Here is a 144,179-nt window from a genome sequence, read left to right on the forward strand (position 1 = left end):
TTGCGCGCTGAGTGGGTATCAGTTCGTTTAACTACGGTACCGACACTTGTTATATAAACCAATAGAGAAAAAAACTTAAAAAATCATGATATGACCAAAAATATACCAACATGGCGGAAATTTGGTCGGTATTGGGTTGTTTCGTTACGCCACCGGCACACGTTGTGGAGAGGGATGTAGATCAAGCTTGATCGAACCACTATAAATCTCATGTTCTTGTTCTTGTGATTTAGAGTGTGTGTGTATTAGACAGAATTAAAGGCAGAGATTTACATGATCATATATTATTTACCATTGATTTATTTCATTGATTGTACATGATTTACTTTCCTTGTAATAGCTAGGCAATGCTCCTATTTATAGGTCTTCTTTGTATCACAAATAATATCAATAACAATACACGGTTTATCTTGGTATCAGAGCCAAGTAAACCCTAATCTAAACAGCCGACCAACATTCGGCAGCCGACCAACCTTCGGCCTTCTCTTCAGCCCTTACTCCACCCATGGCAGCCATCACCGCCCTAACTGCAACAGAGAAAACAACCTTGAACTCCCATAAATTCGCATTCAGCCTAACACCCACAAACTATGGTCATTGGAAAGCCATGATCGAACCCTTCTTCATCTGCAACAACCTATACGGTTACATAGATGGAACCATACCCTGCCCAGCCAAAACTGTTACATCAGGCTCCACCACATCTGACAACCCTAGTTATCCCCACTGGATAACGAATGATGCCCACATCCGCATGATCCTCACCTCCACCATTTCTGAAGCCGCCTTCCAGCATGTTCAAGGTCAAACCTCCAGAGAAGTCTGGCTCTCTCTGGAACGTGCTTATGCTCCAAACACCTCTTCACGTGAGTACACTTTAAAAACCCAACTTCTTAGAATAATGATGAAGGGAGATGAAAAACCAACCGAATACCTCACTCGAGCACAGGAATACGCCTCTGCTCTTGCAAACATTGGTGAACCTATGAAGGACAAAGACCTTGTTATGCTCGTTATATCGGGCCTCAGGGAGGAATACCACGGCCTCAAATCTAATCTTTTGCCTCGGCAACCACCTGTAGCTTTTAACGAACTTCATGGTCTTCTTCACGATCACGACTACATGCTTAGTGTTCATCGCAGCCCATCAAACACTGCTGCCCCACCACAGGCTTTTGCAGCCTCAACCGAAATCAATCAACCCAACCTCAATGTTGTCCAATCTCAACTTTCTAACCTTCAACTTCTAGCCAATCAACTGGGGTATCAACTCAACCCTCTTTCATCCTCTACCCCGCAACCACAAGCCAATTATACTACTCGCTCCTTTTCTGGCTCCAACAGCAACCGGGGCCAACGTCGTGGTAATTTTCGAGGTAACTCACGTGGTGCTTCCAACAGGAACCGTGACAGCCGTGATACTGGCCCTTCTAACAAGTTTTCATGGGCATCCACACAACAAATGGTGTACGGTCACTGCAACAGGTGTGGGATAGGTCATATTCCATCCCAATGTCCTAATCAGCCAGCTTCTTCCTCATCTAGGCAGCCTACTCAGGCGAACTTTGCTAATTTTTCAGATGTTGGATCACAATATGATATGTGGAAACCTGACACCGGCTGCAACCAGACCGCAACTCCTGACTTGTCAAGCCTTGACCACCCCGAATGTTATCACGGTAATGACTCACTCCATGTTGGCGACGGTAATCCTCTTCCTATTTTCCATATTGGCTCATCAAAATTCTACTCACCCAACAAAACCTTTAATCTATCTAATATTCTACATGTACCAAACCTAAAACAAAACCTTTTATCTGTCCAACAATTTTGTCTTGAAAATAACGTCTTCTTTGAATTTCACTCTTCCTTTTTTGTTGTGAAGGACGAGTCTACACACACTACCCTCCTAACGGGTCCAAGTGAGAACGGTCTTTATACTCTTCGCCTCCCCAGGTTCAAGTCCATTCCAAAGCTTGCATTCACATCCATCAAAGCTCCCTCTACTGTTTGGCATCAACGCCTCGGTCATCCTCATCAACGTGTTTTTGATACTGTTATTTCCAGTTTTTCTTTGCCTGTTACTACCAAACGTTGTTCTTCTTTATGTACTGCATGCCAATTAGGAAAATCTTCTAAACTTTGTTTACCTCTTTCTAATTTTCGCAGCCATAATGTTTTGGATTTGGTATATTGTGATGTTTGGGGGCCCTCGCCCACATTGTCCAATGATGGTTATCAATTTTTTCTATTATGCGTTGATCATCATTCACGTTTTATGTGGTACTTTCCCTTGACAAAAAAATCTGATGTCTATACCACTTTTAAAAACTTCTTAACCATGGTCGAAAGACAATTTAATACCAAACTTAAAAGTGTTCAAACTGATTGGGGAGGAGAATTCCGAAACTTATCACCCTTTTTTACCTCCCTTGGCATCATTCATCGACGCTCTTGTCCATATACCAGTGCCCAAAACGGAACCGTTGAGCGTCGAAATCGCCACGTTGTTGAAACAGGTCTCACCCTCCTAGCCCAAGCCAATCTCCCACAAAGATTCATCTTTCTACGATCCAAGTTGCAGGTCGCTCCCCGCCCTTAACTTGCGGGGGAATATTAGACAGAATTAAAGGCAGAGATTTACATGATCATATATTATTTACCATTGATTTATTTCATTGATTGTACATGATTTACTTTCCTTGTAATAGCTAGGCAATGCTCCTATTTATAGGTCTTCTTTGTATCACAAATAATATCAATAACAATACACGGTTTATCTGTGTGTGTGAGCTTGCTGCGTTTGTTCTAGTGTTCGTGTGACTCGTGTTCTGACCTAACATTCCAACACAATGACTCGCCTCTTTTAATGCTTTAAACAACTCAACTACGTTCATTTTGATCATAAATCGGGTTTCTTTGCAACAATCATATCCAAAAATAGTCCAATCTATGGACTCCTTTTGTGCAAGTGTTGACCAAGGTCAAACACTTTCCTCTTCTATGAATCTATGTCCACATTTTTTACTTCTTAATTCCAAACTGTTGTTCAATTTAAAATTCGCTAATGTAACATAGCTGTAGTTTGACGCTTCAAATAGGTAATCTATCGACAGCTGCCCTCCAAGCGAAAAAAATAATTTTCAAAGATATCCAGATTACCTAGTTATGAACATACCTCTCCTTTTAGAAACTGTTGCTTTCGATTTCCAGGCGCATCGTCTTCACCTTGAACTCGCCCAAAGTATCCCCCATCCACAACCATGAATCCTTTGTTTCTGAATCCAAGTTAAGTTTCAATTTGATGTATTATGATAATAAAACAATACAATTTGGTTGTGGAAAGCCTTTTGTTCTAATAAATGCAACGAAAGATAGCAAAATCTTGATGAAATTTAAGAAATAAACAGTTCATAGCATTAGAACCTTAGAACACTGTCTTGAAAGACAAAAATAGTTGTAGCATAAAAAATTGGAACCATGAAAAAAATACTTAAAGAGACATAACCAACTCAAAGTTGATTGTAGATTAGTTTGAGAGGCTAGATTCTTCATTTACATACTAGTAACGAGATAACGATAGCAAAAGTAATCAAAAATTTCATTTAGCAAATGGCAGTTTTATAGTGGACCTCAAAAAATATTTAGAAGTGGTAATATTAGTAAATAAACTACCAAGAGAAACACGTTATGGAAGCAGCATCAATTTGCCAAATAATGTAAATATATCAAGTTGAATTTGTACAACATAGAGGTAGCGATTTGAACCCATTCACATAAAACAGGGTCAATTTGGGTTATGTTTCAACTCCAGCGGGTCAAACTAAAATACTCACTTCCAAAAGAAACGGATCAAGTGGATTGAAAGACGCCAATAGTGTTGTTATTCGGATGTTTTCAACCTCCTAAATCAATTTTTTCAGGATAATTATACTATTGTTATAAATAATTAATGATATTATGATTATCAATTCCTAATATAGTTCAACTTGTTCTCCAAGCTTTTTCCCCTTATAAATACTCAATGTATTCTAATGTAAAAGATACACCATCAATAATAAACATCTCTTTCTCTCCCAATTATCTCTTCTCATCTTATTGCTATTAGGCTTGTTTATAACACGTTATCAGCACGAATTGCTTTTGGAGTTGGATCGCACCATCATAAGGTAAGTCGCTATCGTCTAATTAACCTTTCATTGTTATTTACCTTCACAAACGTAAAGCATATTATAAGTCATATAATTTTGGTTTATGTTAGAGATTTGTTTTGTTTTTCTATTAAATCTCTAAAAGAAAACTCATATCGTAACTCATAATATTTGGTTAAAACAAGCTTCATATTTATTATTCAATAAAATAATGAATTACGCATTAGAACGTGACTGCGGCTATTATTATATATTTAGTTGAAAATTGTTTTTTTTTCTCTGTGCATGCGTCAGCACATATCTATCTATCTATATATCATTAACCTCCTTCAATCTGATAAGCCTATATGTATATTTATGATCCATATATACGAAAACTAATGGTTTAGAATTAGAAATTTAATATTAATTGGAAGTACTAAAGTTAACGTAAACTTAATTAATTGATACTTCCAATGGTCTATATCATCTATATCACAAAAACAATTGTGGACTTCCTTCTACAGTATGCTTCTCGTAGTCATAGTGCTATTTTCTAACTACCACAATAGTTGTAATCAATCTTGTTTCAATATGTTTTTTTTTTTCTAAATTAAGTTTTATATATTAATTCATATGTTTTGTTATAATATAGTTCATCATGACAAATTTTGCAAAGCTTGAGTTCATGGCCCTAGACATTACTGGGAAAAACTATTTGTCATGGGTATTGGATGCTGAAATACATTTGAATGCCAATAATTTGGGTGAAACAATTAAAGAAGGAAATAAATCAACTACCCAAGATAAGGCAAAAGCCATGATCTTTTTACGCCATCATATTCATGAGGCTTTGAAAAGTGAGTATCTCACTATCAAGGATCCACTTGTCCTATGGACCAATCTGAAAGAAAGGTATGACCACCAGAAAACAGTAATATTACCGAGAGCTCGTTACGAGTGGATCAATTTAATATTGCAAGACTTTAAGTCTATAAGCGAGTACAACTCGGCAATGTTTAGAATCACATCACAATTGATTCTATGTGGTGAAAATATTACTGATAAGGAAATGTTGGAAAAAAACATTCTTAACCTTTCACCCCTCAAATGTGATACTACAACAACAATATCGTGAAAGGGGTTTCACCAAATATAGTGAATTAATATCATGTTTGCTTGTGGCCGAGCAAAACAATGAGCTCTTAATGAAAAATCACGAGACTCGTCCGGTTGGAGCAACCAAGCAAAACAATGAGCTCTTAATGAAAAATCACGAGACTCGTCCGGTTGGAGCAACCCCAATCCCTGAAGCTAATGTGGCAACATATAATGGCCAAAGTGAAAGTTACGGACGTGGTCGAGGTTATCATCGTGGTTGTGGTCGTGGTCATGGCCGTGGTCGTGGTCATGGTCGTGGACGTGGCCGAGGAAATTATCATAGTGTCCAGTTTAAAAACAAAGGGACCCACCAAAAGTGGCATAATAATGAAAATAAATCCAATGATGAAAAAAATAAAAAGAAGGTGGGATCTTCATCGAATGCATGTTACCGATGTGGAAGTAACAATCATTGGTCGAAGACTTGTCGTACGGCCAAACACTTGGTGGAACTTTATCAACAATCCATCAAAGACAAAGCAAAAGGAATAGAGACAAATTTTACATATGAGGTTGCAAATGTTGATGGTCATAAAGACCATAATGATAAAACTAATCTGGATTATGATGATTTCCTTATTGAGCCAACTAACTTGGATTCTGGTGATATCGTGGCTGATACAACCCAGTTGGATGCTTGCAATTTTCCTTACATATGAATTATTAGTTTTTAAGTGATGTTATTTCCTTCATATCTTTAAGACATTTTGTTTGAGTATTTTGTTTTGTTTTTATGCGTATGAAACATTTTCGGATTTGTTATGTTTGAAGCATGTTAGACATTTTATTTATATGATTTTGTTTTGTTTTGAAGCACATGGAGTGTTTAACTAAGATCCGTATTAATGGAGAAGATATATGTCTAATAGACAGCGCATCAACACATACAATTCTTAAGAAAAAGAATTATTTCTCTACTTTAACCATGAAAAAGGCAAATGTTGGTACTATATCTGGTAAATCAAAATTAATTAAAGGCTTTGGAGAAGCTTATGTAGTGTTGCCAGGTGGAACACCATTTAAAATAACCAATGCGTTATTTTCCCCAATGTCTCAAAGAAATCTAATAAGTTTTAAAGATGTTTGTTTAAACGGATATCATCTTGAGACTACATCTGAGGGACATGATGAGTACCTTCATATCACAAATATAAGTTCGGGTAAAAAGCATGTGTTAGAAAAGTTGCCCGCACTTGCCTCTGGTTTGTATTATACTAAAATTAATGCAATTGAATCAAATGCAGTCATAAACAAGAAGTTTATCGACCAAGAAAATTTTATCATATGGCATGACCGGTTAGACCATCCCGGATCAACAATGATGCGAAAAATTATAGAAAATTTAGTTGGGCATTCTTTGACGAATCAGAAGATTCTTCAGTCTAAGGATATTACATGTGTTGCATGTTCACAAGGGAAGTTGATTACTCGCCCATCACCAATGAAGGTGGGGACTGAATCCCTGGTTTTTTTGGAAAGAATACATGGGGATATTTGTGGACCTATACATCCTTCTAGTGGACCATTTAGATACTTTATGGTTTTAATTGATGCATCAACTAGATGGTCACACGTGTGCCTACTATCAAGTCGTAATATGGCATTTGCACTCAATTAATAAGGCTAAGGGCACATTTTCCCGATTACCCCATCAAGAATATTCGATTAGACAATGTTGGTGAATTTACATCCCAAACATTTAATGATTATTGCATGTCTATTGGGATAAATGTAGAGCATCCTGTACCTCATGTACATACACAAAATGGGCTTGTTGAATCGCTTGTCAAGCAACTTAAAATGGTTGCAAGACCAATGATTATGAAATCAAAACTACCAGCCTCTGCTTGGGGACATGCAATTTTACATGCAACAACACTAATTCGCATCAGGCCAACGAGTTATCATACTTCATCCCCATTAAAGTTGGTTCTTGGTCAGGAACCAAATATTTCCCATCTAAGGATTTTTGGTTGTGCTGTATATGTTCCAATCGCTCCACCACAACGCATGCAGATGGGGCCTCAAAGGAGGTTAGGAATATATGTTGGGTATGAATCACCATCGATCATTAAGTATTTAGAACCTACAACTGGTGATTTATTTACAGCTCGATTTAGTGATTGTCATTTTGTTGAATCAACATTCCCAACATTAGGGGGAGACAAAAAGCAGCTGGATAATAGTATTATTTGGAATGAATTATCATTATCTCATCTTGATCCTCGAACTAAACAATGTGAACAAGAAGTTCAAAGGATAATTCATTTACAAGGATTAGCAAATCAATTACCCGACGCATTCACTGACCCAAAGAGAGTGACTAAGTCACATATACCAGCTGTCAGTGTTGTAAAAGTCGGATTACTCGGCCGAGTACTCGGCGAGTACTCGGTCCTCGGACCCCCTCCGAGGCGACTTCCTCCTAGGCGGTCTCAATTAGTCGGCCTCGGGATTACTCGGGATTACTCGGGAGTACTCGGTGCCTAGTCGGCGCCTAGTCGAACGTAGTCGGCCTAGTCGGTCTAGGCGGTCAACGTGGTTTGTTGACTTTTAATCGGTCAAACTCGGTCAAAATCGGCATACTCGGCCTTGTACTCGGACTACTCGGCCTTGTACTCAGACTAGTCGGACTTGTATTCAGAATATTTGAACTTTAAACATGTTTCATTTGAAATTATACTCAGTTGACATGAATTATGCTTATTTTAACACATAAATAATATATAACAATTAATTTTCTTTATATTTACCATGTCCGTGTACTCCCCGAGTACTCTCCGAGTACTCCGATTACTCCCAACTCCCTAGTCGGCCGACTAGGGACCGCCTAGCGACTTTTACAACACTGCCAGCTGTTAATGCTCCCGTTAAAATAGGTGTCCCACAAGGACAACCACTTATTGGTAATGAGTCTACTGCACGCCTAAAACGTGGTAGACCAATCGGTTCTAAAGATAAAAATCCTCGAAAGAAAAAGGGAGCAAATAATGTAGATGGTCAAGTCGAGGTAACAATAACGCAAGAAAATGAGTCTCCAGAAGAGACACTAGACATGATGGTTCTAGAAGAACCTCAGGTACCTAAAAACGAAGAGATCTCAATTAATTATATTATGTCTAGAAATGTATGGAACCGAAGCGAAATCGACGTCGATGATAGTTTTTCATATAATGTAGCACTACAAGTAATGGAAAACAATGAGGATCAAGAACCAAAATCAGTTGAGGAATGTAAACAAAGAAATGATTGGCCAAAATGGAAAGACGCGATAGAGGCAGAATTGAATTCCCTAAATAAACGAGAAGTTTTTGGACCAGTGGCCCATACACCTGAAGGTGTAAAGCCTGTTGGATATAGATGTGTCTTTGTGCGAAAACGTAATGAGAAAAATGAAATTTTACGATACAAGGCAAGATTAGTAGCACAAGGATTTTCGCAAAGACCTGGAATTGATTATGAGGAGACATATTCTCCAATGGTGGATGCGACAACTTTTCGTTATCTTATTAGTCTGGTAATACAAGAAGGGATTGATTTGCGTCTAATGGATGTTGTGACAGCCTACCTCTATAGCTCACTTGATACTGATATTTACATGAAACTTCCTGAAGGATTTAAATTGCCAAACTCATGTAAATCTAGTTCTCGAGAACATCTTTCAATCAAACTAAACAAATCATTATATGGGCTAAAACAATCTGGGCGTATGTGGTATAATCGCCTTAGTGAGTATTTGTCTAAAGAAGGCTATAAAAATGATTCTGTATGCCCGTGTATTTTTATAAAAAGGTCAGGATCTAAATACGTTATAATTGCCGTATATGTTGATGACATGAATATAATTGGAACTCCAAGGGAGCTTCAAAAGGCAATTGAATACTTGAAAAGAGAATTTGAAATAAAAGACCTTGGGAAGACAAAGTTTTGTCTTGGATTACAAATTGAACACCTTAAGGGTGGAATCCTTGTGCATCAAGAAACTTACATAGAGAAACTACTAAAAAGATTTTATATGGAAAAATCACATCCATTGAGTACCCCAATGGTTGTAAGGCCGCTTGATGTGGAAAAAGACCCATTCCGACCTCCTAAAGATGGAGAGGAAATCCTTGGTCCAGAAGTACCATATTTAAGTGCAATTGATGCATTAATGTTTCTTGCTAGCCATACACGACCTGATATATCATTTTCTTTAAATTTATTGGCAAGATATAGTTCATGCCCAACAAAGAGGCATTGGAATGGGGTAAAACAAATATTTAGATACCTTCAAGGTACAAAAGATATGGGTTTGTATTTTACAAATCAATCGAAAACAGGTTTAGTTGGTTTTGCAGATGCAGGGTATTTGTCTGATCCTCACACTGGGCGATCTCAAACTAGATATTTATTTACAAATGGAGGTACTGCAATTTCATGGCGTTCGGTAAAGCAGACAATCACAACACATCATCTAATCATGCAGAAATATTGGCGATACATGAAGCTAGTCGAGAATGCATTTGGTTAAGAACTGTAATACAACACATTCGTGGATCTTGTGGTATTTCTTCGGGAGATGAGGGACCGACAATCTTACATGAAGACAACGTAGCATGCATTGCTCAACTTAAGGAAGGATACATCAAAGGTGATAGAACAAAGCACATTTTGCCAAAGTTCTTTTTCACACGTGATCTACAAAAGAATGGAGATATTATTGTCCAACAAATTCGTTCCAGCGAAAATTTAGCAGACTTGTTCACTAAATCATTGCCGACCTGATGAAACAATGGTTAACCGGGCAGGGTTAACACACTGGTCTCGTTAAGAAGGGTTAATCCCTTCCTCTCGAGGATCGCTGGCTGGATCACCGGTGGTTGATCTCCTGCACAAGGAAGCAAGCCGTGACTCGTAACAAGGAGGATGGGGTGGGGGGTGCTCCTTGTTACCACTCTCCGGCGTGAGAATCAGTAGTTTGCTTGGGAAGCAAAGTAAGATAGTAGTAGTAGTGAGAGAGTTGTGAGAAGATACCTCAAACCTGGTTTGGGGTTGGTATTTATAGCCGAGGAGTGAAGGAGGATGATGATGGATGGACTGACGACGTGCTGCACCTTTTCAGGTGTGTCAGGCTCGTCGGTTATGGAGGTTATGCCACGTCAGTCCATTGCTTACGTAGCTCTGACAGGTAACTGCCATTGGTGCCACTTGCACTGTGGTGTCAGTACCACTTGCTTGAGTACATAGGATGCGGTGCAAGCCGCATCGCTACGTGCGGTAACATCTGAAGTTACCGCGTCTCCTACTTGTGATCAAGGAATACGCGAGATGCGGTGCTAGCCGCATCGTCATCTTGCCTGCATCCCTTGTCGTGACGAAAATGTCCGTATGGTGCGGTGTCAGCAGTACCGCTACGTTCATCTTCTTCTATGCCTAAGGTAAGGCTTTCCTGTATTGATAGAAGTGTTCACTGGATGCGGTGCGATGCCGCATCGCTGTGAATACTTCCGTTTTCATACACCAGATGTGATGCTATGTCGCATCACTCTACCGTTCTCATGTTCCATGTAAGTCCTTCTTTGTTACTAGATAGATTGGATTCAACCCTTGTGTCGACGCGTTCCCGCATGGGCACAAGTAGGTTGTTAGTTAGTGGGGGTTTTGATAAGGGTAATGGTCACTCGCGGTCCATGCTGACGCGAGATCTGGGGCCATACCCCTTCAAGTCCCCCAGTCTAGTGTTGCTGCCACATACAAGGTGTATGTGGGAGGAGTACTGGACTATGGTGTTTGGAAGGTAGTTTGGAGTCTGGAGAAGATCCTAGACCATGTGTGGTCTTTTCTGGATGTAAATGAAGCTGGAGGTCCGGAAGGGTCATCTGACGCCTCTTCCGTATCGGTGAAGGAATCTCGTCTGATGCGAGATTCTCAGCCGATTTATGTCACCAGGTGGCCTGCCACCTGTTGTTGTGCCGAAGGTCTCTTGGAGACCTTGTTAGTAATGCTGCACAAACTTCGAACCAACCTCTGAGATGGTGGTTCGAAGGTATGTGGAGGTTTCCCATCCTTTAAAGGTGGTCTTTTCTTCATACCAATTGTTGAATTGGTGCATGAAGAAGAAAAGAAACTTTTGGACCAATCTTTGAGACTGGGATCAAAAGTTGTTGATGCTTGCAAGTGCTTTGCTCAAGCTCTATGTTCAGCATCGAGTTATGAGATGACGATCCCTTTTTTGTTGGGTTTTCGTGTTTATCGTCATAGCTCTCTAGTAACCGCACGTTCTTTGCGGTTACCTCGGTGCGTCATTGTTGGCCATGTTTGGTCGAACAATGTATATTCGTACTATGGGTAAATAAACATGGTCATAGGCAAGGGTATGCCCACCATTGTTTATTCTATGCGGCCCATAGTCGGGCTAACAAAGTCATAAGCAGACTTGTTACCGCTGTTCGGACGCTTGTTGTTCGACGAGGGTTTATTTAGAGCGCTGTTCTGCGTTCGTTTTGGAGCCACTTACCTTCCCGCTCCAATACCGAGTTTGCCTTGCAGTAGCATTGTTCGGTGATGTGGAGTGAGCTTGGCTCTTCCGTAGCAACCACTCTGCGGAAGCTATGGTTATGTCCGTAGCTCCTCGTGAGTGTCTGTGGTTTTGCATTACCACATTTGCTCGAAGCGGGTGTGGCTCGGATGTAGCTCTTGAAGGTTCAGGAGACAGGGTTGCTGATGTGCGTTCGCGTGCATTCCCTTCCTTCCTTTTGTTAAAGAAGGTGTTCATGTACCCTCTGCGGTTGTGAACCGGACAGGAGGGATTTGAAGCTTGAAGAGAATGAAGGCAATGCGGTTCCCTGTGTCTGAGATGCGGTTCAGTCCAACGGCCAGCGCTGGTTCTGAGCATCTGACACACCTGAACGGGCTCGTGTGTGTCATGTCCGCATATTCCACGTGTGCTCGTGGGTAGTGCGGATAGGTATTATACCCCCTTATAGTGTAGAGATATATATTTTTACCTATTTTTAGGGGTATGTTAAAAAACGACATGCGGTATGGGTTATGGTGCGGTATACCAGAGAAACCGCATGCCGCTTATAATTGGATAATGTAGTCGCTTTTTGTTGCATACGTGGCTGGACGCACGTGTGAGTTGGTGGAAGTTGGTGAGATCTTCCTGGCATGTGCTGAAATGAAAGGACGTTTGCACTGCCCGAGGCATTAAATGCACTGTAGCGAAGAGTGTAAACGTCTCTTGTGTCAGGCGCGTGGGTGGCCACGCGCGCGTGATAACCGTCAGCGGAAACGGCGCTCGACACGTGGTGTCATACGATTCGCCCTTTTTGAACGTGATCATTTGTTTTCTCCCTCCGCATTAATTGCGATGGGTATATAAGGGGAAACCGTTCGTGGTTTCCCCTCACTTGTTTGAAATTTTCAAAAATTTGCCGGTGAGAGAAACTTGTTCTTTGTCTTCTCCGACGAAATTCCTTGAAGTTCCAGTGAGGGTTTTGGTTTTTCTGTTCACCATCTTCTGTTTCTTTGATATTCTTGATGGCTGAACCATCTAATCCACACAATGTGGAGGGTGAAAACCCTGAACAACCGGTAGTGGTTGAAGAAGAAGAGGAGGGGGCTGCCGGTGGTGGATTACCGGCGTTAAAGTGGACCAGAAAAACCTTTGATCGTCTTATGCTTGACGTCCAAATGCCCCCTGAGTATGGGGCTCAGTATCCATCGGAGGGTGATACTGGTGCTGACGCTCCGGCTGGTTATGTGACCATGTGGGCCGACTTTTTTGGTGACTGTAATCTCCGGTTACCGTTGACGGTGTTCGTTGTGGATGTCTTGGAGTGGTACAAGGTCCACATTTCTCAAATGAGTCCGTTTGGTATGATTCGGATTCGTAATTTTGAGTTCACCTTCCGTGCTCTTGGTATAGAGCCTACCGTCGGAGATTTCCGACGGTTTTATCAGATGACTGTGTCATTGGGTTTCTTTTCTTTCCGTCAACGAGACGGTAGCCCCAAGCTGATGACTCCTCCCAAGGGGATGACGATGTGGAAAAAGAAATTCTTCTATGTCAAGGCTGCTGCCATTGTTGCAGATATGACGTTTCGGAACGTGACCGAGACGATCATAGGGGAGACCATTGCGATGCCCAGTTTGAAATCAGTGCAGTGGTTTCCGCAGCTTCAGACTATTGAGTCTGTGAAGCTGACCAACACGCAACTGTGGTTGTTGCGTATGATGTTGACGAGGAGGAACAAAAACTCGAGGCCCGTGGTGCGGGAGAAAAGCGGTGGTACGTACTTTTCATGTGTTTGAGTTCCCTATTCTTTTTTGCGGTACTGACTTTATGTTTGTTATCAGAGGATGCTCCCGCATGGAGGATGTTTGCCCCGGATTTTCTTGGTACGGTTGAGACCGTGGTTTGTGCGGATGGTGAGGAGGATCATAATGCTATCATCCGTAGTAACTTCCGGGTGCCTACTGAGGCCGCACTGGCAGTTGAGTTGCCGCCAGGCAAAGGTATAATTTGGAAGGTTTTTCACTTGTGATGATAATGTTGGTTTATTGATTCACCCTTTGGATTGATTTTATGCAGGTGATCTTGGGGCCTTAGGGGACCCCGATGCGAAAGGTGTGCCAAAGAGGCAAACTGTGAAGGGCGTGCGCTTTCGCTAAAAGAAGATAAAGGAGGTCACAACTGTGCCTCATCTGGTGCCGCAGGTGGCAGGTATCTCTCACTCCTCTTTTCGTCGACACAAGGATTATGTGATAGTATCTGATACCCTTGAGGGTTTGGGTACACCCGCGGGGTCGCGTTCTGGTGCTGCGAAGAAGCAGGCAGAGGAGACGGCCGCGGGAGGGACAGCTGCGGGTCCCCCTGTGATTGGTGAGAAGAGAAAGCTAGAGTCGAAAGCTGCTGGTGGTGTTGAAACCAAACGTCGGAGACTGGTAACCAAAAGGTCTGCTCCGACGCAGAAAAAACCTGCGGTTGTTATTGGTAAGTGTATGCTAGCTTGTCTTAACTGTTATGTGTAACTTGTTTTGATAGCTATTTGACGTTGTTTTTTGCAGAGCCTCAAGATGAAAATTTTTCTATCTTTGATGCTCCGGAGTCGCCCCCGCGTGCCACGGATGCGGGTGCAACTGAAGTGCCATCGACACCCCCTGCCAAGGTGGTGTCGGAGTCGACGGTGCGGACAGAGGGTACCGCAGAGAATGCTGCGACCCAGATTTTTGACACTGTTGACTCGTCCAACAATCTGATTTCTCCCAATGAGGGAGACAATGTGAGTGTGCGGTTTGCTGATACCGGGAAGCAACGGTCTGATGCCGAACCGGAAAAAACTGGCGCTGAAACGCGGCAGCATGATGCTGAGCCGCAGAAGTCTCCTGTTGATAAGGGTACCAGCTCGTCTGCCGGTGGTGCGGGGTACGATGGGCCTCCAATTCAGCCTGGGGAGTCTGAGTTGGAGTACTACTACCGCACCTATACCCAGGGTCGTAGTACTGTGTATCACCGACCCCCTGGACTGTTATGCAGGGGGATGATATTTCCAATGACCCGTCGGCATGCAAGGAGATTCTGGGTGGTCTAGGCACCCCTTTTGAGGTTGAGCGAGCCCGCGCTGCTCCCCGTGAGCTGCGCATAAACCAGCTCTCAACAATGTTAGTAGGGTCTTCTATTGTGGCGAATGCCATCTTGGAAGACTACAAGGTGTTGGGTCGCCGCGAGGAGGAAGCAGCTCGCATGCGGGCTGAGGCGGAGAAGTTGTTCGAGGCAGCTCGTGCGGGTGCGGAGCAGCTCGAGAAGGAGCAGGCTGCTTTTGAGAAGCAGAAGCAGACTTCTGAATGGGCTGCCGCTGCCCAGCTGAAACAGGTGCGTACCCTTGCTAAACTTCTTGCTGATGAGCGTAAGAGTTGGAATGAAAAAATGTCCAATGAGCGCAAGAAGTGGAATGCATCGTGGGCTAAGCAGAATGACATTCTGTTTCATACTCGGCAGGAGCTGACAAATGCCAAGGCAGCGAACGCTACCTTGAGCCAGGAGAAGGCTGCGGCTGAGGCCATTTCTGTTAAAGCGCTGCAGGCGAAGGCCGACGCCCTGAAGGCGCTTGGAGAGGCCAAAGAAGCCGGGGCTCGTGCCTCAAAGGCTCTTGAGGAGGCCGCAGAGAAGGAGAGCCGTTCTTCCAAGGCTCTTGACAAGGCGAATGCGGAGCGCATTCGTTTAGGCAAAGTTGTTGCCAGCCTGCAGGTATATTTCTTTACCTCTGTTGTATATTTCCTTTATTGTTTTGAAAATATTTATCGAGTGAACTGTTTGCTATTTTTGTAACAGGCTGAGGTTCTGGCCCGGGAGGTCGCGGTTGCAGACCTTACTGCCCGCGTGTCTGTTGCGGAGAAACGGGCTGACGCTGCTGCTGAGGCCAAGGATGCCTTGGTGTCCTCTTTTAACCAGCTGGAAGCTGACCGTGAGTGGTTGCGGACTCACGGCATCGCGCGTGTAAGTATCCGTTGTCTTTGCATTTGCTTGGGTTAGTATCCAAGACTTATGATCCCTTTATTGTAGATTGTTGAGGCTATAATGAATGCCCCTGAGACCGCATCTGGTTTGGACCTGGTTAAGGAACGTGCGCGCGATGCTGGCTTCAAGGCTGGTTACAACCGCTGCATTGGGCATATCAATGTATTATCCGCAGGCGGTTATACTGATCAGGCATCCGGGTTCCGTGATGTGGATACCGAAGGTCGTCTGAAAGCGGCCGTAGCCTCCTTTTATGACACGCCCCTTGCCTGTGTAGGGGAGCTGGACGATTGTTTGGAGGTTGCGGACTATGTTGACCGCTTGCGGATGCTTTATCCGGATGTGGAAGAGGAAGAACCCGCTGGTGGTGTCGGAGGAGATGCGGGGACCAGCGGTACAAAATAGGGTTTAGGTTGGCGAGTGTGCCTCCTTTTTGTATTCCTCTTGTATAGAATAGGAACTTTATGTAAATTTACTAAGCATCATGTGGATACTTGAATTTTTTGAATATAAAGTTTCTTTGTTCAGTTTGTACAAGTGTTTTTAATTCTTGCATGTCTGAACGTATGTATGCGTAACTTTACCCATTTATGAACGGGGTCAAGTATACTCCATACTTTTGTTGTATGGGTATGCATCAATTCTGTTATTTACCGTGTGAGGGTTTTAGAATTGCTTAAGCTTTGTAAAAGCTTATATTACCGGAACTCTACCCATTTGTGAATGGGGTCAAGTATACTCCATACTTTTGTTGTATGGGTATGCATCAATTCTGTTATTTACCGTGTGAGGGTTTTAGAATTGCTTAAGCTTTGTAAAAGCTTATATTACCGGAACTCTACCCATTTGTGAATGGGGTCAAGTGTACTCCATACCTTTGTCGTATGAGTCCGCGTCAATTCCATTGTTTGCCTTTTCTGGGCTCAGGAATTGTGTCAAGTGTTTGACAAAACTTGTTTATCCGGCCGGATGAACATGCAAGTCTTTTTGCCTTTTGCTGGCCTATTACAATATTTGTGTGTGGTTACCACTTTGTATGGGTATCTCGAATGAAGATTTTGTCAATCTGTTTTTGGGATACCGCAAAGTGGAACACGCATTTGTAATAGTAATAACAAACAATAATGTATAAAATTGCGTATTTATTTATTTGCAAATGGCCTGCGGCCCGATAGGTTACATAGAGAAATGTAAGAATATGGCTTACATATAACAGCGTCGAAGCTGTTGTGCATTCCATGTGCGTGCGATAGGTTCGCCTTCTAGTGTTTGCAATCTGTACGCGCCTTTCCCTAAGACCTCTTTGATGAGGTAGGGTCCTTCCCACTTGGGGGCGAGTTTGCCTGGGCGCTCGGCATTAGATGCCTCATTGTCGCGTAGGACGTAGTCTCCTGGGTTGAAAGTACAAACGCGGACGCGCGCGTTGTAGTACTTTTCAAGTTTGGATTTATATTTGGCCTCATTGATGGCAGCGTTTTCGCACCTTTCTTCCAAGAGGTCCAAATCGATCCTGCGTTCCATGTTGTTGTCTAGTTTTTCGATAGCCAACATTCTAGGAGAGGGGAGACCTACTTCTGCGGGGATCACCGCTTCTGAACCGTAGACTAGGCTGAAGGGTGTTTCCCCATTGCTTGTTTTTGGGCTTGTACGGTGAGCCCATAAGATACTTGGGAGTTCATCGACACAGCCACGCCTGGCCGTTCCCAACCGTGCCTTGATCCCTTCGACTAGGCTTTTATTGATACTCTCGACTTGGTCGTTCCCTTGCGGGTGTGCGACTGATGAGAATATGTGCTCAATATGTAGTTCATCTAGCCATTTTTGAAATTCGTCGGCAGCGAAGTTGGTGCAGTTATCGGTGACAATGCACATTGGTAATCCGAAACGGCAGATGATGTGTTCCCAAATGAACTTTCTTGTTATCATAGCAGTGGTTGAGGCGAGTGGTTTTGCTTCTACCCATTTGGTGAAGTAATCAACCGCCACTATGATAAATTTAACCGCACCTGGAGCGTCAGGGAAAGGTCCCACAACGTCAATTGCCCATTTCTGAAAGGGTCATGCGGTTGTGACGGGGACTAAGTTGTTTTTTGGCCGCAAGGTTTTTGGAGCATGACGTTGGCAGTCGATGCACTTGCGCAACTCTTTGACGGCGTCCAGGTGCATGTCGGGCCAGTAATACCCGGCATTCATGATTTTGGCCATTACCATGCGTGGTCCAGCGTGTATGCCACATATGCCCTCGTGTATCTCTCGAATGAGGTATGTGGCATCCTGGGGGTTGACGCATCGTAGTAGTGGGCCGAGGTATGATTTGCGGTATAAGATACCGTCTCCCATTTGATAATGGCACGCTTTGTATTGTAGTTTGCGTGCTTCTGATTTGCTTTCGGGAGTCACACCTGATTGTAGATATGCGATAATAGGTGTCATCCATGATGTTGAACCGTATTGAATGACGTTGACTTGGCGCAAGGGTACCGAAGGATTTTGTAGGATTTCGATGCGTATCTCCTTTGCCAAGTGTTGGAAGCTGGTGGATGCAAGTTTCGATAGTGCATCTGCGGATTTGTTTTCGCTTCGATTAATATGGCGAATATTGAACGAAGCGAATTTGGATTTTAGTTGCAGGACTTGCTCGAGGTAGAGGATCATGATGTCCCCCTTTGCGGCATAGTCGCCGCGTACTTGGCCTGCAACTAACAAAGAGTCGACGTGGGCTTCCAGATGTTGCACGCCGATTTTGACTGCTAAACGTAGCCCCGCTAACAGGGCCTCATATTCTGCCTCGTTGTTTGTGCTTTTGAATTCGAGGCGGATTGCATATGTAAGTTCTTGGCCGTCAGGGCTGACGAGTCGCAGACCTGCACCCGCCCCTTCGTCGTTGGAGGCACCATCTGTGAAGAGTGCCCATGTCTCTGAGGAGGGTGGCGTTGGTGCAGGAGTTTGTGCTTCTTCGCATTCTTGGATGCGATTCACCGGTACTTCGGCGGCGAAATCAGCTAAGATCTGGCCTTTAATCGCGGGGCGCGGTTTATAATGTATCGTGTGCGCGCCCAGCTCGATTGGCCATTTCGCTAATCTCCCAGAGATGTCGGGTTTGGAGAGGATCGGGCCGATCCTGTAATTGGTTAGCACTGTGATGACGTGGTTTACGAAGTAGCGTCGTAACCGTCTTGAAGCATGCACTAATGCTAGCATCAATTTCTCCATTATTGAGTATCTCGTCTCTGGGTCGTTGAGCATCTTGCTGATGTAGTAGATGGGTGTTTGAACCCCCTTTCGCTCCACTATTAATACCGCACCCACCGCATTGTCCGCGGCGGATAGGTATAGTATGAGTGGCTCATCCTTGCGTGGTGCGGTTAAAGTTGGGAGTTTTATCAAACACTCCTTCATTTCCCGGAAGGCCTGTTCAGCCTCTGCAGTCCACTGGAATTGTTCTTTCTTTGAACAGCTCCGCAGGGTCTTGATGAACGTATAAGACTTAGCTGCGTGGTTGGCTAAGAATCTGTTGAGTGCCGCTAGCCTGCCGGCTAGCCGTTGCATATCCTTCATCGATGAAGGCGATGGCATGCGCTCGATCGCCTGGACTTTCTCCGGGTTTACCTTGAATCCATCTTTAGTCACGATGAACCCAAGGAATTTGCCTTCTTCCATTCCAAACGAGTATTTCCCTGGATTGAGCTTTATGTTAACGCTTCACAGAGTTTGGAATGTTCTTTCAATATCTGTGAGCATGGTATCTTCTTCCATGCTCATGACGACCAGGTCGTCCATGTAGATTTCGACACTTTTGCTTATTTGGCCGCGGAAAGTGTCGTTCATCAACTTTTGGTAGGTTGAGCCCGCGTTGCGCAACCCAAACGGCATTTTTGTGTAGCAGTAATTTCCGGTGGGAGTCCGGAATGCCGTTTTGTCTTCATCCTCGATTGCCATTTGTACTTGATGGTATCCTTTGTAGCAATCGAGGAAACACTTCCACCTGAATGGTGCGAGATTATCGACCTTTTCGTCGATTTCTGGAAGTGCGTAACAATCCTTGGGGCAGGCTTTGTTAAGGTCTTTGTAATCGACGCACATGCGCCAGCCCCCGGACGGTTTTTCTACCATGACTGGGTTGGACAACCAAGTCTGGTATTTGACTTCCCGCAGGATGCCTGCGGAGAACAGTTCTTCGATCTGCTCTTGCATCGCCTGATTTTTAGCTGACCCAAGGTGGCGTTGGCCTTGGATCACTGGCTTGATACCTGGCATGGTATTCAAGTGATGTTGCGCAATATCACGTGGGACCCCGGTCATGTCTGCGGGTGTGCACGCGAAGATGTCTTGGTTCCTGAAGAGGAGCTGCTTCAGTTGCGCTTTGGTGGTCGGGGACAAGGCGTGACCCAATGTGACCTTTTGTTCTGGGTATCTCGCGTTGAGAACCCATTTTTCTGGCTGGTCGTTGGGGGTGGGCCTTGCGACCTTGGTCGGACGTACTTCGTCCGACATCATGACGTCCCTGCGGGCATAGATTATCGCGACCCCCGATTCGGTTGGGAAACCAACCGCAGAGTGGGGGACCGACGTAATCATATTGAAATCTCCTTGGTATTCTCTCCCGAGGAGTACGTCATATCTGGAGGTGTGAGGTAAAACCATGAAGTTTACCTCTTCTGTCCTTGTGCGGTTTCCGCTGGAAAGACGCACAGGGAAAGTAATCTGGCCTAGGGGAAAGACAGTTTCCCCTGCGAACCCGGTTAACGGGTAATCTACTGCTTGCAACCGATCTTTGTCCTCCTGGTCGAACTGGTTGAAGCATTGTTCGTAGATTATATCAGATGTACTGCCCGGGTCGATGAATAGACGCTCGGTGCAGTAGTGTGCCAGTTAGCCTGAAATGACGACGGCGCGCCTATCGCGCGGTCCGCCTCGGACCTTTGGAAAGACGACTTGCTCGTCCTTCCAGTCACATTCCGGCCTTCTTGCCGCTTTTCGCGGCCTGCCCTTGCCTCCGTGGATCATGTGGGTGGAAGCCACGTGCATGGTTCTCTTCCCGGAGGAGGTACCTTCGCCATGAGGGGTAATGCGCTTGGTGGGTTTTTGCCCACCTGGCAAAAGATGTTGCAGTTTCCCCTCCTTTAAGGCGCGCTCAATCTCCAGTCGGAGACTGATGCAGCTGTTGGTGGTGTGGCCCGAGTCCTTGTGGTACTCACAGTAGAGTGTGATGTCCTGATTTTTCTTAGACTTCATTGGTTGGGCCGGTCGCAAGAACTGTGGGTCCGCAAGGAGGACCTCACTTGGCGACATGGTGATCTCGGTCCAGTTGCGGTCCCGAGATTCTTTTTTTGACGCCCGACTGTCTCGGGCGGGGTTGTAGTTCTTTGGGTCGGACGTATTGGTTTGCGGGAAGTATCGTTTGGAAATATCGCGATTTCCAACGTCCCGGTTGCGTTTATTGTTACGCTTGGACCCTTGTTGGGATGTTTCGGCTAGGGGTTTTGCCTTTGTCACATGCGGTTCGAGTGACCGCTGTGTCTGGGCGTATTTCTTGACCGCAGTCATGACATCTTCCCATTTTTTGGGCAAGCCCTCCTTGCCAGAGATGGTCATGATCATCTCTCTGTCTTTGACGGCCCGGATGAAGTGGTTTCGTGCCATCTGGTCTGCCACGTCACCTATCTCCAGGCACTCTTTATTATATCGGACGACGAATGCTTCGAGCGATTCGTCGTTCCTTCGCCAGATGTTCATGACGTCACACGAATCTCGTTCGTGGCGTCGCTGCTGGCAAAAATGTGCGAGGAACTTGGTACGCAAGTCCTCGAATGAATCCAGTGATCCCACTGGCAAAGAATCGAACCATGCCCTGGCCAGGCCCGTAAGGGTCTGGGGGAAAAAATTACACCAAGTGGGTTCGTCCCACTGGCCGTTGATGCCCGCGCTCATGAAGACGTTCATGTGGTCGTCCGGGTCGGTCGAACCACTGTATTTCCCAACGTTGAATGGGAACTTTGTCGTGGTGACATGGGCGTTGGCAATCCGCGTGCCGAACTTGGAATTTTCGGCCGCTGCCTTTGGCCTGTATGGTTCGTTCGCAGGGCGCTTTGCCGCCCTAAGGTATGTGTTGCGGGGATGACTAGGAGGAACATAGTTGCGTCCTCCCGGTCTGCTACTGGTGTCATGCGAATCACCGCGGTAGCTGTGGTCGTCAGGGTCGGTATGACCGTACCCTTCGGTGTATGGTTGTGGGCCCAATCGGCTCTGAATGCCTGGGCCGCGTCTGGAGGTTGATCGCCTCCTGTCCTCGCTATGGGGGCCAAGGCGGGTATGTACCGGTCCTCTGGTGTGGGACCCGTATGAGGAATCATCCTCGTTGAGGGTGTGGACCGAACAGTAAGACGATCCCCGTTCTTCACGTCGGCTTCTTGAAGCCGGGCGTGAATTTATCCTGCCGTCGTATTGTAAAATACGCTCAACAGGAGTGTGCGGTGCTGGGGGAAGCCCAGCTCGTATATTCGCTTCAGTACAAGCGCGGTTGTATGCTGCAGTCAGCGTGGCTGCCTGCTGCTCGTACCAGGCATGAACGGTCATGCCTGGTGGGATCACAGATGGGAACTGTGATAAGTCATGTCCGAACATAAAGGAGGGGCTCCTTTGTGTGGACGTGCCAATGTGTCCGGGTTGGGAGGTCGAGGCATTGACCCCTACCGGGTTTGGGATTGGAGGATTTTGGTTATCCACAGTGTTGTTTTGGTGATCAGTCATGATCGTGAGAGAGGAAAAAAGGGATGGTTTCGAAAATGCTAAGAGTAGCGGTGGGCGCCAATGATGAAACAATGGTTAACCGGGCAGGGTTAACACACTGGTCTCGTTAAGAAGGGTTAATCCCTTCCTCTCGAGGATCGCTGGCTGGATCACCGGTGGTTGATCTCCTGCACAAGGAAACAAGCCGTGACTCGTAACAAGGAGGATGGGGTGGGGGGTGCTCCTTGTTACCACTCTCCGGCGTGAGAATCAGTAGTTTGCTTGGGAAGCAAAGTAAGATAGTAGTAGTAGTGAGAGAGTTGTGAGAAGATACCTCAAACCTGGTTTGGGGTTGGTATTTATAGCCGAGGAGTGAAGGAGGATGATGATGGAAGGACTGACGACGTGCTGCACCTTTTCAGGTGTGTCAGGCTCGTCGGTTATGGAGGTTATGCCACGTCAGTCCATTGCTTACGTAGCTCTGACAGGTAACTGCCATTGGTGCCACTTGCACTGTGGTGTCAGTACCACTTGCTTGAGTACATAGGATGCGGTGCAAGCCGCATCGCTACGTGCGGTAACATCTGAAGTTACCGCGTCTCCTACTGGTGATCAAGGAATACGCGAGATGCGGTGCTAGCCGCATCGTCGTCTTGCCTGCATCCCTTGTCGTGACGAAAATGTCCGTATGGTGCGGTGTCAGCCGTACCGCTACGTTCATCTTCTTCTATGCCTAAGGTAAGGCTTTCCTGTATTGATAGAAGTGTTCACTGGATGCGGTGCGATGCCGCATCGCTGTGAATACTTCCGTTTTCATACACCAGATGTGATGCTATGTCGCATCACTCTACCGTTCTCATGTTCCATGTAAGTCCTTCTTTGTTACTAGATAGATTGGATTCAACCCTTGTGTCGACGCGTTCCCGCATGGGCACAAGTAGGTTGTTAGTTAGTGGGGGTTTTGATAAGGGTAATGGTCACTCGCGGTCCATGCTGACGCGAGATCTGGGACCATACCCCTTCACGACCTCAACATTCAAGAAGTTAGTTCATGGGATCGGGATGCGTCGACTCAAGGAGCTTAAGTGATCATCATCAGGGGAGATAATACGCGCTGCACTCTTTTTCCCTTAGTCAAGGTTTTGTCCCATTGGGTTTTCCTGACAAGGTTTTTAATGAGGCAGCATTAAGCGTACGGAATTGATAATCAAGGGGGAGTGTTATAAATAATTAATGATATTATGATTATCAATTCCTAATATAGTTCAACTTGTTCTCCAAGCTTTTTCCCCTTATAAATACTCAATGTACTCTAATGTAAAAGATACACCATCAATAATAAACATCTCTTTCTCTCCCAATTATCTCTTCTCATCTTATTGCTATTAGGCTTGTTTATAACAACTATTTAAATAGTACAGTTTTTTAAACTATACTTAGAACATTAAGAACTTGTAAAATAAAAAAGAGTGAATTGCAAGTTTTGTCCTTTATCTTTAGGCCATTTTGCAAGTTTTGTCCTTTATGTTTAAATTTGACAAGTTTTGTCCTTTATGTTTAAAAATCAAGCACGTTTTGTCCTTTATCTTTAAAAGTCAAGCACGTTTTGTCCTTTATGTTTAAAAAATCAAGCACGTTTTGTCCTTAAAAATCAAGCACATTTTGCCCCAAAGAATAAAACGTGCTTGATTTTCAAACATAAAAGACAAAACTCGTCAAATTTAAACATAAAGGACAAAACTTGCAAAATGGCCTAAAGATAAAGGACAACTTGCAATTCACTCAATAAAAAATAACTAGACATGTAAGCCTTAAGAAGTCAACGCAGCCAAAGCCATTTTGACCAATGTAACAAATGACTCCTTTTGATCCGAACTCCTTTTGACCCGGTACTCAACCTGCTCGGCCCACGGCCCACCCATATATAATTCTTGCATTCTGGTGATATTTTCAAGACTATAGTAAAGAGGATAAACTTACAGCTCGGTTCTTCAACTCCAATATACGATCACCATCATTCAATGGCCTATGCCTCCATAAGTTCATCTTTATCAAAAGACATGACGTAACCAGCTTCTTTCAGTTGTTCACTCATTCCATCCAACAAATTATACATCTCAACCGCCTTAATGTTCCTAGTATCCGCCGCCAAAAACTCGGTAAATCCAGACCCTACATCTAACCAAGCACAACCAGGAACCTTATTCACACCCAATTCCCTCATCAAAAGCCTAACTTCCGCTAGTTTTTCCCAACATCCATAATCCGCGTACAAATTCGCCATCAATATGTAATATCCCGAATTTCGAGGTCTCATTTCCAACAGTTTTTCACCTGCAAGTTCCCCCAACTCTCTGTTTCCGTGAATTCTACATGCTCCGATAATGGTGGCCCACATGGCAGGTGTCGGGTCATAAGGCATTGTACTTATTATTTCTTCTGCTTTACGCAATAATCCAGCTCGCCCGTAAAGATCAACCATACAAGAAAAATGCTCCAAACGAGGTTTTATGTTATATACATTGTACATCTTTTTGAATAAAGTTTGACCTTGGTTGACTAGAGCCGAATGACTACAAGCTGACAGAACCGCCACCATGGTCACATGGTCCGGTTTTATGTTTGACCGAATCATCTCTTCGAATAAGTCAACAGCCATTTGACCCTCGCCTTGAACTCCGTAACCAGCTATGAGTGAAGTGTAGGTCACTTCATCTCTTTTGGTTAAAGAATCAAACAGTCTTTTAGCCAGCAAGATTTTACCGGATCGTGCATACATGTCGATAAGTGAATTAAACAGTAATAAATAATCTTTGAACTCGTCATGTTTTGTAATGTAACAATGGAATTCTTTACCGTGTTGTAGATTTGCCACTCGAGCGCATACAGGAAGTATGCTTGCTATCGTCACATAATTGGGTTCGGTTTTAGAATTTAACATTTCCCGAAACAGAAAGGTGGCTTCCTCTGCATTGTCGCAGTGTGCAAAACCAGATATTATAGAGTTCCAAGTGATCACACTCTTATTTTCAACCAAATTGAATACAATATACGCACGTTTAAGATCCTTACACCTTGCGTACATTGTTATCAATGCGTTTCTAACATTATCATATCCATGACAACAAGTTCGAATAGCCTGACCATGAACTTCTTTACCTATTTTCAGCACACCGATATGCGAACACGCACCTAACCCATTAATCACAGCCACCGGATCCCATTCAGCACCAGACGCCCTCAATTGAGAAATCAACTTCAGCACCCGTACGTAGTTACGGGTCTTCAAGTACCCTCCAGCAACAGTATTCCAAATTATCATATTCACTTCCACGTTCTCATCCCGCATACGATCAAAAAGCTCAAACGCTTCCCTCCACATGCCCTTACACGCATACCCCGATATTATCGAATTCCAAGAAACACAATCTCTCACAGGCATTTCATCGAACAACTGGCGAGCGACATTCAAGTCCCCACATTTCCCATACATAAACACCAAGGCGTTACGCACAAACAAATTCTCTTCCAAACCCGCCTTCACAATGGATTCATGAACCTCCCTCCCAAAACCCAGATCAAAATCTTCACCACAAGCCTTAAGCACAGACGGATAAGTAAACTTATCAGGTATAACCCCTTTACCCACCATTTTCCTATACACAAACAACCCATCTTTCAGACACCCAGCTCTAACATACCCAGAAATAACAACATTCCAAGGTAAAGGGTGCAAAATATTTGAAGTTTCAGTGACAATGTATGCATCGTTTAAAAGATTGGAAAAAGAGTAAAATGTGGCTAATTTTGGGACCAAAACAGGGGATGCTGAGAGGCCGGAAGAGATTGCGAATGCGTGAAGTTGTTTACCTTGTGAGATTGCGTTGATCTGTGAGCAACATGCAAAGAGAGAAGCCAGTGATTGTAGCAATGTATCGGTTTTGTGATTGTGGGTGTGTTGTAGGATAAGAGAGAAAGTGTTGAATGCTTTTGATAGGTTGTGTTGAGTTGACGATTGTTTGAGGGAGGTTAGTAACATGGATGAACTGGTGTGTTATCATTCTTGAAAGAATCTCATTCTAGGGAAGAAAAGAAAGACTACGTGATTGTTTACAACGATATGAATACGTAGTTAGGCTCAAGTTAGTTATTTTTAGTTGTTAATTATTGTTTCAAAGCAAACCTAGCCAGGTTCAACCGACTCATCATGGTCCGATATTATATATACACTTACTAGGTTATCACCTGTGAATACTCACGGGTCGGACATTTAAATTTTATTAAACACAACTGTATATATATATATTATAAAAAATGCAAAATGTATGACGAATAAGGTATATTAGTTAAACGTTAGCGTCTTCAAAATTAAAAATACTTATCAAATATAAGGTAAAGAAAACAAACTTGATCATATTCTCGTGTATAAGATTATTAAAAGAATCTTAAATTACTTGAACTCCAACTTTTTGCTTAACATATGCAATTCTGGACGACGAACAAAAAACTATTAATGAAATATTACATCAAATGTGAACTTCATCGGCATGACTATTTGAATTTTGTAAACAAACAAATGTAAACTTTTTTTTAAAAAATATATGATACATGGCAAAATAAGTATATTAATTTATTAAAAAATATTAATTATTGAAAGTTTAATATTACATTTTTATTGCTATTATTATGGACAATTAAGCAAATTCTTCATGAACCATATCATATAAAATATACCTATAAAATCCAAGGACAATTAAGCGAATTCTTCATGAACCATAACATATAAATTATACCTATAAAATCCAAGAACTATGCAAGTCCGCCTCACCCGCCCCCATCTCACGACGTCTAAAACCTAATAATACCATTCATCAAACTATACTCCAAATTTAGCCCATTAACCAACCCGCTTATCTCACCACATTTAAAAAACCCGTCATCTTACTAATAAGACCATTCATCACTCTCGTTTTGACCCATTAACCAACCAACCTAACCTATCATCCATCATACTACTAATAATACCATTCATAGAGCATACTCCCGTTTCGACCTATGAACCAAAATCACATATTTCTTTAAAATCTTTCAAAAAGATATGTTTTTTTTAATTTAGAACATACCTCAATATTTAGGCCACATTTTGGTTGTATGCAATATATAATACTCCAAAGATTAAATCTAAAATGCAGTATATATATATATATATATATATATATATATATATATAGGATTAGGTTCAAGAGTGAACACTAGTGTATCGTGCGAACTGAGTGAACTAATCCTGACCATACATGTGTGTAAATCAATGGCTAGGATTTGATGATGAAATACACCAGTGTATTTTACGATTTGATGATTAAATCCTAGCCATACATGTGTGTAAATCAATGATCAGGATTTGTTCACTCAGTTCGCAAATACACAGGTGTTCACTCTAGAACCCCACCCTATATATATATATATATATATATATATATATCCACACAACTTCAAATTGCACCAAGCAAACATATACCAATAAATGTATTAAATCATTTAGTCCACATTTTAGTTGTATGCTTTATCCGATCACCCAAGACACGGTCGCTAAAAAAAAATACGGTTCTAAGGGTGGATGTAACTCGATCTGGATTCAACTATTTAGTGTTTTCATGAACAAACAAATCTTCAATCCGTTAATCCTATAACTACCTTCATATATCTATATCTCTTCAATCCGTTAATCCTATAACATATCTATATCTAATTTTGCACTTGATCTAGATCCCAACTCTTAGATCTTAACTTAATTATTCAACTTTATTTGTTAATTAACGTTGTGATCAACTTGTATATTGGTAAAATCCCCAATTTTAACTGTACATTAATAAAGCTCAAGTTATAATATATTCAGTCAAATTAACAAAACCCCATGTCAAATCAAAGAAACTAATAATTAAAAATCCCAGCTTTCAAAACCTTTTCTCAATGGTAGTTCCCAATTGTAGCAAGTAAAAGAACAATAAAATCTTAGTACTCACAATCTTGCTCAACAAATTAACAGCCAATCATGAGTATTTGGCCAAAGAATCAAAAATATTAACAATAAGATCAACTGTGATTTATTCGAGCAAATAAATACAAACCCATATGAAAAAGAGAAGAGTTAAGTACACACGGATATAAATCCTGAAGAATACAGCGAAATCAAGCCCAACGTGTTCAAAGATCTCATTCATAGCCTGTAAAAGTATAAAAATAACACTTTTAACATCTAAAGTATCATATTTCCCTTTTCTCCACCATAAATTTACCAATTATTTTCTTAAACTTTTTCTTGTTGTACAGAGTTGAAGATTTAAATTCCACAAAAACATTCTTAATCAAAAATTAAGATCAACCGAATTCAAAGTGATAAACATATACCTAATTATTCATGGAAAGTATTATTTAATTTCTTTAAAATCAACCGAATTAATTAATCTTTAAGATTGTCAAACAGAGTTGAAGGTTTAAATTCCACAAAAACATTCTTAATCAAAAGATTTGTGTAGATAGTGAAAAAAATATATATACAACAAACACGATAAATAGTAACAAAACACGATAAATAGTAACAAAATAATTGGTTCAATTAATTTGATTAGTTTGAAGAATCATTTATAATCAAGATGGTTATCAAATTTTATACGCATATAAAATGGGCGTAAAGTCTTACAATAAAGTAATGCACTACTAAGGTTTGTAATTTTTTTTAACTGCTAAGTGTTACCTTTTTATTCCACTAAATCTAAACCAAGATATTCCTATAGTAAGGTATTAAAGGCATCTTGTTACACCAGGTTTACATCAGATAAAAAATAGGACCAAAATACATATTACAAAGCAAGCAATTACACAGATGGAAGCTACCCCTTCCATCTTTGCACTGTGTACGACCAAGTTATACGACTCCTTTATATCATCAAGTAGCTTATGCATCGTCTTTCTCACATCATTAAAAACTTTATTATTTCGATTCTGCCGAAGTGTACACATGGTTAAAAAACGAATTGCTTCATGATCTTTTTCTTCCTCCCTTTGAAACCAGATTCTTTGATCACATTAAGGGTTTCTGACACTGAATGCATCCTTCATACACCTGGGATTTTCCTGCTGCCATATACAATCCGTAACCGAGCAATGTATTAACACATGTGCAACGTATTCTTCAAGCGGCCCACATAGTTTGCAGCCTGTATCGCGTATCGGTAACCCTCTACTCCTCACGGAATCTACTATAGGGATCCTACCTTCCAGTGCCTTCCAAACAATTAAATTCACCTTTGGTATTGCTATCTTGTTCCAAGAAAAAACACTTGCCAGTACATTCAAGTCAATTTGTCCTCATATTTCCTGCCTAATACTTTTCACAAAGTATCCAGGTTCCATCTCGTTCCTCCAACGCCATACATCGCAGTTGTTCGAAATACATGTTGTGATGAGTAATCCATTAAGGTTCCATCTTGTTCCTCTAGTTCCATACATCTAAAATTTAGTTACATACATAACTTTACATTAGAACATACATCTTTGATAGCATGCTTTCTTATAACTTTCTTATAACGCCATATCATGTAAGCACTTTTTTGTGATTTATAGTAAAAGTCAAAAAGCATACCAATCCGTACATTTTTCATGAACATATGTAACATTCGAGAAGTTACGCACATTCCTGTCATTTCCTTCCCAGGGCATACGCCACCAATGCTCCACTGCCCTGCATGGTTGATAAAACATACAATGTGAGCTTCACAAATAAAAGAATATAATTAACTTTCTTCTATAAGTTTAGAACCGAACTCACTTCTGTTATCTTAGAACACTGGAAAACGGCAGAAAGAGTACTTTTCAAATTCAGTCACTGGAAGCTGGATTTTTATTTATTAGATAGACTGCATTTGAGTATAATTAAAACTTAACTGGGTCGAAACTACAATTAATAAACATTAAAACATTATCTTGACCTTTTTACAACGTGTATAATGAATGAAGTTGTTGAACCATATAATCAAATGTATGTTGATGGACCAGACCAGCTCATTCAAGCTTTTAAAAAAATAACCCTTGGCAACGAAGACACTTGACCTGTTGTCACCATGCATCATCTTCATCGACATATCCAAAAATGCCCCTGCGTTTGCCTTCTGATTCCTCCCTGTATTACAAAAGTACTTCACATAGTTATTATGAAAAGTAATGTTAACTTCTAATTACACCCATCTTCATTTAAAAAGTTATGCTAATTCAGCCTAAACAATCAAGTAATCATCAATAAGCTCTAATTCTCTAACCCTGACCCCAATTCAATAATTCTAAATTCAGCCACCCAATTAGTTCACAAAACCTTAACTATCTTCAACTCAAGCCACACTGAAAGAACAACAAATACACTCACTTAGACTGAGGCTTACCTTATTAGACAAATTGTTCGCCCCTACATCAGCAGTAGTTTCTGTGACATCATCAAAATCATCAACCTTGCCACTTGCTGGAAAATTATACTACCACCTGCAACAACAACATACAGGAAATGAAATTCATAATATTTATTTTAATATCTGATCTGAATCAAAATAAAGCAAATAAAACTCTTTTTAAATACATACACCCAATTAGTTCACAAAACCTTAACTATCTTCAACTCAAGCCACACTGAAAGAACAACAAATACACTCACTTAGACTGAGGCTTACCTTATTAGACAAATTGTTCGCCCCTACATCAGCAGTAGTTTCTGTGACATCATCAAAATCATCAACCTTGCCACTTGCTGGAAAATTATACTACCACCTGCAACAACAACATACAGGAAATGAAATTCATAATATTTATTTTAATATCTGATCTGAATCAAAATAAAGCAAATAAAACTCTTTTTAAATACATATCTCCTTACATACCAGCAAGATCACAACTTTAAGATTGGTTATCTTTATTCCAAACAAATTTACAAAATGTAACGAATCACACACTAACATATGAAAAGTATAACCCTCACCCATTAAGATTGGTTTTTGTTTCAAACTTTTACTTCCAATACTCAAAAAAACATATATTCTTTTGTCCTTGTATGTGTAATTATGTGTGCGGTGCGCACGTGAAACATATAACAAACCTCGTAAAGTTGAGTAAGAACCAAATGCTGAGTATTTAGTTTCTTGCCTTGGTCCACATCATCATCATTTTCATTCAAAGGCCCATCTTCATCGTCATCTTTTGTAACCTTTAATCACAACATTATTTAAAAAATGTAAATTTTAATCACAACATCATTCAAAGGCTATTTTTATTAACCCGTAAGGGTATACATATATAACCTAAAAAAAGCCATTCATCAGTAAATTTAAATCCTTGGCTTCTTCAATATCAGTTTCAAACTTATAAATTCATGTGTTAAATTAATAAATGAAACAAATAAAAATAAGTACTTATGTGTAACTTACTGGACTCCAATCACAAAGATCAAGTAGGCTTCCAGGGATGTTTTTTAACAAAAAACTGATCACAAAGATCAAGTAGACTTCCAATAATGTTTTTAACAAAAAAAAGACATTCATCTACATATAATGAATACCTTCACTTGAGTTTTCTTACTCTTGGTCTTTAATCAGCACAATACCATCTCCCCATAAAGTCCAATTCAACTACACTTGAATCCAGCTTCAATAAAAAAAAAAAAAACTCAAAACCTTTTGAGCCAAATCCAAGGGGGCTTTACCTAAAAAAAATCGCCACATGCCACTTAATTGTATGATTGTTTCCTTTTGGCTATTTTTTATTAACCCGTAAGGGTAGATATGTATAACCTAAATAAAGCCATTCATATAATGAGTCTCAACCGTGATCAATCAGATGAAACATAGTTGTATACCTCTTCACAAAATATGATAACAAAGTACTTTAAAATGACATTTAAAAAAAGGGAATGTAAACTAAGAACTGTAAGAGTGCAACAAAATCACATACAAAACCCAATCAATTCAAAGCTAAACTTTAATTTTGTAACCAAAAATCAAAAACAATTTATGAAAAACAAAATCAATTACCAGAACCTCTGATGATGACAAAAGGTTGTAACTATGAGCAATTAAAAATGGCTAAAGGATAATAAAACAAAACTTGCCAGAACCGAATAAGGATACAATAAGCAAAATCCAAATCGGAACAAAAACCAAAATAAGGATACAATAAGCAAAATCCAAAATGGAACCAAGACCAAAATGAAAACTCAAATATTCAAATATACGAACTAATTATATATACTAACCTTGATTGGAATCACAGTGATATAAGATGACCAAAAACCTAATCAACTAACGGATCAATGATAAACCGATAAATAAAGAGAAATCATAGTTTAACTGTGGGAGATATGTAATACCTTAGTTGCAGATTTCATTAGTAGAGATTTCGAAACCCTAATCTGAAAAATAGACAATATGATAAATAAAATCAATAGACAATATAGAAATTTAGAGAGATTTTATTAAAGGATTCAAGAAACCGAATACATCTGACGATTTGTTTGTTCATACTTTTATTTGTTGTAAATTAAATTTTCCTACTCGGAAAATCATCAATGACGTGTGTACCTTAAGGCTCAAAATTCAAAGCCAATCTTCAGCCTTCAGCCAACTTCATTGATCGAACATAAGGCTCAAAACTTTCCAGGAAGTACATCTTGCTGGTATTATTTGGCCGGGTTCTGAGATCGAAAGCCAATCTTTCTCGTCCGAATATTGAACTACAATGCATTTTCCTTCAGCATCATCAATAGTAGGAAAGAACTTCTACATGATACCAGTATAAACAGTTCACCCATGGAATAGATCATTATGATATAGGAATAAATATTTGTAAATATATAAAAAAGTCTGATCAGAAGGTTAGTTACATGCACCATCCTATGGACAACCAACATGTCATCAACTGACATAATGGCAACAATTACAATAGTTTTAAACTAAAATGTCTATATGGTTCGCAATAAGTGGCATTGCACCATCTATATAAACATGGGAGAGAGAACAGCAAACTCTATATGAGGAACCAAAGACTTATAGAGAACATATTCAAAAAAATAGTATCATACATACATTGAGGTATTGAAAGGTAAGATCGATCGGCTTCAACCCATGACCTTTGGGCGCCATCTCTCGATTTCATCTTCTGTCAGTGGACCAGTGACATTGTATTGATGAATGAGTCCAAATGAGAACACGATCTAAAAAAAAGTATATTAGTGAAGCATTTTACAATTCCGACGCCACCAGATTACTTATGTTGTAACACAATTCCAGCTAAAACACCAGGCTAAACAAACAAAATAATTAAATCCGATGCCACCAGATTACTTATGTTGTAACATAAAATCGTATTCCTAATGATTGTTTTACCTGAACTGCAGCTCCAAAGGCAATAACTTCATATGGATTGACTGTAGAGTTTGTCTCTTTTCAGGTTAAGCTATTGACGACTTCACGATGAAAGATAGCTTTGCATCCCTCAGAGAATTCTCAACGGAGCGTTTAAGCCTGAATGAAGAGTAAAACAGATTGATTCCGACATCTTTACTTTTTATGAGGTTTTAAGCATTTGAGAGCTATCATTTTCCATTTTTTTTACTCATAAAGTCCGTTATCAATAAATGGAACCCAAATTGACCCGTTTTACATGTCTACACAAATGAAAACGAACATATTGTATCATCACTTCGTCCACTGGGAATAACCACATTGTTGCATCATACTCAAGCGACATGTTGGCAATAGTAGCCCTGTCAGCAAGTGGTATTTTACCCACACCATCACCTAACTAATTAAAACAAAAGGACACATCAGTAACTAAATGTTTTTTTACCTTGCTCTTGAAAATAACTACAAAGCTTACCTACCATGGAATTCAAGAAATTTACCTACAACACCATGTTTTCTTAACATTTGGGTAACAATCAAAACCAAATCAATAGTTGTTACACCATCACGTATTCCTAATAACTTGAACCCAACAACATCAGGCAACACCATGCTCATTCGCTGTCATTGTCAAAATATACTTTTAGAAAATCTTCCAAAAAAGATAATGAAAACCATCTTTCAAGAATATAAATTTAATAATTATATAAATTTGCACAAAACCATTGTAAAGTATTTATGATCTTACATGCCAAGCATTGCAGCCTCTGCTTCAATTCCACCAACTCCCCAACCTGCAATGCCTAAACCGTTAATCATAGTAGTGTGAGAATCAGTTCCAACAACATTATCAGGGTACAGCATTCCATCAGCATTGAAAACAACACGTCCAAGATATTAGAGAAAGAAAAAAGATGATACGTGAAATCTTGATTCTTCACTAACTGTGTTTTAAAATGTGTTTCAATTCAAAACTTTTGAAGGACATCTACAGCAAATCATCATATCTCATCAGACAAATTATCTAAAAAAACTCCTTATAAATCGCTTAAAAAAACAAAAACCATGAGCATAATTACACTGAACGAACCCTAACTAACAACATGATGAATTAACAGAAGAATTAATGTCAGAAAATAAGAGAACCTTCAATAATTACTCAACAAACACTGAACGAACCATGAGCATAATTACACTGAACGAACCCAAATGAAATTGAAATTTGGGTTGTTTATCTATTGCTTATAATTGTAATCCAACAGATCTAGATTTTTTTATTCTTTTTCTGGTTGAAATTATGTCGTAGATCTACACAAAAACAGAAGAACTTACTTGGCGATTAGGGTTTGTTGATAGAATCAACCACCAAATGGATCAAAGAAGTTGAAGAAGGAGAAGGATGAACATTGGGATCCTGTAGCGTGAAGGAGAAGAATGTTTGGTATTTAGGGTTTCTGAAAAATGAAGTTACGGGAGAGAAGAAAGCGTTAAAAAGGAATATATATGATCCATTTGAAAACATGGGTGACCCAAATGTAGTCGGATCCCGCGTCCAGAGTTGATTTTGGTTTGTGTATTGAGAATTGAGATGGATTCCCTCCCAAAATCACCCTCTAATCCACATCAGCAAAATGGCTTCACCATTCAAGGACACATAGCCCAAATCATCTCATTTATTAATATATATAGAAAAGGCTGTGTTGGTGGGCCAATCCGACATAGCCAAGTGTAGCCTTCTGATTGGCCACAACAATTTAATGCCTTTAATCTTTAACTTTTCTGATTTACATGTTTAGTCCTTTTATTTTGGTTTTCCTAATATATTCATTTAGTCCCTCAATTTAATAAATTTTATTCCCATTAGTTAACTTTGATTATATACATGTTTAGTCCATCTACTTTAACTTTGTTTATATACATGTTTACTCACTCTACTTTTACTTTTATCCAGTTAAGTATCTCACAGTTTCGTCTTTTAGAGTTTTTATTTTCTCCGTAACATGATGAACCAAAGGCAATCCAACTAAACAATATTGTTTCCGCTATCGGTATTATTGGAACCGATATTTTTTTTTTCTTTTAGTATTTCGTTGGTTAGTGTTTTTTTATATATACGCGGATGTTTCGATTCTCCTTTTCCAATGATTTTATGTAATCTTTTTCTTTTTTCTTTCTTTTTTGTGGTTTGTTTTTTTACTTATAACACTAATTTTCAGCATTGACTCTTACAACCTCTTAACTTTCTAAATACTTTTTAACTAACTTTTACGTCTTTATTTTTATTTATGTGTCGATATAAACTTAAGTTGATTTATATTTCGACATAATTTTTTTTTTTTGTCTTTTGTCAATTTGTAGCATTCACACTGACAACCTGAAGGGGTAAGGTCCCAAAAACCTCATAAACACTTGGGACCATACCACAACCTTGCTTTTAAACCTTTTAACCTTGCGCGGCTGCGCACGGGTCTTACAAAAGAAAAGTTTAAAGCAACAGTCAACACTTGCGCTAAAAGGAAATCATAAGTCCTTGCGCTTTCTCCCATGAGCAAAGGATGAAAATCCTAAAGTAAACACTTCCGCTCAATATCCAGACTTTGATATTATTTACCCAAACTTGGGATTTAGTTATTTAGCTGATTCCACATGATAAGGAGTCACACCAGATTACAGCAGTAATCTTCTAGAAGGAACTCAATCGTGCACCACTAAGACGGTTATAACCGTCTGGACACGTGTCGCCATCTCAAGCCTCCCTGAAATCACAACGATGGCATGTAATTGGAAAGAAAACTCCACTTAATCATTTTCCACGTGGCAAATCCCCAGCCATAGATCTAATCAGCGATCCGTGTGCACTCACGTCGGATCAAGAAGCTTGACGGAAGGAAACTTAACCGCTTACGGGGTTAGCATCTTCCGTTAACTTTTCACTAACAGGTTTTCCCGCCCCAAAACTCCCGGCTATAATTATGAGAAGCAACCCAGGTATGAAATCAAGTTACACACACTTCTAAAATACATCTTCTTCTTCATAACCCATACTTATTCTCACGCCGGAGTCGGGTCAAGGAGAGAACCCCTTTCTCCCCTTGGCGAGGCTAACGGTGCTTCTTTTTTGCAGAGTTATCGGAGAAGGAGATCAGTTGCAATCGAATCAAACGAGAGGAAACTTACCTTTTTATGCGGATTCAAACCCCCTAGATAATTGATTCCGATCGATTAATCTAGTGTTTCTTCATTAGCGCCCACCGATTCCTCTGTTTTTTCAGTTTTTGTCTCGTTTCGATTCAGTTGTCTTATTCTCTGTTTTTCACATGGCAGAGAATTCATTATCTCACCCATCAGGTCCTCGATCTGAGTTCGAGGGTTCTACAACCCAAAATACCCAGATTGACGGAATCATGGGAGCAAACGAAAACAACGGTCATTCAGACAGGAAGAATTTCTCAGATCCAATCATAGAGAGATCCCCAGAGTATTGGTTTAACAGATGCCGGATTGCGTTAAACACAATTGTTATGCAAACTGCCAGATCCGAGTTCCCAAACATCAGATCTGGTGAGGAAATTAACACTATAGTATTAGACCCACCAACACCCTGTCGGGGGGACATCCAATCTAGTCGTAATATTGAGATCCGTCAACAATCCAGAAATAGCAGCCATCAGAAAGTTAAATCAAAACATATAAACATGGTACAAGGAGGCCCTTCGCGAAGAGCAAATAAACGATGTCATGGTCAACATTGGAGGGAACAACAAGTTGTGTTTCCTGTTGTTCCTGGAGGCCCTCAGGAAGGAAGAACGACCAATAATTATTACTGGCATCTTCGGCCATTACCGGACGGACTATATGTTCATAGATCTGGGAAGTTCGATGGACATCATATACGAACAATGTTTCAAACAACTTGATCCAGAAGACAAAGCACGTCTAGAACCGGTTGATTTTCCTCTCACCGGATTTTGCAATGAAGCTGTATTCCCATTAGGGCAGATAGCCTTTCCTGTGACTCTATCTGATGGTGAGCATTCACGAACAGTCACAGTAAATTTCATGGTCATGCCAGCAACATCGCGCCACGATGTTTTGCTTGGAAGAATGTCACAAAGAGAATTCAGCATGATCACTTCCATTCCACATGCTGCGTGCGGATTCCCAACAGAAACCGGAGTCGCAATACTGTACTCAAGCAAAGAAGTCATGTATGTAGACGACGAGCCACCAACGAAGGTAGCCAAACCCTCAACATCAAACGAACCAGAAAAATGGGTTCTGAACGATGCATATCCAGAACAGACTATCCAGCTAGGGCACGCCATTTCCCCGGCAACACGAGCACAGTTAAAAGAGTTATTATCCAATAACAAAGACATATTTGCTTGGTGCCCAGCAGACATGACTGGCGTACCGCGTGAGATAGCGCAACATTGTCTGAACATCCGACCCTCAGCAGAACCTGTTGCTCAAGGAAGGCGCAGCTTCAGCGATGAGAAAGCAAAAGCTATGGACGAACAAGTGACAGAGCTACTTAAAGCTGGAATTTTACGCGAGGTTCAATACCATACATGGGTCGCCAACCCAGTAATGGTCCAAAAACATAATGGAGGATGGAGAATGTGCGTCGACTTTAAAGACCTGAATAAAGCATGCCCAAAAGATTGCTACGGGCTTCCCGAGATAGAAAAAAAGTCGACTCTCTAGCGTTATTTCGATGGAAACGTTTTCTTGACTCTTACAAAGGATATCATCAGGTCCAGATGAAAGAAGAAGACGAAGACAAAACCACATTCCGTACAGACAAGGGCATTTTCTGCTACACTAAAATGCCCTTCGGTCTGCGCAACGCAGGCGCAACTTACCAACGCTTGATGGACACAGTTTTCAGAGGTGACATCGGCAAGACAGTCGAGGTATACATGGATGACCTCGTCATCATGAGCCACGAAGAACACACAATGCTCACCAATATTCAACTGTCACGGCCCCCGACCCGGTTTGACCCGTTTCAGGAGCCGCGGAACAGAAATCCCGTGATATTTATTTATGTGATTTTAGCAGCGGAAATTTTAACATCAGGATCGTTGTAAAGCTAAAACTTTTCCCGATTATTTTATTTCACAATTCGGGATAAACCCCGATAATTTACAATACATAAGTTTTAGTGATAAATCCTTATTTCAAAACATATTTCTTTATTTTATACTGAGCCACTATTTTAAGCTTGAAATGCTCCTCAGCACTTTTCCTGATTTACAGTAGATCACCTGAAACATGGTTGAAAAAGGTTTTGTCAGCGGGAAATACTGAGTGAATCATTCTATTTACTGAAAACGACACATTTGTTATAATTTACAGTATCAAGAGTTTTTACATATGTTTATTATCAACCAACTTTCAAGAATAGGTATTTGTCACAGACCAGCTCTGTGACTGTGGTCATATCACCATTGGTTGTCCCAATGAGTGACGTATATCACTTTAGGCTCGCCCACCTAATGTGAAGGAAACAATAATAATAATAATATTGTGCACAATACCCCACATACCGGCTGTAATTTGGTGATTACATAAACTTAATCACTGTAATTATAACTTTGAAAAATGATTTGGAGTATTGTAAAATAGTTGATAAAAAGAGAATGACTCACAAACTGTGAGAAAAGAGTTTATAAAAGAGGAATGACTCACATTGCAGATTTAGTATGGATAGAATATGATTTAGCCCTGTTAACCTAATTTCAACAATAATGCACACAAAACAGGGTTAGTAATCAATACAACAGTTACGATAACTCACAAGATCAAATTCTCACAATGAACGACAAAGTGCGATACTTAAACTCATTCATCGAATTAACGACAAACGACAAAGTATAACCCTAATGTGGGCAGCACTTAAACATTCTTTGGATATATTGATCTCGGAAAATGAATCGTAATAGCGATCGAGTGATTACCCTGTTTTGCGGCAGCGATTCGATATTAGTGTGTGTGTTTTGGGACTGTATTTGTAATAATTCGACGTACAGAAAGCGTTTGGCCGTCGTTTCAACTCCCAGATTCAAGTCCCAAGGCCCTCTATTTATACTGAAAATTAGCTTCTCCCGTGTGTCGCGGCAGAATTCGGGGAACCTCCCGCGTATCGCCTGGGATGCCAATTTAGGGTAGGGTAGGTTTCGTGTCCAGTAGCTTAGGTGAGTTGACAGTTTTATTAAATTCAATTCAGACAACGAATAATAAGGATAATATCGATTAGGGTTTAACCCCCCCTGAGTTTTAGGGGCCCTGATCCTGATTCCGATTGTTTCAAAAATTTTAGGGTAAGTGCAGAATTGCTTGAGTTTCTCAATTAGGGTTTTCTTAATAGCTAATTACCACCCTAAGCATTAATTTTAGTGAGAGTTGTTACATCCTCCCCACCTTAAGAAGAATCTCGTCCTCGAGATTTACTGAAATAGATGAGGGTATTTCCGCTTCATTTCTGACTCTAGCTCCCACGTATATTCTGGTCCTCTCTTTGAATTCCATTTGACTTTCACCAATACTAGTCGCTTGTGTTTGAGAAACTTGACTTTTCGATCTTCTATTTGTAAAGGTTTCTCTATGAATTTCAGCTTTTCGTTTACCTCTACATCTTGAAGAGGTACTACCAGGGATTCGTCTGATAGACATTTCTTGAGATTGGATACATGAAATACATCATGTACTCCAGCTAATTCTTCTGGTAGTTGTAAGCGATAAGCAACTGGTCCGATTCGTTGAATCACTGGGAATGGTCCAACATATCTGGGACTCAGTTTTCCTTTCTTACCGAATCGTACTACTCCTTTCCAAGGAGATACTTTCAAAAGTACTTTGTCTCCTATCTGGAATTCGAGTGGCTTGCGCCGATTGTCTGCATAGCTTTTCTGGCGATCTCTGGCTGTTTTCAATCTTTCCTTAATTTGAGTTATCTTGTCTGTGGTTTCTTGCACAATTTCCTGACCTGATAATTGACTTTCTCCTATTTCCGCCCAACATACGGGTGTTCTGCACTTGCGTCCATACAGTGCTTCGAATGGAGCGGCTTCGATACTTGAGTGATAACTATTGTTATAGGAGAATTCAATTAATGGTAAATGGTTATCCCAATTACCTCCAAAGTCAATTACACATGCGCGGAGCATATCTTCTAGAGTTTGGATCGTCCTTTCACTTTGTCCGTCGGTCTGTGGATGATATGCAGTACTTAAATTGAGTCGGGTTCCCATTGATTCTTGGAAACTTGTCCAGAAACGGGAAGTGAAACGACTATCTCTATCCGATACAATGGAGAGTGGAACTCCATGTAAGGATACTATTTCATCTACATACAATTTGGCTAACCTTTCCATACTAAAGGTTTCCTTTATTGGTAAAAAATGAGCTGATTTGGTTAATCGATCCACGATTACCCAAATGGCATCATTACCTTTTCTGGTCTTGGGTAACTTAGTAACAAAGTCCATTGTTATGAGTTCCCATTTCCATACCGGTATTTCTAACTGTTGTAGTAAACCTGAGGGTTTTTGATGTTCGGCTTTAACTTGTGAACAGGTTAAACACTTAGATACGTATTCGGCTATATCCTTTTTCATTCCTATCCACCAAAAATTCTTTTTTAAATCTTGGTACATCTTATTGTTTCCTGGATGTACAGTATACCTAGATTTATGAGCTTCCTCTAAAATCTTTGATCTTAAATTTCCCTATTTAGGTACCCAAATTCTGCTTTTGTGGAATTTCCAAATTCCATCATTTTCTTGTCCCAATTCTTTTAGGTAACCTTTCATTCCTTCGGCATCGTCCTTGATTGCCGTTTCCTGAATTTCCTTTAATTGTTCCATTAAATCTACTTGTAGATTTATTCTAAGTGCACGGACTCGCCTTTGCTTCTCATGATATTTACGACTTAAGGCATCTGCAACTACATTTGCCTTTCCTTCGTGATATTGAATATCACAGTCGTAATCACTTAGGATTTCCATCCATCTTCTTTGCCTCATGTTTAATTCTTTTTGCCCAAATATATACCTTAAACTCTTATGATCTGTATAAACAGTAAACTTACTTCCATACAGATAATGTCTCCATATCTTAAGGGCAAAAACTATAGGTCCTAATTCTAAATCATGAGTCGTATAGTTTTCCTCGTGCTTCTTCAATTGTCTGGAAGCATACGCAATTACCTTTTTGCGTTGCATCAACACACATCCGTATCCTAATTTTGAAGCATCACAATATACCTCAAAATCTTCTGTTCCTTCTGGTAAGGCTAAGATTGGAGCATTGGTCAATTTCTGCTTTAAGATTCTGAAGGCTTCTTCTTGTTTAGGTCCCCACTCAAATTTAGTGGCTTTACAGGTTAACTTAGTTAATGGTACAGCTATCTTGGAAAAATCCTTAATAAACCGTCTATAATATCCAGCTAATCCTATAAAACTTCTAATTTCCATTGCAGTTTGCGGAATCTTCCAATTGGTAATTGCTTCTATCTTAGCAGGATCTACGTGAATACCTTCGTGATTCACCATGTGTCCTAAGAATTGCACTTCTTGTAGCCAAAATTCACACTTTGAGAATTTAGCGTACAACTTTTCTTTTCTTAACAAAGTTAAGAGTGCATGCAAGTGCTGACAATGTTCGACCTGACTTTTTGAATAAATAAGTATGTCGTCTATGAAAACAATTACAAATTTATCCAAATATGGTTTACAGATTCTGTTCATCATGTCCATAAATGTTGCGGGTGCATTAGTTAATCCAAAGGGCATGACTGTAAACTCATAATGTCCATACCTAGTCCTAAAAGCAGTTTTAGGTATGTCTTCCTCTTGAACCTTTAATTGATGATATCCGGAGCGCAAGTCTATCTTAGAAAAATATTTAGCGCCTTGTAATTGATCGAAAAGATCATCAATCCTAGGTAATGGGTATCGATTCTTAATTGTAACCTTATTCAATTCTCTATAATCGATACACATTCTCATCGATCCATCTTTCTTTTTCACAAACAACACTGGTGCACCCCAAGGGGATGAACTAGGTTGTATAAATCCTTTGCTTAGTAATTCATCTAATTGCTTCTTTAATTCTAACATTTCGGTAGGAGCTAATCGATAGGGTGCCTTGGCTATCGGTGTAGTTCCTGAAATTAGATGAATCCTAAATTCTACCTCCCTATCTGGTGGTAACCCAGGTAAATCTTCTGGAAATACATCTGGGTATTCTGAGACTACAGGGATTTCCTTAAGTTCTTTTCCTTTAGTACAAATGATTACTGAAATCATATATACTATTCCCTGTTTCCGTTCATAATTAGCAACTTTCATTACTGATATGAACTTCAGTGGCTTCCGAGGTTTATCTCCTGAAATCTTAATTACCTCTCCAGTAGGTGTTTGAATTTCTATAGAGTTTCTATCACAAATGATTTGAGCATGATTGGCTATTAACCAATCCATTCCTAACACAACATCAAACTCGGCTAATTTCATAGGTAATAGGTTTGCAGTAAATTTATGACCTAAGAGTTCTATTTCTACTTTTTGCAAAACCTGATGGATTTTGACTGAATTCCCATCTGCAGTTTCGACTGTAAAAATCTGCCTAACGGTAGTTAAAGGTAACTTAAGAGCTTGACAGAATGAAGTATTTATAAAACTTTGGTTTGCACCAGAGTCAAATAATACTTTTGCATAAATGTTGTGAACTAAAAACGTACCGGCTATCACATCCGGGATGAGTTCTGCTTCTTGGGTAGTTAGCTGGAATGCTCTGGCATTTTTCTTAGTAGCTCCTTCAGCTGCCTTGGGTTTGTTGTCTACTGGGTTAACTAACTTAGGACATTCTGGTTTGATATGTCCGGCTTCTCCACAATTGTAACAAATTATGGATTTCTTTCTGCAGTTTTCTTCCCGATGTCCTGTTGTTTTGCAAAAATTGCAAAGTTTGTTACATTTTCCAAAATGTTTCTTTTTGCAAATTTTGCAAAATGGCACAGTTGAAGGTTGCCCTGTTCCTCTTTTCTTGAAACTACTACTATTACCCACCCTAAATCCTTGGGTAATTTTCTGAGCTAATTCCTTCTTCCTATCTTCATCTCTTGTGCGTATCAGTTCATCAGTTAAGGTGTTAGCTAATTCTACTGCATCGTCAATAGTGCGAGGTCTCGCAGCTTTAACGATATTTCGAATTTCGCTAATTAGTCCCCAAATATAGCGAGAAATGAGTACCGGTTCTGGCGAGGCCAGGTTAGGTACCACTCTAGCATATTCGAAGAATGTCGAAGTATAACCACGACAATCCACACCTAACATCCGATGAGTTAGGAACTTATTTGCCATTTGTTCCTTTTCATACTCAGGACAGAATTTTCTTTCTACCAGATTCTTGAATTCTTCCCAAGTCATAGCATAAGCCCTATTTCTTCCTTTAGCTTGTAACACAGTGTTCCACCATTCCAGTGCTCCTTCTTTAAACAGATTTGAAGCGTACATGACTTGATCATCTTTGGCACACTTGGTTATTGCAATCACTGCTTCGGTTTTCTCTAACCAACGCAGCGATGCAGTTGCCCCTTCATTGCCTGCAAATTCAGTGGGTTTACAAGCAAGGAATTCTTTGAAAGTGCAACCAGGTGTTGCAGCTTTCTGTTTCTTAGGGAGCGGCGTGTGCTGAGATTCATTGTCATGATTAACATGATTATGGCCACCGTTTATACTATTACTGAAGTTATCTTCAGTAGTACGTTTACTAGGAACAATATGTTGCGGTTCGATTGGACTTTTTACAGCAGCAACAAATGCTGGAATAGCATTGGCTATCCCTTGAGCAACAATATTTTCAATATCTTGTCTAGTCATATATTGATCTCCTGGATGTTGCTCCGACTGATTAACCTCATTTACTGGTTCATTACCATTATTTGCCATCTGATGATATATAATAATTTTTATTAGTATTTGATAAATAGTAATCATATATACAAACAATCGAACAATTCACAATGCACATAAAGTCAAAACTATCGATTTCTCGATTCCATTTCATATCCGTTATAGTATGCATCACTACACACAGATATTTTACAAAGTTTTATTTGGAGTTATGTTACAGACTGATTTCACTATTTACTATACTATTACACAACTATAGTTTTACCATCTTCCTATCCCTCATCATTTGTTATTCTAAAAACGCATTTCCCTTTCATCATACTTCCAAGCAATCTGTCCCCCTATTTCCCTGATTCTATTCCCTGCATCCATCAACTCTTCACCGAAATGGCGAAGTTCAGCCATATTCTCAGTGCTCATTGGTGGATTAGGTAGGGGTTCTGGGTCGAATTGCGGAAGGAAGGAATAAGGGTCGTTGACAATATTTTGAAATTGCCAATCATTCGTCCACCATTCTTCCATTTCTACAGGTTGAGCGTGGACTATTGGGTCTGGGATTGCTGGTGCAAAATTCATAGGGAGTGGATTTTCACTAGGATAGGTAAAAACATTCGTATTGACAGGCTGAATAGTTTCACAGTTTGCCAATAGAAAATCTATTTTATCCTGAAAAGTTATTCCCTGGTTTTGGTTTTGATTGGAGCTCTCTCCGATTTCTATCTGAGTTGGTCTAGAACCTTGTCCTACTTCCATTTCTATTTCTTTAGAATATTCCTCAAACTGTATTTCCATTTGCCTAGAATCTTTCTTAACTTCAGTTTCCATCTCTTGCTGTTTAGAACTCTCCTTAATTACAATTTCCTTTCCTTTTTCTAAAGGGTTGTTTATTTTAGGAAGTTTCGGAACTGGCTTTTTCCTACGAATACGACTACCCCATACATAATTCTTCTTTTTCTTTCGTTTTGGCTTTGTCAAGGGTGGAGTATGGAATTCTACAGGTTGGTCCACATCAGCAAAGTATCCAGTAAACTCTTGGGAAACTTCTATATTTACCGGGTACAGATTGAGGTTCTGAAAAGCTTCAGATATCTCGCTCATGCTGTGTAGCATATATGCAAAATGCACAAAAATGCTAAGTTAAAACTTTGGAACAAAGTTTAACAAATAAACATCAAAGTTTTATTGCACATTATTTGTACAAAATATAAGAAAGAACACACACTCAGCTTTATTTATCTACTTACTGAGAAGTACTAGTACTAGATTTAGAGTACTTTAAAGATTTGCATTTTCCGCTACAGTAGCTAGCATATACAAATTTGTCCATTTTTCATCTAACTTATCTTCCCACGGTGATTTATTAATTATCTCCTGGGTTTCCTTTTTAATCCTCCTTTCTTGGATTTGCTCCTTACTTTTCTTAATAATCATACTCCTTTTTCTAGGAGAAAGTGGGTTTTCATACTGTGCTTTACGCACAAATATTCCTTCTTCAGGAATTGTAGGGAGCTTTGAAAATTTAGTTTTGGATGAACTTCCCTCTTCGTAGACTGACCTATCTAGTTTAAGATAAATATCTTGCAACTTTTGCTTACCCATACTGTAACTAACAAATAGTCAATTAAAAACACATAATCACATAACAGTAATCAGGAAAGATTAAGTATCTGTTAAATACTTAATTAGCTTAACTCAGTGGCTCTGATACCACCTTATTTCTGTCACGGCCCCCGACCCGGTTTGACCCGTTTCAGGAGCCGCGGAACAGAAATCCCGTGATATTTATTTATGTGATTTTAGCAGCGGAAATTTTAACATCAGGATCGTTGTAAAGCTAAAACTTTTCCCGATTATTTTATTTCACAATTCGGGATAAACCCCGATAATTTACAATACATAAGTTTTAGTGATAAATCCTTATTTCAAAACATATTTCTTTATTTTATACTGAGCCACTATTTTAAGCTTGAAATGCTCCTCAGCACTTTTCCTGATTTATAGTAGATCACCTGAAACATGGTTGAAAAAGGTTTTGTCAGCGGGAAATACTGAGTGAATCATTCTATTTACTGAAAACGACACATTTGTTATAATTTACAGTATCAAGAGTTTTTACATATGTTTATTATCAACCAACTTTCAAGAATAGGTATTTGTCACAGACCAGCTCTGTGACTGTGGTCATATCACCATTGGTTGTCCCAATGAGTGACGTATATCACTTTAGGCTCGCCCACCTAATGTGAAGGAAACAATAATAATAATAATAATATTGTGCACAATACCCCACATACCGGCTGTAATTTGGTGATTACATAAACTTAATCACTGTAATTATAACTTTGAAAAATGATTTAGAGTATTGTAAAATAGTTGATAAAAAGAGAATGACTCACAAACAGTGAGAAAAGAGTTTATAAAAGAGGAATGACTCACATTGCAGATTTAGTATGGATAGAATATGATTTAGCCCTGTTAACCTAATTTCAACAATAATGCACACAAAACAGGGTTAGTGATCAATACAGCAGTTACGATAACTCACAAGATCAAATTCTCACAATGAACGACAAAGTGCGATACTTAAACTCATTCATTGAATTAACGACAAACGACAAAGTATAACCCTAATGTGGGCAGCACTTAAACATTCTTTGGATATATTGATCTCGGAAAATGAATCGTAATAGCGATCGAGTGATTACCCTGTTTTGCGGCAGCGATTCGATATTAGTGTGTGTGTTTTGGGACTGTATTTGTAATAATTCGACGTACAGAAAGCGTTTGGCCGTCGTTTCAACTCCCAGATTCAAGTCCCAAGGCCCTCTATTTATACTGAAAATTGGCTTCTCCCGCGTGTCGCGGCAGAATTCGGGGAACCTCCCGCGTATCGCCTGGGATGCCAATTTAGGGTAGGGTAGGTTTCGTGTCCAGTAGCTTAGGTGAGTTGACAGTTTTATTAAATTCAATTCAGACAACGAATAATAAGGATAATATCGATTAGGGTTTAAAACCCCCTGAGTTTTAGGGGCCCTGATCCTGATTCCGATTGTTTCGAAAATTTTAGGGTAAGTGCAGAATTGCTTGAGTTTCTCAATTAGGGTTTTCTTAATAGCTAATTACCACCCTAAGCATTAATTTTAGTGAGAGTTGTTACATCAACACACGTTTGACTCATTGCGCAGCGTGAACTTGAAACTCAATCCAACAAAATGCTCCTTCGGCATGGAGGAGGGGAAATTTTTGGGCTTTATAGTCACAAGAGACGGTTTTAAAGTAAATCCAGAAAAAGTGCAGGCCATCCAGCTAATGCCATCACCTGCAACAATAAAAGAAATGCAAAGACTCGTCGGGCGCTTAGCAGCCTTGAACAGATTCTTGGCTAATCATGCGGCAAAGTCTTATCCATTCATCAACACGCTGCAAAACTGCGTGAAGAAAACCCACTTTCAGTGGACACCTGAAGCAGAAGCAGCCTTCAAACAAATGAAGGAATGTTTAATTCAGCTACCAACGCTGACCGCACTAAGAGAAAAAGAGCCACTGATTTTATATCTATCTGCTGCGGAAGTAGCGGTAGGTGCAGTATTGATGGTAGAACGAGAAAACATTCAGACTCCAATTTACTATATAAGCAAGATGCTCACCGGCCCGGAAACTCGTTACTCGATGATAGAAAAGCTGGTCCTAGTACTAGTACATGCATCACGACGATTACGTAGGTACTTTTCGGGCCACGTCGTCATAGTTCTCACTAATTACCACTTAGGCCAGATCTTATCTAAACCCGATGTGGCGGGACGATTGGCCAAGTGGGCTATCGAGTTAGGAGGATACAATATCCTCTATAGAACAAGACCAGCAATCAAAGGGCAAGTTCTAGCAGATTTCGCCACCGAAGTTCCCATCGACAAAGTTCAAGAGTGCGAGGCAATCCAGAACCCTGTACCCATTTTCGACGACAGAGTCTGGACCTTGCACACGGACGACGCTTCTAATGATGACGGAGCAGGGGCAGGTCTCCGACTAGTCAGCCCGGACGATCACGAACTCACATATGCCATACGCCTAGACTTCTGAAGCACTAACAACGAAGCAGAATACGAAGCGTTTTTAGTAGGCCTTCGTTTAGCGCTTAAAATGGGGGCAAGAAACCTCGAAGCTAACGTTGATTCAAAGCTAGTAGCTGAACAAGTTAATGGGCACTACGATGCAAAAGGAGAAGCTATGACGTTGTACTTAGAACAAGCGCGAATGTTATTCGGTCAATTCCAAACGTTCAAAGTCAATCATATAAACAGAAGTGAAAACAAACATGCGGACGCATTGAGCAAATTGGCCGCAACCAGCTTTAAGCACTTAGCAAAAGAAGTACGCATAGAGGTACTGTCCAATCCCTCTGTTCCTCTCAAACAAGTCAATATCATAGAGATCGGCAGTCCGTCCTGGATGTCCCCAATCATATTATACTTACAGCACGGGAAACTCCCGGAGGAAAAAACAGAAGCCAGGAAAATTCAGAATAAAGCAATAAACTACGAAACGGCGGACGGCATTTTATACAGAAAGTCATTCATGGGACCATTACTCCGATGCGTTGACAAGACAGACGCGCGATACCTGATCAGAGAAATCCATGAAGGCTTGTGCGGAATACACGCCGGACCACGCATGGTAGTAGCTAAAATAATGAGCGCAGGATATTATTGGCCAGGAATGCACGTTGACGCGGTAGAAATATTACGGAAATGCGCAACATGCCAACGTCACGCGCCAAAAACGCTACGGCCAAAGAATCCACTAGTACCGGTCACGTCTGCCTGGCCATTCCAGCAATGGGGCATTGATCTCGTTGGCCCATTTCCTGACGCACCAGGCGCAGTAAAATTCATTACTGTAGCAGTCGACTACTTCACAAAGTGGGTTGAAGCTAAATCCTTGGCCTCAACCACAGCAATGGTAATCCGCAAATTTATATGGGAACATATTATCTGCAGATTTGGATTACCATTGCGTATCATTTCCGACTACGACACTAACTTTGCCTCAGAAGATCTACAAAAATGGTTCAAGGAAATGAAAAATTGAACACAACTTTGCCTCCGTGGCACACCCGCAAGCAAACGGACAAGTCAAAAGCATCAACAAACAAATAGTCGACGGCATCAAAGCACGATTGGGCACAGCGTGCAGAGGATGGGTTGATGAACTCCCTAGCATCCTATGGGCACATCGAACAATGCCAAATACTAGCACGGGAGAAACCCCATTTAGTCTGGTCTACGGGTCTGAAGCCGTAATCCCAGCTGAAATCAGCCTACCATCACCGCGCATGATAGCCATGGAAAAACAAAACAATGAGCAAGAACGAAGAATGGATTTAGACCTTCTTGAAGAAAGGCGCGAGAACGCCGCCATCACAGAAGCAAGGTACAAATCCAAACTCGAAAAATATTACAACGCACGCGTACGCGTGTGTACCTTTGTCCCCGGGGATTTCGTCTTACGCGAAAATGAAGCGTCAAATGCAGAAAAACCGGGCAAATTAGCGCCAAAATGGGAAGGACCATACATCATCAATGAGGTCCTAGGTAAAGGGGCATACACCCTAAAAAGAATCGACGGGACTCTAGTTCCTCGCACCTAGAATGCGCAACAACTGCGCAGGTGTTATTTGTAAGTTAAAAAGATGAAACTATGCATTCAACGTATTCTCTTATTAAACTTTGTATTAATGGCTTTACGCCTTTCAAATGCCATCTTTCCGCATATTACTGTTTATTACAAATTGCAAATAATTCTTTTGGTTTACGCGAAAACAATATGGTAGACATTGTACACCTCATGAACAGTCTAAAGACGGCAAAACTTACACGCCTTTTTAGACAAACGTTCACACATGAGCACAATACCATTCTCATTCGCTCTACCTACTAAAAGCAATTAAACACATGCAACATATTGTAATCTAAACATAACCAGAAACTTACATGCACAACAGTGCATCAAAATATGCATATCATCAAGAAGCAGTATGAACAACCATTCACAACGATCACGGCAGTGATCTTCAAAAAAGTTTTTGGTAGCAAGACCAACATAAACACCAAAAAAGGGGAATACACAGTTCCCAAACATACCCTAATCAACAGCAGGGTCTTCGTCAACAACGGCCACCTGATCATCGCGATTCTTCCGGCGACGATACACAAGCTGACATCCACCTCTTTGGATCATCGGAAAACGAGACATCAGCCTCTCAACAGATAGCATACCAACTTCCTCGTCAACAACAAAGATACATGTATATATACATGAGAACATACCTAATCACACATTATCTTGTAACGCAAAGCTATGTAATAAGACGCCCCTTTACCCCATCTTTCTTGCTTGCTATGATACCATAATATGTGGCGTGTTTGCTTTTATTTTTGTCACGAATGCATACATGTAAATACACTAGAGCAAAATACATAAATATATACTTCAACTTTAGATATAATATATATATATATATATATATATATATATATATATATATATATATATATATATATATAGGGTAAGGTTCATGCGAGAACCACCTTTATTGCGAGAACCGCGAGAACCAATGTGAACACAACCTAAAATAGCTAAAAAACCCTAAAAAAAAACTAACCCCCACCCCCCAAAAACCTAAACCCCCCCACCCCCACCCCCACCCCACCCCCACCCCAAAAAAAAACCTAACCCCCCCCCCCCAAGCTAAATGCTAAAAACTAAAACCCTCAAAAAACCTAAAAAAAAACCTAACCCCCCCCCACCCCAAAAAAACCTAAACCCCCCTCCCCCACCCCCCAAAAACCTAAACCCCCCACCCCCCCCCCCCCCCAAGCTAAAATGCTAAAAACTAAACCCCCAAAAAATCTAAAAAAATCAAAAAAAAAATCTAAATTTTTTTTTTATTTTTTTTACTATTTTTATGTTCAAATCGCTACTTTTAGTAGCAAAAAAAAACATTTTTTTTTAAATTTAAAAATTTTTTTTTTTTTTTTGGATACTAAAAGTAGCGATTTTTATATAAAAAATAGTAAAAAAATAAAAAAAAAAATTTTTTGGGTGTTTTTTAGATTTTTTTAGGTATTACTGTTTGTGTTCACACTGGTTCTCGCAATAAAGGGTGGTTCCTAACGGATCTTTGTCCTATATATATATATATATATATATATATATATATAGGGTAGGGTTCATGAGTGAACAATAATTTGTTTGTGAACAAAATGAACTTATCCTGACCATTGATTTTGTAGATCTAGATTTTTTCTTTAATGGCAAGATTGTAATTATCTTTTGTAACTTACAAGTGTTTTAATAGACACAAAGGTATAATTGTATATTTCTATCTTCATTTAATTAATTAATTTTTTCTCTCTCCTGGTTTCTCTTTTCAATTAAAAGAATATTTAATTACATTCTCTATATTTTTTTTCTCTCACATATTACCTTACTTAATATTTCATAATTTTAAAAAAATACAAACATTATCAAATATTGTTCCAGCTAGAACACAATTAAAAATATTTAATTACATTCTCTATACATATATGTATTAGATCAATGTTTAAAAAAGGTGTATAGTGGAAACAATATGTAGTAATACACAGGTGTATAAGTCTGATATATATCGACATGTATACAATATGTACTTGAATAATACACAGGTGTATACATCTGGTATATACCGACCCGTATACACATATGTACTTGAATAACATACAAGTGTATAAATCTGGTTTATACTAACCCGTGAAAACAAGATGTAACAATACACACGTGTATAAGTCTTGTATATACTGACCTGTATACACATATGTTAAAAAATATAATTTAATTAGGTTTAATATTTAATTTTAAAAGGAACATGACAGTTTATTTAAAAAAAAAACATTAGCCCTTCAATCTCTTATAACTAAAATAATAGAGAAATAATTAAAAATGAGAGAGAGAGAGAGAGTTAAGAGAGGAGAAAATTAAGTGATTTTAATTAATACTTGGCTAATGTCAATCTTACCCTTTTAATCTAAAAAATGATCAAGGGCCAACATTAGTTCACTCAGTTCACTCTCAAGAAGTTGTTCACTCATGATCCTAATCCTATATATATATATATATATATATATATATATAGTATATATATATATATATATTGGGTAGGGATATGGTAAAAAGTGTCTAAAATGTGAGAAGGGTAAGAAGTGTTTTAAACCATTGGATATTTGATCTAATGGTTGAGATCAATAGGGTATAAAAATGTAAATTGTGTTTTAATTAGAAGGACCTTATGTAAAATTGAAGGGTAATAGTGTCTTTTCCAATGTTTCAAATATGGTAACCATATCCTACACAACCAAAACCCCCATTAATCTCCTAAAAACTAGCTATTCAAATTTAATTGCTAAATTATATCGATCCTCAATTCTAAAAATACAAAAATATGTAACTGCTGCAAGAAACGTATAACACTATACATCCATCATATAACACTATACATCTATCATATAACACTATGCATCTATCATATAACACTATATAACAATATATAACACTATACATCCATCATAGACATGCTACCAGAAAAATATAACACTATATAACACTATGCATCCATCATCTAACACTATATAACCAAAGAACACTATATAAAAAATATATAACACTATACAGTTCTGAATGGTAGTTGCACTACAGAATTAATAATTTATGGTGTTATATAGTGTTTTTTGATGGTTGCGCTACAGAATTATATAACACCAAAAACCATATTATAACACCATATAACACCAAGTAACACTATATCTATATATATTAATAAATGAGATGATGTGGGCTATGTGTCCTTGAATGGTGAAGCCATTTTGATGATGTGGCATCCTATGGTTGAGGAGATGATGATTTTGGGAGGGAAGACACAATATTAGATGGTTTGAGAATTGGACACGGGATCCGAATTATAATCGGGTCAAGTTAATGGATCTTATATATCATCTTTTCCAAACAACAATTGTTCACAACCTCACTTTTTTCAAACCCTAGATCTATTTTTCTGTAATCTGGTTCTTCCTTCTTCACCGATCAAGCATAGGTATGTTAATTTTCTTTTCTGTCTTTGATTTTTCTTTGTTATTTTAAACACAATCTATCTCTTTCTTAAACCCTAGATATCATCTATCGATCATCGCCACATTTTCTTCTTAAATCACCATATACCAGGTTCGTTCTTGCAAATGAGGTCTTATTTTTTCGCCATTAAATCTTCTTTTGATGTTATTTGTAATACAATCCATACAAACTTGGCTGAATCATTTGAATCGTCCATCGATTTGAGCAGATTCATGTTGTATCATTCATATTTTCCTTTAATTAGGGCTTTTTTTCTATCATTAGAGTTTTTATTGATATTTAACTTACCTAATCCATACAATTTTTTTATGTTTGAATTGTCCAGCAATTTGTCAGAAAATTCGAAATTCTAACGATTCAGTAACCAGGTTTGCGATTTTGTGTAGTATTTTGGTTTTTATAATATTCATTTTATGTATGTTCTTCAGATCTTCTACGTTCCAAATAGACTGTTGACCAGCATGTAAAAATATTTTGAAAATTTTATAAAATTAGGGCACATCACTAGAATATGTCGTGAAAAAAAAGTTTTGTCAATGAATATTTCTAAACGAATGTAGCTTACTATTCTTGGGTTGTTTTTTTAGAGAGATAGAAGTTGAGTTTTGTTTATTTATCTTGGTTTTTTTTTCTGTTCATGCTCTTTCTATTTTTGGGGACTGATTTTGCTGTGTAATTTTTCAAGTTGCCATGGCTTAATGCTCATCTTACAAAGATCTGGCCTTTTGTTAACGAGGTTAGTTGATTGTATTCAATGGTTATTTGATACTTTAGTTGAGTGGTGTATGTCTGTATTTTAGGTTTTTGATATTTATTATTGTAAATGTTAGTAGATATTTATTTATTGTAAATGATATGTCCACATAATTTGCAGGTATGTAATCTATAGTAGATATTTATTTATTGTAAATGTTTAATGTCAATTTTTGATGAATTTTCTTTTTTTTATATGTAGATCGAACATGTTATAGGTCTATTTAATCAATAATCTATAAAAAGATTTAAGGTAAAACTACATGATTAATGTTAAATACTGTTTCTTTATGTTGTTCGATCTTCAATTTATTCAAGAAAAGTTATGTTTTTGATGTTGAAAACTGTTTTGGCAGCTGCTAATGTTTGTTGTTCTTCTTATATTTTTGTAGATCATTAGACATATAGTCAAGGTATGTAAACAATATTAGATTGTTTGTTTTTCATCATGATTCATATGAAATGATGTTTTGTTAAAAATTTATTTACTGTTTTTGAAATTCGGACTCGGAATGTTCGTCTACCAAAACAGGTTAGTTAAATGTTGTTGGTATTGTTTGTTTTTTATATGTATACTCTTTCTTATTTCTTATTAAATTTTCTGTTTAGGCATAATTTTGAAAATTTATGTCATTATCTTTTGAAGTTCATATTGTTAGTTTTGTCAATTATGAGTTTTCTATTTACATTTAAAGATACCTTTAATTTCTTTCTAAAGATGTTTTTGTTTCCATAAACACATTACTGTTTTTAAGGTTAATTTTTCTATTCTCAATTATAACTCGGTTTCTGTAATTAGACATTGTTTCTATAAATAAGTTACCGGTATATTTTTTTTTAAATTCCTTTATTCCTTTGCAGTTATGGATCCTAAAACAACGCTCCAAACATTTTTAAAGTTGATTGATGACTATGATCCTATATAAAAATCGGACTCCGATAATTCCTCAAACAAAAGAGGTTAGTTAAATTTTATAGTTTTTTTTTATCTTTTTTAAGTTTGTAATATTTAATTTTATCCTTTCTGTTTAGTATTTTTTTTAAATTAGTAATATATGTTCTGAATGATTTATGGTTTGTATTCTCCCATGGTTAACCGTCAATCTTTTGTGAAATTCGTACTCGGAATGTTCATCTACCAAAACAGGTTAGTTAAATGTTGTTGGTATTGTTTGTTTTTAGATGTATAGTCTTTCTTATTTCTTATTAAATTTTGTGTCACTATTTTTTTTAAATTAGTAATATATGTTCTGAATGATTTATTGTTTGTATTTTCCCATGGTGAATCCTCAATCTTTTTTTAAATTCGGACTCGGAATGTTCGTCTACCAAAACAGGTTAGTTAAATGTTGTTGGTATTGTTTGTATTTTGATATGTATACTCTTTCTTATTTCTTATTAAATTTTATGTTTAGGCATAATTTTGAAACTTTATGTCATTATCTTTTGAAGTTCATTTTGTTAGTTTTGTCAATCATGAGTTTTTCTATTTATGTTTAAATATACCTTTAATTTCTTTCTAAAGATGCTTTTGTTTCCATAAGTACATTACTGTTTTAAAGGTTGATTTTTCTATTCTCAATTATAACTTGGTTTCTGTAATTAGAAATTGTTTCTATAAATAAGTTACCGTTATATTTAAAAAAAAATCCTTTATTCCTTTGTAGTTATGGATCCTAAAAACACAGCTCCAATTGTTTTTAAAGTTGATTGATGACCATGATCCTATATTTTTTGTATGTTTCTTTAGTTTTCATTTTGTCAACAGACAATAAGTTATTTAAGCTTATATGTTTTTTGTATCGATTCGTAGGAAATACCGTATGATTTTGCAAGCTTATTGTGGGGAGGAATAGTTCCATATGGTCAATGTCTTGAACTTATTGATGATGACTTATGCAATTGCAGGAGTCTGAATCTTCTTCGAACACAATAGGTAAGTTTAATTTTATCGTTTTTTGGTGTTTTTTGATCCAGTATAATGATAGTTTTCATCGTTTATGCTAATCTAATTTTTAAGTTATTTATTTATTTTTTTTTTTTTTTGCAAATCTAACTATGATATTATTTGAAATTTGAAAATCTTTGTTTTTTTACTAATAAATTTTGTATTGTATTAAGATGTATTAATGATTCTTTTGTTTTGGTTTTTTATTTCTGTTTTTCTTTTTTCATGATTAACTAATAAATTTTATATTGTGTTAATTTTGAATCCATTAAAGATTATGTAAATTTTTAGTGTGTGATATGTATTTACGGAATATTGATTGTGTTTCTAAAAATAAATAGGTTTAAAATTTTTTTGAAACCGTTCATTTTTAATTATTTGTTTTAGAAGTTTCTCCCGATATTATAAGTTTGTTTCTATAAATAGTTTACCGTTTTAATTTTTAAAAAGCCTTCATATTTCATTTCCAGATATGGATCAGAGTAACAACTTTCCTTCATTTTTAAAGCTTATTGAGGAAGATGACCCATTATTTTTGGTATGTTTATTTGTTTTCTAATTATTTTTTTCATTGTTTTTTTTTCTTATTTTGTTAAATTTAATTACTATTCGTATTAGATTGTTAAACATTTTTTCCCTTATATGTAGTTCAAAGATGATTGGAATAAAAAAACTGAACCGAATGGGAAACCAAGTGTTCTTTTATGATGAAACTCTAAGTTCAAAGGTTTGTGTTCATTTACTAAATTATAGGAGTTTGTAAATTAACTGAATTGTTTTACCTTTATTTTTTCATTTTTAAAGGTTAATGTTTTATGTTTCTTAGGATGATCCGAAGGGGAAATCAAATGTTGTTGTTATGAAAATCTAACTTTAAAGGTTTTTGTTCACTTAGTTTAATTTTATCTTTTTTGGTGTTTTTTGATCCGTTATAATGATAGTTTTCAACGTTTATGCTAATCTCTGTAATTTTTAAGTTATTTTTTTATTTTTTTTTTGGCAAATCTAACTATGATATTTTTTTAAATTTGAAAATCTTTGTTTTTTTACTAACAAATTTTGTATTGTATTAATATGTATTAATGATTCTTTTGTTTTGGTTTTTTATTTATGTTTTTCTTTTTTTCATGATTAACTAATAAATTTTATATTGTGTTAATATTGAATCCATTAAAGATTATGTAAATTTTTAATGTGTGATATGTTTTTACGGAATATTGATTGTGTTTCTAAAAATAAATAGGTTTTAATTTTTTTTAAACCGTTCCTTTTTAATTATTTGTTTTAGAAGTTTCTCCCGATATTATAAGTTTGTTTCTATAAATAGTTTACCGTTTTAATTTTTAAAAATCCTTCATATTTAATTTCCAGATATGGATCAGAGTAACAAATGTCCTTCATTTTTAAAGCTAATTGAGGAAGATGACCCATTATTTTTGGTATGTTTATCTGTTTTCTAATTATTTTTTTTGTCATTGTTTTTTTTCTTATTTTGTTAAATTTAATTACTATTCGTATTAGATTGTTAAACATTTTTTTCCCTTATAAGTAGTTCAAAGATGATTGGGATAAAAAAACCGAACCGAAAGGGAAAGCAAGTGTTCTTTTGTGATGAAAATCAAAGTTCAAAGGTTAACTGAATTGTTTTACCTTTATTTTTTCATTTTCAAAGGTTTATGTTTTATGTTTCTTAAGATGATCCGAAGGGGAAATCAAATGTTGTTGTGGATGAAAATCTAACTTTAAAGGTTTTTGTTCACTTAGTTAATTATAGTTTTGTGAATTTAAGTGGATTACTTTACATTTTTTTATTTATATTTTTATCTTTTTTCAGGTCAAAAGCAAGTTTGAGATGGATCTGGACAAATTTTTGATACCGAATAATAAATCTCATGTATACCTGGTTACTTAAGTATTATATAATGCAATTCCATTAAATAAGTAGATCATTCCACTTATTCTGCAGGTATATAATCAAGATTTGATTGTTATGTATTTTAAATCTTTAATCGCAATATTTTTTGATCATTTATATGTATTTTTTGTGTTGTTGATGATTATTTAAGTTTGTTCGATATAATATTTATGAATGGATCTATTATTTGATGTGGAGGAGGTAGGGGTTTGGGTACTACAAGTTGTAAGGGGGTCTACGGTGAGGCCAAGTTTAGACACGGACAATCTTATAAAGTTGTTTCACGGTTTTGGATTCGTTGAAACTCGAGCTTAATCGATGGGAAATTGAAGTCACAGGTGATTAATGCAAAATGATTTGTTGGATTAATTGAATCTTTTTTGTTTTTGAATGTTGATATTGTTTGTTCTTCTGCAGATTATGATCGAGAACCGAGCGAATCACAATGTTAGATAGATTTTAAATTAAATGTCTACATAAGAAAAAAAAATGATTGAAAACTATAACTTTAATGTCATTGTGGGTTTTTACTGGTTAATGACCTTCGAAGTTGCTCAACTGCTCATTTAATTAGTTGATGGTTGCATAGGTGTTCACGTGTTGAATACATTATTTGATTTATATACTTCATATTATAGATGGAAGGGATTATATAGAATTTAGATCTTTAACTTATATAGCCACCAAGTATCTTACCTCCACCAACAGATTTTCATGTATTTTCCATTGAGTAATGTATATTAATGTTTCACGGATTATTTTTTTTTTAACGAACTGAGCCATCTGGGTTGGATTTGTAGTTTACTTTTTTCCATGTTTATATATTAGTGTTAGTCGGTTTTGTTTTTTGTTGTAGCTGATGTAGGTGTCATTGTATCATAATATAAGAATCCAAACATGTATTTTTTTGTTGATATTTTTTGTTGTAGCTGATATGGGTGGGGCAAGGTTGGGAATAGGTATGAGTCGGGTCAAAATAGTTTGATTTAGAATGTAGAGTGACAGTGAGGTATTGTCTATACGTGTATACAAATTATAAAAAAATAATTCGTTATACTAAAAAATATACATGATTAATATACATTCTTGCTTTTGTATGTTTTTATGGCTCTTTACAAGAAGAAAAAGTTTAAGAAACCGAATTAAAAATTTTGATGGAGAAAATGGAAAGATGATACTTTAGATGTTAAAGTGTTATTTTTATATTTATCTCTAATGGCTCAAGTAGGTAAACTTTGAAAAATTGTTTAAAGATGGACTTATGATTAGTTTGTTTGTATTTACTTGGAAAAGTTTACGGAACTGTTTCAAAGGATTATGTGGCTGACTTGAAGCAATCATCAGCCGATCTGAAGCGTAACCTTAGTGATTTGTATGCGATTGAACAGGGACTTGGGTCGTCAGCAAGTAAACCTCGCATAAGTGTTGATAGCATTTGTCTTGATGAAGATGTTGCCAAGAATTGATAAATGAGAGAAGTGATTGTTACAATAAAAAACATTTGGTTTGTTATTGGAGTGTTTGCTTTGAGTTTTTTATTTTGTCTTTAAAACATTTATATGGTTTCCCTATTTAATATGACATTTTGAGTTATCTATTTTGGCGTTTGGTTCGAAATGATGTTTACTTATGTTTCTTATTTTATAAGATTACATTTTTTATTTACTAATCTAATCATACAATAAAAAAAACGAAAATTACAAATTTTATATTACTCTTATCCTTAGTTACTTTTCATGAAAGTAACACTAATTATTTATTTTAAATTCTTTGTACAAATAAGTTACAATTTTATATTTAGTTTATAACATATCCTGATTATAGAAATTAGATTGTACTATTGACTAATTTAAAAAATTCGTAATCTTTCTAAATTTAACATCCTTTCTATAATTAAGCTCATTAATTTGATTGTAATTGATTTGTAATAATGTCATTATTTATTCCTTAAATAGGTTATGTCTATAAATAGAAAAAAATTACATACTTCTTCATTTCATCTTCAAGTTTCTTTGAATCTTGATTCTGACTTTTTCTATGTTGTCGTATTTTTTCTATCACTCTTTAAATTTCCAGTAAGTTTTCATGTATTGTACTATCATTTCTACGTATTTTCATGTTTTCCATTGATGATAAATCTATGTTAGTTTTAATTATTTTTTTAGAAGATAAAAGTTTTGATTGTATAATTATAACCGTGTGTTATGATGTTTTATTTTAGCTTTCTGCTGGTGTTTAGAAAATGTATAATGCGTTCAAACAACTATATTCATCTTCTTCTGAACTTCCAATGAATGTCGTCGCTAATGATTGTTCCTTTGCTTCTTATTTTGTTTTATCATATATTATTGTTTAAAACATTGAAGAGACTAATGAAATTCTTTTTTTCCCAAAATCTTTCAGATTTCAAATGTTGGTTCTCTTACGTTATGAAAGGTAATTCAATATTGTTCTCAATTTTACATGTATTCTTACGTTTTAAAACTTAATCCATATTGATTTTTAATTTTTTGTTACTCCTTACTTCACCTCTTTAATTTTTTTGGAATTGAGTTAGAACTTATATAATAATGCAAAACACATATAAATAACCACATTTTAATTTATAAATATATATATTTGAACATCAATAATCAACAAGCATTTAGATTCGATACCACTGTTAGATATATTCAAAAATATGGTATTTGTCATGATGATATACCACTAATTGTCTTTAAGCTTAAACTACCAACGACCAAAATAAAACATGATAAGAAGAGAACTTGCATGTCCAAAAAAAAGATACATAAAAGCAGTAGCACAAAAGAGTCATGATTTCGTCTTCACAAACACCTTCAACATTATCTTATAAGAGTACATGTTAACCTACATTAATTGCATCCATGTGTGATATGATCAGGAGATTTCCTGAACTTACAAATGTGCTATAACCGTTTTTCCTAACCGTACATGGTTGGTTGTTATGGAAAAACATGGTCAAAATATTTATATGACTACTGGATGGAATCAAATTAAAGAAGACATGAAAATTGAAGATGAACACTTTATTATCTTCGACATGATTTCGGAGTCAAAATTTGATATGATGGTTTTTAGAGGCACAGAAGATTTGGTCCGTATTCCTGAATGACGTCTTGCACGTGTTAAACTAGAAGTTAAAGAAGAAGTTAATGAAGAAGTTGCTGCTTAAAATGTTTAGTATCAGGGTTTATAAATGTTTTTCTCAGTATTACATTTTATAAATGTTTACTTCTACAGACGTTCGTATCATTGATTAATCTACCCTATTCATCATGAAATTTTCATTTATTCATATATATATGTATATATTTATTTTTTTAGAAACATAGATTAACAACCCGGGAGTATTCCCGGGTTATAACCTAGTAACACTATATAAAAAATATATAACACTATACAGTTCTGAATGGTTGTTGCACTACAGAATTATATAACACTACACAAATTCGTAGATTAATTCCTAAATTCGAATTCCTATAATAAAGGGTGGCGGTTATTTTGGGCAGTTATCTTTTAATCAATTAATTGAAAGAAATAGAAAATTACTAATTCACCCTTTTGAATTAATTTACATATAGGACACTTGTCATCACCACATTATTTCTCACCCTTCTCACAAAAATAGGACTTTGTACAGGATCCTCTACCTATATATATATATGTAGGGAGAAGATCATGCGAGAACCACCTCTTATTGTGAGAACCGCGAGAACCAATGTGAACACACCAAAAATGCATAAAAATAGCTAAAAATCACACAGAATTTTTTTTAATGTTTTTTATATAAAAATCGCTACTTTTCGAAGCCAAAAATTTTTTTTTTAATTTAAAAAAAAAAATTTTTTTGGCCACTAAAAGTAGCGATTTGAGCATAAAAAATATTAAAAAAAAATAGATTTTTTTTAGATTTTTTTTAGGTTTTTTAGAGGTTTAGTTTTTAGCATTTTAGCTTGGGGGGGGGGTTTAGGTTTTTTTTTTTTTTTTTTGGAGGGGGGGGTGGTTAGGTTTTTTTTTTTTTTTTTGGGGGAGGGGGGGGTGGGGGTTAGGTTTTTTTAGGTTTTTTTTTAGCTATTTTAGGTTGTGTTCACATTGGTTCTCAATGTTCTCACAATAAGGGTGGTTCTTGCATGAGCCCCTCCATATATATATATATTGTAATATATATCGCATCCATACATATACATTTAGTTGGAAAATATTTCATGAAAAATACAGTGTTTTTCTTTAAAATGATATTTTTAAATATTTTATTAATATAACGTGATATCGATTACAATAACATGTAAAAAAGAATAGCGGAGAGACAAAAGAAGATCAATGTGTTATTTTTTGCGTTAACAATACATATCTATTGGACCATTTCTATAAATTGTAGTTTTTCTATACATTCTAATTAAAATACAAATGGTTCTTGTGGTTCTTATATTAGAACTACTGGTTCACCCGACTTGAAACCGATATTTCTTATAAATCTAGAACCGGGAACTGACCCATATATTCAATAAGGTTTGAGTCGATGGTTCTCGCGGATCGGGTTTAAGGTTCTCGTGGGTTGAAACCGCAAAAAGCTCACCCCTAGTATTAACTATCATTAAAAGTGTTTATAAATGGATAAAAAATAAGGATCTTAAGAATTAAACACAAGAAAGTATATTTAAGACAATTTAGTGGTAAAAATTAAGGCTGTAACATAACTTCGTCTCTTTAAAAAGTTGGATCTTTTTAGCTTTTAACACTCATAAAGTTACAACCCTTTTTACAAACTTAATCATTTTCTCAATCATATTTTCACAAAAAAGAAGACCCGTACCATGACACATTCACACATAGCCAATTCAAGTAACAACCCCACCAATATTTCTCTGGCATCTTCCACAATAAATATAAAAAATAATATTTCAAAAAAATAGTCGTTTTCCATTTGCAATGTGATATGGTACACCCATATCCAATCCTCAACACTTGGAGTAACTTTTAGTCATTGGCTGAATACCATACATCTCCTCATGTCGTCTTCCCTGAAAACGAAGGCTTCAATATGACCACAACTTATAAAGTTATAATTAACCTTTGATTCCGTTTATAGTCAAACCTGCAAATATCAATTAACCGCCCAAATGCTCATAATTCATATCTTCACTTAGTAATAACCAACACCCTTTGATCAACTCGATCTCACGATCTCTCATTCTCCTCCTGCTAATTATTGTCGAATTCGGTACGTTTGGTTATATATCCGTTTGATCTATTTGTATTTGATTCTGTTTGACGAGTGTTTGTGAATTTGTGTAGGGGAGAAGATGAGTTCGTTGTTTGTTAAGGGGATGATTCTAAAATCAGCTGATGAGTCGTGTTTACCGACGAGATTGAAACAACGGCGGACGGGTGATCACCAGAGATTAAACCACCACCACCGTCAACCGCGTTTTATACGGTGGGTTTCTGGCGGGATAGAAGCACACACCAGTGGTGGTTCGGTTCCAATTCGAGCGGTTCTTAATCCAGTGTCTCCTCCGGTGGTAACGACTAAAAAGGTATGTTTAAATTACCAAAACTAGATATATATGGAGTAGAGTAAGCGTTGCCATAAAAAAAATATACATAGTGGACTAGTGAGTATATTTTATTTATTGTGTTACTGCGCTATTGAAACTGTAAGGACCATAGCTGTAATTTGAATTACCAAAATACGAGCCGACGTTCAGGACTTAAACTTCCTCTCTATAGCGGTTGCTATTAGGTGTTTATTTAATCGAATTTTTGGGTTTTGATTTGATAGAATTGAGATCCTTGAATTTGGAGTTGTTGAAGGTGAAATTAGGTTTCGAGAAAGCCATTGAAATTTGAAAAATCGAATTTGGGTTGGTTCAGTTCGTATTAGGGACATAATTATAAGCAAAAGACTATGCTTCGATTTAAGTATTGAGATGAGTTGTGACTTGTGTGGCATGACAAGTGCGACTTAGTTCTGGACTTTATGATTCCTGATACGTGATGAGTTGATATGTGGCCCACTTGTTATTTTGAAGTGAGAAGGTCAGTTTTATTGAATACCAACCATATATTTGTTAGACTGAAACAGAGCCTATTTTTTTATTTTTTTAAAATTATATATTTGTATATGATATAAATTCAGATATTTGAATAAGAAAATCACAAATTCGAAACGAAAACAAAATATGTATTCGAATAGATTGCTAACAAGATTCGAAAAACAAATTTGAAGCCGGAATCCGAATTCCAGATTATTAATTCCATTCCAAACATTGAATACACGTTGGCTTGATCATACGATGAAAATTGGTTTGACAACTCAATAAATGTTTCACATTAGCCACTACTGAATGATAAAATTTTGAAAATCGTATAGGTTTATCATTATATCAGCACATAAATGGGTAGTGTGAAATATTGAGATAAATTATTAACCATATATTAATTATTAAGTTTTGTTTGTAAGTAGGAGTTACTATGTAATTTTGTTACAATTTTTACCCCTACACTTCTTTTAGTTATCAAGTTTTGTTTGTGAGTAGGAGTTACTATGTAATTTTGTTACAATTTTCACCCCTATACTTCACTTCTTTTACAACTTTGTCAGAAACCGTTTTCTTTTTGTTTTTTTACCTCCACGTTTTTCCACTTTCAACTTTGTTTCATTATATATATTATATATATATTTTAGGAATTTTTCGTTTTACGTTTTGGTCTAAAGTTTGTAAGTTAACATGTTGCAACGTATGAACGCGTGTGTCTCAATGTTTTTATGTTATTTTTTTTTTCAATTTAACGGTTCCATTACAATGCCCGGGTCCTAAATCGATCTAATTTTTACGAGTTAACCACGCTGCAATGTGCGTGTTTGATTTAACGTTTTTACGTCTACATTTTGTTCGGTTAAATGATTCCGCTACAAAACACGAGTTCTAAAACTAGTTACTTCTTATTTTACAGCCTCAGCATATCATATTATATCAATACATAGTTCATCTAGAACACAACTTAAGATCAAATGATGTGGGTATTGAAATCTGGCGTGGAGGCCAGATCTCGCCGCCCAGATCACCCCGTTGACGGCGTTGTGCATTTCCACTGGCGTTGAGGGCAAACGGGAGACGACGTGGTAACTCTGTGTTGGTGGGTTTAAATTTAATAGATTTTTTTATAGATTTTAAATATAAAATAATAACAAAAAGTGTTTGTCACGTGTCAAACAACGTCACTCTTCCACGTCCCGTCCCACACCTCGTCTGAGTTCTTACGCGCGTTTACGTGTCGCCAACATGTCGGATGGCGCTTAATTTTTAAGTCTCAGGTGTGTAGTCCAGTACTCCAATGTAAAGGAACTGACAAGAAGATACAAATGTTTTTGTTTTCCACAGAGATAAGGAGAAACTGCCACGTCAATACATGCAGACACTAACATGGTTATACAACACGTGTCGTGCACACCATCTGACTCACACCATCTAGTAACTTTTTAGTGTGTTGTGTTCGATATCTCCGACGGTCGTGGTTAAAGCCATTTTGAGCCACGTGACAGAAAAGAGAAGATGGTGAGTTACGTGTGGCTTGACACGAAGGAGGACCACCATCTTTGAGAATGTTTTGTAAAATGAGGATAAACTAGTATTTTTATTCCACGCGTTAGCGCGGAAATTGGGTTGGTATTGGTTAAGCTCATTGCAGTACAAGTACTTGGTATAGTAACAAAACAGGTAAAATCAAATAGCGATACAGATACTGATATTAAAAGTTGATGTGAACCCAAATGATGCGACGTAGATGTAGACTTTACTTGAAAACTACGATCTGTTAACGCATCCTGATACGCGATACGAACTATATTGGCCTAGAAATATTATGAAAGTTACGGCACGAGTTAAGTGGACTTTAGTATCTTAGGTGAAGGTAATGTGATTTATTTCACACTAACATAATGTAAAATAATAAATGTAGTAAAAAAATGTCTGATACAAACCACGTGCAAAAACCATTACCTTCCCAAAACCATTTACCCAAACCCAATATCAAAACAACCATAGTTCTCTACTTCTCTTCATTTTTCAAAATCCCTTGTCAGCTACAGCTATTGTAGACCATTGGAGGGGCGCGACCACCTCACGACGACGATCAGCGGCTGAGCATCACCTTTATGAAGCACCTCCTCCTTCACCCTTTGTTCTTGAATCTTGACCGGTGATATCACTGATAGACGACGTCCAGATACGGGGGTCGTAAACCGGCAAAAATTGATGCTCTGGTCGTAAACCGGCGGCTACGGTGTAAAGAGTGGTATTTAGCCAATCCACCATCACAGCCATCACTTGCCCAATCGAAATGTCACAGCCGTCATCACCGTTGGCTCGTCGCGGTAAAAGAACGTGGTCTAGTAACAACGCCGCCGCCGTCGTCACCGTTGGCTTCGTGACAGAAGCCAAACGTCACACCTATGACTTGCCCCCACCGAAATGTCACCGTGTCATCACTGTCGCTACCTCTGTTCTTGATCCACCGTCGTCATAGTCGGTCGCACACCGGAGAATCCATGAACAGCGAAGAAAGTTGAGCAGGGGCGGTCCACCTCGATGGCAGGTGGCGTCGCAATCTGTCTTCCATATGTATCTCTGACTCAAATTTCTACTTGATGATAAATAACCAAAGTCAAGGGCTGAAGTTGTAAAAGTAAAAATTACGTGTGACGCCGTTACCGTTATTTCACTATTGTTCGGTTATGTTTCAAATTAATATAGGTATACAATATGTTTGAATGATAGAAAATACATTAATAGTAATTGGGTCAACTCACATACCATTGGGTGACAAATCAACTAAACTACAATCAACCAAATGACTAATATGATAAAATAAAAAATATATATATGTTTTGACTAATTGAACATTTTACAAATTTAAAACACGGGTTTTGTAATTCTATTTAGGTGATTGTTTAGATGGGTAGAGGATCTTGTAAAAAGTGCTTAAAGTATGAGAAGTGTATTATAACACTATTTAACACCATATAAACATCGTATAACAATATATAACACCATATAATACCATATAACACTATGTAACACTATATATCATTATATAACAAATATAACACTATAGGTTGTCTGATAGCATGTCTATGATAGATGTATAGTGTTATATTTGTTATATAATGTTATATAGTGTTACATAGTGTTATAGGGTATTATATGGTGTTACATATTGTTATACGGTGTTTATATGATGTTATATAGTATTATATATAGTGTTATAATACACTTCTCACACTTCTCACACTTTAGGCCCTTTTTACACTATCCTTACCTTGTTTAGATGTACTTTATAATCTTATTTTCACATATTTATTGTATACATGTTGTATATAACTTTATACGGCCCGTATAGAATGCTTTTACACAGAAATAAATACAATAGAATCTTTTTTTTTGTTTTACATGTATACGGGCAATATAACCTTATACGAGCCGTATATAATTGTATACAAGCCGTATATAATTGTATACGAGCAATATAATGTTATACTGCCAAGAGAAATTGGTGGAACCCGATGTATACGTGTCGTATAACATTATACGGCCCGTGTAAACATTTCGTATACATTGTATACGATCAAATTTTTTTTTTCACATGGTTTATACGGGCCGTATAAGGTATACGGCCCGTATACACCATATGAGAATAAGATTTTACCATGTAGGATTATTAACTCCCATCTATTTTTAGGATTTCATGGTATTTTGTATTTGTTTTAATTTTTGAACCGTTTTACATTAGTTCAATTTAGATTTCGGTAAACACATTTAAATATTGGTTTTACCAAGATGAAAAGTGTTTTATTGTCATTTAATCTATTTCGTCATTTAGTGTAAATCTTTTTTCATTTACAACTCATTTAGTTTAAATATTATATTTTTTTCATTTTACGTTAAGCAAATTACTTTTTTACCCATAAATAGTTTTTTGACGAACATATTAAAATCTTTCTAGACATATTTTCTTTTTAACTTTTCTTTTTGTTTGCTATAATGAGTGTGACGAATGTTTCTTTTCAGTTTAATTTTTTTAACGAACGCATCGATACCTTTTTTAACACATTTTCTAACTTTTCTTTTTCTTTGCTATAACGAGCGCACCGAAACCGACCGGCATTCTATCGTTTTCTTTTTCGATTACCTTTTATACCTTTGTTATTTACTATATTGTTTTACATTTTCTTATTATTTTGATGTTTAGAGTAGGGTTATGACACAAATAGCTTAACCGATTTAGATAGTATTTTGTTTTATTTTACAAATATTTTTATCGGTTGTTATGGTGTGCTATACGTTCTGAATTCCAACTGCGTCCCTGCACAAACACAAGTAAGTACGACTCTAGTTTTATTAGTTAGTTAATAAATGTATATACAAGTATGTGAGTTGTAGGATCCGTCATCTCTTTCGTCTCTCTCCCATTCACATCATCATCAGCTTTTCTCACGAATTCTCCTCCATGTGAAAGGGTTGGAGATAGATTTAGAATGATTTGCAAATGATTCCAGTCCAACTCGTTGATACACTCGGGTTTTCTCCTCTGTGGCGGCTCTCAACTCGTCAAGCCCTGATCCAAGGCGAGGTATCTGTGGGGTTTTCTCCCTGGACGTCGTCCGTCACTCTCTGATACCAGCTGGGACACGATTAAGACACTCACGTCTGGCCAAGGAGGGGCGACGTGCCTCCCCAATGAGGGGGGTGTGGGGTGTCTCGCACCCAAAAAAAATAGATGACACCTTGGCGTCCAGAAAAAAAAAAGATTTAGAATGATTTAACTTTGTTGATATGTTTGATAACAAAAATACCTTTTACCCTATGAAAAGAACCCATCATTTTGTACGAATTTAAGCATAGTTTATTGAAACAATTTACTTTTAACATTTTAATAGTTACTAGTTGAATCGTCACGAGTTTGGTTAAATGGAGACATAGGGCCATAGGGGATATATTGGTTAGCGTTTGCATGGTACCCAACTTGCAATTGTTTAATACATCCAACCAAATGTTATTAAGATACCGATCTAAGGTCTTACTATTATGTTTAGCAAAAACACTTATCGATCTAGCTTAGGATTATTGGATATTAGGTTTACTCTTATGAACCCACGGGCCCGTTAGGTATTTATAAGCAAATATTATACATATTATTAGAAAGTCGCCATGAACAGTGTTTTGAGTTTTTATTAATATTGTTTTTTTTTCTAGGTTTTTATTAGTATTATATTTGTTTTATTTGTTTTATTTGTTTAATTGATTTAAACATATATTTTTATATAACTTTTAATATACAATTAAAGTACCAGTTATCAAACAAGAAGTCATAAAAATGAATATATACTGGTACCGATGTTGTTCAGTACGGTATGGTAGCGATAGGATATTAATTCATCGAAAGCAAAAACATTAAAAATAAATACGGATACAGATGTTATTCAATCGGTTTTGATTGAATTTTGTACGATAGCGACACAATATCCGTTTAAAAAATATATATCGTAATGTTGAAATAAAAAGAGGGGAACAATTGTTTTTGATTTTTTTCAATATTGATTTTTCTAAGGTTTTATTATTTTCTTGGTTTATTACTTAAATTGATTTAAGTATATTTTGTTCTCTCATATAACTTTTAAGATACGATCATAGTACCCGTTATCAAACAGGAAACAATAAAACGGAATGTATATCGATACCAATGATGTTCGGTACAATATGGTAGCGATACAGTATTAATTTATTGAAAGCAAAAAACTAAAAAAAATATTGATTCTGATACAAATATTGTTCAATTGGTTTCGATTGGGCTTGGTACGATAGCGACATAATATCCGTTATAAAAATATATCGTAGTAATGTTGAAATAAAATGAAATAAACATAAAATGCAAGCGAACTGAACCGATATCAACTGAACAACATATATAGGTACGATATCAATATGTGTTTTTTTTTGTTTTTTTTTTTCAATCGATGTAATGCTTTCTCTTTCAATTACTATAACGAGTGCAGATACTGTAACGAACCAAATTGATATCGACTTAATCCCCGCCGCGAAGCGCGGGGGAATATCACTAGTTAACATAAATAGACAAGGTATCATTGTTATTAGTTTGTTTTCTATTTATACTCAAAGAAAAGAATAAAACAAATTTTGAAATATGAATCCATAAATGAAAATAGTTATCACAATTTATACTCCACGACAAGACGTACAAGGCTCAAACTTTAACCAGGCCTCCTCACGGATCAGATATAGAGACAAAGGAATGCAGTTTTCAGCCTTCCAAGATAAGATGCTCACGTGTCTTTGTCTATTGCCACGTAGATTGACGTGTCACTATAGAATACATGCAAATTGACGTAAATATTAATATTAATATCGTACGGTACTAAATACATATAACTAGAGTTTTTCTTTCAAGTTCAATGTATTTTGGTATAGTTAACGAATTTGTCGAGGTAGTGCGGACTCAGATCAGGTCGGCTCGTTTACATCCTAGTAGTCATTATATTCACAGGCTATATAATTTGTGTCAACTTTACTTATCGTGTCGTCACACTTTTTTCTAACATTAAAGCACATATATATGTGAAAATAAATCGGATAATCGAAAGTAGATGTGAAAATAAAACGGATAATCGTAAGTAGATATAGACGCATACACACAAATAAATCTATATATAAAAAATGGAAAAGTATTGTGCTTTTGAAGAATATACTAAATATGGTTATTTTCAATTTTCATGATATATTTCCGTTTTAATAAAACAGAAAGAAAAAGGAAAGATCTAAATGGAAAGGTATGTTCATAACTTGTAAAATATTGTTAATCCCTTGTGGCTGTGACTAAGTTCAATCATCACTTGTATTGCTTTGGTGGATTAGACAATGATGGATAGAGTCAGTCTCCTTGTAGAGGTGTCACGTTCTATCCTGAGCCTACCCGGGTTTTCGTCCCACAATATGTTACGTCAGAGAGTTTTCAGCTCTTGTGGTGGCACAACATCGGTCAAGTGGCAGTTGACAATATGGTTTCCAGTGGGAATGCCCAAGCCAAACTCTGAAGCCAGCATGGACCCGGTTAAGACAACATAGTCTGGTTGGAGTAGGACAACGGGGCCCTCCAATTTGAGAAGTGTGGTGGCCTAACACGATAAATTCACCGTTGCAAAAAGAAAAATTATTGTGCCAAATCCGTAAATTGGTAGACAGTTGAAGGGCCATAGATATAAGTCCTTGTACATACATAGCTTATAAATAGCACCAATGACTTAAATTGTGCTCAAGTCCACACAAATATTGTTCAAGGTCACTACACAATGGCAAAGGTCAAATCTACTCCTTCCCCTTCCCTCTTTTCTTTGTTTTTGTGTGTATATACACACATATATGTAATATATGCTAAAAAAAGTAACTCTTACATGTGTTGTATAATTGTACTGTGAGACGTAATAGTTACCGGCTTTGTATGTGTCACATAATTGTATGATTATACTCTACAACATAATATTTTTGGGCACCGTCGATATTGAGTAGGAGTTTGGTAAAGAAAGATTAATTTGAACAACGTTTAATTGTGTGTTTGGTTGCATATGCAGAGAGTATTCACTTTTGGCAAAGGAAGAAGTGATGGTAACAAGGACATGAAATCCTTGGTAAGCAAATCATTATTTTCTTTTTCTTCTTAATTTAAGTTATGTTAATAAGTTTGATATCGATAATATATAATTGGTATGATTGTGAAAATGATTTAACAAAATTACTTTTTTTTTAGTTAAACAACTTAGTAAGTGTGAAAATTTTAAGGGAATATCATGTATGCTTTCTTAGTTTGAAAATATGATGTTTTATTAAAATATAAGTTTTTAACGGATAATATACAAAGCCCTTAAAATATTATTAAAGGGATATACGAAACAGGCACACAACCCAAAACGAAAAGGTATAAATATTATTCTTAAGTTTGGAGTGAAATAAATAAGGTAAAATAACGGTGTTTGATATTATCATATAATGATTTATAAAAATTTAAACAGAAAAAAAAAATTGAACATAAAACTTGACTGTTTTTTTTTTTTTTTAACTTTTGGTTTAAAATTGGAATGAAGCGAAATTATTATCAACATCAATAACAATAACAATAACAATTACAATTACAATTACAATTACAATTACAAATAAATTATTATAACATGATTTTTGTTGCAGTCTTCAGTTTACTAGATATAGAATCTTACTTATAATAATAATAATAATATTATTATTATTACAAAGGTTAATATAGATTTTGTTTGAATTGTTGTTATTATTATAGAGTTAAGCATATAATATAACGTACAAAATAATAGATAATACTATGAACAAATGGATGAATAGAAAAATAATATTGTTATGCAATGTAAACAACAAAATAAAATGCATGTAACATACTGTAATATAATATAAGATAACAAGGTAATCATTTCATTCTGTTATCTTTTATTAAACATTTGGAATGAATACAGTTGGGAGGAAAAGGAGCAAACCTTGCTGAGATGGCAAGCATTGGTCTATCAGTTCCTCCTGGGCTCACTATTTCAACTGAAGCATGTGATGAATATCAACAAAGTGGAAAAAAACTGCCTCCTGGTTTGTGGGATGAGATTTTGGAAGGCTTACAGTTTGTCCAGAAAGAGATGGGTGCATCTCTCGGCGACCCGTCTAAGCCTCTCCTCCTTTCCGTCCGTTCAGGCGCTGCGGTACGTATTCTGCAACCATGTTATGTGCATTTTGCCACATCAAACAACTAATTTTTTTTTATATTGTTAATTTGAATTTAGATATCGATGCCTGGTATGATGGACACCGTATTGAATCTTGGGCTTAACGACGAGGTCGTGGCTGGTCTAGCCGGCAAAAGTGGAGCGCGTTTTGCCTACGACTCATATAGAAGGTTTCTAGATATGTTTGGCAATGTTGTAAGTGCTACTTTCATTTCTTAATCTATAGTTTACTTTGATTGTTAAATGTTAATCAAGTTATCCGTCTGGCATTAACTAGTTTGAGATGATTTATAAAGGTCATGGGTATCCCACATGCATTATTTGAGGAAAAGTTAGAACAGTTGAAAGCTGAAAAAGGGGTTCACCTCGACACCGGCCTCACTGCTGCTGATCTTAAAGATCTTGTTGAGCAATACAAGGACGTGTATGTCGAAGCAAAGGGTGAAAAGTTTCCTACAGGTATGAATATTTGTGTTAAAGTTTTATGAGTGTTTATCCCTAACGGGTCAAATAAAAAATAGCAAAAAGGAGAACGAGTAACCCTTTTCGACCCGTTACATAAAAATAGATTTGTGTTATTACGAGTGTTTTTATTCTGCAGATCCAAAGAAACAGCTCGAGTTGGCGGTGAATGCGGTTTTTGATTCGTGGGACAGCCCGAGGGCCAATAAGTACAGGAGTATTAACCAGATAACTGGGTTAAAGGGGACCGCGGTTAACATTCAATGCATGGTGTTTGGCAACATGGGGGACACTTCAGGAACCGGTGTTCTTTTCACTAGGAATCCAAGCACGGGTGAAAAAAAGCTTTATGGGGAGTTTTTGATCAATGCTCAGGTAAAAATCATGTTTCGCATTTAAACATTTATATTGATTATAGGTGGAAAGATGGGCGGGTTGGGTAATAGGTCAAAACGGGCTTTTAGTACATGTTGGGTTGGGTTGGGTTGGCCCGCTAACACTTTTTTTGCATTGTTTATAATAATTTGAACTTTTTTAAACAGGGAGAGGATGTTGTTGCTGGGATCAGGACACCACAAGATTTGGTGACCATGGAGACTTGCATGCCGGACGCATACAGAGAGCTTGTGGAGAACTGTGAGATCTTAGAGAGACACTATAAAGATATGATGGTAATCATAAAAATAAAAAAAATAAAAAATAAAAAATCTTTTTCGCTTATTTTTAGTTGTGCTGAAAAATGTAACAATATCTTTGGTGCTACGAGCACAGGATATCGAATTCACAGTTCAAGAAAACAGACTTTGGATGTTGCAATGCCGGACAGGGAAACGTACCGGCAAAGGTGCAGTGACAATTGCGGTAGAAATGGTGAATGAAGGGTTAATTGATACAAAAACGGCAATTAAGAGGGTTGAAACTCAACATCTAGATCAACTTCTTCATCCACAGGTACAGTCAGCGGGTCTTCGGGTTGGTAAAGGGTCAAAAACAGGCCCGGGTTGCAACGGGTCATTCTTTAGTATGGGCTGGGACCAGTTGGGTTAACCGTTAACCAACAAACACTTTGTTGTCCATTTTTCATATTCTTAGTTCTGAGTAGTATATTTCTTTCACACGTTGCGGCGGCGTCGAAACGTAAAGTAACGCGGATTTATACAGTCTGAGTCAAACATATTATATTTGACTTGACCCGCTTCCGAACAAAATTTATGTCAGAATGTAGACCAACTAAAAACATACATAAAAATAAGCATGAAAACGTTCTATATTTGTCCCGACTTATTTCCTTAAAAAAATTTACTTTGAAACGTAAGAAAATAGTGGTTTTAAAAGTTAAAAGGATGGTACCGTGTTGCGGCGGCATCGAAACGTAAAGTAACTCAAATTTATACCGTGTAATGATAACTTATTATATTTGAACCGACTCGTTTCCGAACAAACGTAGACCAACTGAAAGCTTACATAAAATTATGCACGAAAACGTATTATATTTGACCCGACTCATTTCCGAAAAAAATTTACGTCGAAACGTAAACCAACTTGAATTTATATCGACACATACATATATAAAAAATAGCACTTAAAACTCGAGGGGGTATAATTGTAAAAACAGAAAGTTAAGGGGCTAAAGTACCAAAAAAAAACAAAAAAGAAAAAAGAAGTTGCTGATGATGCGACGAACGCTACAGTAACCCCAACTTGTTCTTTAATAGCAATTTATAATATAATTATGTATCTGTGGTCCAGTTTGATGATCCATCAGCTTACAAAAGCCAAGTGGTAGCAACCGGTTTGCCGGCATCCCCCGGGGCAGCAGTGGGGCAGGTTGTTTTTAGTGCAGAGGATGCAGAAACATGGCATGCACAAGGAAAGAGTGCCATTTTGGTATGCATCATACGCTATTCGCCTGTTCGATTATTTTTCTTTAAATTGAAGTGATATCGTAAATATGTTGATGCAAAGTGAAGGTAAGGACCGAAACCAGCCCAGAAGATGTTGGTGGTATGCATGCAGCAACGGGAATCTTAACAGCTAGAGGAGGAATGACATCGCATGCAGCAGTGGTGGCCCGTGGGTGGGGGAAGTGTTGCGTTTCTGGTTGTGCTGATATTCGTGTGAATGATGACCAGAAGGTCAATCTCTTTAAACGAAATCGTTACGGTTGTAAGCTTTAATCAAGTAAACGAGATTATAAGCTTAACAAAAACGGACCTTTTTTTATGCAGGTTCTTACGGTAGGTGACCATGTGATTAGAGAAGGTGAATGGATTTCACTTAATGGTTCAACCGGTGAAGTTATATTGGGTAAACAGCAACTGGCTCCACCCGCGATGAGCCCTGATTTAGAAATATTTATGTCGTGGGCTGATCAAGTAAGACGTCTCAAGGTATTGTATTGACCATAACTGAAGTAATTCAGGATCATTCCACAAGTTTAGTGAACTATAGAGTAGGGGTGTCAATTGTATCGGGTTGTGTTGTTTAACCCGAACACAACCCATATATTTATTCATCTCAAAAACACACACTTCAAATGATGTAACCTGAACAAGACTCCTTAACCCATTTATCTAAACACGTCAAACTATAAATGTGTTAATCGGTTCGGCGGGTTGTAAAAGGAGTTAAACGGGTTGGCGGGTCGACATGTTTAATTAGACGGACTAAACAGGTCAAGCTGAACATGGCCCGTTTAATTATGCAGGTCAAACTGAACACAGCCCGTTTAATAACCAGATTGAAGATTAAATATGACAACCCAAAACTGATTATTTTCATGTCGGGTCGGGAATTGCCACATCTGTAGTATAGAGTTTTTGACATGATAGGCTGGTTCTTGGTGGTTTTTGAACAGGTAATGGCAAATGCAGACACACCTAATGATGCTTTAACGGCTAGAAACAATGGTGCACAAGGGATTGGACTTTGTAGGACTGAGCATATGGTAATCTTTTCAGTGTTCTCATCTCTAATGTAAACATATTCACATCAATTATAATCGCTAACACATATTCGATTCGGGTTATTTGATATTTTTACAGTTTTTCGCTTCCGATGAGAGGATAAAAGCTGTAAGAAAAATGATCATGGCCGTCACTCTGGAGCAAAGAAAAGCAGCTCTGGACCTCTTACTGCCTTACCAAAGATCTGATTTCGAGGGCATTTTCCGAGCAATGGATGGTAATTTTTAGCACTCTAACCACCGAATGTACATCATTTCATAATCTCCAAGGTATAAAGATCATATTTGTTGAATATTTTAGGACTTCCGGTGACGATCCGCCTTTTAGACCCTCCCCTTCATGAATTTCTACCCGAAGGTGATCTAGATCACATAGTGAGTGAACTTACAGTGGATACAGGCATGACCGAGGATGAAATTTATTCGAGGATCGAAAAACTATCCGAAGTGAACCCAATGCTTGGTTTTCGCGGCTGCAGGTGCGCATTCCATTAGTGATTTCAGTCCATTACATCTGCATGTTGTTCTTGATTCATGTTCCATTTTTATGATCTCAGGCTTGGGATTTCATATCCGGAGCTAACGGAGATGCAGGCTCGTGCAATCTTTCAAGCTGCTGTGTCTATGACCAACCAGGGCCATACAGTTATTCCGGAGATCATGGTTCCATTAGTCGGAACACCTCAGGCACGATACTTTCCATAACTTCAATCTCTTAACCACATTATTGTATAGAATAATGAAAACCGCATGTCAGGTATTATGTATTATTAATCAACTATATACCGATAAACAGTTAGTATAACTACAAAAACTATTCAGTTTATATCTTCAAACTATGGTAATGATGTAACAATAAACTCTGTCGCAGGAACTGCGACATCAAATTAGTCTCATTCGCGGTGTAGCAACGAATGTTTTTGCTGAAATGGGGTTGACATTGGAGTATAAGGTGGGCACCATGATTGAGATTCCTCGAGCTGCGCTAATCGCCGATGAGATCGCAAAAGAAGCTGAGTTCTTTTCGTTCGGAACCAACGATCTCACACAGATGACGTTCGGGTACAGTAGAGATGATGTTGGCAAGTTTCTACAAATTTATCTTTCCCAAGGCATTTTACAACATGATCCATTTGAGGTAAGTAACAACAGTTATAGTATACAAATTACAGACAGATTGTGGATATTCTGAGTAAATGTTATTGACATACATATCATTTGATGGTTCATAGGTTCTTGACCAAAAAGGGGTGGGTCAATTGATCAAGATGGCTACTGAGAAGGGCCGTGCGGCCAATCCTAAGTTAAAGGTGAGCACAGGTCTCTATACTGTGTCCGTGTTGTAAGGGGACGATACGGGTGGGTTGAATAAAAGGTAAAATATATGCTTTTAAAACGGGTCAGCTTACGCTTGTGAATATGATTAAGAACTTACTATTATAAGTTGATTTTTTTAAATAAAATGATTTAAAAGATTTTACGTTTTTGAATAAACTTTGGTGACTAAACGTGGTCGGCCCATTTTTGCCTATTATACAATTTTAATTTTTTACATATTTTGCTTGAATAAACTTTGGTGACTAAACGTGGTCGGCCCATTTTTGCCTATTATACAATTTTAATTTTTTACATATTTTGCTTTGTAAAATGATTTAGGAGGTCACAATGTCACACGTATTTTTAATACATTTTGGGTGACTTTCTGCCTGACCTATTTGACCTGTTATGGCCAAAGTATAACCCCAATCGGCCCGTTTTTTTCATTAAATGAGTCAAAATTGTCATCTTTAGTTATCATTGAATGAATGTAAACTACTTTCATTGGATCAACCACTAAACGATGGATACGCAGGTTGGGATATGCGGGGAGCATGGTGGGGAGCCTTCTTCTGTTGCATTTTTTGACGAAGTTGGACTAGATTACGTGTCCTGTTCTCCATTTAGGTATGTATGTACGCCCGTATGTATGCATTAATGTACACACATATGCATGTATATTTGCAAGTGTAACAAACTGTCACATTTGGTTTAAAGAGTGACAAATAGTAAGTGTTGAGTTTATGACAACTCATATCACATGAAACTAGTTATGGTGTGATGTTGGTTTGGGCTTATTGGGCTAGTATCACTTTGGGCTTGGGATATTAGTAATTAGAGTGTCAGTTTGGACTTATTGGGCTAGCATCATCTTGGACTTGGGATGGTTTCTTGCATAATTGTTTATGGGCTTCTTCTTTTCAATTGTTGTTGCAGGGTTCCTATTGCAAGGCTAGCTGCTGCACAAGTTGCTGTTTAAGCTTCAAAAGGCGGATGGCTTACGCACTTCACATTCACGTCATTGTATATAAATAATTCTGGGTCTCGACCCTAGTGTAATGGCGAAAATGAACGCAGTTTAGACGAAATAACCACTTATATCTTGGTTTCATTTGGTAGACAAGAATTTACTTTTCATACACAAACAATGCATTGAGTTCCATATATTTTGAAGTTGCACACTTTGCCAAATATTTGTAACTGTAAGAGTCAAAACTGGCCATGGTCGGCTCAACCTTTTCAAGGCCTAAAGTGGATTCTAAACTCAAGGTCTTTTTCCTAAATAAAAAATATTTTTTGCTTAGGATCCTAATAGTGACATTTTTTATATACAATTTATGAAAGGCACACAATCATACGTAATATAGATAGTGAAAACTTTTTGGACGCACAGATGATTTGGATTATACTGATAAAACTGTCCAAATCAGGACCAAAATAGCACTTTACTCTATGTTTAAAAGACAAAACAATTTTGACTGCAAAGATAATTGGTTCACTTCTTCTACAGACGTGGTTTATAGACTATAAACATTTTACCTCTTAAAAACAAACTCTACCCAAGTTATGTTATGATATTATCATATTCGTAGCTTCTATCAACTTGTTCTACATCATGTCGCTACATAACTCGTTGCACACAAAATAAGGAACACATGGGTTTGCGTGGCTGTATTTATTTAAAGCTTATCATTGTACAACTTTTACCTTTCAATTAACATTTTGGCTTTCTTTCTTCAGTTTATCGCTATCATTATATAAACACATGGATATTTTAATAGAAAACTCACTTTGAAGATAATATTAATAAATGTCCATCGAATCATTTTGACAGAATCAATTACACTTTACCACTAGTGTGATGTACAAATTTGATGTGAACATTCAGCCGAACAAGATCTATAACTCAACTATGCAACGCACACTTGAATTGAAGTTGTACTTCCCCAAATGACGGTTATGTATGTTGGAGTAAAGTTATTCCACAAAGTCTCATAAAAATAAGAAGTATACAAAGACACAATAGATCGCAAAATATAATACAATGTCGAGCAAAATATAACACAATACTGAAAAATATAACACAATGTCGAGGAATAAAGCCACAATGGGTCGCAAAAAAGACACAATAACGCAAAATAGAAAAGACACAATGATCTAAACAAAAATCCTAAAATCTACAAGCTAAACACCCAAAAGTGAAAACCTAAAATCTCATATCATAAAGTTGGATGAAACGGTTCCAATGCTGCTTGAATGAACTCAATCGGAGTCCGTTTGATACCCTTCTTACGACTTCTTATTTTTATGAGACTTTGTATTTGAACCTGATCCGTGATGTCACACAACCTGCGTAATATTGTTTAGCAACAAACACTTTCGATATAAAACCGGCTTTAAGTTCACATATGTATATTTATAAAGCATACTAAGTTATCACCCGGGACTGCTTCTCGGGTTCGAGAAAGTTTTTTATATTCCAATTTCATGAGTAACATCGTATTTAAAATAATACAATGAGTTATCTATAAACGAATTTTAAAGTTGTGGCATAATTAAACATGGGTTTTTGAACATGTGACATAATTTTAAAATCATACTAATGATTTATGATAAAAAAAAAAAAACACATGATAATGTTCAAATATGTCAACCAATAAATAAACACACAATATTAAATATAAAAAAAACAGTGTTATGCGAAGATGGTTTTGATAAACATGATTTTATGAAATATTAAAGGTCTTGATCTATTGCAAGCAAAAATCTTCTCTTGGCTCGTTGACCATTTGAAAATACCCATCTTGCCCCGTGGAACTCCCCAAGATTTTATCAAATCATTCCAACCGAGAACATTATGCTTGTAATAAACAACAATTAGTAAATGTAGATGCGAAGAAAAAAAAAATGTAGTATATTATAAATAGATTACAAACTCTATTATATCACAAATAGATTATAAACCTTGTAGTTTCGGAAAACCCTTCTTCTATAGATATTTTTAATTCTCATTTAGATCCACCAATCATCTTTATAAGTATTTTGGAATTATTGCGTAAACCAGCGAAAATTTTGATATGTTCAGGTATCCACTACAAATAAGAACAAATTGTTAGTAATATTAGAATGTAAATTGTTAAAAAGGTATTAAAAACAGTAAAAAAAAATATTAATGCAACAGAGTCATTTACCAAGGTATCACCTTTACAACTTTCAAAAACATGATACTTTAAATCATTAGGAAGCTCAATGAAGTTGTATGAGTTATAGGTATCTTCAAGATCAATGGCATCTAAGGTTAATTTACTCAATGATATTTAACAACCATCTTTATTAAAAATTGTAGTTTTAAAAAATGTCTTGTTTTGCATTTGGAAATAGAGAGTATTACCAAAGGCCAATTTAATCTGTGAAACAAAACTAATTGTCACACTTATTTTTTTTTTTAATTTGGTAATTGGGTATGATATAAATCTTCATTAATGTTTACACACTTATTTTTTTAATTTATTTAATTACTTATGAGATTAGATAAATAGAATCATTTATACAATAATTTATCATTTAATATTTCATGAAAATGGTTTACGAAATTCGTAAAAAAATAAGTACCACACAATAATTAGTGACATAGAAAACGACCCCCAAAAAAGAGTACTTAAAAACATGTTATATAAACAAACAATTTGTATTTTTAAAATAAAATTATCATAGATACTAAAGATGATAAATGTTAAGAAATCATGTCAAAAAACAGAAACAAAGAACTTAAATGATTGACTTAATTATGAATTTTAAATACTTTCATTTCAAGTTAATGATTTGAAATTCACATTGTCAAAAATTACTGTGGTTACCTTTTAAATTATAGAGTAAACTGCAATTTTACCCTCTGGGGTTTAAGCCAATTGACACTCTGACCACCTCCCTGGAAATAATTTCAACCCCCCCCCCCAACATTGATGTTATGTCACAATATTACCCCATCCGTCCACCCAACATTATTATGATCGTTAGTCCGCGTTGAAATGTCCATTTTGCCCTTCGTCCTCCTCATTTAAGATTACTGGTTCCTCATTTTGCCCCAATTCAATCACTGTTCAAAACCCTTCTTCAATCCTGCTCCCCCAATTATTCAATTCCCCCCCCCAAAAAAAAAAATATGCAATCCATCTTTAATCCCTTGTTGCTGAAAATGTCTAGCTCTTCTTCCTCTGTGCTTCGATCGAAGGAAACAATGGCGAAAACTCAACCCTCGGACATTATCTGTCCTTGCGGTGGGCAAACGGTTTACAAACAATCAGAAATGAAGGCTAATCCTGGAAGATAGTATCTTCGATGTGTAAGTGAATTCTGTTTTATGCTTATTGAAAGTACTTGTGTGATTATTACTGAGTTGTGGTGTTGCTAATGATGTCCGATTATAGGTTGGAGGATGTGGATTCCTCAGATGGGCTGATGTTGGTGAAGAACAGGGATGTCCGATTTGTCGAGAGGTAATGTCTGCTTTAATTCAAATCATCAAAGATAAGGATGAGTTGGCTAAGTGCAAAGACTAGTTGGCTCAGTACAAGAATGACGATGTGTTCAAATTAAAGATGTACTTAGGGATTACTTGGGTCTTGATTGTTCTAGTTTATTTGCTTAAGTAGTTAAATGTAGAGAAATTGGATTAGTTTGTGTATTTTGACCCTAATTGTATTTGAGTTTTGAGTTTTCCAGTTATTGCAATGGTCCTTTTCAAGTTCTTACTGTATCTTTGTTTTGGTAGCCTGTTTGTAATGCTGTATCTGTTGCTGAGAATGAGAAAGATATTGCTAAGGATGAAGACGTTGTTACAGCCGAAGAACCAGACAGTTATGTATACTTTGAGGATCAAGACTCTGAGATACTCAGACCTTACTTGGAGCAACAAATAGATAATGAAAAGATATTCGAAGATCCGACAAAGGATTATAACCTGAAGTGCTGGAACATGCATGGGATTACACCTATTGGGATGAAGAGGATGATTGGTACCACAATCCATATGAAGGGGAGCATGGTTCTGATTCGGATTGGTCTTGTTTGGATGATTGTCACTGGAAATAGGGTAGAAAGCAGCATCTAGATTTGTTGTATGTTGTATTTCGGACCACTAAATTAAGGAATTTGTACTAAATGTTTCAATGTAATCGAATCACTTTCTGCCGAAATTATGTTTGAACACAAATGTGAATTTTCTGAAATGCAGCCATATGCAAACAACCAAACATCTTCATGACAACATAATAAAGTTACAAACATAGTCCAAAGTTACAAACCATAGTCATACGTGCATAAATGAAAACAAACATTGTCTTTAACAAACTCGACAAACAACCATACAACTAGGGCTGTAAACGAACCGAACGTTCAGCGAACAGTTCGTGAACCGTTCGGCGGGAAGTTTGTTTATGTTCGTTCGTTTAATAAACGAACGAACATGAACAAGAAATTTCGTTCGAATAGTTAAATGAACGAACATGAACAGAGGTCTCGTTCGTTCGATTGTGTTCGTGAACGTTCGATAAGGTGTTCGTGAACATTCGTTGATTTGCGTTCGTTTATGTTCGTATGTTTGTGTTTTAATTGAAGATCTTTGTACTTTCTTATATTTTATTTGCACTTTTCATATTATTAAACTTTTATTTATTTTATTTCCCTGACAATTAAACTAGGAAACCCATTTCACCTTGTTTATGCATCATTCTCATAAACTTTCTTCCATGTTGACAGCCAATACACATCAGTACCCCACTCTTCTGGTATGCCAGCATCAATGCTATTCCTTGACATATCCCATATGGCTGCAACTGCATGTTTGCAAGGCATCCCTGTCAAATCCCACTTCCTGCATGCACAAGTTTTATCTTTAACATTCACAACACACTTTGATCTCGAACCTGTTACTTGATACTTGTCTGTATCAACCATTAAAACAGACATTTCAGATGTCTGTTTCTTGATCTCATCGAAGACCTCAGTGGCATTAGGTGTCAGTGGCCCCATACACTTTGCTTGCAATTTCTTTACATTCACTATCCTATTGGTCATGTACTCCCTAATGAATTCTAAGCATGTGATAATCGGCTTGTCCCTTTTTCCTATGATTTGTCTGTTAAAAACCTCACATATGTTGTTCAGCAACATATCACATTTAGCTCTTCCAGAAAAATATGCTCTTGACCAAGCGGTGTATGGGATCTCATTCAGCCAGTCATACATAGCTCGTTCTGTTGTCTAAATTTCTTCCATAGCTTTGTTAAAATATGGAATGGATGTCTTCCTTCCGGCTGACCAAAGCAAATTCTTGTAAACATCTCCACGCCACTTGGATTTTATGTTCTCATGGATGTGCCTCAAACAAAATTTGTGCTCACCATTAGGAAAAACAGCTAGCATAGCTGGAATCAGACCATGTAATACAAATTGCAATTATTCCAAAATTTTGCAAGCAAAGTTAATTGAAAGTTATGAATTCACACTTAACAACGGATAACCTTTTGTCTACCGCTGATGAAGGTGAAACAAGACTCAGTCGTACACCCTAGGTCATCTCTCAACAGTTACAAAAACCATTTCCAGCTCTGTGTTGTTTCTGCCTCAACAAGGGCATAACTGTCACGGCCCTCGGCCCCGGTTTGACCTGGTCCAGAGCCGCGAGGCAGGAAATCCCGTGGTATTTAATTTAAGCGACAGTGGAAATCTTTAATATAGGATCTTTTAATATTAAAACTGCCTGTTTACTTAATTTAGGGATAAAACCTTGTAATTTACAATAAGGTGATTTCACTGGGAAATCTTTATTTTACAAAACATGTTTCTTTATTTATTTACATTGAGCCACCTCTTTAAGCTTGTAGTGTTTCACGTCACTTTTCTTGGATCACAACAGATCACCTGAAATATGTTTGAAAAAGGTTTTGTCAGCGGGGAAATACTGAGTGAATCATTCAGTTTACTGAAATCGACACATTTTGTTATAATTTACAGTATTAAGAGCGATTACAATGTTTCTGATATCAAACCAACTACCCACGGTATTTTGTCACTCGACCCATTGGCCCTCTCATTGTCCAATGGTGTCTGTGACTATGGTCATATCACCCCTTGGCTGCCCCAATGGTGAAGATTATCAAGTAATGTATACAAAACCCCACATACCGGCTATAATTTGGTGATTACAAAGACTTAATCCCTGTAGTTATAACTTTGAAAATAACTTGGAGTTTTGTAAAACAGTTGATAAAAAAGAGAATGACTCACATTGCAGATTTATGAGCAGTGTATAAACCTACTGATTAGCCTTGTTTAACCTAATTTTAAATAACAATGCACACAAACTGGGTTAGTAACTAATACAGCATTTACGACAATTCACGAGATTAAACCCTCACAACGATTGACAAAGTGCGATACTTAAATATTCAGCGGATTCACAACGAATGATAGAGTATAGCCCGAGTTCGGGCAGCACTCAAACATCCTGTCGAAATCACGATGAATAACAAAGTATAAACCCAATTTGAGCAGCACTCAAACAATCGTTGTATAGTTTCAATCGATCAATAGCGATTGAGTTAATTCCCTGTTACTGCGGCAGCATTTCGAGATTTGTGTGTGTTGTGAAGTATTCGGATTATAACTCAGTGCCTAAATCGACTTTTTACGTCGTTCAAGTGCCAAAATTCGATTGCCAAACCCCTCTATTTATACACAAAATTTGACCCCCCTCGCGTGACGCGACGGGTACCCCTATGGGCGTCGCGTGACGCGAGGGGTCACCCTACTCCATAGGGTAGCCACGCCCCTAACTAGCTTAGCTGAGTTGACAGTTTCGTCAAATTCTAATTCTACAGCGAGTTATTTAGATAATCGTCAGCTAGGGTTTACCCCCCTGAGATTTAGGGGCCCTGATCCTGATTCTGATTGTTCTGAAAATTTTAGGGTTTATGCAGAATTACTTGGGTTTCTCAATTAGGGTTTCCTTATTAGATAATTAACATAATAAGTAATGTTTTTAGTGAGAGTTGTTACATCCTCCCCACCTTAATAAAAATCTCGTCCTCGAGATTTACTGGAATAGATGAGGATATTTTCGCTTCATTTCTGATTCCAGCTCCCAAGTGTATTCTGGTCCTCTTTTTGAATCCCACTTGACGTTGACTAATACTAGTCGTTTGTGCTTAAGAAATTTGATCTTTCTATCTTCTATTTGCAGTGGTTTCTCCACAAATTTCAATTTTTCATTTACCTCTACATCTTGAAGAGGTACTACCAGAGATTCGTCTGATAAACATTTCTTGAGATTGGATACATGAAACACATCATGTACTCCAGCTAGTTCTTCTGGTAGTTGTAAACAATAAGCAACTGGTCCTATTCGTTGAATTATTGGAAATGGTCCTACGTACCTTGGACTCAATTTTCCTTTCTTACCGAATCGTACTATTCCTTTCCAAGGAGAAACTTTTAAAAGTACTTTGTCTCCGACTTGAAACTCTAGTGGCTTGCGGCGATTGTCTGCATAGCTTTTCTGGCGATCTCGAGCCGTCTTCAGTCTTTCCTTGATTTGAGTTATCTTGTCAGTGGTTTCTTATACGATTTCAGGACCTGATAATTGACTTTCTCCTATTTCTGCCCAACAAACTGGAGTTCTGCACTTGCGTCCATACAGTGCTTCGAATGGAGCAGCTTCTATACTTGAGTGATAACTATTGTTATAGGAGAATTCAATTAAGGGTAAGTGGTTATCCCAATTACCACCGAAATCAATTACACATGCTCGGAGCATGTCTTCCAAGGTTCGTATCGTCCTTTCACTTTGTCCGTCTGTTTGAGGATGATATGCAGTACTTAAATTTAGTCGGGTTCCCATTGCTTCCTGGAAACTAGTCCAGAAATGGGAAGTGAAACGACTATCCTTATCTGATACAATGGAGAGTGGGACTCCATGTAAGGATACTACTTCATCTAAGTACAATTTGGCTAATCTTTCCATGCTAAAGGTTTCCTTCATCGGTAGAAAATGAGTTGATTTGGTTAATCAATCCGCAATTACCCAAATTGCATCATTACCTTTTCTGGTTTTGGGCAACTTGGTAACAAAGTCCATAGTTATTAGTTCCCATTTCCAAACAGGCATTTCTAATTGCTGGAGTAACCCTGAAGGTTTCTAGTGTTCTGCCTTAACTTGTGAACAAGTAAGACACTTAGATACATAACTAGCTATATCCTTTTTCATTCCTATCCACCAGAAATTATTCCTTAAATCTTGGTACATCTTATTGTTACCTGGGTGCATGGTATACCTAGATTTATGAGCTTCTTCTAAAATCTTATTTACTAATTCTCCCTGCTTAGGTACCCAAATTCGTTTCTTGTGGAATCTCCAAATTCCATCATTTCCTTGCTCTAGTTCTTTTATATAACATTTCATTCCTTCAGCATCGTCCTTCATTGCTGTTTCCCAAACTTTCTTCAATTTTTCCATTAAATCTAATTGTAGATTTAATCTAAGCATACGAACTCGTCGTTGCTTCTCATGATACTTACGACTTAAGGCGTCTGCAACTACGTTTGCCTTTCCCTCGTGATATTGAATATCACAATCGTAATCGCTTAGGATTTCCATCCATCTTCTTTGCCTCATGTTTAACTCTTTTTGCCCAAATATGTACCTTAGACTTTTATGATCTGTATAAACAGTAAATTTACTTCCATACAGATAATGTCTCCAAATCTTAAGGGCAAAAATTATGGCTCCTAGATCTAAATCATGATTCGTATAATTTTCTTCGTCTTTCTTTAATTGCCTGGATGCATACGCAATTACCCTCTTGCGTTGCATCAACACACATCCGAATCCTAATTTTGAAGCATCACAATATACTTCAAAATCTTCAGTTCCTTCTGGCAAGGCTAAAATTGGAGCATTTGTCAATCTTTGCTTTAAAATCTTAAAAGCTTCTTCTTGTCTAGGTCCCCATTCAAACTTAACTGCTTTACAGGTTAGCTTAGTCAAGGGTACAACTATCTTAGAAAAATCCTTAATAAATCGTCTATAGTATCCAGCTAAGCCTAGAAAACTTCTAATTTCCATAGCCGTTTGCGGGACCTTCCATTGGGTGATTGCTTCTATTTTAGCAGGATCTACGTGAATTCCTTCGTGATTCACCATGTGACCTAAAAATTGCACTTCTTGCAGCCAGAATTCACGCTTCGAAAATTTGGCGTAAAGTGTTTCCTTTCTTAACAAGGTTAAGAGTGCATGCAGGTGCTCGCAATGTTCCTCCTGACTTTTGGAATAAATAAGTATATCGTCGATGAAAACGATTACAAATTTATCCAAGTATAGTTTATAGATCCGATTCATCATGTCCATAAATGATGCTGGAGCATTTGTTAGTCCGAAGGGCATGACTGTAAACTCATAATGACTATACCTAATTCTGAAAGCAGTTTTAGGTATGTCTTCCTCTTGTACTTTCAATTGATGATATCCGGATCGTAAGTCTATCTTAGAAAAATACCTAGCTCCTTGCAATTGATCAAAAAGATCATCAATCCTAGGTAATGGGTATCGATTCTTAATTGTAACCTTATTCAGTTCCCTATAATCAATACACATCCGCATTGATCCGTCTTTCTTTTTTACAAACAACACTGGAGCTCCCCATGGAGAGGAACTTGGTTGTATAAATCCTTTGCTTAATAATTCATCTAATTGCTTTTTCAGCTCTAGCATTTCAGTGGGTGCTAATCGATAAGGTGCCTTGGCTATTGGTGTAGTACCAGGAATTAGATGAATTCTAAACTCTACTTCACTGTCGGGTGGTAACCCGGGTAATTCTTCTGGAAAGACATCTGGGTATTCTGAGACTACAGGGATGTCTTGAAGTTCCTTATTTTTAGTGTTAATGATTACGGAAATCATATACACTACTTCTTGTTTTCTTGAATAACTAGCCAACTTCATTACTGAAATGAATTTTAATGGCTTTCGAGGTTTATCTCCTGTGATTAAAATTACTTCTCCTGTAGGTGTCTGGATTTCTACGGAATTCTTATCATAAAGGATTCGAGCATGGTTGGTTACTAACCAATCCATTCCTAACACTACATCGAATCCGGCTAATTTAATAGGTAACAGGTTTGCAGAGAACTTATGACCTAAAAGTTCTATATTTCCTTTTTGCAAAACCTTATCTATGTTAACAGAATTCCCGTCTGCCGTTTCGACTGTAAAAATTTGCCTAAGGTTGGTTAAGGGTAGCTTAAGAGCTTGGCAGAATGAAGTATTGATAAAACTTTGGTTTGCACCAGAGTCGAATAATACTTTTGCATAAACGTCATGAACTAAAAACGTACCAGCTATGACGTCAAGAATTAGTTCGGCTTCCTGAGTAGTCAATTGAAAGGCTCTTGCATTCTTCTTGATAGCTCCGTCAGCTGGCTTGCCTTTGTTGTCTGCTGTTTTAACCAATTTAGGACATTCTGTTTTGAAATGCCCTGCTTCTCCACAGTTAAAGCAGACTATGGTTTTCTTTCTGTAGTTTTCTTCACTATGTCCTACAGATTTGCAAAAATTGCAGATTGCATTGCATCTTCCAAAATGTTTCCTTTTGCAATTTCTGCAGAATGGCGGGGTTGAAGATTGCCCTGTTCCTCTTCTTTTGAAGCTGTTATTATTACCCGTACGAAATCCTTGGGTAATTTTCTGAGCCAATTCCTTCTTCCTGTTTTCATCTCTTGTGCGTACTAGTTCATCAGTTAGGGTGTTAGCTAATTCCACAGCATCGTCAATAGTGCGTGGTCTCGCAGCTTTAACGATATTACGGATTTCTCCAATTAACCCCCAAATATAACGGGAAATAAGTATCGGTTCTGGCGAAGCCAGGGTTGGTACCACTCTCGCATATTCAAAGAATGTCGAAGTATACCCTCGACAATCTACGCCTACCATACGATGGCTCAGGAACTTATTTTCCATTTATTCCTTTTCATACTCGGGACAGAATTTTCTTTCCATTAACTGCTTAAATTCTTCCCAATTCATGGCATAAGCCCTATTTCTTCCTTAGCTTGAAGTACCGTATTCCACCATTCTAGCGCCCCTTCTTTGAACAAATTTGACGCATACATGACCTGATCGTTCATGTCACATTTGCTTATTGCAATTACTGCTTCGGTTTTCTCTAACCAACGCAGTGCTGCAGTTGCTCCTTCGTTGCCTGCAAATTCAGTGGGTTTACAAGCAAGAAATTCTTTGTAAGTGCAACCAGGCGTTGCAGCTTTCATTTTCTTAGGAAGTGGGGCCTGCTGTGGATTATTATCGTCAGGATTGCCGCCTCCATTTATGCTGTTACTGCCGTTATCTTCCGGAGTACGTTTACTAGGAATGATTTGTTGGGGTTCAGCAGGTTTCTGAGCAGCAGCCATGATTGCTGGAATAGCATTGGCTATCCCTTGAGCAACAATATTCTCGATATCTTGCCTAGTCATATATTGATTTTCCTGATTTTGCTCAGATTGGTTTACTTCATTAACTGGTTCATTAGCGTTTTCCATCTGGTAATTATTATAAGTGTAAATTATTAATATCAATAATTGGTATAACAAATAATTACACATATACACATAAAATTTTACAACACACATATATATATAGCCAAAATTGTCGATTTCTCGACTTTCAGTTTTATAGATTATATAGGCATCCTTACACACTGTTTATCTTACAACGTTTTATTTCTATTTTACAGTGTTATACGTTTGTTACTATTTGTTATTATACAACCACTGCTTCGTAACCCACTATTTCTTTGTCAACTGGCATGTCAGTAGCGACGCTCCCTTTCGTCGTATTTCCAGGAAATTTGTTCTCCTATTTCCCGGATCCTATTCCCTGTACCTATCAGTTCTTCACCAAACTGGCGGAGTTCGGCTAAGTTTTCGTTACTCATTGGCGGATTGGGGATAGGTTCTGGATCAAACTGAGGGAGAAAGGTATAAGGACTATTGATTATGTTTTGGAACTGCCTGTCGTTCGTCCACCACTCTTCCATTTCTCCTAAAGGTCGGGTGTGGATTAGAGGGTCTGGAATAGCTGGTTCTAAATTTACAGGGAGTTGGGTTTCGGTAGGATAAGGGTAGAAATTGTTGTTGATAGGACTAATGACATCACAGTTTGCCAGTAGGCGATCTATTTCTTCTTGAAATGTTATTTCTTCAGTTTGTTTAGAGCTTTCTCTAATTTCTATCCCCTTTGGCCTAGAATTTTCCCCGATGTCTATCCCTGCTGGCCTAGAACTCTCTCCAGTCTCGATCCTTTTTCCTTTATCCACATGGTTTTCTACCTTTGGAAGTTTCCTAGTTACTGGCTTCCTCCTACGTACTTTCCTCCATCCTACATATCTTCTTCTTTTAGGCTTTGCTTTCTCCGGAGGTGGAGCTTGGAATTCCATAGGTTCTTCCACATCAGCAAAGTAACTAGTAAAGTCGTTAGAGACTTCGATTGGTACTGGATAGAGATTGAGATTCTGAAATGCTTCAGATAGCTCACTCATGCTGTTTAGCATATATATGCAAAATGCACAAAAATGCTAAGTTAAAATCTTATAAGGAAATTTAAATAAACATTCCGTTTATTGCATACTGCAGGACTAATTTTACAAAGGATAACGGGAAATTTAAAACACACTAGGATTTATTTATTTATTTACGAAGTAGTGTTTTTCTGGATAGAGATGCTAATACTAGATCAGGCTTATTGGTAGTTTAGAGGTTTGCATTCTCTGCTACAGTAGCTAACATATAAAGATCTGCCCATTTTTCCTCTAATTTGTCTTTCCAAGGTGGATTATTGCCTATTTCCTGGATTTTTGGATTAAACCTCACTTTCTTGTATTGGGGTTTCTGACTTTTCCTAATAATCGAATTTCTTTTCTCTGGAGTAAGAGGATTCTCATATTGTGCCTTACGGACAAAGATCCCTTCTTCCAGATTTGCTGGGTATTTTGAGGAAGAGGTTCCTTTTTCTTTAGGTGCAGTATCTAATTTGTGGTAGATAGCAGAAAGTCTTTGTTTACCCATACTGTAACTAACAATTGATCAGTTTAATAAAACATATATTCACATAATGGCAATTAGAAATTCGTAAATATTCCTCAATTAATAGGCTTAAATCAGTGGTAAGCTTAAATCAGTGGCTCTGATACCACCTTTTCCTGTCATGGCCCTCGGCCCCGGTTTGACCCGGTCCAGAGCCGCGAGGCAGGAAATCCCGTGGTATTTAATTTAAGCGACAGCGGAAGTCTTTAATATAGGATCTTTTAATATTAAAACTGCCCGTTTACTTAATTTAGGGATAAAACCTTGTAATTTACAATAAGGTGATTTCACTGGGAAATCTTTATTTTACAAAACATGTTTCTTTATTTATTTACATTGAGCCACCTCTCTAAGCTTGTAGTGCTTCACGACACTTTTCTTGGATCACAACAGATCACCTGAAACATGTTTGAAAAAGGTTTTGTCAGCGGGGAAATACTGAGTGAATCATTCAGTTTACTGAAATCGACACATTTTGTTATAATTTACAGTATTAAGAGCGATTACAATGTTTCTGATATCAAACCAACTACCCACGGTATTTTGTCACTCGACCCATTGGCCCTCTCATTGTCCAATGGTGTCTGTGACTATGGTCATATCACCGCTTGGCTGTGTGACAACCCGTACTCTAGACTTATCTTGTGTAACGTTATATGCTCACGTGAACTATATTACTTGAACGAATACATGATATGTTATGTGTTACATGGTTATGTGATTGCGTGATTTGTTGCTTAAACCGAATAGTATTGGATTACACGAAAACCCACTCGGTCCATTTAGTGGACTCGAGACCATGAGATCGCCCAAGTGGGGTTTCGGCCCACTTCCCTTTCACACGTATATATACACACATTACATCTAGGGTTTTGGTTTTACAAACTTAGCAATCAAGAACACACACACACACCAAACGCTCTCTCTCTCGATCGGAACTCAAGGCAGCCGACCCTCTCAAGTCTCGAAGTTCCTTGTAATCGGATCATCCCTCGTGCATACTCTAGAATCGGTTAGTATTTATGGTTGGTTGCTTATACATGATGTTTTATGATTTCATGTTTGGTGATGTTTCTTGCATGATAATCTAGGGCTATTGTATGTGATTGATGATGTTCATGTAATCGGCTCATGTATAGATCTGATAGTGTGGGTATAGCTTGAACGGATTGATAATCATATTAACAGATGTAATTACACACAGGCTAGGGTGCATGCTAGTTAGAATCGGCTGGTTTGATAAATCCGACTGGATGTTTGTTTGATTTAGTTGCTACTGTTCTTGATGATAATATGAATGTTCTTGAGTACTATTCATATGTCCGATTAGGGTTCATAGAGTTTATGTAAATATGTTGCTAAAGACTCTATTTGATCGATAATTGCCATATTTTGGAACTGTTAATTATCATGCTTGATCTGTTTACGAAACTGATGAATCTGTTTGCTGAAATCACGGATTAGTTGTTATTGTTATTTAAGGAATTCAGGAAAGCTGTTACACGTATGGTTGCGACTCAGATTGCGAGTCGGGAACCCACAGTCTCGACTCGAGACCACAACGACATCAGCCGCAATCATGGTTGCGAGTCCCGTTGCGACTCGTAACCGGACCATGATGAACCGAGACCAGCCATTGCGACTCGCAACCTACTGTTGCGACTCGTAATCTCCTGATGTGACTCGTAACCCGGTTGCGACTCGAGATTCCCGTTGCGACTCGAGACCACCTTTGCACGTATACTGTGTTGGGCTTTCACTGTCACGAGCCCAATCAGTTGGGCCAAATAATTGAACTTATGACTGCATGTTATTGGACTGTTTTCATATCTGCTATTGGACTGCTTATCTGGTTGGACTGATATGTTGTTATGGGCTATTATTGTCATTGGGCCGGGTTATGGTTGGGCCGAACACTTAGAATTCTTATCGGATTACTAATACGTGTGCGTGTTTGCCATGATTATACGTGATACAATATACGTGCTATATGCGAACCTGACCTATGTGATAACCCTGTTAGGACGTGGTTGACCACTGTTAGTTCAAGAACTCTCTTTCTCTTTGTGTATCTGCCGAGCAACCCAAGGTGAGTTCACACAGCCAAGGCATGGGGTTCCCAGGGTGGGAATGGGATTTGAATGATTTATTCGTACATACTTAGTTAATAGAACCTAATGGTATGACCCTCAGGGTGAGGATGGTGAATGATAAGATACAGCTAGACTAGTATACCTTCTTGAACAGATCTTCGCACACACGCCAAGGGTTGGCTGCGATAATTATGACTGATCTTCGCACACATGCCTCGGGTAGGCTGCGAACTAAATATATTAGAACTTCGCACACATGCCAGGGTGGCCAGCGATACAAATATACATAGTCTAGGATATTTGGGAGTATTAACCCAAATCTTCGCATACATGCCGAAATGGCCCGCGATACGAACCAATACTATACATGAACAATGAACGAACTAGTACGATGCATGATTAGATAAACGAACGCAATGCTTGATATACTATTCTATTACTGAACTTACTTTCTGTGAACTCGCTCAACTAGTTGTTGATTCTCTGCTGCATGCCTTGCAGGACTTTAGGTACTTTATGGAGCTTGCACAGGGAGGAGCAGGTCGTTGTGGGCAAAGGATCGTGAATACTATTTTAACACTTATGATGATTCATACATAAATGTTATTGTTTGGGTTACTTAAATGCTTCCGCTATACTTAACTATATTATACGTTCAATATGATTGGTGGTTAAGATCCTGGTCATGTCACGCTCCCAAGCGGTGATACTCCGCAGGTGGAATTTGGGGGTGTGACAGATTGGTATCAGAGCCATTGGTTATAGAGAACTTGGTTTTAATATGGGAAAACGTTTTTATTAAAACCGGACTATAACCAGAACAGTGCTCTCAACGATCCACAACGACGCTTCGCTCCACGTGCAAGACTCGACATCTTAGGTAATAAGGTGTCACACCCTGGCTTTGCGGAAGCGTGGTTAATTTGGTGTGACTCTTAATACCATAGCTTAACCATAACAAGCTATATGAATTTAAAATCATGCAAAGTCATCCATTGAAAATAAAATTGTCAAACATTGTCTAAATGGGTAAACACCCAACAACCATTACTCGTCTTAACAGTACAACCACTACCATAGTGCAAACATAAATAAACATGGTTCAGGGGCTATGGCCTGTCCAGGAAAGAGCCATAAGCCTTGAACCCGGATGACTCTGAATCTAAATGCAGCGGGAAATCCTGCTAAACCGTGCCAGATCCTTAATTCCCTGAAATACATGTAAGTTGAAAAATCAACAATAATGTTGAGCGAGTTCATGCGAAAATGAGTAAATAAACCTTTATCTTTATCAAAAACCCTGGTATGTAGCAAATAAGGAAAAAGAGATCACCAATGGTTTGCAAGGCCATTGATATGTGTAAATGCAAGTAGGAAGGCTCAAACCTAGCAAATTTATGCGTCGGGAACAAAGTCATCCCAAGGTCCGTTCTGCTGGACCTGGGACTGGGCTCGCTACACCCAAATAGATCTACCGCTCCTGCCCCTCGGTCCTACCCTGAGGATTAATGACCTCAAGTTTCCGCCTACCCGTTCACATGATCTAAGTAACCCTCCTTACGCTAACCATACCATGTATAACATATCCATAATCATTGTAACATGTATTTCACCCCCGCAGTTTATAAAACTGAAAACAGTTAAGAGAAAAGGGGGACATGAACTCACAGTGAACGCGTCACAAAATCAAGCAATCCAATATCCAGGTGCTGTGCAACGACCTACATGTGCTAATTCTATTAGACGGATGGCCGTGCTTTAGCTTCATAGTTTACATTTTTGGGAAACAGTTAGTCAACCGTTTCGTATATATATTTGATACGCATTCTCCTTCCCAAGGATGGGGGAATTAAATACATGTATACTTATATTATTTTATTAAGTCCCACTTAATATATTTTATTTCTTATTTCAAAATATATTTATTTTTCTCAAAAATAATATATTTCCTTTTTCTCATAATATTTTCCCAAAATAATATATTGACAACACACGCGCTTATGAATACTTCTGAATAAAGCGTAAGTTACGTTTTGGTGATTAAGTGGTAATGATAATTACCGTTGTAACTTATATTCTCGACGTATAAGCGTTTGTATTATTTCGGGCTTGACAAGGTTAGTAAATATTATTTTTACTCTAAAAATAATATTTATATATCTTCACAAAATAATCATAAACAGTGAGGTGACAAAATGTATTTACCGAATATATACTTATCACGTTTACTTTTGTGAGAATCCCACCTCCGATTATTTGTAAATAAAGTTGTGGCGAAATATATTTTGAAAACATGTCAAAGTAGTCTAACACTTGTAAATAATTCTAAGTGTTAGATTTTTAGAAAATTTCGCCAGAGTTTCCCCTGTAACTGGAGGTGGCCACGCTTTCAAGCGTATCATTTTCTTTTACAAAATCATCTCAACAATTTGTCAATTCAACCGAGTCATTTTTCCACTCTTCAAATAGAAGACTAGTATGTAAAACCGCGTTGTTTCATGAACTTGTAGTTTTTACAAAAACTACGGTGTAGATCTCGTTATTTTTAGTGGATCTATTCATAACATAGCTTAGTCTTGCAAAAACCTAGTTTTTGGAACAAATCACTTCTTACAACTTCCCGACAATTTTTGTAAACATTGTTATTTTGTCGGATCTTTTATTCTACAAGTGTTTCTACACTTGTAGTTTATAGAAATCGTATTTGTTAACACTTTATCCACTTTGATAAAAACATGATTTTCTCGACACCCGGTCCTACGAATATACCACTTGTACATACGTAGATCGGCTTGTTTTAAATACTATTTTTCATGTTAAAACACTTTTATACAAGTTCATGTTTCTCGTGTGGTGGAGTTTCACCTTTTAACCCTTGAACCGCTGGCATCTAGTGTATGCCAAAATTCGAGATCTTAACGAAGTCGGGTTAAACGATGATAAGAGCCACCACATCATAGATCGGGCCATTTTAATCAACATGTTCAAATACTACGACATTTACACGCGTTTTGAGCTTTTATCCAACGATATACACGTTTTAGTAAACTTTAAAGTTCCATTAAGCGGGTTACCGACATTCAACCGACAAATATCCTTTTAACCACTTTAGACATGACCAAAAATGAGTTTTAAACGTTATACCTCTAGCTCGGGGCTAGGGAAGAAACTAGTCGAAAACTGCGTGGATAATAGCAAACGGTAGAGACCCTTCGCGTTCCGTTTGTTCCGAGCTCCGTTGTATGTAACCACCGACACTTGAGTATACTTGGAATGTAGAGACTTGAACCGAAAAATGGATGTGGGGGTGGGGTGATGTTCGGCCGAGAGAGGGGGCAAGGGAGAGGGAGAGAGTGAAAGTTGGAGTGTGTGTGTTCAAGTGTGAGAGAGGTGAGGGTTTTTATAGAAAAAGTTGCCTCGATCCTCGCGTAATCTAATATAAAATAATAAAGGACGTACTCCCCCGGGTCCCACTAGTTGGCCGATTCCTTTAGGTTGTAATGGTGCTCGGTTCGTTTCCAATCGTTCAGTTACGGTTCAGTTTGGTTAAGTGCGTTAAGTGCGAGGTCTAACCCCGTTAGTTGTTTAATGCATTATAAAGCGGTTGTTAGGGTAATCAGGGACCCTAACTGGCTCAGAAAAGTACTAATATTAATTTTGGCAATATTTTTATGTTCCGGGTATTGTCCGGTTGTTCGGTCGGATAGTAATCCGTTAAAGTGCTTAAGATATCCGTTAAGCGTCATAAATAATATTTTTAGCGACACAATTTATTCTGCAAAGTGTCGGGAATAATTCCTCATATTTTGGCACTTTATTAATTAGCTAGAAGCTAGTGTGTTGATAAAAGTGCTGTGTTTCGTGCTTAAAGTATGTTTTAGGCACATCCAAATCTCTATATCTTATTCCTAGAGACGTAATCATACAACCCTTGTATCCCTACACACACTATGGGTGTAGTAAAATAACTCTGGCTCATTCAGGCCTTTAGAGGCAGCGTTTGCCTGATGCTGGCTATATCAGCATGTTCACTGTGTATCCGTTTAGTGCTACTGTGCTTTTGTGCATCATGTTTGTCACTAAGGTTCAGCAATTAAGTAGTGTAGTGACAGGAATATCAAAGTATGATGCAGATATGTACAAGTACCAACAATCAAGTAGCAGTTTATCAGCAAACTCAGTAAAGCACAGTAATTAGGCAATAATTAATAATTAATTAAGTCGTACGGATACCTGGTTTTGAGAGGGTTGTCACATTCTCCCCCCGTTAAATAAATTTCGTCCCGAAATTTAGGTTCTGCTTGAAGAAGCAGGGTTCTTAGGAAACAGGTGGGGGTATTTCCCTTTCATTCGGTCTTCACGCTCCCAGGTGAATTCAGGACCATGTCTAGCATTCCAGCGAACTTTGACGAGCTTGACACTGCTCCGGCGGGTCTTGTTAACTTTCCAATCCGTGACCTCAACAGGTTCTTCAACGAAGTGGAGCGTGTCATCAATATGAATCTCGTCGGTAGGAATGGCAACGTTAACTTGAGTTGGACTCCTCTTTAGATTGGATACATGAAATGTATCGTGAACGTTATTCAGCTCGGCAGGTAGATCCAACTTGTATGCTACTGTTCCAATTCTTTCCAAAACCTTGAAAGGACCAATGTAGCGCGGATTCAACTTCCCACGCTTCCCAAAGCGTGCTACACCCTTCCAGGGTGATACCTTCAACAAAACCATATCCCCAACCTCAAACTCTTGAGGTTTCCTTTTCAGATCTGCATAGGTCTTCTGGCGATCACGAGCCGCGCTAATGCGATCTCGGATTTGCGCGATCTTATCTGTAGTTTCCTGAACTACATCGGGACCTACCAATTGTCTATCACCTGCGTCAGACCAACAGAGCGGCGACCTGCACTTGCGCCCATATAAAGCTTCGAATGGCGCGGCACCAATACTGGTGTGGTAGCTGTTGTTGTATGAAAACTCAACCAGGGGTAAATGCTTATCCCAGCTACCGCCTAAATCCATCACACATGCTCTCAGCATGTCTTCCAATGTCTGAATCGTCCGCTCACTTTGGCCGTCGGTCTGCGGGTGAAACGCAGTGCTCATATTCAGCTTCGAGCCAAAAGCTTCCTGGAAGGATTGCCATATCCTCGATACGAACCTTCCATCTCTATCGGATATAATCGAGAGAGGTACTCCATGGCGAGTGACAATTTCTCTCATGTAAATCTCAGCCAGTTTGCTTGTATGATCCTTTTCGCGGATAGGCAAGAAGTGTGCTGACTTCGTCAAGCGATCCACTATCACCCAGATAGTGTCATGGCCCTTAGGCGTTCTTGGCAACTTCGTAATGAAATCCATGGATATTTCTTCCCACTTCCATTGGGGAATTTTTGGTTGCTGCAGAAGTCCCGAAGGCTTCTGGTATTCTGCCTTAACCTTAGCGCAAGTCAAACATTGGCTCACGTAGATAGCAACATCGCCTTTCATCCTAGGCCACCAATAATAATCCTTAAGATCTTGGTACATCTTATCCGCTCCCGGGTGGATAGAGTACCGTGATTTGTGAGCTTCATCAAAAATAACCTCTCTTAAATCACCAAACAAAGGAACCCAAATCCTTTTCTCAAAACATAACGTTCCTTCCTTGTTTGGAACCAATATCTTCTCCATCCCACGGAGATATTCTTTCTCAAGGTTCTCCTCCTTGAGAGCTTCTTTTTGCGCTGCTCGAATGCGCGAGGAAAGATCGGTTTGGATAATCATTTCCATAGCCCTAACCCTTATGGGCTTGATTCTCTCCTTGCGACTTAGGGCATCGGCGACCACATTCGCCTTCCCCGGATGATACTTGATCTCGCAGTCGTAATCGTTCAGCAACTCAACCCATCGCCTTTGCCTCATATTCAACTCCTTCTGGTTGAATATATGCTGGAGGCTTTTGTGATCTGTAAAGATCGTACACTTCGTACCGTAAAGGTAGTGTCTCCAAATCTTCAAAGCAAAAACCACTGCGCCTAGCTCCAAATCATGCGTGGTATAGTTCTTTTCGTGCACCTTCAGTTGGCGTGATGCGTAGGCGATAACCTTTTGACGTTGCATCAACACACAACCCAATCCTTGACGCGAAGCGTCGCAGTATACCACAAAATCGTCGGTACCTTCCGGTAGAGCTAAGATTGGCGCGTTGCAAAGCTTATCCTTCAATATCTGAAATGCCTCATCCTGCTTGATTCCCCAATCAAACTTCTTATCCTTTTGCGTGAGGAGTGTCAATGGTTGGGCGATCTTTGAAAAGTTCTCGATGAACCTTCGATAATAGCCAGCCAAACCCAAGAATTGCCGAATCTCGGTTGGCGTTTTTGGCGTTTCCCAATCTTTGATCGCCTCGATCTTGGTGGGGTCCACGTGGATTCCATCTCTATTCACCACGTGTCCAAGGAATTGCACCTCACGTAGCCAAAACTCACACTTAGAGAACTTGGCGTACAATTGTTCCTTCTTTAGCAGCTCCAAAATGGCTCTAAGATGCTACTCGTGCTCAGCCTTCGTCTTCGAATAAATCAAGATGTCATCGATGAATACATTCACGAACTTATCCAAGTACGGCTTACAAACTCGGTTCATCAAGTCCATGAACACAGCAGGTGCGTTTGTCAAACCAAACGGCATAACCAGAAACTCGTAGTGCCCATATCGAGTTCTGAAAGCTGTCTTCGGAATACTCTCTTCCTGTATCCGCAGCTGATGGTATCCAGATCGAAGATCTATCTTTGAATAAAAGCTTGAACCTTGAAGCTGGTCGAACAGATCATCGATCCTTGGCAGGGGATACCTATTCTTGATCGTCAGCTTGTTCAACTCTCTGTAATCAATGCACATACGGAAACTACCGTCCTTCTTCTTTACAAACAAAACTGGAGCTCCCCAAGGCGAGAAGCTTGGTCGGATAAAACCCTTGTCTAACAACTCTTGAAGTTGTGTCGACAGCTCTTGCATTCTCAGACGGAGCAAGTCTATAGGGTGCCTTAGCCACAGGCGCGGCGCCTGGAACTAAGTCGATGCGAAACTCCACTTGCCTTTGAGGTGGCAAGCCAGGCAAGTCTTCTGGAAAGACTTCTGGGTATTCCCTCACGACAGGGATGTCTTCGATCTTTGGCTCAGCAGCCTTTTTATCCACAATGTGTGCTAGAAAAGCAACACATCCTTTCTGCAAACTCTTCCTCGCTTTCAGGCAGCTAATCATCCTTAACGGCGTCTCACGCTTCTCCCCATGAACAACAATGGTCTCACCATCATCGGTCGGGATACGAATAACCTTCTCGTGACAAACTATCTCTGCTTTGTTACTTGATAACCAATCCATCCCTACTATCACGTCGAAGCTTTCCATCTGGACTAGTAGTAGATCGAGGGCAACTCACGTTCTCCCAACTCGATTACGCAACCTCGAGTTGCCTCGTTGGTTTCTACTAACTTCCCATTCGCCAATTCAATTGAGTATCTAATTTACTAGCAGTTAAACCAAGCATATTCTTAAATTCTAATGATACGAAGCTATAATCGGCACCAGTTTCACACAAGATAGATGCGAAAGTTTTGATTGTTAAAGAACGTACCAGTAATCATGCTTGGATCCTGGCATGCTTCACAAACTCCGATGCTGGGTGTTCTCTCACGGCCTTGTTTCAATTCCGGGCATTCTCTCTTAAGATGTCCAATGTCCCCACAATGGAAGCATCCTAGCACTCGGCCATTTCCTTTCCTGCTTCCACCTTGAGCGTTGTTACAGTTTTCTCCTTGTTTGGGACTCTTCATCCCACAACCATCCTTGTTGTGCCTATTCCTCCCGCACCTAGGCTTCCGACATCCACATTCATGGTGATACTTGCACCCAGCACGTCTTGCTTTAGTTCCTAAGCAAATCTTATCATTGGCCTGTCTGTTGTTAGGGCAATCTTTCCTGAAATGCCCTTTGTCTCCGCAGTCAAAACAACCTCGAATAGATCTTTGTTCATCATTATTTGTTCGGGTATCTTCGGTAAGCTTCCTTTTGTTCTTTCCAGATGACTCTACCTGAGTCTCCCTATCAGGGTTTGCAAGTTTTTCTAGTCTAATGGCTTCCGTAACGAGTGCCAAACCCATCTTGCTTGCAGCAATAGTTGTTGGTGGCGTAGATGCTGTCATCAAGCTCAAGACTTGTGGTGCCAGTTCCCAAATGAACTGTCCCAATTTCCTCATTTCTGGTTCCGCTAAGTGTGGAACAACTCGTGCCAAGTCATGAAGTCTTTGCATGTATCCCAACATTTTTGGACCTTCCATCATCAGGCTCTGGAATTCCCCTTCCAACTTCTGGGTTTCCGCTTGGGAGCAATACTTCTTATGCATCATTCCTTTCAACTCATCCCAAGTTAACGCGTATGCTGTAGTTAGGCCCATTATTCGAACCTGAAGATTCCACCATAATCGAGCTCCATCTTGAAACAACTCCGTAACGTATGGGACTTGTTGTTCTGGCGTACAACCACTCATTCGAAAGATGGAATCCATACTTTCAATCCATTTCACAAAAGCTATGGCACCTCCAGTGCCGTCGAACTTCGGAGGCTTGTAGTTGAGGAAGTGCCAGTAGGGACAACCGTTATTTTCTGAGGTACCCTTGCTAGGTTCAGAACGTAGGGCCTCGTGTTGTGCTAGAACTGCAGCAATTATTTCTTGAAGTTCCGCCTCTGAGGTGGGCATGCGCATTTCGCGTCTTGGTGGCATCTTCTAAAAGATGTTTCACATAGGTTAGGTCGTAGCAGGTAAAATGTACGTATGTATTCAACAATATCAGCACATAACATCTCATGCTATCAATAAATCAGCCACATAACATCTCATGGCATAGAACATAAACCATAGATCAAACATCACAAGTGATGAGAATACTACGATTGCATTACCACAAATCGAGACCACAATGTAAAGCTTATATGTACATAACTGTATCATACAACAATAATGACTTAGTAGGGGACGACCCTAGGCAAGTCGTGCGATTTCCAAACATGTTAAGGAATCTCGGGTCTCTCCATTTTCAAATTCCAGAACTCCACCTTAAGCTTCTGAATTCCAGTCCTAGAACAACATTTCTTCTCAATCATTTCCTTGAGCTCGTCCCAGCTCAGTGCATAAGTAGCATCCGTGCTAAGGGCCTGAACATGATGGTCCTACCATGAGAGTGTGCCGTCTAGTAATGACCTTGAGGTAAAGGTATCACTCCATTTGGGGCGAACAGTTTGTCTTTCTTAGAATGGAGTCAATCTTTTCGGGCCAACGAACAAATGCAATGGCGCTTTCTGTTTCGTCGAAGTTCAAAGGCTTGCAGTTTAGGAACTGCTTATAGGTGCGGTCAGCTAGGGATTATTTCCAATAGTGCCATTGCTGTGCTAAAAGCGGTGAGCTTCATGTCGTGCAATTGCCTGTGAGTTGCGTTTTTACAGCTTGGCTCCTATCCTTGGCAACATACTGGTGTTTGTGTCACGCCTGGGTGGCATTCTCTTCTGCCAGAATGGCATGAAGTGGGTTAGACAACTTTCCAATTGTCTATGAGATACATAGCACCATAAGCCATCATGTACTCACCCAATTTTACACATAAATATACTCAATGAATGGGTGGGGAAAATAGATGTTCTGAGCCTTCTCATAGGCTTGCCAATGGCTTGTTACTTAAAATAGAATGAACTCGAGGCTTCATCGTCTTGGTCATTCGTGTTCGAGTTATTTCCTGCTACATTGGTTTTCATTAGCTTGACCCGCAGAGTCCACCAGGATTTCTGTGCACTACAAGTCGTTATTACGTGGGCCCCCGTAATAATAAATTGTCTTGCACAGTTACCCCACATTTTCTCTCGTCCAAGCAGATGATCAATCAAGGAGTAATAGCAGGTGCATTGGCATGAACAGGGTCATGCTCCAATGCGGTGTTAGGAGCAACGCCTGGCTCAGGGGCCATGGCTGGCTCCGGATCAACAATTTCCATCTCAAAATCAGCTGGATTAACCATCACAGGGGGTTACAGGATCCTCCAAGGGCTGGTCTAAGTGTATGATCTCAAGGTCATGGTCTGGATCAAAACCGGGTGGAAGAACAAGATCATCCTCAATATTGTGATCAAACTCAAGCTGTGTGCGGGAAACGGTGCAGCTGATGATGCCGTATCAGGGTCGGCGTCGAGTGAATGGTGCTGCACTCCCTGTATGCGAAAATGCGGATGTCAGGAACTCAAATGAGTCTGGGACAGGGGAATGGGCATAAGTTTCCCCTGCAGGAGCGTCCGCAAGCAGTAGGTTAATACCAGCAGCAATAGGGCCTCGCCCTCAAATGGGTCCTCTTTCTAGTAGATCGTTATCGTCGTCAGTGGCCACGTCAGAGGGGGGGGCATATCAACAATGGGATAAGCGGTAAGGGGTACAGGAACAGGGATTACCACGAGTGGCAAATTCCCAACAAGATGGCCATCAGTAGGCTCTGCTACGACATCAGGCAGCGAAAAAGGGGCTGAAAGTCGTCATCGTCTATGCCGGTAGCATCGGAAATGTACACCTCGTGCTCCGCTGCAACTATGTCGTCTGATACTATGGCCATGGGATTCGTAGTGTCCATCCTTCTAGTGCATGGTGAAAGCATGACGTTTGTAACACAAACACATATATGTATAATAATCAATCATATATTCATGTAAACATGTAAGTCAACAATAAAAAATCAAATAATTCTCCTAGTCCCACTAGCCTCCCAGTCTCCTAGACTGACATTCCTAGTCCCACTAGCCAAATTCCTCCCAGTCTCTAAGACTGCTCTATTATCCACCTCGACCTCTTAGATCGAGCCTCGGCCTCCAAGACCGAGCCTCAGCCTCCAAGACTGAGCCTAAAACAACAAACATCTACCTCGATCTCTAAGATCGAGCCTCGGCCTCCAAGACCGAGCCTCAGCCTCCAAGACTGAGCCTAACATAAATAACATCTACCTCGATCTCTAAGATCGAGCCTCGGCCTCCAAGACCGAGCCTCAGTCTTCAGGACTGAGCCTAATAATGAATAAATGAAATGTGCTCAACATTTGTTTGTAAAAACGTTTTGGATCTGGACTTAAGTGGTATGCAGAAAAACATTTTCGTGAGAGCCCTAGTGATCATAGTCTAGACTCAAAATGAACCCTAGTTCGCTATGATCAGAGCTCTGATACCAAGCTGTCACACCCTGGCTTTGCGGAAGCGTGGTTAATTTGGTGTGACTCTTAATACCATAGCTTAACCATAACAAGCTATATGAATTTAAAATCATGCAAAGTCATCCATTGAAAATAAAATTGTCAAACATTGTCTAAATGGGTAAACACCCAACAACCATTACTCGTCTTAACAGTACAACCACTACCATAGTGCAAACATAAATAAACATGGTTCAGGGGCTATGGCCTGTCCAGGAAAGAGCCATAAGCCTTGAACCCGGATGACTCTGAATCTAAATGCAGCGGGAAATCCTGCTAAACCGTGCCAGATCCTTAATTCCCTGAAATACATGTAAGTTGAAAAATCAACAATAATGTTGAGCGAGTTCATGCGAAAATGAGTAAATAAACCTTTATCTTTATCAAAAACCCTGGTATGTAGCAAATAAGGAAAAAGAGATCACCAATGGTTTGCAAGGCCATTGATATGTGTAAATGCAAGTAGGAAGGCTCAAACCTAGCAAATTTATGCGTCGGGAACAAAGTCATCCCAAGGTCCGTTCTGCTGGACCTGGGACTGGGCTCGCTACACCCAAATAGATCTACCGCTCCTGCCCCTCGGTCCTACCCTGAGGATTAATGACCTCAAGTTTCCGCCTACCCGTTCACATGATCTAAGTAACCCTCCTTACGCTAACCATACCATGTATAACATATCCATAATCATTGTAACATGTATTTCACCCCCGCAGTTTATAAAACTGAAAACAGTTAAGAGAAAAGGGGGACATGAACTCACAGTGAACGCGTCACAAAATCAAGCAATCCAATATCCAGGTGTTGTGCAACGACCTACATGTGCTAATTCTATTAGACGGATGGCCGTGCTTTAGCTTCATAGTTTACATTTTTGGGAAACAGTTAGTCAACCGTTTCGTATATATATTTGATACGCATTCTCCTTCCCAAGGATGGGGGAATTAAATACATGTATACTTATATTATTTTATTAAGTCCCACTTAATATATTTTATTTCTTATTTCAAAATATATTTATTTTTCTCAAAAATAATATATTTCCTTTTTCTCATAATATTTTCCCAAAATAATATATTGACAACACACGCGCTTATGAATACTTCTGAATAAAGCGTAAGTTACGTTTTGGTGATTAAGTGGTAATGATAATTACCGTTGTAACTTATATTCTCGACGTATAAGCGTTTGTATTATTTCGGGCTTGACAAGGTTAGTAAATATTATTTTTACTCTAAAAATAATATTTATATATCTTCACAAAATAATCATAAACAGTGAGGTGACAAAATGTATTTACCGAATATATACTTATCACGTTTACTTTTGTGAGAATCCCACCTCCGATTATTTGTAAATAAAGTTGTGGCGAAATATATTTTGAAAACATGTCAAAGTAGTCTAACACTTGTAAATAATTCTAAGTGTTAGATTTTTAGAAAATTTCGCCAGAGTTTCCCCTGTAACTGGAGGTGGCCACGCTTTCAAGCGTATCATTTTCTTTTACAAAATCATCTCAACAATTTGTCAATTCAACCGAGTCATTTTTCCACTCTTCAAATAGAAGACTAGTATGTAAAACCGCGTTGTTTCATGAACTTGTAGTTTTTACAAAAACTACGGTGTAGATCTCGTTATTTTTAGTGGATCTATTCATAACATAGCTTAGTCTTGCAAAAACCTCGTTTTTGGAACAAATCACTTCTTACAACTTCCCGACAATTTTTGTAAACATTGTTATTTTGTCGGATCTTTTATTCTACAAGTGTTTCTACACTTGTAGTTTATAGAAATCGTATTTGTTAACACTTTATCCACTTTGATAAAAACATGATTTTCTCGACACCCGGTCCTACGAATATACCACTTGTACATACGTAGATCGGCTTGTTTTAAATACTATTTTTCATGTTAAAACACTTTTATACAAGTTCATGTTTCTCGTGTGGTGGAGTTTCACCTTTTAACCCTTGAACCGCTGGCATCTAGTGTATGCCAAAATTCGAGATCTTAACGAAGTCGGGTTAAACGATGATAAGAGCCACCACATCATAGATCGGGCCATTTTAATCAACATGTTCAAATACTACGACATTTACACGCGTTTTGAGCTTTTATCCAACGATATACACGTTTTAGTAAACTTTAAAGTTCCATTAAGCGGGTTACCGACATTCAACCGACAAATATCCTTTTAACCACTTTAGACATGACCAAAAATGAGTTTTAAACGTTATACCTCTAGCTCGGGGCTAGGGAAGAAACTAGTCGAAAACTGCGTGGATAATAGCAAACGGTAGAGGTCCTTCGCGTTCCGTTTGTTCCGAGCTCCGTTGTATGTAACCACCGACACTTGAGTATACTTGGAATGTAGAGACTTGAACCGAAAAATGGATGTGGGGGTGGGGTGATGTTCGGCCGAGAGAGGGGGCAAGGGAGAGGGAGAGAGTGAAAGTTGGAGTGTGTGTGTTCAAGTGTGAGAGAGGTGAGGGTTTTTATAGAAAAAGTTGCCTCGATCCTCGCGTAATCTAATATAAAATAATAAAGGACGTACTCCCCCGGGTCCCACTAGTTGGCCGATTCCTTTAGGTTGTAATGGTGCTCGGTTCGTTTCCAATCGTTCAGTTACGGTTCAGTTTGGTTAAGTGCGTTAAGTGCGAGGTCTAACCCCGTTAGTTGTTTAATGCATTATAAAGCGGTTGTTAGGGTAATCAGGGACCCTAACTGGCTCAGAAAAGTACTAATATTAATTTTGGCAATATTTTTATGTTCCGGGTATTGTCCGGTTGTTCGGTCGGATAGTAATCCGTTAAAGTGCTTAAGATATCCGTTAAGCGTCATAAATAATATTTTTAGCGACACAATTTATTCTGCAAAGTGTCGGGAATAATTCCTCATATTTTGGCACTTTATTAATTAGCTAGAAGCTAGTGTGTTGATAAAAGTGCTGTGTTTCGTGCTTAAAGTATGTTTTAGGCACATCCAAATCTCTATATCTTATTCCTAGAGACGTAATCATACAACCCTTGTATCCCTACACACACTATGGGTGTAGTAAAATAACTCTGGCTCATTCAGGCCTTTAGAGGCAGCGTTTGCCTGATGCTGGCTATATCAGCATGTTCACTGTGTATCCGTTTAGTGCTACTGTGCTTTTGTGCATCATGTTTGTCACTAAGGTTCAGCAATTAAGTAGTGTAGTGACAGGAATATCAAAGTATGATGCAGATATGTACAAGTACCAACAATCAAGTAGCAGTTTATCAGCAAACTCAGTAAAGCACAGTAATTAGGCAATAATTAATAATTAATTAAGTCGTACGGATACCTGGTTTTGAGAGGGTTGTCACATAAGGATTATGCTATTGCCTGTTTGCTAGAACTGCTTAGAACTTTGCTCGCATTACGCTTAGATACACATGCTTTGATTACATGAGAACACCTACGTGCTTACACTTTTCTGTCATCGCCCTACTCGCGAACCACTCTCATTTGCGTTACTTTTACTATGAAGATCATGTCTGGAAGGATTAACATGACTCAAGCCCAGCTAGAGGCTCTCGTTCAAGCTCAAGTTGCTGCGGCACTTGCAGCTGCTCAAGCAGGTAGTATACCCTGTAGACATAACTTACGCTAGGATCCTTAGATCCTACATTCCTAAGCTAGTTCTTGTATTTAAACTTTGCCCTATTCGTACACAATAGGCCAACCAGCGCAGCAAGTTTGCACCTTTAAGAACTTCATGGACTGTCGTCCAAATTCCTTCAGCGGCACAGAGGGGGCAGTGGGACTCCTCCATTGGTTTGAAAAGTTAGAATCGGTATTCGAAATGTGCGAGTGCCCTGAGGCTCGCAAGGTCAAATTTGCCACCGGTACTTTGGAAGGAATAGCATTGACTTGGTGAAACGCCCAAGTTCAAATCTTAGGGTTGGCAGCTGCTAACGCCACACCCTGGAACGACTTTAAGGAACTCATCAAGCGTGAGTATTGTACGCGTGAAGACATTCACAAGCTGGAAGACGAGCTGTATAATCTGAAAATGACTGGGTCAGAGATCGAAGCGTATACGAAACGGTCGAATGAGTTGGCCGTTCTGTGTCCAACTATGGTGGACCCTCCATACAAGCGCATTGAGATGTATCTCAAGGGATTGGCGCCAGAGATTCAGAGCCACGTGACGTCGGCTAACCTCGAAAACATCCAGGAAATTCAGCGCCTCGCTCATCGCATCACCGACCAGGCAGTGGATCAGAATAAACTGCCTAAGCGTGTCAACGCTACTGCTACAGTCACTCCAGCTGCCACTTCTACTACACCCAGCGACAACAAACGGAAATGGGATGGGGATTCCGTTCAGCCTCAAGCACAGCAGCGCAGAACGAATGACCACCAGAATCCGAGTCAGCAATCATTTGGCAATCAGGAGCAGGGTGGATACAGGGGAGTACACCCACTATGTAACAAGTGTAACAAGCACCATAGTGGAAGGTGTCGCAAGGAACGTTGCCAGAGATGTTTCAAGATAGGGCACGAAGCCAAAGACTGCAGGAGCTCACGACCTGCAAACCAGAACCAGCAACTTCCACCACCAGTTCCTCAGAACCCACAGCAGCAGCAGCCACAGCGTGGAAATCGGGGATGTTTCCAGTGTGGGGCAGAAGGTCATTACAAGCGCGACTGCCCGCAGTTGAACCAGAATCAGAACCACAACAATAACCAGGGCGATGGGAACAACAACAACAACAACAATGGCAACGAGGCAAGAGGTCGAGCTTTCGTGTTAGGACAAGGAGACGCTGTGAACAATCTTTGAATTTATAACTCGTTTTGGGATTTTCTTTATTATGTCTCTGTTACTCAAACAAAGTTTGGTTTGAACATCAGTCGTATTGGGTTTTATGGATTATTTTAACTACTATACTTTATGTTTGCTTTGATGGATGGTTTGATATTTTTGAACGCACCTGCCGTATTTAAGAACCTTATGAACAGGGTGTGCAAACCCTACCTAGCCAAGTTCGTCATAGTATTCGTGAAGTCCACTTCTTAGGCCACATAGTAAGCAAGGATGGAATTCGTGTCGATCCATCCAAGGTAGACTCAACCAGAAGCTGACCTGCACCACGTACTACAGACAGTTTACGCAGGGATTTCTCGGAGATTGCTCAGCCACTCACGCTACTGACACAGAAGGGTGTCACCTATTGCTGGGGAGAGCCCCAGGAGACTGCTTTTCAGCGCGACAAGGTTATCGCTTTCGCCTCTCGTCAATTCAAGATTCACGAACGGAACTACACGACGTACGATTTAGAGCTGGGAGCTGTCGTTTTCGCGCTTAAGATATGGCGACACTACCTGTACGGTACCAGGTGCACGATTTACACCGATCACAGGAGTCTCGAGCATATTCTTAAGCAGGAGGATTGAACATGCATCAACGACGATGGGTTGAACTACTTCGCGACTACGAATGCGCTATCAAGTACCATCCAGGCAAGGTCAATGTTGTGGCAGACGCCCTCAGTCGGAAGGACACTCTACCTCAGCGCGTGCGAGCGCTACAGCTTACGATTCAGTCTAGCCTTCCAGCACAGATACGAACTGCTCAGATAGAAGCACTGAAGCCTGAAAACGTCAAGGCTGAAGCCTTACGCGGCTCACGACAACAAATGGAACAGAAGGCAGAAGGCGCCTACTATGTAACGGGGCGTATTTGGGTCCCACTTTACGACGGTCTACGCGAACTTGAGATGGATGAAGCTCACAAGTCTCATTACTCGGTACATCCAGGGTCGGGTAAAATGTACCACGACATCAGCACTACTTATTGGTGGCCTAGTGTGAAGGCCCACATCGCTGCATACGTTGGAAAACGATTGACCTGTGCGGGAGTCAAGGTTGAATATCGGAAACCAGCAGGCCTACTTCAACAGCCTAAGACACCTCAGTGGAAATGGGAAGAAACTTCCATGGATTTTGGTTACAGGCCTACCTAGATCCCAGCGTGAGAACGATACCATATGGGTGATCGTGGATCGACTCACCAAGTCTGCACACTTCCTACCTATAAAGGAAACGGACCAGTTCTCCACTCTCGCAGACGCCTATCCTAAAGAAGTTGTTTCGAGGCACGGGGTGCCCACGTCCATCATTTCGGATCGCGATGCACGATTCACGTCAGAACTTTGGCAAGCAATGCACGAACCATTCAACTCACGATTAAACCTGAGCACAATAGCATACAAGCCGCACCATTCGAGGCATTGTACGGGCGTAAATGCCGGTCACCTCTCTGTTGGGCAGAGGTGGGGGGGATAGTCAGATTACGGGTCCAGAGATTGTAATGGACGCCACGGAAGAAGATTGCACAGATACGACAACGCATGGCGGCAGCACGCGACCGTCAGAAAGCCTACGCGGACAAGCATAGAAAGCCATTGGAATTTCAGGTCGGGGACCATTCGAGATCATAGAACGTATAGGCAGGGTAGCCTATAGATTGAACCTACCAGCTGAACTCGGGGCAGTTCACAAGGTCTTTCATGTGTCGAACCTAAAGAAGTGCCTATCAGATGAAACCCCCATCACTTCTTTTAAGGAACTCACTATCGACGAGCGGTTGCAGTTCGTCGGGGAACCAGTTGAAATCACGGACCGGGATGTGAAGGTCCTCAAACACAAGAGAATCCCTCTTGTCCGAGTTCGTTGGAACTCCAAACGTGGCCCAGAGTACACCTGGGAACGCAAAGACAGAATGACAGAAAAGTACCCCCAGTTATTCGAAACCAATGCTACCACTACTGAGGCTGAAGCTACTACTTCGGAATTTCGGGACGAAATTCCAGATCAACGGGGGGAGGATGTGACACCCCAGGAAAACCAGTGAACGATTGAACTTACCTAGCTTCCTCAGTGAGTGCATACCAAATTTCGGGACGAAATTTCCAATTAGTTGGGGATAATGTGACAACCCGTACTCTAGACTTATCTTGTGTAACGTTATATGCTCACGTGAACTATATTACTTGAACGAATACATGATATGTTATGTGTTACATGGTTATGTGATTGCGTGATTTGTTGCTTAAACCGAATAGTATTGGATTACACGAAAACCCACTCGGTCCATTTAGTGGACTCGAGACCATGAGATCGCCCAAGTGGGGTTTCGGCCCACTTCCCTTTCACACGTATATATACACACATTACCTCTAGGGTTTTGGTTTTACAAACTTAGCAATCAAGAACACACACACACACCAAACGCTCTCTCTCTCGATCGGAACTCAAGGCAGCCGACCCTCTCAAGTCTCGAAGTTCCTTGTAATCGGATCATCCCTCGTGCATACTCTAGAATCGGTTAGTATTTATGGTTGGTTGCTTATACATGATGTTTTATGATTTCATGTTTGGTGATGTTTCTTGCATGATAATCTAGGGCTATTGTATGTGATTGATGATGTTCATGTAATCGGCTCATGTATAGATCTGATAGTGTGGGTATAGCTTGAACGGATTGATAATCATATTAACAGATGTAATTACACACAGGCTAGGGTGCATGCTAGTTAGAATCGGCTGGTTTGATAAATCCGACTGGATGTTTGTTTGATTTAGTTGCTACTGTTCTTGATGATAATATGAATGTTCTTGAGTACTATTCATATGTCCGATTAGGGTTCATAGAGTTTATGTAAATATGTTGCTAAAGACTCTATTTGATCGATAATTGCCATATTTTGGAACTGTTAATTATCATGCTTGATCTGTTTACGAAACTGATGAATCTGTTTGCTGAAATCACGGATTAGTTGTTATTGTTATTTAAGGAATTCAGGAAAGCTGTTACACGTATGGTTGCGACTCAGATTGCGAGTCGGGAACCCACAGTCTCGACTCGAGACCACAACGACATCAGCCGCAATCATGGTTGCGAGTCCCGTTGCGACTCGTAACCGGACCATGATGAACCGAGACCAGCCATTGCGACTCGCAACCTACTGTTGCGACTCGTAATCTCCTGATGTGACTCGTAACCCGGTTGCGACTCGAGATTCCCGTTGCGACTCGAGACCACCTTTGCACGTATACTGTGTTGGGCTTTCACTGTCACGAGCCCAATCAGTTGGGCCAAATAATTGAACTTATGACTGCATGTTATTGGACTGTTTTCATATCTGCTATTGGACTGCTTATCTGGTTGGACTGATATGTTGTTATGGGCTATTATTGTCATTGGGCCGGGTTATGGTTGGGCCGAACACTTAGAATTCTTATCGGATTACTAATACGTGTGCGTGTTTGCCATGATTATACGTGATACAATATACGTGCTATATGCGAACCTGACCTATGTGATAACCCTGTTAGGACGTGGTTGACCACTGTTAGTTCAAGAACTCTCTTTCTCTTTGTGTATCTGCCGAGCAACCCAAGGTGAGTTCACACAGCCAAGGCATGGGGTTCCCAGGGTGGGAATGGGATTTGAATGATTTATTCGTACATACTTAGTTAATAGAACCTAATGGTATGACCCTCAGGGTGAGGATGGTGAATGATAAGATACGGCTAGACTAGTATACCTTCTTGAACAGATCTTCGCACACACGCCAAGGGTTGGCTGCAATAATTATGACTGATCTTCGCACACATGCCTCGGGTAGGCTGCGAACTAAATATATTAGAACTTCGCACACATGCCAGGGTGGCCAGCGATACAAATATACATAGTCTAGGATATTTGGGAGTATTAACCCAAATCTTCGCATACATGCCGAAATGGCCCGCGATACGAACCAATACTATACATGAACAATGAACGAACTAGTACGATGCATGATTAGATAAACGAACGCAATGCTTGATATACTATTCTATTACTGAACTTACTTTCTGTGAACTCGCTCAACTAGTTGTTGATTCTCTGCTGCATGCCTTGCAGGACTTTAGGTACTTTATGGAGCTTGCACAGGGAGGAGCAGGTCGTTGTGGGCAAAGGATCGTGAATACTATTTTAACACTTATGATGATTCATACATAAATGTTATTGTTTGGGTTACTTAAATGCTTCCGCTATACTTAACTATATTATACGTTCAATATGATTGGTGGTTAAGATCCTGGTCATGTCACGCTCCCAAGCGGTGATACTCCGCAGGTGGAATTTGGGGGTGTGACAGGCTGCCCCAATGGTGAAGATTATCAAGTAATGTATACAAAACCCCACATACCGGCTGTAATTTGGTGATTACAAAGACTTAATCCCTGTAATTATAACTTTGAAAATAACATGGAGTTTTGTAAAACAGTTGATAAAAAAGAGAATGACTCACATTGCAGATTTACGAGGAGTGTATAAACCTACTGATTAGCCTTGTTTAACCTAATTTTAAATAACAATGCACACAAACTGGGTTAGTAACTAATACAGCATTTACGACAATTCACGAGATTAAACCCTCACAACGATTGACAAAGTGCGATACTTAAATATTCAGTGGATTCACAACGAATGACAGAGTATAGCCCGAGTTCGGGCAGCACTCAAACATCCTGTCAAAATCACGATGAATAACAAAGTATAAACCCAATTTGAGCAGCACTCAAACAATCGTTGGATAGTTTCAATCAATCGGATGTTGTATCGTAATAGCGATCGAGTTATTACCCTGTTACTGCGGCAGCGTTTCGAGATTTGCGTGTGTTGTGAAGTATTCAGATTATAACTCAGTGCCTAAATCGACTTTTTACGTCGTTCAAGTGCCAAAATTCGATTGCCAAGCCCCTCTATTTATACACAAAATTTGACCCCCCTCGCATGACGCGAGGGGTACCCCTATGGGCGTCGCGTGACGCGAGGGGTCACCCTACTCCATAGGGTAGCCACGCCCCTAACTAGCTTAGCTGAGTTGATAGTTTCGTCAAATTCTAATTCTACAGCGAGTTATTTAGATAATCGTCAGCTAGGGTTTACCCCCCTGAGTTTTAGGGGCCCTGATCCTGATTCTGATTGTTCTGAAAATTTTAGGGTTTATGCAGAATTACTTGGGTTTCTCAATTAGGGTTTCCTTATTAGATAATTAACATAATAAGTAATGTTTTTAGTGAGAGTTGTTACAATAACAAACTGGATATATGCTATTGTTCCCATCTATACCAACAACACTCAAGATCTGTCCAGGAAATGGACCTTTCATGAAACAACCATCGACACCCAGCAATGGTCTTCCAATCATCTTAAATCCTCTCATCATAAAGGCAAAACAAACATAAATCCTGCGAAACTGCCTTGTAAGACTACTTGGGTTCCCACATGGCTCCACATCAATTTTAATTGTACTACCTGGGTTGGCTTTGAGAAGTTCATCACAGTACGGCCTTAGCAGACCATACTGTTCTTGGTAATCACCATAAATCCTGGTAGTTGCTATCCTCTTGGCTCTGAAGACCTTATGTAGTGATATTTCTAGCTGATGCTTCCTAAGATGTTGACTTTGAATTGCATGAATTGGCATGTCTGGATTGCTTTCAATCATAGGTTGGATCTTTCTGGCAATCAAACTCATTTTGTACAATGAAACGTCCCTTGTTGTCAAACAATTATGTTGATTATGAATTGTCTTCACACACCACTTCTCCTTAGCCGTATGCCTTGAGATGTGAACTGCCCAAGGGCAGGTGGGCTTTGTATGCCTTTTAAGGTGCTTGTATTTTTGCCCTACTTTGCTGCTTTTACTTTTTTGCCCCTTATCTCCTTTTTTTTTCCAGCACCAAGTAGTGGTGGATTACTTCCAAACATGCTACCCTATACCTTAACAATTCGTTTTTTTAGGATAAACACATCCCTCCTAGCCTTAAGAGCATAGTTTTTGACCATCTGATTCATCTTATTCTTGTCATTGATAAGCTGACCAACAAAGAATGGCACATCATCTGCAGCCCTGTTTTTTATAGCAGCCTTCCTTTTCCTCCTTATCTTCCGGGAAACCTTATCTCTAAGTGTTGTATTCTTATCAGACCCACTTTCAAAGTCCTCCAGGTCTACAGGCAGATGACCTTCTTCGCTTCTCTCATCATCATGATCCCCATCACTTGAACCATCCATTTCTTCCCTAGTAAATTCAACATTAGCCCTGAACCTCTGCATATCGACTTCTATTTCATAAACCATATTATCTTCCTCAATATACTCATAATCAGGATCACTTTCTTCACTCATATCATCTTCATTCAGAATTTCATTCGCATTATTTATTAACAATGATGCTGGAACAATTTCTTTACATGGCCCTACAGGAACTTCATTGGACTCCATCAAGATTGTTGACCTCCGGTGTTCAACATACATGTCTATCATGTGGACTCCTTGACGCACATGATCAAACATAGGTTGTAAGTCAACATCACATTTTAGTGTCCTAAGACCAAAATCCAAAGAACAGTAGGGTTCCTTGTAATGAATGCAGAAAAAGAGACCATCATTTTAGCCTATTTTCTTAACCATCTCCTCTAAAACATCCGTATAACACTCGAAAATCTACATGATCAATGTAGTTCATCTTCCCACCAAAGTATTCCCTATTTGGGTTTTCTACAAAATTACCTCCATGGTGTAATTTAATGGTAAATTGACTCTGGGTTTCACCTGTAAACAAACATCAATAACAAATTAACACAGCAAAAGGTTCAAATTTTACCTAAATCAGACCCTGTGAGTTTGCATGTCACTTACGGTACATTTCGTCTGGTTCGAAATACTGATCTTCAGCTCTAACCTTCCATAATCGAAGATCCATGCTCGTAACAGAGTGCCAATCGATTGTAATTGTTCAAGTGTGCAGGATCGCCATGTACAGACTCATGAATTTAGAACTAGGTTAAGTTGAGGGTTTCATAGTGATGAAATGTGAAATATAAGAGGATGCAGGTAACGATTAGGGTCAAATTACCATTCTGCCCTTTGACAATTTAAAGAAAACATTGGAAACTGATGGAAACATGTGCCAGGGGGTAATATTGCGACATAACATCAATGTTGGGGGGGGATTGCAATTATTTCCAGGGAGGGGGTCAGGGTGCAAATTGACTTAAACCCCAGGGGGTAGTATTGCAATTTACTCTAAATTATATTGATTTTTGGAATATGATTATTGCTTTATTATATAAATATTTTTTATAGAGTTAGTTATGGCTAGATATCTACCAAAACAATTACATATATCATTTTAAAATTTATAAGTATTAGAATTTTAAAATATTTAAAAAAATTTACGTAAACATATAATGAATATTGATTGACAATTTTGGTTTCAATTTTGAATCTATATATAGACATATTGTTTAACTAGTATGTAATCGATTGTATAGGAATAAAGGAACGTAAAATTGTGAATTTCAAAGATACAAATGAATTATACCATAAATAAATAAAAAAATCATATAGGGAAAAGTTGTAAACGAAATTTTAAAAAAGGAAATAATTGTAACTGTAAACAAAAATTAAAAAAAAGAAATTATTGTAAAAATTGACGACTTTTAAATTTGAAAAAAAAAATTAATATGCGTTTATTTTTTTAAATAATGTCTCATTATTTTCCCGCTAAAAACCAAATCTAGAGGCCCTCAAAATATGAAACGTATCCCACACTTATTTTCATGTATTATATATAGGATTATTGGATTTTATCACCCCCAACAATAGGCTATTGGCCGCTGTCACCCCTAACTATCACTTTGACGCTCGTCACCCACAACTTAACACTTAGTATGTTATGTCACCAAGTCGTTAACTGATCACTAACTTTTAATCATGTTACTATACTTTTGGGGGTGTCATAGGGATCTTAGGGAGGTTGTAGGGATCTTAGAATGCCCCCAAAAGTATAGTAACATGATCAAAAGTTAGTGATGAGTTAATGACATGGTGACAGAACACACTAAGTGTTAAGTTGGGGGTGGCGGGCGTCAAAGTGATAGTTGAGGGTGACAGCGGCCAATAACCAATATTTAATTGGGGGTTATCGGAAAATCATTAATTTAATAAAAAGGTAAAAAAATAATAACAGTGTACACAAAACTTTCTTTTCAAAATATATAATAAGAGATGGGATCAAATACAAACCTCAATATGTGTAAGAACTATAAGAACCAACCACTATTAGACATGTGTCCTTCATTAAAAAAAGTAGACAAGGGTATTTTAGACTTTATCACTCTATTTTTTGAATTTAATTAATTCCAAATTTTAATTATCCCCTATATTCATGCAGTATTTCAAATCAAAATTTGAAAATTAACAACAGGCACTTTGTAAATCAGCACAATCTTCACAAATCACAACAATAGGCACTTTGTTAATCAGCACAATCTCCGCCAACAACAGGCAACTTGTTAATCAGCACTTTGTAACAAATTATTACAACTATATGATTGTTTTAAACTAAGATAAAAGTCAATAAAGATAAGTACCAAGAATTCAAATAAAGAAATAAACCGATAAACTAAAATAAAAACTTGAAATTAATTTTCCATTACGCAGTTAGCATGTGTATTTACATAAATTTAGTTTCCTGTTGTGTTTGTTTTTCAAGTGCAGCAAAAAACAAATTTAATTCCTTGTTATGCTTGTTTTTCAAGTGCTGCTAAAACATGTGCTACTTATTTTTTTCAGTATGTTTTTAATGTGTTGTTTACACATGTGCTGGTATGTTTCTAAAGTTCTGTTAGCACATGTGCTGATATGTTTTTAAAGTGTTGTTAGCATATGTGCTGATATGTTTTTAAAGTGTTGTTAATACACGTGTTGGTTAGTTTTCAAAGTGCTGATTCAAATCAGCTTCAAGCAGGATAAAATCTTATGGGAAGAATATTTAACAAATTTTATGAAATATCTTGATGGGCAATTATATTGTAATTAACACATAATCAACACATTATCAGCACAATTATAAAACAACTTTTAGTAACTTTTTTAAAAGTTACTTTTATAAACAAAAAAAAAGTATAGCAATATGGTACTCATATTAAAGATAAAAAATACTTGATTTTATGATATATTTTTTTTTTAAAAAATAATGAAGTATATAAAAGTTATTTTAGTTTAAAAAACCTTGATGGAATTTGTATTTAATTGAAAATGTCAAATGACTAGCAATTTTACATAATTACCCCTAACTTGTTAGTACTAATTTTTAATTATAAGGGTTTTATTTATAATCAACCATAACCCTTGATTTACACTATCAATGGTTCAGGTCTGTTCTTACGGTTCTTACAGTTAGCACTGTTTGTACATGATCTCAACCCTATATAATAATAATTCATACAAATAATAAGGTGAGCATTAATTAAATATGCTATTAGTTACTTCACATTTTAGAATTGTTCATGTTAAAAATATGCGACCTAGTTAAGTCTATTACATTTTGCAACTTCCGTTAATAGTTTAGGTCAAAGCCGTTCATGTTAAAAATATGCGAGCTAGTTAAGTCTATTACATTTTGCAACTTCCGTTAACAGTTTAGGTCAAAGCCCATTTTTATGGGGAAAGAATTCATCTGTCTTTTTTTTCTTTTCTAATATCTATCCATATTCGTAAGGAATGTTATCTATACTATATAATAAAAGAAACCTGTTTTGGACACTTGTCATTCTCTCATTTAATTGATTAAAACTATTAATAATCTATCTACTATAATAAAACAGTTTTTAAATGTTTACATAGCAATGATTTATCTATTATTGTTTTTATTTAATGGGATAATTTTGCAAAGAAAAAAAGTAACGAATAGGAAAAGAATTTTTAAATGTTTACATAGTAACGTATTCTTTGGTTCATTACTAAATGTACTAAGTTTACAATTACATGAAAATCTATCACAAAGCTTAGAATTTTATTTATTATTATTAGGTTAATTAAGACAATAAATAAGAGATAAGTGTGAAATATATGATTTATCTTTTATTGTTCTTATATTTGAAACATACACTAAATTTAAACGAAATAATAATTAACCATAATTAAATAAGAGAGTTATCTATAATTTGGTGGAAGAGGTTAAACTAAATAATAAATAAGAGAGTTATCTATAATTTGGTGGAAGAGGTTAAACTAAATAATAATAATAATTTATATTTAAGTAAAACAATAGATGGTCTAATATGATAACAAGTGTCCCACAAATGGTTTCTTTTATTATAGTAGATATATATATATATATATATATATATATATATATATATATATATATATAATAAAGTAATATTAAATGTTATCCTAATTTATTAAAAATATAACTTTTTTTTATTATTTGGTATACAAAATTATATTTATTCAACTCGTGTAAAATACGGGGTTTGAAAAATATAACTTTTTTTTATATTTACTATACAAAATTACCTTTATATAACCCGTGTAATACACGAAGTTTTTAAAGATATAATTTTTTTATCATTTGCTATGTAAAATTATATTTATTCAACACGTGTAGTACACAAGGTTTTTAAAGATATAATTATTTTATTATTTGTTAGATTTTTCAACCCGACTATACGTGGGTTTTTAAAGATACGACATTTTTAGTATTTAATATACAAAATTACATTTATTTAATCTATGTAATACACATGATTTTTAAAAATATAACTCTTTTCAGATCTATTCAACACGTGTAACATACGAGGTTTTTAAGGATGTAATTTTTTATTATTGGGTAGATTTATTCAACTCGATTATACACGGAGTTTTTTTTAAGATACGACGTTTTTAGCATTTAGGTTACAAAATTACATTTATTTAATCTGTGTAATACACATGGTTTTTAAAGATATAACTTTTTTATTAATTTTGATATATAAAATTACATTTATTTAACCCGTACAATACGGGGTCCATAAAAATACAACTTTTTATTATTTAATATATAAAATTACATTTATTCAGCCCGTGTAATACACGGGGTTCTAACCTAGTATTTATCTATACTATATAATAAAAGAAACCACATTGGAGACACATGTCACTCATTAGAGCAATCTATTTTTCAGCCTATTAAAATTAAATAATTATTAATCTATACTATATCTCTACGTATATCTCATAATTATATATATTAAATAGTATATCTCTACGTATATCTCATAAATAATTATTTAATTTTAATAGGCTAAAAATAGATGACTCTAATGAGTAATATGTGTCTCCATAGTGGTTTTCTTTTATTATATAAAAATAGATAGATTTATAAGTTAAATTGTCGAAATTAGTATTTGAATTTTATCACTCAAAACGAAAATTATGATTTATTCGTGATTTCTTGGTTGGGCTTAATTCATTACTCTATCCAATAAGCAATAATTAAGCCCAACACCATATTTGTATTTGTATTAGTTGATTTGTAAAATTTAAATGAAACATGAATATGTAATTTTTCATTATTACTTGCAATATAAGACAAAAATTTATAAAAATAAGAATATGACTTAAGATGTAATTTTAACGAGAGAAAAATTATTAGTATTTAATAGGAGAGAAAATGCAGGAAATCAAAATCTGAAATTAATCAGAACTTAACTCGTGTATTACACGAGGTTTTTTAAAGATATAAGTTTTTATTATTTACTATATAAAGTTACATTTATTCAACCCGTATAACACACGTGGTTTTTTAAGATACAACTTTTTTTATCATTTACTATACAAAATTACATTTATCCAACCCGTGTAATATATGAGTTATTTAAAAATATAATTTTTTATTAATTATATATAAATTCAACCCGTGTAATACACGGGGTTTTTTAAAGATATAACTTTTTTTTATAAATTACTATACAAAATTACATTTATACAACCTGTGTAATACATGAGTTTTTAAAAATATAACTTTTTTTATTATTTGATATATAAAATTAGATTTATTCAACCCGTACAATACACGGGGTTTTTTAAATATATAAATAATTTATTATTTAGTATTTTTTTCATTATTTGATGTATAAATATTATAGTTATTCAACATGTACAACAATACAATGGGTTTTTAAAGATATAACTTTTTATTTTTTAGTATATAAAATTATATGTATTCAATCCATGTAATAAACAAAGTTTTTAAAGATATATTATTTTATTATTTAGTATATAAATTCACATTTATTCAGCCCGTGTAATACACGGGGTTCTAATCTAGTTATTATTATTATACGTGCAGGAAATAAAATAATTAAAAAAAAAAAAACTAGGTGGCTCGAGCTCAAATTTTAATTCGTGGGTGCCCGCGCGATGCGGCTGGACGACACTTTGGATTGCGGTACTCGTTTCTGATAGTTTTCTTATCCGTATAATGTTTCTGATAAAATTATTGTGGTGGATATATGCCATTAGTGTTACACATATGTAAAGTTTTTTTTTATAAAAATTAATAATCAGAAAACAAAAAAAATATTGTTTTTTATAAAAATTAATATCAAAAGACAAAAAAAAAATTAAGTTGTTATAACTGTAAAGTATGTTTATTTTATTGGTTAAACTATAACACATAATTTTATTCTTTAAAGTTCATAACTTTTTTTAAATATCCACATAGTACTCATCCAATAAACTTAAGTTTAAAATTTTCGTTTTTATAGAAATAAAAAATAGTAATTGACTCGTAATTAAGTTTTAGAGCTTTAACTTAAATTGTTAATTTTCGTTTTTTACAGATATAAAAAATTATATTTTTTTAAAATTCCAAGAAATGTTTTTATAAAAAGAATAGGATGTTGAGAGTTTTAACTTTATATCATACTAAGTTCAGAGTTTTAGTTCCTAATTAATCTTATCTATATGAGTCTACTTTTAACTTATAATCCCTAAAAATATGCAACACAATCTACTATGTATCTAGTAAAGTTGGTAAATAATTCTTTTGAAACTGACTAATATTATCTATAACAGTATAATTGAACTTATAATTTCTAAAAATTTGCAACACAATTTAGTATTTATTTAGTAAAGATTGTAAATTTCGAGAGTATTTTATTTATACTACTTGTTACAAAAAAATGTTTATAAAAGAATTTTTTTTTATAAAAACAAAATGTTTTGTTTATAAATAAATTAAAAACTGTTTTACACATGTAAAGTTTCGTTTTTATAAAAAAAATGATAATCAAAGGACAAAAAATAAAAGATAAGTTTTTATAGTTGTAAAGTAAGTTTATTTTGTTGGTTAAATGATAAAGTTTATAATTTTATTCTTTAAAGTTCATAACTTTTTTAAATATGCACATGGTACTCATCCAATAAATTTTAAGTTTAAAATTTTTGTTTTTATAAAAATAAAAAATAGTAGTTGACTCGTAAGTACGTTTTACACTTTTAACTTTAATTGTTAAATTTCGTTTTTATATATATAAAAATTTTATATTTTCATAAAATTTTAAAAACAGTTTTTTGTAAAAAAATAGGATGTTAAGAGTTTATATCTTTGTTAACTTTATATCATAGTAAGTTCACTTTTTTTGTTTAGCTTTAAACTTTATTACTTTATTATTTTTTTAATTTAGAGATACAAATTATTAGATTAATATCCAAGAATAACTGTAATATTTTATAATTTCAGCTTGACTATATCTAACTGAAATATCTATTTATTGTAACTTTAGGATATTAACTTATATAAGTTTAGCTGACTTGTAAATTTAGGATACTAACTTTATTTTGAACTTTATTAATATGATCAATAATTGCATTATATTAACACCAAAAATAAAGTTCAAATAGAAAATAAACTTTATTCATACGTCTAGATCAAACATAACAGCTGAAAACAAAAAAAAAACAAAAAAACGCTTGATAGATTTCATATTAGACTACATAAAAAGTGTTCTTCTGAATTAACATTCGAGGTATTTTTAATCGGGTTTTCTGGTTTTGTGCTTGAGTCGGCAGTATCTTCTAATTCATATTCTTTGTCATTGTCCTCAGAATCGTCTAAATTAATAACCTTACTCCATTTCCTTTCAGGGAGTCTCTTGAATCTCTTCCTTTGAGTCTCAAACTTTTGATCCTTAAAAAGGACAAAAATTGAATACAAAAGTTAAAAAAGATTAAATAAACCTTAAAATTACATCTTCATTAAATTCACGTTAAAGATTAGACTTGTATGGACTAAACATTGCACCATAAGAAATAATATCAACACTTTTATCACCATCATCCTGCAATAAAACACACATGTAATAACATAACGAACATGTTAATATGAAAGATATACGCAAAAATGACCAGCAAAATCAATACCTTAGAAGCTTTTTCCACAAATGGGTTGTTTAAATTGCCATGTTCATCATGCCACTGAATCTGAAAAATCAAATAAGTTAACATTCACATAAAAGCAAATAAAAGAAAACAATTATTCACTGTTGCGATATAACAGAACTGACCTTAGAATTTTCAATCTCGCATGCTTGGTTTTCGTAACAATTGAATTCAGAACTGCATCCATTTTTTACTTTGTTTAGCAATAGATATACGGGTGTCCTGCTATGTATTTATAGTAGTAACTATAGAAGTGCATTAGTGTTTAATTTTAGATTTGACACCCCTTTATTTAGGAAGTTTGTTGTAGTTAGTTTTAAGTTTTTATAAGATATATCTAAGTACAGATATTAGGCAATTTTAATAAAATAAAATGCGACACATAATATCTTCATTTTATGTTATGGTACTTTTAATTCTTTTTGTTTTTGTTTGCATAGATGGACACATCTTTGTAGATTAGGCGCATTAGATCACAAGTATTAATTACTTGTACATTAAAGCATTATCGACTTGTACCTTTTAATACGTGCGTCGATATTGAACAAGACAACCATCGAAACGTCGACAAAAATGTGTAGGTCGTAAAAAAATTATAAGTTTGTTGTGGATTCGTGAATTGTAATTAATTATCTATAATTTCTTTAAAACCTTAGGGATTTAAGTGTAATAAGTTTAGGGGCTAAAAAATAATTAGTGTTTAAAAGACTAAACTACCCTCATTTTCGGGGTCTTTCTATAAAAAAAAAAAAAAGTGGGGGAAAAGTTCTTATTTTTTTGGTATCTTAAAACACCCCTCCCTCATGCATTATAATATAGTATAGATTAATAAAATAAAATGCGACACAAAATATCTTCATTTTATGTTATGGTACTTTTAATTCTTTTTGTTTTGTTTGCATAGATGGACACATCTTTGTAGATTAGGCGCATTAGATCACAAGTATTAATTACTTGTACATTAAAGCATTATCGACTTGTACCTTTTAATCCGTGCATCGATATTGAACAGGACAACCATCGAAACGTCGACAAAAATGTGTAAGTCGTCATGCTATCTTTGGATTTTTTTTTAAACAATATAGTTTATAAGATATGTGAAGAATACGTAAAAAAATTATAAGTTTGTTGTGACTTGGTGAATTGTAACTAATTATCTATAATTTTGTTAAAACCTTAGGGATTTAAGTGTAATAATTTTAGGGGCTAAAAAATAAATAGTGTTTAAAAAGACTAAACTACCCTCAATTTTAGGGGTCTTTCTATAAATAAAGTGGGAGAAAAGTTCTTATTTTTTGGGTATCTTAAAATACCCCTATCTCATGCATTATAATATAGTATAGATGTGTGTGGGACGGTTAATCATGCATCACGTTGTAGCGTTGATAGCCGAAAGATAAATGGGTACATGACTACATGCGCCAATTGGTCTTTGTACCGGTTGCTAAGTGTTATGTACCATAGGTCCAAGGCTTAATGTAAAACAACTATCGAGCCGGGGGTCTCATTGGAAGCAGTCTCTCTATTTCTACGGGATAGAGGTAAGGCTGTCTACATCTTACCCTCCTTAGACCCTACCTTTAGGACTGTAAACGAACTGAACGTTCAGTGAACAGTTCGTGAACTGTTTGGCGGAAAGTTTGTTTATGTTCATTCGTTTCCTTAGTAAACAAACACAAACAAGTAATCTTATTCGATAAGCGTTCATTAACAGTTGATGAACATGTTCATTCACTAAATATTTCCAACTATATATGCGAAACCATGCCACTCCTTAAATTCAGGTGGTGATTTATTAATAACAAAAAATATTGTTCTAGTAAAAGGTGCATTCTGTTTGTCCTAATGCCACTGCTGTGTTTATCTCATGCTTGCAAGTAATTCCAATAGACCAAATGTCACTGGACCACTTATTAACAACGTACATCATGCACAGTAGTGAATTACAACTTTGACTTGTTAAAAAAGTCAAAGTTAATGGGTGAAGGTTGTTGTTTTCTGTTGTCATCATAACACAATTTCAACAATTTGTGACAATTTGTCAAATATCACATTCCGAATTCATGGAGTAGGTAGCAAAATGACCTTCATTTTCTAATAATTTCAACTACTCCGTGACTACTTATCTATATTTTCAACACTTTATCAACAGCTCAACAATCTACCAACGAGCATATAACTTGTTTTAATACTAGAATACTTTCATAGAATCATACTTTCGAACACGCGATTTTTCTAAGATGTTGCGAGACATCGGTAGAAAAGTGAGTCGAATTTGGTCAACGGTAAGACTCCGAGTCCTCGCATGGAGAATCCGGGCACGTAAAGTTATGATCAAAAGATTCAAAAAGCAAAACTCAATCTCGGTTCGCGGTCAAAAGATTGGTCAAACTGCCCCAGCACGTATTCGGGTTGCCTCGTTTAATGTTGCCATGTTCTCTCTTGCGCCTGCGGTTGCTACGTCGAATGGGACGTGGGTCGACGGGGTACGTGAACACGAAGAAGGTGGGCTAAAGAGCATATTGAAAAACTCTCCTTTGCATTCTAGCACAATTGTGAATGAAAATCTTGTTAAGAAAGTGTCGATAAATCTTCCCGAAAACGAGATATCTATGGCCCAAAACCGGGTCCTGAGAAGCCCGATTTGCTTCCCGTTGATCGGGTCGATGGAGCACGCGAGTCGGAGCATTCTTGATGTGCTTAAAGAAGTTGATGCTGATGTGTTGGCTTTGCAAGATGTGAAGGCTGAAGAAGAGAAAGGAATGAGACCATTATCAGATTTGGCTTTTGGGCTTGGTATGAATTATGTGTTTGCTGAAAGTTGGGCTCCAGAGTATGGGAATGCTATTTTGTCAAAATGGCCCATTAAGAAGTCCAAGGTTCAAAAAATATATGATGACCAAGATTTTAGGTACCAAAACTTTATTTATTTATTTATTTAAATTTTGTAATATGTTTATTAAATATGATTACGAAAATTATATTATTAAAATTTGATATGCACAGGAATGTGCTTAAGGCCACAATCGATGTCCCTCGGACGGGTGAACTCAACTTTTATTGCACGCAACTTGATCACCTAGACGAGGATTGGAGGATGAAACAAGTAAGCGCGATCATCAAATCAAGCGATCATCCCCATGTTTTGGCAGGTGGCATTAATTCTCTTAGCGGATCGGACTACTCGTTTGACAGATGGACAAACATCGTCAAGGTGATGAAATATCAAAAAAATTACTATATGTTGGATGCATCTTAGTTTTCACTTTTCAATAATTTTTTTTATCAAAATATAAAAAAATGAACAAGACTGTATATTTAGATTTATATCAACGATTATAGATTATTAAAAAAACTAATAATAATACCTTAAATGAAGATTGAAAAAAGAAAAACTTTATATTTGAAATTAGGTGAGCTGTCATGGGATATAAATTATCTAGAACACGTATGCGATATAATTGAGGTTGGACATTACTTAGATCATCACCAATACAAAGTGCTAAATGCACCTACAAAAGTGTTCGGTCAGCTGTCACATCAGATTTTCATAAATGCATCAAAAACACTTATTTTCACTCAAACCCTACAAACATTCTTATAGTATTATGAAGAACTGGGAAAACCTACACCAAGAACAAGTGTGATGAGATTTCTACAAGAAAACAAGTACATTGATGCCAAACAGTTCGCAGGCGATTGTGAGCCGGCTGTGATCATCAGTAAAGGCCAAAGTACGCTATTTACATGCTTTGATTTTTTTCGTGTTTAAGTTACACCATGTTTGATAGTTTTGTGTCGCGCTTATGATCAGGTGTACAAGGAACATGCAAGTATGGTACGCGGGTGGATTATATTTTGTCGTCCAAGGGATTGACATATCAATTTGTGCCTGGATCCTACTCAGTGGTATCTTCGAAAGGCACGTCCGATCACCACATCGTTAAGGCCGATCTAGTGAAAATCAAGGAGGGTTGTCCTTGCGATAAAGTGAGACGAACAAAGAAAATTAAACAAAAACTTGTCAGGATAACATGTAACTGTGTTAAATGCATGTCTCCATATACATCTAACGTGTGATATCCGGTCCAAAACTGGTTTATAAATCGCCTAAAGAGGGTTCTAAGTTCTAACCGTCTAGCGATCAAAACCAGCTGTTAAAAATATAGTTGTAGCTTGAAATTAGTTTGTCAAATATGTATTAATCTATGGTTATTGTATCATGTTATGAACAATCTCTTAATTTATATTATTTAAAAAAATACAAAACATATAATTAATCAAAAAAATCAGAAAATACAAACCTTCTTATGGATATTTAATTTTGGGGATAAGCAATAAGAGCTATATATAAACATTATATTGATCACCCAACATTCATGTAATCTAACTCTTCCATTAATACTACTTAATCCCCATTATCAATCTCACTATGCATACATATACATATAACATATACATATTCATATGCATATATAGGGGAGGGATAGAAAGAAAACCCATATTTGTTAAGAAAATTAATAAACCCAAATGAATGAACTTCCTTTTGCCATGTGTTACACCTTTTTGCAGATTGTGTTACATGTAACAACAGAGGCTGCCACGTGTTACGTGTAACAGCTTTTGCAGACTGTCAGCCTTTTCTGAAAAAAGTAAAAGTTGTTACGTAACACGTGACAGCCTCTGTCTGCAAAAAAGGTGTAACACGTGGCAGAAAGGATATCCATTCATTTGGGTTTCTTAGTTTTCTTAACTAATATGATATTTCTTCCTATAATTGCCTTATACAGCCCTGCATATGTATGTGCATATGTATATGTATATATACATACACACCACCTTCACCAACCCATGGCATTGTAACCGGCATTCACCCGAGTCGAAGTAGGCGACATAGATGTTTGGTGGCTTCATGATCTGCCACCATGTCCCTTGAGTAGTCATGTTTCTTGTTAAAGAATGAAGGGAAAGGTAGAGACTTGGGTGAGGGAGAACGAAAGAAGGCGGAACCCGCATACGAATCGTCATCATTTACACAATGCAGCTTCATATTCAGGTCTCTTCTGGATGCTGAACCCATCTTCCCCGGTGGCTTTTGGTTGTTGTTTGTTGCATTCTTTGTACCAATCACCAGAGAAACATTGATGAAGCAATCTTGTGGGTGCAACACCTCCGTACCCATCAGCTTCCGGAGGTGGGTATGGAGAAGGTGATGGATATAAGATATGATAATTGATAAACAGGTGTGTATGACTATGAATTATTGAACCAGAATGTTGAACTTGGTTGGTTATAATAGGAATTAAAGCATGAGGATGGAGTGGGTGGTGAAGAGAAAATGGTGGGTTGGGTTCCACCAACTTTGATTTTGAGTGGATCACATGGTTTGTGGCCCATTTAGTAAAGGTGTGTTAACTGTATAAAGATGGATTGGACCGGACCGGACATGTATCTGGTACGTGTGATTTCTGATACCACACGAACTTAACATTAAGTTTTTAGGTCTGGGTTTAGTCTAAACGGGTGTGGGTCTGTTTTTAAACACCGAAACACATTTAGCTAAACGCCGGGTCCACTTGGCAAGTTAATGGGTTGACCCACTTATTTTGTAAGGGTTTTTTTTTTTTTTTTTTTGTAATAAAAACGTATTTTATGTCATAATTTAAAATGGTTGTGATAAATTTAAAAGGTTAAAGATGTCATAATTGTATAGTTTATACTAGGTTAGAACCCCGTGTATTACACGGGTTGAATAAATATAATTTTATATAGTAAATAAAAAAACATTATATTTTTAAAAACCTCATTTGTTACACGTGTCGAGTAAATATAATTTTATATATTAAATAATAAAAGAGAAAAATGCCCGAATAGTCCCTGTGGTTTCACCTTTTTTCACCTATAGTCCACAAGTTTCTAAAACTATCTAAATAGTCCCCAAGTTTTCAATTTTTGTTCCCGGATAGTCCCTGGGTCTAACTTAAGTTACTTTTCTCTGTTAAGTGACCCCACGTGCATATCACGTGAGGGGTATTTTGGTCAGTTTACTTGTTTGTTTTCTCTGCCTATCAAATAACACCCTTTTTCCCACAAACCTAACCACCAACAGCATCGATTCCATCGTCTTCTCCATTGTTCATCTTCCTCAGCAGCCTCGATTCCATCATCCTCATGGTTCTCTGCAATTGTGGCCAAGATGCAATCATAGTTACGTCATGGACTGATCTCAACCCTGGTCGCCAATTCTACTCTTGTCCAACCATGGTAATGTATACTATTACCGGTTTTAATAGTCTAGGGCTTCAAAAGTATGATTCTTTCTTCTTTCTTTGTAGAATCCCAACTGTGGAAGATTCATAGGGTGGGTGGACCCACCAATGTGCAGTCGTGCAGTGGCAATTATTCCTGGGCTTTTAAGACACAGAAACCAAGTTGATGTTGAGTTAGCCAAGATGTGGGAAAGGAATCGGCTGAAGAACAAGATCATTACGGGTCTTTTGATACTTTTAGGGTTTGTGTTTTGGATGTATGTTAAGGGTTGAATGTATTGGATATTGTAATGTTTTTAATGTGAAGGATGTTGTAATGTCTTCATTGCAATGGATATTCCCAATGTTTTTTGAAAATCTGATGCATTCAATGAATTTGGTTGTTTGGAAGCAACTTTGTCATAAATGTGGTAGGTGAAATATGGATAGTATTCAATGAGCAGGTTGTTTGAATGTGGTTGCTTGGAAGTAATTAGGTATTGTGCAAAATGTATCGTGCGAAATGTGTCGTTTAAATCTATTGTGCGAAATGTGTTGTTTAAATCCATTGTGCAAAATGTGTCGTTTAAATCCATTTTGCAAAATGTGTCGTTTAAATCCATTGTGCATGACCTGTTGCAACAAATGAACACAATAACCTATCCAAAGTGCATCACCTGTTGCAACAAATGAACACAAATAACTTGTCCAAAGTGCATGACCTGTTGCAACAAATGAACGCAATAACCTGTCCAAAGTGCATGACCTGCTGCAACCATACAAACTTTAAAGTACTGGACCAGATTTAACCTTCGACAAATGGACCACAAACATACCAGCTACAACCATCAACAAATGGACCAGATTTAACATTCGACAAACGTGAAACTAAAACACAAAATAGTAAACCACAAACTTTAAACTACTGACCATTAAACATCCAACCATACACAATATCCTACATTAATATCATCAACATAACAAGTCCAAAATTTGATGATAATTGTTATAGATGTTCTAATAAGCTAAATAGACACAAAAGACTGCATCAATGTTTTAAGACAACCCAAAAACCATACCCGATAACCCGAAAACCATAACCCTTAAACACTTGCACCTGCCTGACCAGCCTCAGTAGCTTGATTACCATCTTTCTTCTTCTTACCTTTCTTCCCTTTCTTCGGCTCGGCAACTTTTTTGGTCCTTCCACAAGTTCTTTGGTTGTGGCCCTTTTCACCACACTTCTGGCACTTCACGGACTTCCATTTTCTTGTGAATTTGCCACCAACCACAGCCTGCTCGTTATCAGCTTCAGCAGCCCTGTTTCTCTTGTTTCTTGCTTGTGAAGCCCTTTCAACTTCATCCTGCAACTCCACAACATCCTTCCTTCTTTTCTTCTTAGGTCTGCCGATAGGTGTGTGGTGCAGAGGTGGGGTTAGGTTGGTTGGAACCTGTGATTTTGGCCATAATTCTCTACCATTAATGGGACCAATGGTATGACTGTAAACCCTCTTCCATGTTTCAAGATAACAACATTCATTAACCCATGATTCCGGGGGTCCAACCTCTTGGCCATTCATTGCCATGTCCCAATTGACAGCCACAACATGCCTACAAGGGATCCCTGAAACTTCCCATTCTCTACAAGTGCAAACCCTATCCACAACATCCACAACATACTGTTTATGTGTTGCAGCACCATCCACTGTGACCTTACCACTGACTTGATACTTTGTCCCACCACTCCACCTAACATTGCAATTTGCAGCTAATTTCTTTGTGTTTTCAAAGATCTTTGCAACTCTAGGAGTAAGTGGACCATTTGTCTGCCGAATCTTCCTGAGAACATTCACAATCCTCTGCATTAGATACTCTCTGACAAACTCCAAAGCAGAAATTATAGGCTTGTCTCGACCATTGACTGTCCTTGCATTCAAGACTTCACACATGTTGTTCAGCACCACATCAGATTGTGCCCTACCTGTATATCAAATAAACAGCAGTAAACATCAATAAACAGCAGTAAACATCAGATTGCCAAACTGAATGATCAAATAAACAGCAATAAACATGAATAAACAGCAGTAAACATCATATTGCCAAACAGAATGATCAATAAACAGCAGTAAACATCAGATTGCCAAACAGAATGATCAGTAAACAGCAGTTATAGGCCTTTGAATGGTATTAACAGCACCCCCTCATTTTCTAATTCTTGAATAACCACCTTCGACGATTGTGTAGGACTAAAGTAATTTTTAACCTTGGTTTCACCATGTTCTATAAACACCTTAATAAGTTTGTTTTTTGCAACATATTTGGCCAAAAGCCTAACATCACCATCATTACCTAAAGGACATAATCCAACATTTAAATCTAACTCAGGAATCTTAAAATGGTAATACAACTTCACATCAGGAACATTTAGTTGAAGATCTCTCACCATCCAATCGATTTCATGAACTGAAAATTCCTCAATGTTGCAGTAGTCAACATAAGCAGCTTTGCCAAAAGCGTATTTTCTTCCTGGTGACGGAGTAAACACACCACCATAAAGAAGTTTTATGCTGAAAAAGTTCTCAAAACCATCTGCACATACATTTAACTCACATTAGGGTATAAAATTACAGATATTGTTAGGGTTTTAACAGTTTATTTCTCTATATTGCATGTTGTTCAACCCGTACCATTCTTGCACAAAGAAGCTAGGGTTTTAACGATACTTACCGTAAACACTCTCTGGTACAAACGGCTTCACTTACTCAGAATTGGACCGGAAATTCCACTGACGGTTGTTGTTTGGATGTTGAGGATCGTCGTCCTTCATTTTCGTGGGAAGATTCTGATGATCAATCGATCAGATTTAGGGTTTAGATTGTGAAGAGATTAGGGGAAGATGATGAGCCGGATTCGCCTTAGGGAGGGAGGGAAAACAACTGACAATGAGGGAGTAGGGGTGCAGGGATACTTTTATATGTTAGGCACAAATAAACTGACCAAAATACCCCTCACGTGATATGCACGTGGGGTCACTTAACAGAGAAAAGTAACTTAAGTTAGACCCAGGGACTATCCGGGAACAAAAATTGAAAACTTGGGGACTATTCAGGTAGTTTTAGAAACTTGGGGACTATAGGTGAAAAAAGGTGAAACCACAGGGACTATCCGGGCATTTTTCTCATAATAAAAAAGTTATATCTTTAAGAACCTCGTTTATTATGTGGGTTGAGTAAATATAATTTTATATACCACACAATAAAAAAGTTATATTTAAAAAAAAAAAAACCCTGTGTATTCACGGGTGAAAGAAATATAATTTTATATACTAAATAATAAAAAGTTATATTTTATAAAACTCTGTGTATTGTACGGGTTGAATAAATCTAATTTTATATAGCAAATAATAAAAAAATGTTATATCTTTGAAAACCCTGTGTATTACATGGGTTTATCTATTGTTAAAAAATCTTTAAAATTATATCTTTAAGAACCTCGTTTGTTGTGCCTGTTGAATAAATGTAAATTTATATACCAAACAATAAAAAAAGTTATATTTAAAAAAAAACCTTGTGTATTCATGGGTTGAAGAAATGTAATTATATACTAAATAAAAAAATAGTTACATTTAAAAAAAAAAAAACTTCGTGTATTTTACGGTTGAATAAATCTAATTTTATATAGCAAATAATAAAAAAAATGTTATATCTTTAAAAACTTTGTGTATTACACGGGTTTATCTATTGTTAAAAAAAAATCTTTCGAAATCAAAATGGATTTTTTTATTATTTTTTAAATTAGGTTAATACTATTTTAAGTTTTTGGTTTGATTAATAAGTTGTTTAATATAATTTCTCATAGTTAACAATAATAACATTAACAATAAATAATATGCATGTTTATCTAGTGTTAAGTGAAACAGTGTTTTTTAGTTCAGATAAGATTTTACGATTTGAAGTTAAGTTTATGCCAATAATTTAGGGTTGATAAGAATTATATTAATTTAATTGATATTTAATAATTTAAATTAAATAATAATTATCTACAATTAAGAAAATTAAATAATAATTATCTACAGTTAAGGATGGTCTAGAATAATGACAAGTGTCCCAAAGTTGGTTTCTTTTATTATATAGTATAGATATAGATGTAATCATTTTAAACACATTACTTGTTTGTAAATTTAAAATACTTAACATGAAAAAAAATCATGGAAGACGGGATGTGTTCATATCAGCCTACGAATACACATGGTGTCTTTGTGTTGATGTGGATTTTCAGGTTCATATAAAATTTCTAGTTTGTGGCAGGTTCAACCTGCCAATACGACCCGTCTTAACACTCCAAAATTATTGTACATAGCACATTGTGTATCACGACCATTTGTTGATACGACCATACCGTATTCAAATGTATAAAGGCTTCCATTATTCTCACACCCCTAAATCTTATTTTTCATATCATTTTTCACTCTCTATATATATATTATGTCATTTGATAAAGGGGTGTGTGAATATTAACTCCCATGTATAAATCCATTCTAATCAATTTGTAATCATATTTAATATACAAATTCTACATATTTACAAGTTCAGAAAATAACCACACACACACAAAAAAAAAAAAAAAAAAAAAAACCATGGGCAGATGTTAGCTGGACCAGTATAAAAAAACATGGGAATAATAACCTCGTATGCATCTTTATAGTCATAGAATCATCATAAAAGATGATATTATAACATAAATAAGTAAAAAAGTGTGTATGTATCAGTAAATCAAAAGAAAAAAATAAATTATAAAACTTACATGTAGTGGTAAAAAGAAATAAAGAACTTAACACAGCTTGCAGCTTCGGCGACAATAGCCCGGGTATTCATTGGTTCCGACCATATATTCTTTGTTCTTGGTGCATTCTCCCAATGCCGCCCATCTCTCACAGTTTTCGTGCAAGTCTTTGCAGTTTCCGCCCTGATCAATAATCTTGTCAAACGAGTCGACATGGATCCACTTGGTTGCTGACCATTTTTCCCCTTCGAGAACAGGGCAACCGCCATGTAGGCTCATTACATCCGTGTTGGCGTTTGGGTACAGGCTGAAGAAGAGAAGTGCATCTCCTTTTTTTGGTTTTACTGTTTCGGTTGTTGCACAAGAGTATCAGATCAAAGTGCTAATTTCGACCAGTTTACTAATGAATGGGTAGATTTAGGTTATATTTAATCTTTAATGGGCCAACCTTGCTAAAATTTAAAAAAAAAAAAATAAATTAACAGGAAAATGGTCAAACGGGGCAAAAGTTGACTAATGTGTATTTTTTACGCATGCAGATACAATGTACAACCTCCTAAATCGTTTTATTAATGGAATTATGTTATTAGTGAAATAATATAGTTTTTGACAGGGTAAAGTACACGGATGGTCCCTGTGGTTAACCAAAAGTTTGAACTTAGTCCCTAGTTTTTCAAAAGTATATGGTTTGCACTTCCTAACGTGTTTAGTCCTCAACTTTTGCCAAAAGTACATGGATGGTCCGTGTGGTTTGCACTTTGTAACGCATTTAGTCCCCAACAATTAGTGACTAAATGCATTACAAACAAAGTGCATACCACAGGGACCATCCATGTACTTTTGGCAAAAGTTGAGGACTAAATATGTTACAAAGTGCAAACCGCAGGGACCATCAGTGTATTTTTAAAAAGCTAGGAACTAAAATCCAAAATTTTAGTTAACCACAGGGACTGTACTTTTCTCTTTTTGTAATGATATTTTTCACATAATTATTAGTTACTGGTTCCATCCCAAAAATAACCTTTAACGCCGGTTTTAGTTAACAAAATGTCAGTTTTACCCTTCATGCTTCTAAGATACTTATTAACTTTTGAACTCGCAAGAACCCTCAATCATTCTTTCTAAGCGGGAAATCATTTTGGGACAATTTAAAATGAAATTATTTTGGGACAGTTTTACCCTTTGGGTTTGAACTGATTCAACAGACAAGATTAAGGAAGCAAATATAAGCTTTGTAGTATGAGCTCACCTGCAATTCCTTTCTTTGCACATTCAGACAAATCATCCGGTTTTGGTGTTTTACGGCGGGGATCTTCCTATTGACATTTTTAACTTCATCAGATAACATTTAATAAAGTTTTCCACAATGAGATGTATAGTTTCAACTAACCTCTGCTGATGGAAAAACCGTCTCACCACCTTTTCCAACATCACTGAGATACATCAAAACAGTTGCTATACGGTGTCCACCACGTGCAATATTAACAGGGTCGCTGAAGTAATCAAAGTGTGGGTCGTATTTCTGGCCATGCTCATATCTCAGTACTTGCATGTCCTCTCCATTTTCTGAAGGAATAAATGAACAAACCATTTTAGAAATACATTTATTTCATTGTAACACTTTGTTTAACCAAACCAGCAAAAATTTAAACCATTACTGCCTTTGAAAGAGGTGAACTTTCATCGAGTCAGCTTACTTATTACACTCATAAATTAATAAATCAGATTTTTCTTGAAATGGCATCCATAATGATTAATGAAACGTACCTTTTGGTAGGAAGGTCCAAGTTGCAATCTTTTCTTCTATGCCAGCAACAATTGGATCCTACGGCACGTGCAAATGGACATAAATTAGCAGAATGAAATAAAAACACCAAGGCATTGGTGGGGCCCCATGAGTTTTCCGACTGGTTCTCATGGTTACCAAAACACACTCACGTAAACCTATATGCCTATGTAATATTTTTGAGATTTACCTTACACCTTATTCTCTTTGTTTTGTGAGATTTCTTTTCGAATTCGATCTCATTCAAAAAAGAATGTCGCTATTTTTCTTTAGCAAAATTGGTGAAACAAGATTTTACAATGCATGTCGGACAAAATTTTCTAGACATTTCCTTAATTATTAACACATGTTACTCGTTGGTCTCATCAATCATGTGTGTCACATTCTAATCACACTAATATGGTGACTACCGTGACAATTATTATGATATATCATTGAGAAGATGCCCCATATGAACATAAGGTCATTAGTCATTACATGATATATGTCTTCTAACAAAATACAACTTTTGACTATGACATTATAAGATTCTCAAATCATTATGAAAATATCAGGATGTTGTGGTCTTGTGGATATATAAGATCTAGAATTATTTCATTCACTCCCAAATAAATGATTCCTTGGATTAGATATACAATAGTTGGTTCTCATCCTTCAGAGACTACGAGTGTAATAGGAGCATCCGTCGACAAAAGGATCACCCTAAGATCCGGTCGGGGAACGCATTAAATATTTACCTAAACCGGTAGGCCCTTGAGCGATTTGACTATGGGCCACGTGTTTACAATAAACAAAACCGGACTTTGGCTTCAACAAGATACGATAGCTTTCAATTAGTGAGTGACCATACGTTAAAGACAAACAATATATTACTAGTGCCAGGTCACCAATAATGATTCAATGGTGAGCAGGTTAATCTTTAAAAGCTTCAATGTATTTTGGGACTAAAAATATAAAACAATAGCAGAATTACCTTATTCTTCGCGATAAACATCCCGGAACTTGTTCTGACCTCACTAAGCTTACTCTCACCAGAAACATTATCTGCAACTGCAGATCTTTTCAGCTCAGATTTAGCCTGTTACATAGCATCCCAAATAAGCCCAAATGCAATTCAATCAAACCCTAATATGCTCTCCAAAGTCCAAACAACTACTAGCAATCAACTCATAACCAAACTGTTGTTATTTTCCGATTATTAGTTTGAACATAAACTACAACAATAATAACCAAATTAATCCTTAACATCCCCAATTAAGTCCCAAATTTAGGGCTCGCAAAACAGGTCTAATCGTGTTAAACAGTTCAGAGAGACGCGATTAACACAAGTCTCAAACAAAACAACTCGTTTAAATACTTTATATCTCACGTCTACAACTTTTTTATATGTTTTATGTACCAAGAAGAAGAAACGACGGAGGCCAGCCTCCTAATTTTAATTAATTTTAAAAATATATATATATATAAAATTACATAGTGTACTTTCTATTAAACAGGTTTAATAGTGTCATAATAAAAAGGTGATTCAATCAAAAACCCTAATATGTTCTTCAAACAACTAATAGCAATCAAAAACATATATAATCTATCCTTATAACCAAATTAATGTTTTTTTTTTCTAATTATCAGTTAAACATAAACTAACTCACAAGAGAAATTATGTGATCGCATTCTTCATCCGTAAGAAACCCTTCGTACACAAACGCCCTGCAAAATCAACAAATTAAACAAAACGTCATCAGCCAGTGATCTATAATAATGAAAATTGCATAAGTATAGCTAAATTGACCTAGGTTTCCATGAAATTTGTTTGACTTTTGACGGATTAATGATGGCGGAACCGGAGGATCTTGATACGATGAAGAAGAATGAGATTAGAAGAAGATAAAGTGTCGTCGTCATTTGTGAAGCTACTGAGAGATCAGATCTGTGTGTTGATATTGTGATTCAGGAAGTCAAAAGAGATGATAAAAGATGTTAACGAGATTCAACTACTTGCTGGGGATCATGATTGATTAATTTAATTTGGTCATGAATTTAAAATTAGGGTTCTATTGTAATGTAACTAGGTGTTGTCTTCCGGGCAGTAAGCCAAATATTTCTTTTTCGTATTTCAGTTAGTTGTACATACTACTTAGGGTGTAAGGGGTGCTCACCTAATAGGTGAGTCCCCTCTCTTACGCCCGACCAACCAGCTATTGCCACGTCAAGTCCCCTCTAATACTCCCCTAACACCCCATTTTGATGGCGGCACTTTCCTCTTAGGGGAGTTGGTTTTTTTTTTTTCTAAAATGATGCATGTTTACAAATTAAAAAAAGATTAATAAAAATAAAAATTAAATAAAAGACATTTCATTAAATTAAAAAAAAAACATTCAAACTAGAAAAAAAAATACATTCAAACTAGAAAAATATAAAAACAAACTACTCGTCGTCCGAATCAATTTCAAGGTGAGGCAAATCTAAACTTCCGAGATGCTCAACGAGATCGTGTTTTAGCCTCCAATGCGTGTCTTCGTCAATGAGCTCCGTATAGGTTGTATCATCGAAGACGGGTTCGACTGGAGGATCTTGAATATGTACCGGTGCTATCGCCCTTCCGTCGTCTTTTATAATCATGTTGTGTAAAATAAGGCACGTATACACGATGGACCTTATCTTTCTCACCGTTTTCGAACGCATTGGACGATTTAGTATTCCCCACTTCGACTTTAACACACCAAACGCCCGTTCCACATCTTTTCTTGCGGCCTCGTGTTGCCTCTTGAACTTTTTTTCATTCGGGTCGTGTGGATATGGAAAAGACTTCACAAACACGGACCAGGTAGGGTAGATCCCATCAGTAAGATAATACCCGTGTTTGTATAAGTGGTTGTTCACTTGAAATGGACAATTTGGCGCCGTTCCGTTTCGTTGAGCAAGAAATAACGGAGATTGTTGCAGCACGTTGATGTCGTTTTGTGAACCCGCAGGCCCACAAAAAGCATGCCAAATCCACAAATCTTGAGACGCTACCGCTTCTAACATAACCGTCGGGTATTGATGATCGCCTCTCATGTATTGTCCACGCAATTCTGTGGGGCACATTCTCCAGACGAAGTGTGTACAATCCAGACTACCCAACATACCAGGTAGGTGATGCCTCTCCTCATGAGCCTGATACAATAGCGCGACGTCGTGGCTCGTTGGTCTACGTAGGAATTCACCGCCATACCTTTTACAGACCGTCTCGCAGAAATATTCAAGGCACTCACGAGAGGTCCTTTCAGACATATTAAAATACTCGTCCCCCTCGTCTGGTGGGTTACCGGTTGCAAGTTGTTTAATTGCCGAAGTAACCTTTTGCAACGGTGTAAAACTTTTCTTCATTCTCCCGTCTAAGCCTTCTTGAAACCACTCGTCATACGCTTCCACGTCACTAACAATTTTTAGGAACAAAGACTTGGACATACGAAACCTGTGACGAAAACTATCTTCATTAAATTTTGGATTTTCATCAAAATAATCGGCCATGAGTGTCTCATGGCCCCCCTCACGATCTCGACGGACATAACTTTTTTTACTAGACGATGCCGTGTCTAGTAGCTCCGCTTGTTGGATGAGATTTTGGAAGAAAATTAAGCTACTATCGCTTGACGATGCATCTCCATCGTCGGGAAAGTCGGGTAGGGTAGAAAGAAACGGAAGCTTGGAATCCATTTTGTATTTGAAAGATTGGAGTTTGAGAGTTTTGGTGTGAGTTTGAGAGTGGTGAGTGTGGTAAAAAAATTGATTTAGGTTGTTTAAATATATGTTTTTTAAAAAAGTTGATTTTTTTTTAATCAAAATGACCGTTTTTCAGCGGTCTAATCTCGAAACATGTGCCATCTTCACGCGGTAACTCCACGCCGGAAGACCCCCCCGATTCGGGTCCCCGCTTTGATGGCGGCGGTGTTCCCGATCGGGGACTAAGGTCACCGCAAGCCCTCCCCGAGAACGCCCCGTCCACCCTTATAACACGATCTCAAAAAACATTACATCAAGAAAACCAATTGAAATAAAACACTATAAATACTTTTGCAAAAAAAAAAAAAAAGAAGAAAAAAAAACTAAAACGATGGAAAGACTATAATTTTTAACTAGGGCAAAATTGTAATTTTTCATGACAAATGAGCGTGTGTCACGCAACCGCCTGACACGAATAAAAATTACACCTAGTCAATAATTAAAACAAAACACTACCATAGATTTGTCAAAAAAAAAAAAAAACTAAAACGAAAACATGACTGTAATTTTACAATGGGGGGCAAAATCGTAATTTGACAGAAAAAAAAACAAAAACAATGGCAAACCTGTAAATCTGAAACCGAAGGCAAAATCGTAATTAGGATGGAGAGAAAAAAAAACAAAACCAATGGCAAAACTGTAAATTTAAACTGGGCAAAATCGTAAATTGGCTGGACCAATGGAGAAGAGCCAGGCAGCTGTGGGAACAAAATCGTAATTTTTGAAATGGGAACAAAATCATAATTTTGAACAGAGGGCAAAATTGTAAATATATTTTGAACTGGGTGCGAAATCATAATTTTAAACTGAGCGCAAAATCATAATTTTGAGCTACGGGGAAAAACATTATTTTATTTTGAACTGTCGGCAAAAACGTAATTTTGAGCTGAGGGCAAAATCGTAATTTTGAGCTAGGGGAAAAACATATTTTTATTTTGAGTTGGGGGCAAAAACGTAATTTTAAACGGAGGGCGAAATCGTAATTTTAAACTGGGAATAAAATTAAAAATGAGTTTTTGAACTGAGGCAAAATCGTAATTTTGAGCCATGGGCAAAAATATAATTTTATTTTAAACTGTGGGCAAAAACGTAATTTTAAATAAAGGCCAAAACCGTAATTTTAAACTGAAAATAAAATTAAATTAAAAATAGGTTGGTCCAATAGTGAAGTGTCAGGCAAGCTACCTGTCACTATTCTCTCAACTTGAACTTGAAAATATATATGTAGTAAATAAATATTATGATATTAAAAAGGAGAGTGGACTTTGGAATGTTGTTAAAAAAATAATACTAACTATACAAGAATCAGTGATTTCATAAATAGAGATTAACTTAGTATTGTACCGGTATTAAATTAGTATCAGTACCGAAAATAGCTGGTATGGTAGGATATTGTTTTCGAAGATGACGGGTATGATATGGGACCGGTGTTCGAAGGTAAATTAATTTAAAATACTAAATTGAACTTACATAACCTGAAAAGTCCAAAGAGTTGTTGGATTAATCGGAATTTGTCACTAGGGTATAAGGATCTTTTAAGTGAGTTAATTAATTAGTTAATTTTGTTTTCATTAATGTTTATGGAGATCTAATAGGTTTAGAACTTGAGTCATGGTTGGTTAGGATTTGGTTTATTATTTAAAGGGGTCTTTGTTCTAGTTTTTCATTGAATAAAATATTTATTTTTCTTTTGGTTACAAATCTCCTGTTCGAAGTGCACCAAATTGGTTTTCTGTCTTTTGTATCTTTTGTTCAACAAAGAAGTTTATTGTTTAAACTTTGATCCAAACTTTTGATATCCATTAAGAGAACACCGATTTGATACCGAAGTTGCTCAGTATGGTACCGATTCAATAAGGATACTCAATAGCAAATGCTGATTCATATTCGTAAGGTTTAAAAAACTAACATAACTTCATAATAATAAATAGTGTAAATTAAATACGCACATATATAATAGTTTTTTTAGAAAATATTAAACTAATTTGTTTTTATGTGTAAATTGACAATATTAATAAAATATGAAGTATGAAATAAACAAAATTTAAAGTCGTAAATTGACAATATTAATAAAATATGAAGTATGAAATAAACAAAATTTAAAGTTGAAATGGTAAATAAATTTGTAAATAAGATTCTTGAAGAAAAAGTTTAAAGTTTCGGTCTGATCATCAATTTGGTTTCGCCCATTTAATTGATGGACCAAGAAAAGGTGATTTAAAAATACTCAATCAAACTGATTGTGTGATTTCTAGTATTGACTATCGGTTTATGAAAACAATGGATGATATTAACTTGTACATGGGAAATTAAATTTAACATTTGCTTGTTATTGATCATTCATGTCATGTGTGAAATAAAAAGATACGTGAAGTCGAAATCAAAGGTTGGAAGCTTGTTAAAAGAACAAACCCCACAAAACAGATATCATATAAGAAGATAACGATGATGATGATATCAAAATTCCTTATATTTTATCACATGAAATTGTCACGTGGTGATTTGATGAATGTCGATTTTGTTAAGCATCATAGTGACATGGATATAAATTTTTCTTTGCTCCCATGTTCAAGTGTTTAT

At 37.3% G+C, this 144,179-nt stretch overlaps 6 protein-coding genes and 3 long non-coding RNA genes across 11 annotated transcripts; 4 read left to right on the top strand and 5 right to left on the bottom strand.

Annotated features, from left to right (window-relative positions):
- Window positions 1-24,504: 24,504 nt before the first annotated feature.
- On the bottom strand, window positions 24,505-26,685 carry LOC110930002 (pentatricopeptide repeat-containing protein At1g71490). The gene has a single exon (XM_022173211.2). It carries the CDS (start codon window positions 26,561-26,563, stop codon window positions 24,551-24,553), a length of 2,013 nt encoding a protein of 670 aa, XP_022028903.1. The 5' UTR covers window positions 26,564-26,685; the 3' UTR covers window positions 24,505-24,550.
- A 2,553-nt stretch (window positions 26,686-29,238) lies between these two features.
- Window positions 29,239-34,081, bottom strand: LOC110930001. Its single transcript, XR_004888577.1, has 12 exons — window positions 33,945-34,081; window positions 33,645-33,772; window positions 33,141-33,338; window positions 32,930-32,971; window positions 32,123-32,208; window positions 31,664-31,771; window positions 31,242-31,338; window positions 30,960-31,056; window positions 30,513-30,703; window positions 30,353-30,440; window positions 30,167-30,265; window positions 29,239-30,033 (listed from the first exon to the last, which is right to left on the bottom strand). It is a non-coding gene; the product is annotated as an uncharacterized LOC110930001 (long non-coding RNA).
- Window positions 34,082-34,250: 169 nt separating this feature from the next.
- On the bottom strand, window positions 34,251-35,548 carry LOC118490193. 2 transcript variants are annotated; one of them, XR_004888579.1, is made up of 4 exons: window positions 35,295-35,548; window positions 34,711-34,756; window positions 34,442-34,583; window positions 34,251-34,362 (listed from the first exon to the last, which is right to left on the bottom strand). It is a non-coding gene; the product is annotated as an uncharacterized LOC118490193 (long non-coding RNA). The 2 variants fall into 2 exon arrangements; XR_004888578.1 differs by having other exon boundaries at window positions 34,463-34,583; window positions 35,295-35,534.
- Window positions 35,549-50,123: 14,575 nt separating this feature from the next.
- Window positions 50,124-50,531, top strand: LOC110932216. The gene has a single exon (XM_022175568.1). It carries the CDS (start codon window positions 50,124-50,126, stop codon window positions 50,529-50,531), a length of 408 nt encoding a protein of 135 aa, XP_022031260.1.
- A 3,850-nt stretch (window positions 50,532-54,381) lies between these two features.
- Window positions 54,382-55,018, top strand: LOC110928083. Its single transcript, XR_002586123.2, has 3 exons — window positions 54,382-54,414; window positions 54,732-54,782; window positions 55,002-55,018. It is a non-coding gene; the product is annotated as an uncharacterized LOC110928083 (long non-coding RNA).
- Window positions 55,019-63,654: 8,636 nt separating this feature from the next.
- On the top strand, window positions 63,655-79,409 carry LOC110930000 (pyruvate, phosphate dikinase, chloroplastic). Of its 2 annotated transcripts, XM_035987568.1 has the most exons (20): window positions 63,655-63,904; window positions 63,979-64,220; window positions 72,329-72,385; window positions 73,235-73,468; window positions 73,550-73,687; window positions 73,789-73,951; window positions 74,094-74,329; window positions 74,497-74,625; window positions 74,726-74,905; window positions 75,704-75,841; window positions 75,925-76,089; window positions 76,183-76,344; window positions 76,812-76,901; window positions 76,999-77,137; window positions 77,221-77,398; window positions 77,477-77,606; window positions 77,791-78,057; window positions 78,152-78,229; window positions 78,772-78,863; window positions 79,173-79,409. In XM_035987568.1, exons 2-20 carry the CDS (start codon window positions 63,987-63,989, stop codon window positions 79,213-79,215), a joined length of 2,853 nt encoding a protein of 950 aa, XP_035843461.1. In that variant the 5' UTR covers window positions 63,655-63,904; window positions 63,979-63,986; the 3' UTR covers window positions 79,216-79,409. The 2 variants fall into 2 exon arrangements, with proteins under 2 accessions (XP_035843461.1, XP_035843462.1); XM_035987569.1 differs by lacking the exons at window positions 63,655-63,904; window positions 63,979-64,220 and adding an exon at window positions 72,001-72,058.
- Window positions 79,410-127,068: 47,659 nt separating this feature from the next.
- LOC110930027 lies at window positions 127,069-129,265 on the top strand. The gene is made up of 4 exons (XM_022173237.2): window positions 127,069-127,929; window positions 128,025-128,232; window positions 128,623-128,752; window positions 128,833-129,265. The coding sequence occupies exons 1-4, from the start codon at window positions 127,259-127,261 to the stop codon at window positions 129,096-129,098; spliced, it is 1,275 nt and encodes a 424-aa protein (XP_022028929.1). The 5' UTR covers window positions 127,069-127,258; the 3' UTR covers window positions 129,099-129,265.
- A 623-nt stretch (window positions 129,266-129,888) lies between these two features.
- On the bottom strand, window positions 129,889-130,200 carry LOC118490525. Its single transcript, XM_035988214.1, has one exon. It carries the CDS (start codon window positions 130,198-130,200, stop codon window positions 129,889-129,891), a length of 312 nt encoding a protein of 103 aa, XP_035844107.1.
- Window positions 130,201-135,928: 5,728 nt separating this feature from the next.
- On the bottom strand, window positions 135,929-139,863 carry LOC110930026 (probable prolyl 4-hydroxylase 4). The gene is made up of 7 exons (XM_022173236.2): window positions 139,624-139,863; window positions 139,484-139,541; window positions 138,808-138,912; window positions 137,816-137,873; window positions 137,439-137,614; window positions 137,298-137,364; window positions 135,929-136,392 (listed from the first exon to the last, which is right to left on the bottom strand). Exons 1-7 carry the CDS (start codon window positions 139,734-139,736, stop codon window positions 136,097-136,099), a joined length of 873 nt encoding a protein of 290 aa, XP_022028928.1. The 5' UTR covers window positions 139,737-139,863; the 3' UTR covers window positions 135,929-136,096.
- Between the last annotated feature and the right edge of the window lie 4,316 nt (window positions 139,864-144,179).

The sequence above is a fragment of the Helianthus annuus genome, chromosome 3, assembly GCF_002127325.2.
Source record: "Helianthus annuus cultivar XRQ/B chromosome 3, HanXRQr2.0-SUNRISE, whole genome shotgun sequence".
Classification (NCBI taxonomy): domain Eukaryota; kingdom Viridiplantae; phylum Streptophyta; class Magnoliopsida; order Asterales; family Asteraceae; genus Helianthus; species Helianthus annuus.

What these genes read in the sequence shown, in the direction of transcription:
- LOC110930002 (XM_022173211.2), bottom strand. Translation starts at nt 26,563, where the DNA reads ATGTTACTAACCTCCCTCAAACAATCGTCAACTCAACACAACCTATCA.
- LOC110932216 (XM_022175568.1), top strand. Translation starts at nt 50,124, where the DNA reads ATGCCAAATACTAGCACGGGAGAAACCCCATTTAGTCTGGTCTACGGG.
- LOC110930000 (XM_035987568.1), top strand. Translation starts at nt 63,987, where the DNA reads ATGAGTTCGTTGTTTGTTAAGGGGATGATTCTAAAATCAGCTGATGAG. An exon ending in TAGATATGTTTGGCAATGTT is followed by an intron (nt 73,688 to 73,788) that starts GTAAGTGCTACT and finishes TGATTTATAAAG; the next exon opens with GTCATGGGTATCCCACATGC. An exon ending in GGGTGAAAAGTTTCCTACAG is followed by an intron (nt 73,952 to 74,093) that starts GTATGAATATTT and finishes TTTATTCTGCAG; the next exon opens with ATCCAAAGAAACAGCTCGAG.
- LOC110930027 (XM_022173237.2), top strand. Translation starts at nt 127,259, where the DNA reads ATGTTGCGAGACATCGGTAGAAAAGTGAGTCGAATTTGGTCAACGGTA. An exon ending in TATGATGACCAAGATTTTAG is followed by an intron (nt 127,930 to 128,024) that starts GTACCAAAACTT and finishes TGATATGCACAG; the next exon opens with GAATGTGCTTAAGGCCACAA. An exon ending in GATGGACAAACATCGTCAAG is followed by an intron (nt 128,233 to 128,622) that starts GTGATGAAATAT and finishes ACATTCTTATAG; the next exon opens with TATTATGAAGAACTGGGAAA.
- LOC118490525 (XM_035988214.1), bottom strand. Translation starts at nt 130,200, where the DNA reads ATGGGTACGGAGGTGTTGCACCCACAAGATTGCTTCATCAATGTTTCT.
- LOC110930026 (XM_022173236.2), bottom strand. Translation starts at nt 139,736, where the DNA reads ATGACGACGACACTTTATCTTCTTCTAATCTCATTCTTCTTCATCGTA. An exon ending in TTGGACCTTCCTACCAAAAG is followed by an intron (nt 137,615 to 137,815) that starts GTACGTTTCATT and finishes TTATTCCTTCAG; the next exon opens with AAAATGGAGAGGACATGCAA. An exon ending in TGCAAAGAAAGGAATTGCAG is followed by an intron (nt 136,393 to 137,297) that starts GTGAGCTCATAC and finishes CAACCGAAACAG; the next exon opens with TAAAACCAAAAAAAGGAGAT.